Genomic DNA, 124564 nt, shown 5'->3' on the forward strand with positions numbered 1-124564 from the left:
TACTGGTAATCAGACCACTAAATTTTTCATCCAGTGTATCCAATTCCTGTAGAAGAGACAAGACTCTCCAAAAATTGACTTGTCCACAAAGTAATTTGGATTCTGTATGCCTGGAAATACATCACCAGATGTTATGCAGAGATAAGAGTTCTATCTTCTGCAAGAAACTATAAGCAGAGTATCCATGGGATAAGCTTTGGGAGCTATTTTACTATAAAAGCAGAGATTTATAAGTGCACACTTACAGACACTAGAACATGTAAAAGGGTATTGATGCACAGTGCAAGCTAATTTTCACAGAGCAGAGATCATTTGTGCTCAGAGTCCTTCTAGGTAAGTCACTGGCTTTCAGCCAAGTAAATTTTTTTCAACACATGAAAAAATGAAATCACTTACTGGAACGAACCTACTGATTCATTTTTGGTCACTTTCACCACTCAGTCCAATATCCAGGCACAAATGACTCCTTTTCCTGAGCTGGTCAGGACTATGAGATGCCAGACAAAGCCAGATTCTGCAGAGCTGTGTGGGAAGGGGAAGCCTTCAACCTACAATCCTTAGTGAGGAGCTCACTGGGAAGTGGGGTTGGATGGAGAGGCTCTGAATGAGGGGCTCTTTACTTATCTAACCTCTTATCAAAATACAAAACTTTGGATACAATGTACAAACACACACCAAAGATAAACTCATTTTTAAGTAACATTTACTTACCTAGTATAAAAAAAAACTTTGTTCATTTTTTGTGCGGTTTTTCCCCCTTTTTTAGGAAAACAAAATTAAAGGCTGTGCAATATAAGGAGTAGTGGTACACAATACTGTATAGTAAGCACACATACTTTACAGAAACCTTGGATGTGGCTTTTGAAAGCACAGCAATCACAGCTTTACACTCCACAGAAGACATGGTTGCCATACCATGGGCTGCAGATGGGTTTGGGCCATTTGGTTTTTCCAGTCATGATTTCAAGAGTCAACATATAAAATCTCTGCCTTGTCTCACTGTGTAAAGAAAAAAAGTCTTTTCTGCTATTTTTGCTGTTCTTTGCTCTCCTTTCTAGTAAATTTCCTAGTAATGTTACACCAAGCATGGATTTGATGTGGGAACCATACCTCTCTAAAAGAAAAATTTAGTATTGTTCATTTTATTTGGATTCAGAATTAGGCAGCTAAGCTGTTGCAAACAATTCTACCTGGCCACTAAAATTACATTATACTGATAGCAACTGCCCATCAACATGCAAATGTAAAAAAAATGCCAACTCCATTTTTTCTTAAACACAAAAGTAATGCATATTAATTTCCTCTAGTGACCACACACAGTAGGGAGAAGAGATTCATGGCTACACACCAGTTAAATTTAATGCAGTTTATCATTTATGCCTCTGTATGTTCACTTGATTTTGAGGCCCTAGCTAACACTCTTTTGACTAAAAATCATATTGTGTTTTCTGTCAAGGTAAAAGCCCCTTTACATTAAAACATGGTGCATTTAATAAAGAAAGACTGTAAGATCTTGTCTCTCACTTTTAATTTAAAGTGTTTTGCTTTTATTCCTGTTCAAAAACACAGAATACATTCTTGCTGCACATATCTCAAGACTGCATGGGGGGTGGGGGGTGTCAGTTGTAGATGGTAGTTTTTTTTTTTTTTTTGGTAGATAGTAGGTTTGCAGATTCTGAGTTCCTTCATCACTAACTTTTTATGACCCAGCAAGCAGGAGCAGGCCAGGCAAGGTTCCAGCTGCTTAATCTACTACACTCTCTTTCTAATGGAAATGCGGAGCAATGCATCAGCAAGAGAGCTGAAGAAAACTTAGATTTCTTTGTCGAGGCTCTGATGCACTCATTTAGTGTTGACAGTAGCTTTAATGCTGGGTGTTTCTCCAAATACCTTCCATCACTCTACCAGAACAGGGGTCCCATCAATGAATTCTCTTAAGCAGATGGTGGTGGGTCTGTGGGAGTGAGCAGCTCCTACACACATTCTCTCCACAGTCAAAAGACCAGGAAACGAGGAACAGCCACGATATGACTCAGTGCTGATTCCAGGTTGCTCCACAGATGGGATCACAGAAGCATCAGGGGTGTTTCACTGGAGAGGCACTGATTGCCCTGTTGATAATGAAGGGCTGACCACTGCTTTCAACACGGTAGGGAAGAACAGATAAACGCTGTTCTGAAATGGAAATCAAAGTCTTGTGATCGCCTGAACGTTTCTTCAGCATCCACCTTCCCCCTTTGCAAGATGATTTTTTTCACATATCCCCTTTAGATAAGCATTTTACAGACATTTTACCTGCATTTTGTTTTAGAACCATGTCATGCTTGCTGCTCCCCCTTTTCTGGTGCATGTGTGTGTGCTTTTGTTACTTGTATTGTGTAAGTGCCTTGGGATATTCGCATCCTGTGCATTGTGTGGCATTGTGTTGAATAGGAGGTACAGAAATTAAAAGCAGGTCTCCTCCTACCCACATATGCCTTTTCTTTGCAGGTTTTCCTGGAAGTTTTGTGCGGGGAGGGAAGGGAAGAGGTAAAATATGACTTGGCTGAGGCTGCCGGATGCTGAATCAGCTGTGATTGCCTCACGTTTTCCTTTCTTTTAAAATAAGGGGTACAGTTTTCAAAAATGCCCATCTGACTTCACTACAGGCCCTACCCAGCCCATCACTTCTCAGTAAGTCAGTTTTAGAAAATGGTGCATGTGCCTCTAAATCACATGGGACTCTGGATAACATCTCTTATAATGCCTTTCTCCTAGGTCTGGAAATATGATGCTCTGGGATTACAAGGACCTGGTGAAGCTGCTGCAGGTTACCACAGTGCTCATTATCAGCCACACATAGTTTTCTCCACCCAGAAGTGTTCTTTGCAAAATAGAGATCAGGCAGCCATACTCATTAACTCAAATAAAAAAAAAAATGCACCACCATCTGAATCCCAAACCACACAACATCTTAAAGCACATTTTTGTTCCGCTGCACTGCTCTGGTTAAAGGAGCCAATGCCTGAAGTGCTGGCTCCTTGCTGCTTGCACCTGCACACACTGGCACAGATTGCCCTGATGAGGCTGCTCAGCCATGGTGTGGTGATGCAAAAGTCAATGAACAGGGAAGAACTTCGGAAGAACCAAACAAGAAGCATGGCATCAAAATCCTAAAAGCTCCAGAGATGGCCCTTTTCAGAGGGCTTACACAGCCTGAGGTTGCAGACAGGTGAAATTAGGCATTGATTAGAGGTTAATAGCAGCTCTCCGGAGGTGTGTCATCCATTTTTAGCAGGGGTCACTATTTTGCTTCCACAATATCCTTATCTTCATGAAGAAAGGAGGAGTTGTCTTTCAGTTACAGGCCGAGCAGCCCCACAGCATCCCGCCACATACACGATGTTCATCTTTTCCAAGGCTGCTTCCCTGCTGTGCACTATCTCGCACAGATAAAGGTTCATCCAGTCTTGCTTGCTGCTGCGACTGAATGCTTGAAACATTGGCAAAAGAGCAGAAGAAAATGGAGTGTTAATAAGGGTTATGCCCTCCAAAATGTGCAAGAAAAAGGACTGGCACCTGCCAAGCAATTCCTTTGTGTTCAAAGGTGACAAAAGTATTTGTCTATTGCTTTTTTTTTTTCCCTTCTTTTTCTCCTTTGTAGAAATGTGTATCTATTCACCTGATAGCATTGGAGGTCTTGAGAGCTGGTTTTATATGCTTTCCTAGAGGTTATTAATTCTTCCTACACCGTTCCCAGTTAGATGGGGTACCTTATAATATAACTTCCTCATTAACATCAAGAGCTGTGATTATACAGTTGTGTTACCAAGGGCTTCAAAGACATGAAGCCTAAATATAATCTTACAGTACCTTGTTACAATACAAAGCACATCCTCTAATACATTTTTTTTTGTTTGCATAAAATGCAGCACAATAATGGTTCACTTGACCTTTGCCCCTTTGTATAGTTCATTTTAACATTGTTTGAGGAGCACAGAGTTTGCATTTTGCAGGGCACAGGTGCTCTGCCCCACTCTGGAGGCTGAGGCTCAGCCGGGCGGTGTGGTGCACCACTGCTCCCCGCCAGCAGCTGGACTCAGGGGATTGCTTTTGTGGTCCACCAGGAATTTCCTGTGATAGAATATCAGAAACCTACTGGTGACTAGTAGGAGGTGACTTCACAGGGCAAAAGTTCTCTCCCTACAATAAACATTCTCAGCACCGCTGTGGAGATTTCCTACGCAGACCTGACAGCCGCCAGCGACTTGTCATCCCGACAGAGAGCGGCCCAGGGAAGGGATCCTGGCTGCTCACGAGCATTTGGCACTGCAAAAGTGAAGCTGCACCCCCACTGCCATTTCATTAATGCCTCTTGAGAAAAGGGAGAAATCAAGTTACCCATGCTATTTTAAACAGTCCCCAGAATATTGAATGAAAGGACTTTTACAAATATACAAATCCACAGTCCAAGACAGAATACACGGATGGACAGTAAATGTATTTATATAGATAATATAAATGTACAGTCCATAAATACCATACATCTTGGTGTCTGCACGTACCATGATACATATACTGTCCATATTTACCATATATCCTGGCACCTCCAGGTACCATGGCACACATGTGGGCAGAAAACTAATACAACAATTAGGAAAACACTGTAACCCCTCCATACAGGTGGGAAAAAAAAAAATCACAGGGATATTCATCAACCAGATCCCTTGCAAGGCACTGTCATTTGGAGGATCCAAGTAGTAAATCTGAGCCTGGCACAATTCCCTTGGCTAGCACTACTAAAAGGACTGTCAGGGGCACTAGGTTTGTTTAGCTGGCTGAAATATCGTGCAACTGGGCAGACTGCAGTGAAGTTTAGAGACTGAAATAGCTTTGGGGAAACAATACATTAATTTCCTGTGGAAAATACATCTATTAAAATGGAGACTAGCCTTGGTTGAGTCCAACCCGGTAAAAAAGTGTGCTATAAAGCCTAGAAGAAAATACATCTGTGATGGCTTGGAAATGAGAAAGTGCTGAAAAGTAATATTATCCTCAGAATCAGGACTGTGCAAGGGTCCACCTTGGTAGAGGAGTGAGATGGAGCAAAGATTTCCAGAAGGTATCTTTAAGCTGTCTCACAGCTTCTCTACATGCTCCAGCACTTAGAAACAAAGCCTGGGGCCATGGTCTTCATTACATATTTTCTGAGGTTTCCAGTCCACTGGACAAAATTTGACTCAAAGCAATGCTGATTTATTTTGCTTCTGAAATGTCATCATCAGCTGGTGGCCATTTTCACAGGTGAGTCTTCATAAGGGCTGGATAGAACTTACCCATCCCACTTGGCCCTGCAACTTTTGCATCAGGAAGAAGGAAGGAAAAAAAGGCAGTAAGAAATCTGTAGGAATGCTCAGCCGCACTGGGGATGTTTGATGCTGCACTCCTTGTGTGCTGTTCCTGAAGTGCTTTTATATTCATTGGCATTTCACAGAAATCACTGCCCAGCCTGGTCAGAGTGGGCAGCAGTGTGAGGGCAATGGGGTCAGCACTTCAGCTCTTTTCAGCATATCAGTGGGGAGGGACCAAGCCCTGATTTTAAGAGTTTTTCCTTCTACATGATCAGATAAACTTTTCTTTTTCCCCCAGCCACGTACAAACTATAAACCAGGAATTATATTCCCATGAGAGCTCTGACCATTCCCTCTTGGAGGGATTACTTTGAAGAAATAACATCCACCTTATCCCAGAGTCTGTCAATAGTGTGCTGGGAGACAAGACCAGTGAACTCACAGAACTTTTAGCGGCAAATAGATGTTTGTGCTGAAGGAAGACTAAATCCATCTGTCAGGTGCTTTTTTTTTTTTTTTTTGTGATCAAGGCTGATATTTTTAGTCTCAGTGATTGGATTTCCAGCCAGTCACTATGTACTCAGGAGGAAGAAACCAGTTTGGTTAGCTTTTTTTCTGTTTCTCAGCAAGGAGAACACTGTATTCCATTTCTGTGGACCGTGACATCCCATGGCACATTAAAAGCCTTATTCAAACCACAAGACAGCCATATTTTACACTCAGCAGGAGATTGTAGGAAGAAGTATGAGGCCAGGGTTGTTCTGACTCTAGACAGTTTGTCTAACTGGGAATTAGGAAGAAAGTTTAGGACATTCTCTACCAGTTCATGTGATCCTGAAATAAATAAGGAGAAGATTGCCTCATTAGGGAATTTCTTTATATTACAAGAGACTCTGCATAGAGGAAGATTTATATTCAGAAGGAGCTGAATCTGTCCTTGTGCTTTTGTTCTAAGTCTCATCCATTGTGAAAGTAACACAAAACCTGTGGAAACATCAAGGACAGTTCTGAATAAGCAGGATTTTATTTTCTGGTCTACACCTGAACAAAGCTATTAAATAGTAAGATCTCAGCTTAGCTCATAAACCAGGCTCATGATATCTGGGAACTCATTTTCTAACCTGGGCCATATTTCATGTGCTGATCCATAGTTTTACCTCAAAATCACGAGAAATTAATCAGGTAGTTGGAGAGCTTGAGAACTCCTTTATTAGCCTGCTCAGCATTTTATTCTGATTGATCTTTTCAAAGATATGATGACAGTAATTTCAGGAATCACTTCTGCCTTCTGAAACAATAATCTGCATTTACTGAACTCTACAGCAAAACTCTCAGGCATCATTCATCATATATATGCAGAGCAATCACATTTCCTATGGCTACCCAGTCTACTAGACTGGAGGGGGGTTTATATATCAGACATATATCAGCAGCAGAAATTCACTGCTTCTACTTTCTGTTATCCTCAAATTGGCCATTTTGTGCTTGGGCCTGCAGAATAGCACACTGCCAGATTTTAAGGCGAAAAGGAGGAAATTTAGGGTATTATCTTCTGTAGGATATTTAGAGTATCATGCTATAAACAGGGACAGCACATCACAAAACAGGTTTTCCACACTTTGGTTATGGAAATGAATATGAAAATGCTGTGTATTTGTATTGTACCTGATTTTCCAAGGCCACTTGTTCCCATATTTGACTGCTTGGTGCTGTTTTCCCACCCAGAAAATTAAGTCTCAGGTTACCGTCAATTCTTAATTTGCAAGCCAGAGGAATAAATTTACTCCCACCAAACAGTAACTTCACAAGCGGGTCAGTGGGGCTGTTTGGAGAGTGATGCAGCTTAATGTAATTCTAAGCCTTTTGAAATCTGGTCCAAACACATCATGCTTAATGAATTCTTTCCATCGCCGTTTGAATCTATTAGGAGAAGGAAAAGGTGTCTTTACAAGAGACCTTTGCTTTTTTGTATTGTAATACTTCTTTCCTGGCAATCTTAAAGGATTTCACCACCACTTCATTATTTCAGTGGAGTAAGAGTATTCATCTTACCCTTGCTGACTTACAGATATCCTCAAGGATTGCAGCTGTAAACACCAGGAAATGTAAAGGTAATATAATGGCAGCTTTCCCATTTACTAACCACTATCTTTCAAAACTCTCCTTCCCCCAAAGCTGCTGCTTCATTAATCTCCACGCGTGACTGAAAGCGTTAAAAGCTTTCACAGGTAATTCGTTACCAAAAAAGACTTCTGGGGGACATTTCCCACCGTTTTAAAGAGCTCGCTATGCCGTGGTGCAAACCACATTTTGAAGTATTCCTGCTTCGGAACCGCCCCGAAAGGGTTTCAATGCCAGGGCTGAGCGGGACGCGGAGCGCTCCGGCTCTCCCGGCGCTGGGAGCCCGGGGTGCCCGGGGGAACATCTCCCCCCAGCGGCCGCTGCGCCGCTCTCCTTCTCCCCAGGGCTCGGATGTTCATTTTGGGGAGCAAAGAAACCCAAACAAGCACGCTTCAGCCTTAATTATAATTTCTCGTAAGGCAGCGGAGGTGATGGGTGTGCCTCTCACTGCGTAACTGCGCGCATCTCCCAGCCGATAGCCACCGGCACTGCTGTACTCGCAAAGCCATGCAGATCATCACCGCCACTGGCACAGCTATTCCAAGGGAATTAAACTCAAATTCGGTCCTGTGAATCGAATCTTTTCACGCTGCTTGGTATCTATCTCCGCCCTGCACATTTTTTCACTCGCCGTTTCCAAACAAGAGTAACAGATTTTCTTAATCAGCGTCAGACAGAAAGGCACTTGACCACCTTATCCACCGATGGCACAAACCCCACAGTGAAGAACAACGTGTCTGCAAACTGGAGACTCCTGGCCTTTGTGGCTCTGGGAGACATCCTGCTCAGCCCCAGCCCTCACAGGGCTGCTGGCTGCTCCACATCATAGGTGCTGGTGTTTTACAATAAATGTATTTTGGTGGCTAGATCCCCTTGGCAGATGTCAGGAATTACCAGCTGGTCTCTTTCTCGAGCAGTGGAACATGCTGACCCTGCTAGCCCCATGCACAGCTCAGTTAGCTCCCTTCTCACTTCCCACCGGGTCACCCAGGCAGGTGCATTCTCCAGTCCCAGCCAGAGAGGAAAAGAAGCCGGTTCCTCTCATAAAGTAGACTTTTAGCATCAAAAAAAAAAAAGATATTTTTTAGGCAATTTGAATTGGGTCTACATCTGCAGTATCAGTTTAAGCAGAACATTAGTCTTTATGATTGTCTGAGTGATCAATAAAGTCTTGCATGGCATAAATTAAGAGGAAGGATAAATGTTCCTTTCACATAAGTTTAGGAAATTATCTTGTTAAGGAGAATCTTCTAGGCTGATAGCAGCTACCAACTAGAACTTTTACTCTCTCTACTGATTTGTACTCTATGTATCTGTTCTGACACTGACCAACAAAATGTCTCCCTTATTTAGAGGCAGCAAGTGCAAAAAAACCAACATAGCAGCATGTAAATTGAGGCAAAACTGGAACAAGGCAGCATATGAAAATTCAACTTACAGAGCTGAATTTGTGTTAAATACACTTGTGAAATTTTCAAAAATGTTAGGACTGTTGATATGAAAGCAGAAGGTTATATGTGCAGCTTCAGACCCACTGCAGGTGACCAAATGTAACAGTTACAGTTCTAAATTTTCCAGCATTAAAGGGTATTAAGTTTGTATAAATCAGCACAGCTGAAAGAGTAGTTCTTACTCCTGTTACAAGCAGTATTATGACTTCAGCAGCTGTAAAATACTTGGGGGGAAAATGTTTGTTTTACCTTTGATGGGATATTTTGTGGCTCTGATTTCATCCTTCCCCTCTCCAGTCAGTACCTTTGTGTACCCCTCCAGCAGCACGAAAGGCAGCAGGCATGTGCCCCCTGCTAAAGCCTGGATTCTCCAGCTGAAGTCTGGGAGCCTGTGTTTGCTGTCTGGTGAAATGGTGTCTGGTGGGAGGAAAATAACTCACTTTTAAGCCCCAATCTATGGGGTACATGTGAGGTTCCACTCCCAGTCTTCCACTTGTCTTCATGGGGCTTGTGGGACTTTTCCCTCTTTAACACCTCTACTCCTCCATAAAGCAGAGCTGAAACAGTTCAGGAGATTTCAAAAGAAAAGTTGAGGGAGCCAAATGCATATACAAACAGGCAAGAGTGTGCTGCTGCACAACATTTTTCCTTAGGAAATCAGATTAAAGCACAGGAAAACTTGGCTCTATCATTCCCTGAACCCAGCTAAGGGAATCAGCTTCTGACTGTATATGGATATTATAAGAAGCTATCATATTCTAGGAATGCCAGCTGGCATTATTGTTAACTCCCAAAGCATATTTCCCCTCCTTCCCAGGTGGGCCTGCAGCTAAGAGCTCTGCTATCTAATGAGGTCGTGGCAAAGCCAGCATGGCCAGCTCTTGCCCTGTCTGTGCCTTCTAAACTTTGTGAGCAATGGAAAACTAGTTATCAACCTCCCAGAAAGGCTATAGACTGCCAGGCATCCAGGTCAAAGTTTTACTTGAAAACTCTTAAAGATTATATACAAGGATGGTGTATTTTTGGCCACCAGGCTGCAGTTTGATTAATCAGTGGTTTATGTACACTATGATTTCTACCAGAACAAAGTAGTAGCCAGGGAGCAGCTTGCTGATTGGATTTTGATTATCAGTCAAGGGGCAACAAACTACAGTATTTTCATAGTAAATAAGGGACACATTTGTTTTCAGATTGGATGTGAAAAAACTACAAAGATATGTAATCTAATTGATCTGAACAAATTAGTACAGATAGGTTAATCAGAATAGAAACATGCCATGAGTCAGGATGACCTATGTCCTGTAGGGCTCCGTCATTTCTCTCATTTCTCTCCATGTCATAACAACCTTTTCTTTCATAATAGACCTATGACCTATTTATTTTAGTGAGAACTTTCTGTTCATGTTAATAATCTGAACAAGCTGATCATACCAAAAAAAGAAGATGATCATACATACAAAAAAATTCATTCATTCTCCAATGACCACAAAAGTTCACATGATGTGTCTTTATTTGGACTAGTGGATAAGCTTTTATAGGAAAGTGGAATTAGGAGTTTTCAAAAATTCCTGTTTCAAGAAGGAGTCAATAACACTCTAGGCAGAAATTATCACAAACTGCTGACTACTTCTGATAAAGAGTATTAGTGGTCAGAGATACAAAACCATTTTTTATTGTAAAATTATGTATTTTCTGGTGGTCTTTACAAAAAAACCCAAACAAACAAACGAAAACAACAAACAACATCAAAACCATAACATCTTCTACCTAGGGTTTCATCAGTTGGTATTCTTCAAACACAGCTGTGTAAAATACAAGGGAATGCACAATGGGGACACATCCTGAGTCACTAGAAGAAAAACTAAGATCAAATAGGTTCACTGAGCTTTAACTTTTATTTAACTGCTACTTCGGCTGTGGATGAAATTAGGAAATGCCATTGTACTTCATATTTGCAAGTGTATGAATAGTTCAATAGCATTATCAATAAAATACATGCAAAATCCAAGTGAAGTGGTGGTAAAGCTCATTATATAAAAGGGAAATATAAGTGGCTTGACTCCTTGAATAGTCAGAAGTAGCTCTGAAGCTCTGGCAATTTTGGATACAATACAATCAGAAGAGTCACAGAGCTACCTGCCTTACTTGTTGGTTCCTACATGAGTGCATGCAGACTTCTGGCAAAGGCATGTGAGTTTGAAACATCATTCTCTGTTTAGTATGATGGCAGGTGGCCTTAGGAGCACGCAGAACTGGGCCAGTGACTGTCCTGGCTGGGGTTGACGCTGCACAAAGAAAGGAAAGTCAATTCTTCCCCCATTGCCATGTGGCAGCTGACAGTGGGGCCTTGCAGGTGAGTTCTGTCAGAGAACTCTTCCAAGACCCTGTGTTAGGCCAGGAGGCAGGTCAACCCTTCAGCTCCCAATCCGGCCAACAAAGCATTCCAACGCAGAGATCCAGGGCAGGAAGGACACAGGCTACTCTCCATCCAGGTCACAGCAGTGGAGGGGACATGGGAGCACCTGCCTGGGTCACAGGGCTCTCTGAGTGTCACCACCTCCAGGCTGGTACGATGCTGGAGGACTGTGGTCACCCCATGAAATTGGCATCAGGGAGTTTTGAGCCCAGGGGATTGCTCTGAGTGATTTCCCTTGTGTCATGGTTTAACCTCAGCCAGCAGCCAAGCCCCACGCAGCCACTCACTCACTGCTCCAACCAGTGGGATTGGGGAAAGATTTGGAAGGGTAAAAAAGAACTCCCTGATTGAGATAAAGACTTTAACAGGGAAAGCAAAAGCCATCCACAGAAGCAAAGCAAAACAAGGAATTGATTCAGTGCTTCCCATGGGCAGGCAGGTGTTCAGCCATCCCCAGGAGAGCAGGGGCCCATCACATGTAACAGTGACTTGGGAAGATAAAGGACATCACTTCAAATGCCTCCCCACTTCCTGCTTCTTCCCCACCTTTCTATACTGAACATGAAGCCACCTGGTCTGAAACATCCCTTTGGTCAGCTGGGGTCACCTGCCCTGGCTGTGTCTCGTCCCACCCTCTCAAGCACCCCCAGCCCCCTCAGCAGTTGTGGCAGCACAAAAAGCAGAAAAGGGAGTAACAAAACCATCTCTGTATTATCAACTCTGTGTTCAGCACAAATCCAAAACAGAGCTTCATACCAGCCACTGTGAAGAAAATCGACTCTATCCCAACCAAAACCAGCCCACCTTGGCTCTGCCTGCACATGTTCCCATGTCTGCACTGCTGAAGCTCCATGCCAAATGTTATTTTGGAGCAGACATGGACCTGGATGCACCCTTGGGCACCTGCTTTGGTGCTACTGCTACGAGTGCAAGAGCACATGACTGACACAGACTGAGGCTCTGAGTAGGTTTTCCAGAGGTGATGTCTACCAGTACGTAGAGATGGAGCTCTAACAGACACCCTGGGGTTCTTTGTGCCTACTTATTTGATACTAGAGAACTTCATTTTTCCCCTTTGCTCTGAACAAAGGCTGGAGTCCTGCACTTGGGGTACGAAATAATGATAACAATTGGCTTAGTCTGACCAATTAACAAAACTTCCATTGCCTACACAAAAAAAAAAAAAAAAGAAAAAAGAAAAAAAGGGTAATTATCATATAAAGAATTCCTTATAAACTCAAGGATCACATTTTAGGCCTTCAGGTCTTCAGAGTCCCAAATATTTCTCTTTCAACATAAATAATTTGAAGTCTCTTACATACCCCCAGTCAAAGCCATGTTTACCTGTTCTGTGGCTCTTGTTCAGATTACTTAATTAAAATTAAGTTTAGAAGTCAGGTTTTGTGAATTTTAAAAATAAATATTCAAAGTAACTATGCCCATATGAACAACCCCATAATTTTGTTTGCGAGAGATACCAAAGATGGCTGCAAGCACAAGTAAGAAAATACAACTTTCACCTCAGACAAACAATACTGGGTGATGGTTTTGAGATGTGGAATTAGACTACCAGTTTTCAGAGAGGGAAAAAATCTTCAGTGTATGTATGTGTTCTATAAGGTTTGCTATTCTCACTCCTAGTGCCACAGTGCTGTGAAGGAGAATTTGCCTCGGGAACATGCTAGCCTTGTCTCCAGAGGCTCATCCTATCAACAACAGTTAGCAGAGGAAAAATCAGTAGGTTTTAAAATACAGAACCTCTATTTTTTCACAGGCTAATTAGAAACATGCCACAGTTACAGAATCAGGGCCATACATTAAGTTCTGAGTGAGATATAAAAGATTATCTGAAGTAAAAAAGTTTGCCTTTTCTGTTCAACAACACAGGGCTTGTGCAAGTTCCTAGTTATTTCATTCAGGAAGAATCAAAGTTTCCTTTCAGGCACAGAAAAACATTGAGCTCTGACTCTTTATGTAGTCAAACACAGTGCTAGAAGCAAACACAACCTAATTTCCAACACTTCATTTAAATGGCAAGAGACAAATAAAGACAAAATATTCCTCCAATCCCAAGGACTGCTCCAAGAAGGCTTTTTTAGGGCATCAGTACAGGGATTAGTGTGAAATCCATTAGCATGGGCAGCCACTGAGACCTTCTGCAGTCTACTTTTGGAGTCAACACAGGAGATGACTCCTTTGGTTCACGATGGGGAGCTGTTTTCCTAAATTGGTATGTCTACTCCTTTTGGTAAAGGTTAGAAGCAAATCTCATCAATATGTTATATTCTTGAAATCCTAATCTACATAACCAAAGAAAGCATTCTGTAAGAGTCTTTTAGGTAGATTTTACTCTTCCTCTTTAATATCCCAGAACTCAGAGCGTATCCAGCAGGATCTGCAATGATGATGGAACAGGTAGTGCTTTCCAGGTGGCAGCCTAATTGCAAGATGATCTGATCAGCAGACATCTGCAGGAAGAAAATTCTGCAACTCAGAGAATATCCCAATACATTTGATTTTGGATTCTTTACCACAGGATGAGCAAGAATAATACAAATACTGCAGTCAGCCATGCTTTTATTAAGGAAAAGTCAAAAAGCATGATGTTCTGAAGTTACTGTTGATTGCAATCAGCCACCTCAGTTTGCTCAGCACAGCTGGCATGAACAGCTCCCAGGAGACTACACGGAAAATCCTCTATAACATTAGGTGTGAACCAGACTGCAAGCTAGCTGAACTCCATCTCCAGAAGAGTATACTAGAAACAATGCAAACAAAGGCCAAAAATGACGATGAAATAAACTAACTATTCACTTTGAAGTTTACACCTTCCAGACCTAGGTAAGAGTGAATAGCGACTGAACCAGAACACAGGGAATTCCCATAGGAATAAATCCGTCTGGTCACTAGGTGTCAGCCTTGCCTCTACCAGGACACCCGACGTTCTTCTCCCTGTCCCCACTAAGCAGACGCAGCTCCCAGCGCTACAAATGACCGTAGCCATTCGTAATTAGGGCAGAGGAGCAAATGGAGAAGGATGTTTGTGCGGGGTGCCCGTGTACCTGGTAATATCATATTTGTTACCTTCAGGTTTGGATGCTGGAAACAAAGACAGGTTTCCTGCTGAGGAGATGTGACTGGATTTCACCTGCAGAGACAGCAGAGAAATTATGCTCTCTAACAATGAGAATATCAGCAGGGTATTAGCAATGAATGAGTAAGTGTTTTGCAAGCCTCACAGTATTTACTGTTTATCCTAGAGCACCAATTTCTGGAATACTGCCAACACATGAAAATGCTGGCTCCCACTTCTTAAATTTGCTTCTAGTCTTGCTGGATACAGGAACAATACTTGGAAACAAGATTCCTGCAGAGCTGAAAACTCTAAGGACAACAAAGAAACCCTAAAATGTATATTCTTTAAATAATTTCTTGACTACTTACAGTTCAGAACAGTATAGTCAGCAAAAACAAAGCAGCACATTAAACATGCAGCACAGTTTCAGTGGTGTTGAAGAACACACATTTCTGACTTTGGAACCTTTTCAGGTGGATTTTCATACTTTGATTGTCACATTCCCAAGTCACCAAAATTATTTCTTCTTTGGCCCCAGCCTGTTATGGTACCATAGGTGAATGTCAGTACCCATGGTGGTCGGCTGCCATTGCAGTTTCCCAATATGCCATAAGCAAAGCCACCCTGCTCAGTCAAGAACAACAGCTGGAATTGGAACAATGTGCAGTTTTCACAAGATGCAGCAAAAATTACTTGACAGGTTTTTACCTCCCATTTTTTTCTTAGGTTCTCTTAACGGACAGATAAGCTTTCCCACATCAAACACAAAATCAGAGCACCCCAGTGTTTCAACTCCCTCAGAGACATACAAATGAATACACAAAAACTGACCCAGGTAGAACTTTACTACACAATCACATCCTCACAAGGGTAATTCATTTCATGATCATCCTACAGTAAATACCTGCCTTTAATGATGAACTTGGAATGGCTGGAGCCTTCCAAAGACAACAATAAAAACAAAGCCCAACAGCAAAGTCACATTTAGCTCAGAAATTTTACCTAGAAGTCAGGGCAGCAGCAACATCACATCACCCAAGTCCAACATAAAACCAGTAGAATAATATTTTGTCTGGAACATTTTCAAGCCTAGTACACGGCCCATACTCAGACTGCCTGCTGCAATAAGTGCAATGCCAAGCAAAAAAACAAACAAACAAACAAACACAAAACCAAAACAAAAGGAAGGGATAAATGATTGCCTGTGCACAAAAACCGAGCGTATAACTACCAAATCTGTCTTTTTATACTAACATCACAAGCTGTCACAGTAGCTGTAAGGGGAACCCTATGAGATGTACTGGATGCATCTTCTCAGATGACAGTGAGACCACATCTGTGTTTAAGCATCTCAGTCACCTTCTCTAGCAGCACTTGTGAAGCAGATGCCTCAAGAGAGGCACCATTCTGCTCTCCCATTTTTTTCTTTTGCAAATGAAGGTGAGTTTCTATTCTTTCTTTATGGAGTAAACATGCATTAGAACTAGCACAAACATCAGCACGCATTACACAAGGGTCAAAGAAGGCAGGCAGGCAAATTTTGAGCAGAAACATCAGTGCAGGGCTGGGAAATGGAAGTCATCCACCTTGAAAGTGGGGAGACTTCCAGGTGGGGATGTCACCAATTTCTGTATCCTAGAGAAGCTGCAGTCTCCAATAGTTTTAAAATAACACTGTCTGATTGCCAGCATCTCACCTCTTGTGGCACGAATAGATCCTCCAGACTGCTTTTATTCACTAAGTAATTCTAAGAGCATGCTTATTTTCAAAGATAAATACAACCTAGTGGATCAGGTTTCACAAGTTCCCAATGGCAAAGCTCAGCAACGCACACTGGCAATATGTTGATCCTGTCGAGGAATTCTGACCATTAACTTCAAACATCTTGGGTCACTGAAAAAGAAAAGAGTGTGATTCAGCTCCAGATGCTGAAGTTTTGGGCACTTACAAGAGGGCTTTGTTACAACTCCTGTCACAGTCAGTGGAGTCTAGAGTGTCACTGAACTCTTAGATGTCTGCTCCATGCTGAACATGGCTTTTCTCTAGGCTCTAGACAATGATTGTATCAATCACATTACTCCAAAAGCAGCGAGACTCCTATGAGAGGAGTTTGAAGTATTGTTTACATGTGAGCAATGTCAATTTAGACCTGCATTAATTTTGAAACGAATACAATACCTCACTATAATAACTGCATTAGGAATTTGGATACCAATTTTTGCAGCACTGAACCACAGCTACATTCAACTAAAAAATGCATCTTCCTTGCCAGACACCAAGTGAATTTATTTTGTTAATTTAAGCTACTCTGCACAGGGAACAAACTATACCAGCATCACAAAAACCCCTAGAGAACTAGTTTACCATAAATTTACATATCAACTTATTTTCCATCGGCCACTCTATGTCCACAAAATTCTAGCTCTCATTACCTGCCCAAGGAATGAAAAAATGGCAGACTTTCAGGCTGAATAGGGACTAATCTGCCCATATTTATAGACTAAAACCCAGACAGGACAATGCTACCATGATACAGAATGAATCTTACAGAGGCTGAAGAAAAGTGCAAGGAGAGAGAGATTTGGGCATTGGTCCATTGAATGCAAAGTTGTCTATCCTTTCATACTGGTATCTAGTGTGTGCAGTTCTGATTTAAGTGCACAGGCACTCTTCTAGGAGTGTTGATTGACTGATAAACACCAAATCCATTGCTCAAAGGGCCCTCCAAGTTGCTTGGCATGTAGCTTGGAATCTACGAGGTTAACAAGTAAACAACATTGCTGTTGACATTTTTAACAACAAAAGCAACACCAGTCCAGGAAACTCAAGTCAATCCCCCCCAACCCCCCCCATATAAACAGATGCAGGAATGATCAACACTTTTCCTGCTCCAGAGGCACATAAAACAACCAGATTTTCAAACCCAGAGTGGGCCAGACAGGATGACACTGTGAGAATGATTGAGCCCTGTAGTTCCCACCACTGCAACGGGAAAGGTGAGAAGAGACCTTGGGAAGATGCAGATGCTTCAGAGGGAATATGAAGCACAGGAGACAGAATACATCTGAGGATAGTTTGCTTCCACTGAGAAACCATCCTTCTTTAGACAATGCTGTATATTTCTGCTACAAAAGACCAAGAGGAGCCACCTGGGTGGGAGATAAAGGAGCTTAAAATCTTCCTAATTTTCCTCTAATGGACAAGAACCCTGTGACATTTGGACCTCTCTTTTCATAGAGTAAACCATAACCTTAAACTGTGCGGATTGTGAGCTACAAAAAATTATTCCTGTCTGATTACATTTTTAGAAAATTTTAAAACATAAAGCTGCATATAGAATATTAAACTGGACATTGTGGATATATAGAGCATCTTCCATGGTTTAGATATACATAACACTTAAAATTTAAAATATGGGACTTGTGCAACAATTTCGAATTGCTTAAAAAACTTGTGTTAAGCAGTGCAAAAATAGTTTTGCATTAGCCTTTAAGGTTTTAATATAGAAAATAGAAATAATAGTAAAAAATAATAAAACAGTAATGAGACGGTATCTTCCTAATTGATCACTTTTATATGACTTCCTGAAGGACCAACATCAATTATGCTTCTATGTCAAAACAATGCTGGCAGACTGCCAGCAAAGATTCAGATCAGGGCCACTGATTTAATTTATTCCTTTTTGGAAATCAGTGGATTGTACAGTCAACTTTTGACTGTTAGACACCAATTTTATATGAAGTATAATGAAGCCATGTCATCACTGTTACACATACGAGAGAAGGGAAAACTATTTTAATCCACTTCATTTTGAGTCTGCAGTCAGCCACCTGTAAGTATAGCATTGACTATAGAATCTGTAGTATCTGTTCCGCAGAAACATGTTTATCACAGGATGAAACAACAAGGTATGTACATGTTTACAGACCTTTATTTAGATTGCAGTCTCACATCTGTAATCAGTTTAATTAAGTAGTCATTCAGAAGTATGATGTTGCTGATAAAAATTGACATGGCTTTCAGCATTTTGTGACACGAATAAAAGTTCCTTTTCCTCAGCCACCCTATAATAGTTTTCCACCTACAGTAGAATTGGGTACTTCTTGCCATGTCACACCTTGTTGCAGATGAAAAAGCCCTGTCAAAACAGGATATCCAAGACAATCCTTTATCTTATGAACATGAAAACATGGTCCATATACCTAAGAATGAGAGTGGCTTTAAATGCCAGCATTGACTTAGTCTTGCCCCAGTAAGCCTGACATATAAACAACAGTCCTTTGGGACACTGTTTATTATAGATTAGAAACCTTGTCAATAACTTACTTGTGCTTTTGATAATTCTGTACTTGGTTGCTAAGAGACTTGTGTTCCTGATGAGATAAAATGAACAGGAAATCCTCTATAGCTTTGTGACTTTTTACACTAGTAAATAAAAATGCAAACAACTGATACAAAATACTGGCTACTATTAACAGAAGTAAGAAAAAGACAAGCATTGCATATTTTAAAGAAAGGAACGTATAGCCCTTTTTTGCCCTCTCCAACTATAAGATGATAAAAGATCACCTTTATAAAGTAGAATGACCGGATTTTGTGGAACGTGGCTGTTTTGGCTCCAAGGTATTTGTAGCGTTGTAGTATCAGAGCCAGGATACAGCTGCCTTGTGACTAAGACATCGTTCACAGAATAAGTGCTATCCAATCCCTCAACGTCACCAGACATCTGTTTCCTGTTTTCATTCTTTCTTTCACTGTTATCATTTTATCCAAGTTACCCTTTCACCTGAAAACCATTTAGAAACCTACAGAAACCAGTGCATGCACGCGTGTGTGTATATCAAAGAAGTTGATTTAGAAAAAAAATTGCTGAGAGCAATTTGTTAATTTTAATACAAAGAGCAGAAATGGAAACAAACTTGCCTTCCCCCGTCTTCTCCTCCCCAAAATACACAATGATACATAAACACTTTTGTCTTCTGGTCTTCACTAATATGACTAACTTCCTTCTTCACTTCCAGTTAAGTAGCTTTCCTGTTAAGTACCACCACCTCCACAAAATACAATTGTGAATTGATTCATAAAAACAGAAACATTATGGCACAAATAAGGGAAGGCAATAAATACTCTTCCCCCTCTCCAACTCCTTCCCAAATGGAGGCAGTAGTAATATTGTTATTGTAAAGTTATTGTAATAACAAAAACTTTAAAAAAAAGAAAAAGAAAAAAAGTATTGCTTGTCATTTAAGGTTCCAAACCAACAATCATCAGGATGCAGAACAGGATACATCTAAAGTGAGAAAGTTATTTACTTCACATTCAAGTTAACACCAACTGTACTTTTTTTGGCACACAGTATTATTCTCAACATGCCAAAAAAGTGTTGGACACCTTATAAAATATGAACGTTAATGCCACTAAAACAGAATTCCTGCTATTCATAGTCCAATTTTATATGGCTGTTGTTTTGGTACATTTCACCTATACTTAAACCCCAAGTCAGAGAATGACCATTACTGATAGCATTTAGCACACATTAACAAGGAACAATAGAAGTTGAAGAGTAAGTTGTCAAAATTTAGTGACTTTTTATTCTTAATCTCTTGATTTCAGATTATCTAATCAGAATGAGAAGACTTGTTTTATTTTGTTCTGTGATTACAGATGGTTATATTAATTGATCAGGCAGGTTGAGTGAAGGAAAAATCTGGGCTGGTTGACAAACACCAACAGAAATTCATCCGCTTCATTTTATTGTCTGAAAGAAAAAGAAGATTTTTCTTAAATCCTCCCCTATTGAGGTATACCAGCAAAATACAGACGTTATACAGGAGAAAGAGGAGATTCTAGCACATAGAGGACTTTCCCTATGAGATGGGATGGTTTGGCAGCTACAGGAAACTTTAAGCAGCATTTCCAAAGGCACATCAAAATTGGAAAGCAAGTTGACATCTCATGTTCTGTTCTCCTGAACTGTTTCCTGCATTCTTATAATCAAATTAAGACTATTTTAAAGCCAAATTCAGCTTCCATTAAACCACATAATTATGAAGCAGCTCATTAAGTTCCAAGCAGTCAGAGCACATTCTGATACATCATCTTGGTCTCCCCTCTCATCCTTCTTTACTGTCTGGTTCACTGTCTCAAATGCCCAGATCACAATGCCCAGTGCTTCCACACAAAACCTACAATACTCTTACATAGTAACAATGCAGTATTCTGAAGAGACTGATAAAACAAACCTTTGTTGAAGAGTATTTTTCAAGACTTAATCAAGTTGGTGTGATTAAAATGCTGTCTCCCATAAACACAATTTGCTCATAACTTTTCACAACATTTAAATTAATTTATCCACCGTCACACATGCAATCTGTGATCAAGCTGAAAACTGAATTCTAACTGTGTACTATGTCCATCACATCCCCATCCTTCATAATCTGCTGTCACTGTCATTCATTGACTCTGGATTCTGCTATGCATTTTTATTAATAACATTACATTTGTGTCAGGACAAATGTAAATTCTGAATAGTAAAAGCCATCAAATTAAGACAGCTATCTACCCCCCCCAGCCCCAAATTTAGATAGACAGTTATGTTGAACTGCACACTCTGTCCTCCTCAATTGCATATGAAGAAGTAAAAGAAAAATCAAGATCTCTCGAGCTCCAGTGCTATTGATGGCAATGGCAAAATCCAAAACATAGAAAATATGGAATTGAAGAGGTTAATGCAATCTTTAGTACTTTTTTATTTCTGGTTCTTTTTACTTTTCCCCAACCAAAAATACCTCAGAACTATTCAAGATACATTTTCTAGAACTTATAGTTTTATGCAATACGACTGTAGAACTAATTTTGGTTTTGTACTGTCATGTTTCCGATTTTAAACTGAGAGGGGGAAATATAAACTAATTATTAGGTCAAATGACTCTTTGGAATTATCCTCTGAAACAAATACAACACCAAAACCTTTTATCTGAAAAAAATAACTGGCCAACCATTGGAAGAGAAAGTGCCCAGACCCACACTTTATGTCAGACTCCACATTGTTTTCAAATGTTAAGACTTCTGATACACTCCATTATGACAATAAAAAAGTTGAGAGCTACACCAGAAGATTACATGAAGAAAAAAATGTTTTTTCTAGTATAATAGGAGTCTTAAAAACAAACAAACACACACCACTTCTACCCATTATTTCATACCCAGATGTTTCCTGTACACCTGCAATTGTGTCCAGTCCTGGATTCATGAGCTGTAGTATTTCAACAGACTCTCATCAGTTGGTTTCAGAATTTTCTTGTCTGCCAGGTTTACAATCCATCCTGGAGCAAGACCAAAAAATATTTGTCTAGGATCCTTGCGTGCACTTAACATCTTAAAGAGTTCATCCCTAGTTATATCTGGTAAGACATAGCCATATTTCTTGGCAAGTTCCAGCCTGGCTTCTGCAACCTTAGATGGATCTGCCAGGTAGCCCCGATTCCTGGGATCTGTGTAGTAACGGACGAGGTCTTCAGGTGGGAGCATTCGCTTTGGGATAGGTTTGCCACGCAGGAAAAATACTACTGGCTTGATTAAAATTTCTGTGGGCAAACATGAGAGAAGATTACTGATGGCGCTTTATAACACAGATTTAAAGACATTAAATGACACCTTCTTATTCTGTACTAAATTAGTTACTACACTCACATCAAAAAGGGCCAAGCAAAAAATTGAATCTCAAGAATATTCTTGTTCAGAATGAGATAGTGATTTGCAAGTTCCACTTAACCACACAAAAAACTCTGTTTTTACTGATATTTATAATGCCAGTCTGGAGGAGTTGCTACTTCTAATACATTTAGAATGACTACTTGGGAAATACAACCATAACTAAACTCATTTAAATGATTACTTCCCAGTTTGAAGCAATGCATTTGCATGGCTATTTACACAGTGTACCAACTAACGTCAAATTTAGTGCTTCTATGAGTATTTTAAATAAAGTTTCAATGGCTCATGCACCTATTTAGTCTTTTGTGAGATTATCTTGTCTTCCTCAAATTTTACTGATTTTGGCAAATTATATTCCAGAACCTTTCAACCTTATTATTTTTATTATTTTGTGGAAAAAAAAAATACCAGAACATATATCACCCCAGGGTAACATATTTTGCACACTTAAAATGTCTATTCCTCTTCTTCTCAGCCTCATTCACACATGAAAGCTGGGTTATTGTCAATAAAAACTGCATGAATGAATGTTAGGCAGGATGCAGCCTCAAGCAAAGCAAAGCCTCATTCTTCAGTGAAAGTGTTCTGAGAACAATAGCCATTTTAACTGGAATGATTCTGAGCTTCTGTAACTTACTTCCTCACTTTAAGTGGAAAAGTATTTTAAATTAAAAATATAAACATCCACAGTGTTTTTTAAATCTATTTTTTCCTGAGTTTTCTTAGTGCTATTAAACATGGGAAACAGAAGACAAAAATCCAGCAAAACAATATTTTTATTTCCTCTATTTACAAAGCTATTCAGATTTCCTTAACTGGTTGATTGGTATACAATTACTAACACTGGAAGGGCTAAACAGGTGAATGGTCAAAAAAGGCAAAATTGAGGATGCATTATCATTCCTCATTGGGGGCTAAAACTAGATGGTCTTTAAGATCCTTCCCAGCCTAAAATATTCTATGATTCTATATATATACATGTAACTGTTTTTGAAGCTTAGAAGTTGATGACTTTCTACTAAGAACTGTGTTTAAAAGTTTGATTTGGATCATATAATCTTAGCACATCCAAAAAAAAAAAAAAGACAGAAATTAAAAGAAGTTCTTACCCAAGCTTCTTGGGTCATAGAACGATGTTGTTACTACGCCTCCGTTTTTTTCTATGGCTGCAATTGCTAATTCAGACGCTCTCTGCACTTCAATATTTACTTTTGCTGCAAAAATATCAGCACCCTGTAAATTTCAACACATATTACAGTAACATTAAAATGAGTATTTTAAGACACAAGTTTATTCTTCTCTAAAAACTTGTAAGGAACATTAAATCCTGCAAAAATATTATGAATTGTCTGTTCCGTGCACAAAGTTAAGTAACCAAGTTGCTCTCAGTCACTTGGGCTGAATAAAAAAACCTTTCCATTTCCAAAACAGTCATACATTTTTTTCAGTACATTTCAGTTTTATGTTGTAAAACACTTCTTCAGCCTTTTGTTATGTACTCCTTAACTCTGATTTCTGCAGTCCCTTGGGTATGAAGACATCCTCCAGAGCTATTTCTTTTTTTGCTGACACACAGTGCCCTCTAGTGGATTTATGATCCACAAAAGTCCCACAGCAAACTAATTTGGAGAATCACAGATGCTTCCAAACCATGGGAATGACAACCTGAAAGCCTAAAGTACCCAGTGTGGTGTCTGCATACCTCCTCCACGAGCTGAACACCGTAATCCCTCTTGAGAGGCTGCACTGTCACACCTCTGGCGTTGGTGAGCTGAGTTAAGTCAATCGGCTGCGTGGGGTCAACTCTGCCCAAGTCAATCAGGTACTGCAGCCTCTGAAGACTCAGAGGTTGGTACTGACGTCTGAGGCTGGGGAGAGAAAGAAAAAAAAACAAACAACCCAAACAAAACAATGAGAAATTTACCAAACTGAAGTTTTAATAGCAACTGGTCAACTGAGATATTCTGGATTTTATCTACTCCTAAATCAAAAAACTACTAAGACATTACAGTGTCAATACATCTTGGCAAACCAACAATATTGTAAATAACAACCACTTTCAAAGTGAATCCACCTTGGGTGCTTTGCTGATAGACAGTCAAAAAACCAAAGAACTCCTCCCATACAAACACAGTCAAAGACTATCAGCAAAACTCTGTACATGCATAGCTTACATACAAGATTTTCTGATCCATTACCACTGTACCCAACATCTCAGAAAGTACTGAAAGGAATCTCCCTCAAAACACCATCAAGGAAGAGAAATATTGAAGAAATATGCATTAACCCACATTCCCCAAAGGGAGCTGGAATCTCTTGCCAACAGCCATTGCCTTCAGCAGAACTTACTTTTGTTTTTTCTGAAGTTCTAACTTTACTGTACAAACCAATCCCTAGCATAGTTTTCCAAAGGCAGAGTCTATTCCTGTCTATGTACCCCACTTATGCTGATCCCCAAAACTTCCTCCTACAATCCATTTGATGGCTGCTATCGGAAGGCAGCTCACAAACTCGGAAGCAGCTCATCTCAGCTACTGGCAAGCCACGTACAAAGGGCAAGCAACAAGAATGTGTGCTGTCAGACACTTCTTGCGCCCTTACAGAGAAAGGGCTCAAGAAGTGGGAGCAGAAGGAAGAGTGAGGTGAAGATAAACAGGCAGACAACATTGTTCAGAGTGCTCCCTCCACCCCAACAGCATCACTCCAGTGCACTTACAGTGCTCACCACAGGAACATTTACAGCAGCCTGACACTGAATTTTTGCAAACATTGAAACTACAGGGTACTTTTTTTTGTGTTTTTCACATGCTGTCAGATGTTGTTAAAAACAGCAAGATTCTAGTAATTTCTTGTCACTGCAGGAGGCTGGAGTTTTGCTGTTGGTTATTCATGAACTTTTGACCACTATTACCATAAGAAGCTGAGTGTCTGCATTCTGCAGCATTTCCTTTGCAGGACCGTGGATTTACACTCTGCCTTCAGCTACTGAAAGTGCTTCTTGTTTACTCTTATAATAATTTAGCAAACAGGAGGAAATAATAGTACCTGGAAATAGAATTTGAGTCACATCTCAAAACTATTAAGATTCAGAGGAAACCCTTAAACTGGGACAAGTCTCTAAGTTCTACTGCATGCATTAAGAATGGAAATATAAAAGTGCTCAGCTATTTGATGAAGTGGTATCAGGAAACGGAACATTAAATCAAGTCTAACAATTCACAAATACCCATTAGCCTTTTCATCCTTGAACTGTCTGCTTGCTGTGGCAGACTTCTGTTACTAGTGCCTGTAAGAGCATTGTATGGACACAGAAGTTTGCAAGACCAGATCAAAGAGCAACAAAATGGTTGCTGGCCCAGGTAACACAAATGCTAACTGACGAAGCAAACCCAGCTTTCAAAAAAAATGTGATCAATTTTAATCAAAATTTTTTTCATTATCAATATAAGCAAAGGAAAATTGGAAAATGCTGACACACACCTCTCCGGGTAAGAACAGTGACTGGAGAAAAGACATGTTAGAAGAATAACCTTAAACATTAAAAAGGTGGAATAAGGACACGACTCAAGTACAATGTGCAAAAAGAACAGAAGTATTAAACAAGGCAAAATGCCCAAGAAGAGCAATGCTGAAAGGTGATTTAATGCCTCATCCAGCAGATTTGGTATTAAAGAGCTTGTCAGGATCTTAGATGTAACAGGCAGGGTACAGACAGACAAATACCACAGTGTCAGAGGGCTGAAAAGGCAGAACCACGAAGAGAAGCAGAATTGTTTGGCTGGCACCAGATCAGAGCTTCTGGTGAATAAAGTGAGGAGAAACAACAAAGCAAGGCTTTGGATTACACTTCCATACCCAACATCCTCACTCCAGTCACTGAGACTGTTCCCATTCAGTTCACTGGGTTATGAAGCAAAAAGACAAACAAGCAGGAATAAAGGAATAGTTTCAGAGGAGAAATTTACTCAGCTGGAAGAGGAAAGGTAGTCTGCTACACATGAAGGATTATGAGGAGAAGAGAGTATATAAGCAGATGTGCAAAACAGGAAATAATTAATTAAAAGAATAATCTCACAAGAAATGGGAGATTCTTCTGGTAAAGCTAGTTAACAACCCGAGAGGAATTTGGGAAGCTGAACTTTTTCAGTTAGGCCTGTTTTGGCATCCTGGATTCTTGCTTCAGGAGAAACATCAAGAAATGCAGACAATGATTAATTTCCAAGAAAACATTTAGAACTTACCTATGTCCCTCATTAAATCCATATTTTGGGATGGCCAAGTAAAATGGAGTTTGGCCACCCTCAAAGCCCAGTCGGGGCCGATTCCCTCTTTGTCTTTCTCCTTTGTGACCTCGGCCACACTTTCTACCCCCGTACCTTCCACGGCCACGTCTTCTCTCCTTCAAAACAATCAATGGTACATTTAGACAATTATTGCAGAGACCAGTACCTACAAAACATCAGTTTCATGGACATAAACAATGAGAAAATGCTGATTCTTGAGGAAAAATTAAGTTATAGATCTTTTCTAAATGGAAAAATAGAAAAGCAGTTAATGTGATTTTTGCAGAGCACAGCTTTAGGCTGGCATCACAAACAGTCTGGGGACAAGTCAGCTTCCTTCGGTGGCAGGGATGGTCGAGTCTAGCACAAAACTGCACTGGAATTCCATACTATTCAGGAGTCTTCAGCACTTTTAGGAGCGTGCTGCTTGCTGTTCCTTTCTCTGTTCCTATGGTTTCAGACTTTGAACTTCATCTTCCTGTTCGCTAATATTCCCCCCAAACCAAAAGGGTTTCTCCCTGGTTTCTTTTCGTAATTTCTCTACAACTTTTTAAGGAGACAGCTCACAGGTCTGTTTTCAAGAAACAGTAACAAGAAGGTTAGCTGGCATCGCACTCCTTTTCTCTGTACGCTGTCTAACCTTCCATTTCCAAATATATTACTCCATCCCGTCAACACCTGCAGTTCGAAGCCTTTTACTATTCCCCTCCAGCCCCAGCAATGCCCTGAGGTTCAGCCAGCACCACCATCAGCCAGCTCTGTGGGGATGGCCGCACATGGGCCACAAGGCACGCACAGGCCAAGCGGCGGGCCAGCACACACACAGCAGTGCCATCCGCTCCCTTGCCTCTCCACGCCTCCTCTGGCCAGGCGGCTCTCCCGGCCGTGCCAGGACGATGTCCTTCTGACAGCCCTGAGGGCAAAGCACGGCGGGACGGGGCGCGCCCGCTGCCGGGGCACAGTCCTGCCGCCCGGGCCCAGCCGGCGGGCCGCAGGCACTCACCCGCTTTTTGGAGCCGGGGTTGGGCCTTAAGTTGGCCAGGCTGACCCTGGGCAGCGAGCGCAGCAGCTCCAGGCCCCGGTTCACGCCGCTCCCGCTCATGGCCGCTCCCTGCCAAGGGCGCCCGCGGGGATCGCGCCCGGCCGCGGCGCTCTACGGCAGCGCCGTAGAGCGCAGGTGCCGCGCCTTGGCAGCGGTGTCGCGCAGGCGGCGGCGGCGGGCCCGGTGTGCCGGCGGTGCCGGAGCTCGGCGTTCCGATGGTCGGGCGCAGGGCGCTCGTGGCGTTTTGTTACCGCTGTTTTATTACTGACACCTCAGGCGAGCGTTCCCAAGCCGAGCCTCTAAAACCATCAGGCTGCATCTAAACGCGGCTGAGCCTTGCTCAGCTGCACCCGTGCAGGTACTGGAATATCCATTGCGGTGGGAGATCGCCGGGGCTTAACCCCGGCCAGCAGCCTCACACAGGATCACCGCCACCAGTGGGATCGGGACAGAACTGGAAGGATAAAAAGTAGAAAGCTCGTGGGTTGAGATAAAGACATTACTAGGGAAAGCAAATGCTGCACATCCAAGCCCAGCAAAATAAGGAATTAATTCACTTTTTACCATGGGTAGGCAGGTGGTCAGCTGTCTCCAGGAGAGCAGGGCCTCACCATGTGTAATGGTTACTTGGGAAGACAAACACCATCACCCAAAACATCGCCCTCCTTCTTCCCCCCACTTTATATACTGAGCATGATGCCATAAGGTCTGGAATATCTCTGGTGATTGAGGTCACCTGTCCTGGCTGCATCTCCTCCCACCCTCCCTTGCATTCCCGGTCTTCTCATGAGCATGGCAACCTGAAAAGCAGAGGAGGCCTTGGCTCTGTGTAAGATCTGCTGAGCAATAACAAAATCATCTCTATATTACCCTTCCTGTGTCCAGCACAAATCCAAAGCTGAGCCCCTCACCGAACATTAGGAAGAAAATTACTGCAGTCAACACTGAGACAAAGATGTTCCTAGTACTGCTGCAGTACTTGATCACGTCTATTATTTCAGTCTTTTAACTTTAAATATGTACCTAGTTTATGGAAAACCATACAACAGTCAGTATATTGGTCTGGTGGGAAGGGTGTGTGAGGTGCAGGCTCAGTGCAGTGAAGAACTGAATTGTAGAAGCTGCCTTTGTGGAGTTACAGAGCAGAAAGGACAGCTCCCATTGTGAAAGCTGATACTCCTCAGTGTAATATCCTGCTTTCCATCCTGAAACTTCTGTTTGGCAGTACCTTCTTCCATGTTCAATGTGTGCTTCAGATTGGAGAAGGGATCAGGCAGCAGCTCTGCCAGCCCTGAGAATAAATGGAGGTAAAATGACAATCATGCTGCAGAAATCTGTGAGTTTCAGTATGAAATCTGTGTAGCTTCTTATCCCCTTAAAAAAAATTAAGAAAAATTACATTGTAACAATACACAAGATGCTGGTATGGACAACCATCTTATTGAAGCCCATTTTAGCCTCAAGGGCAGGGAAAATGAAATAATTTAAAGAGTGCTTTGCCTTGTAAAACTCTCACTGCTCTAAAAAACTTCAAATCAGGTAGAAAAGTATCATACCTAAGATAGATATCTCACTATGGAGAGACAGCCAATGTACCAGTTTTTGAAAGGTTCTTAGCTCAGATGTTTTCAGCAATTCCTTTGGCATTCCTGACGATCAGTTTCTTGAACACTTGTCTGTGCCCATCAGACAATGCCCCATGCCCAATCCATGCAGAGCTCTCCAGTGCCCCTGGGGCCATGCTAGCAGCAGCCATGAATTCAAGTAAGATCACTCCAGCTCTGCTGACTAAAAATACTAAAATCTTGCTCTGTTTATTAGCAGACTATTACTTCTTAGGCTGGAGGTTCAGCAGCTCACTTTATGAAAGTGACATTTACATGGTAAATAGCAGAGTAGAGAGGGAAAACAAAATTTTGTTCATGTCCCAAAAAGATGATCTAGAGCAAGAGTCAGATTCAGCATATTTAATAAGCACCTGGCATAATGTGCAGCTCCTAATCTTTGAAGAATTTTTAATGCATAAATGTATTTTCTTAACACACTTAAATTGGGTACAGTACATGAGGCAGGAGCACACGCTAAATTAGAGACAAATCAAACCACAAAAAGTTACCTGTGAAAATAATAAAATTTTAGCAATAGCTGGGATGCCCTGGCATCAATACCATGTGTCAAAGCAGCCTAACAATCATGGCAAAAGAGGATGTGCATTCAATGTTACACAGCTGGCATAAGGGCTCCTCAAATAAATTTTATGCAGCCAATGCTGGTGATGTTGAGCAAAAGCTTTGTGAAAAATTGTCCCTGTTTGGTATGGAACACAGCAGTGGGAAGGATGTGAAGGAAGCATAGTGTGCGTTCAGCTGCTCTTGGAGCTGCCAAACAAGCATCCATGGCAGCCACTTACCACCCGGCAAACACAATGAGCATATTGATTTTCTGGGAGTAAATATCTGACAAAGATGTATGGAATAGAAGACAAAGAACAAAGTATTCCCTTTTGATAGAAATGTGTTTGCCATACATATTCAGAGTTGGTCTAAGTATTTGGAATGGACTGGAATGATCCAGTAACTCCAACCAGAGTGCCTGAATAGCCTAACACATTTCAAGATGAGTAAGAACCAGTGACTTGGGGGCTATAAGCCGAGAGATTTAATTCGGCGGTGGAGGCATCTGACCCTATGAGTACAGATGAGCCCCGTCTCGCCGTGTTGTTTGCTATATTTGTGCTGCTTTTCCTGCCATCCCGTGACTTAGCCTTTTATATTTCACCTATTTAAGAATACCGTAATTTCCTTTTTCCCCCGGGCCTTACAGCACAGCACAAGGCGCCCGCCCGCCCGCGCCCCTCCCACCCGGCTCCCGCCGCCCTCCCGCGTCGCCTCCCCGCCGCTGGCCCGTGTCCCGCCGGCCGCCCCGCAGCCCGGTGCATGTGCGGCAACAACATGTCGGCTCCTCTGCCTGCCATCGTCCCGGCCGCCAGGAAGGCGACGGCCGCCGTGAGTGGGGCGGGGGCGCGGGCAGGGAGCGCCGCCGCCCCGCTTTGTTGGCGCGGCGGCCGCGGGCGGGCGGGGGGCGAGGCGCGGCCCCGCCGCGGCGGAGGGGGATGGCGGGCGGCCCGGCCCGGGCGGGTGCCTCCCGTTCCTTCCCTTCCAGAGGCGGGCCGGGCTCGGCACCTGGAAGGTCAGCGGTGCCCGCGGGGAGCGGCCGCTGATGGCGGCGGGGCCGGGGAGGGGAAGTGAGCGAAGCGGAGTTTTCTTGGGAGAAAGTGGTGCCGCGCTCCGAACCGCGCCTGACCTTGGGTGGGCGCCTGGGGCTCGTGGGCGAGGTGCGTGTGCTTTTTCAGTGATCCTAAACCTCTGCCTTTGTTCTTTTCTTGTGTTGTTGCTGTCTTATTTCCCTCAGGTCATTTTTCTTCACGGATTAGGAGATACCGGGTGTGTATTCTGATCTATTGCATACTCAGTTGCTATTATACTTTCAGATATGACCTGCATATTTTAAACACGTGAGCAGTTAAAATTTACTTAAGCTCCTCAATTCGCCCTTTACTGAATGCAACGGCCAACAGCCGATAAAACTTCACGTGTCCTGCAACGATGGTGATAACTATTTAATTAAAATTTTCCACCAAGTCCTTGAAACTTTACTCACTTACCTAATTTGGTCTGAATGTGATCTCTCTTTTGTTCCTGAGACAAACTTTGTAGAAAAAGAAGTCTGTGGTTTTCTGATCATTTGCTTTCCTGAGAGTGGGTTTCTGGTTATTCCTGTGTTTGTCTAAATTTGGAGTTTTTTATTCCAGACTTGTGGATTGATTGTTGGTTTGCCAGTAGCTGCTGTTAATCCATGGTTTCTTCGTCAATATGTCATAGTTACACTAAAATCCAAACCTCTTTGATCTATATAAGCAAACTCCAAAGTAGTCACCTAATGTCTACAGATTTTTGTCTGTGAAATATGGTCTTCAGACTCCAAAGAAATGCTCCCCCAAATAAAATGTGTTATGCCTTGTTGCCTTGTTCCTGTTATTTCCATGTTTGAGTAGAAATGGAAAGAGTAGGGAATTTCTGGGAGGCATTCTAGCGCTGGTGTAATGTTTCCTTTTGAAGCTTGTGTGTGCCCAGAAATAAGCATGCATTCATTAAAGGCATTGAATTAACAAGTTAAGAGAGTGTTGAAGCCTTTTTAGTGGAAGACTTTAAAGGGATTGGCACTTAGATACTGAAAATAAGTAGCATGAATGCTTTGTCTATTGTGCTCCCTTGTGGCCAAAATTACATAATATTTTTTTAAGAACTTTTTTTTTTGTTACCTGGAACTTAAATGTTGCCTCTAGGTTGAAACTTGCTATGTTGTTTTTTCCAAAGTACTAACTAAAATTAGCTGTCAGAATTAAAACTTGCATAACCTGGGCATTTAGTAAGTTAAAAAAGAGTCAAGTCCATGCACTTGGCAGTATTCTACAAGTGGAGGTTTTTGCTCTGATTTGTTGTGCTGACACAACACCTTGTTTGCATTACCCCTCTTCCTTTCTGCTGGTAGGAGGCAGCTGAGGCAGCAGTACTGCCTGCATCTTGGCACCAAATGTTCAGCAAGTGATTGCAGAATCTTTTGAGCTTTTGGAATTTGAGTCCTTGCAAATTGGCTTGGTGTTTGTTTTGGCAGGGGGTAAAAAATGGAGACTTTCTCTTTAACCTAAATTGTATTCCCTAGACAAGGTGGCATTTCCATTTCAGTGTCAGAGCTAGTGCACAGCCTCAATCTTGCAAATGCAGTGAGCACACTGGAACATCTGCATTTGACAAGACATGACACCTCTGTAGAAATACAGTCATTTAGGTGTATTTCTTCTTCTAGTCTGCTGCAGATTTGATTAAATAGACTGCCTTTGACATACTGTTGTTTGTGGGTTTTTTTTAAGTAAAAGCTGTAGGAATGATTCAAAAAAATTGTCTGAAGCAAACCTATTAACAGTTTTATAACTTCCCCCAGTTTAAACTGACCTGTTCCACTTCACATGAATTTCTAAATTGATCACTTCCATTTACCAGCTGCATTTTTCTTACTCTGGAAAGTGTTTAGCAGAGGTTACATGCTTTTTCTGTCTAGCTCCTTTATAAATGGCACTTAAAAATTGGTACATACTTGTCAAAATCTGAACAAAAGGTGCCATATAGAGAATTGTTCTAAGGAGTCTGCATTAGTATGCACACAATGTTGTATTTCAAATTTGTCAACTTCATAATTGGCTAAAAGTGTCCCTAAATTCTTATGTAACTATTTTTTCTCAGTGTTATTTCTCCTTTAGACTCTTAATCAACTCAATGTGATACTGCAAATATTATGCAAATCATATTTCCTGCAATTTTTTAATAATATATCTAAAAGTACTGGTAGGAAGTAGTCTGAGATACTATAGTCAGTGCTTTGAATGTCTGTGTGTTGGAAATGCCTTCAACTTCAGGTAGCATACATTAATTAATTTTCAGGATGGTATTAAAACTAAACCAATCATGCTTTTTTGGCTGGTCTGCTGTTGGTCTGATTAGTTCAATCATATATCACTGACAAATTTTTTAGAGGTGCTCCCTGCTTAGAACCAAATTTCCAGTATATAATTTAGTGGGTGAGTTAGGAATACTAAATGATGAGAAAAATCAGGAAATATAGGTGCTATTGAGTGTTCTGGAAAGCCAAGTGCAGGAATATGCAATGGCTGCGCATGGGTTCAGATTTGGGTCTAGGTCGGTTCCTGTCTAAATGAGGCCTGGAGTGTGTCTTGACCTTACGCTCTCCAGTGTTCTGGTTTGGAGGAAGCTCATTAACTCACCTGCTGTGCAGATCTTGTTTTGTTATGGACATTCATATACAGTATCTGCTTGAGATTAAAAAGCTACTGCAGTCTGGGGTGTTGTTCAGGACTGCCTGAATCCAAGAGCATTCAAGCTGAGCTGGAGTTAATAGGGCCGATTGATTGGGTTGGATCCATGTGGAGTTAGCTTAGGTGCCAGTTTGCTACTGTTCCACGTCAAGAAATGTGGGTCACAGAACGCCAAGTTGGCTGTCAGAGAAGCTGTCTTAGCTCTGCAGGAGCAGCAAAGCAGCCTCTGTGCTGTCTGGAAGCAGGATACCTGTGTGCATCTGTTGTGGCACATGAATTAATAAAGCCGGACAGATACAGAGTGGGCTTTGCCTGGAGCCAAAGTGATATTTCTGTAGCTGCACCACAACTATGGCAGCCAAATTAGATCGAGTCTTCCTGACTATATATATGCAAGAAGCATTCAAGGGCTGAACAGACCTTCTAAATTTAATACTACACTCATAGTATACTGTGGTTGATGTAAATATTTTCTAAAAGTGTGTTTATATTGATCTAATTCAGCATGTTTCATACTTGGTCTGCACTGATGCACCAGCTCAGAAATAAGAGCTAAGCCAAAACCTAAAAGCAGTTGAATATGTGTTTGTTAACAGGCACGGATGGTCAGAAGCACTTGCTGGTATCAAAAGCCCCCATGTGAAATACATTTGCCCACATGCGTAAGTTTGTAACTTTCTTGTTTTACCTTTTCCTGTAGAGACATCATCTGTTAAAACACTTGTGCACATGTCAGAGAGACACCTCACAAGTGAGATGGTATCTGGCTATACCTGCATTTTGGTTTTTAATATAAAAGTCCATTCTAAAATAGTGTTGATGCTATTAAATGTTTTTTGTTTTCAGGAAATTCTGTGTGACTTACTTTGGGGTAAAACTGCATTTTTATTTGTACTTTGGTTCTGGTAGTTATTCAGACTGAGAACATATTTGGAAAGTCTTAGGTACAAAGTAATATTATTTTTAATTTTTTCCCAGGGGCTTGAGTTGTTTGTTGGTATCTTCACCACCACCCCCCCAACAATGTTTTGTCAAAAACAGTTTTATCATGGAATAATTTTTTTTTAATTTTACTTACCATTACACATAATTTCCATTAGCCAGCTGTACTTAAACTTGGGTGTGTGTACAGCGGATTGAAACTTGCTGTAGGTTACAAAGAAATTTAAAGATTGACAGGATATTTACATTTTCAGCAAATAATGCAATTTGAGCTGTCTTTATGTGCAATTTGAGAAGTGAAATATTTCTAAGCATGGTCAGGCACCAGTAAATAAGGCAGTAAGATCTATCTGCTATTGACTTGGTGGTAGAAAAACTAATTAAGTATAATATTAATTTATGTTAACCCAAAATTCAGATTGTCTCTTGCTCCAGTAGTCTTGGCAGACATGGGGCAGAGATGATAGGGAGAGAAGGAAGCAATGTTTTGGTGTATCACTGAGCTGGTTTATTTATTTATTTTACCACATGTCCCAGCTTTGCCGAACCATTCAAAAGGAGCTTAGCAATATCTGCTGTTTTCTTTGCTTGCCCTTTGTCTTCTTTCACTCCTTCCCCGCAGAACTTGCGCTGCTCAGTTCATAGATTAAAACTCAAGCTAGGTTTGATCCAGGGCATGATCCTCTGAAGCTGTCTTGCTGTGGCTGAAGAGATGGCACACAGCAGCACAGGACTGGGAAGGAGTCCAGCAGTGAGGGCAGGCACTGCCTAAGCAGATTCAGCTGCTGACAGAAGCATGCATGGCCAGGATCCACCATGTGCTGCTTTTGGCTGCTTCCTGGTGATGCTGCTGTATAAGGTGCCTTAATCCACTGAACACGTGAATGGAACTGTGATAAATAATTCCTAATTACAAATAAGTAAATGATATATGTATATTAAAATATGTTTATGAGATATATGTACTTGCACACACACACATTTAAAGCAGCCATTGACATTTTGCTTGCTCTCCATAGAGAGTGGTAATTCAACCCTGAATATTAAATGTGTTTGGGCTGGCAGGTTTCAAGAAAGTTTCAACAGATGCTGCAAAACAGCTAATCTTAATTACTGCTTAAAAGTAAGACAGAGGATATGCAATTTCATTTTGTTACTGCATCTGCATTATTGAATTTCAGTGTATATCTTATGTCAAGAGTGTTCATTCTAATTTCTAGGCCAGTTATGCCTGTTTCTTTGAACATGAACATGTCTATGCCATCATGGTAAGTATTTGTTCAAATGCAGATGGTTCTAATCAAATTATATCTGGGACTATGAACTCATTGTTCTTAATTTAAAATCATGAACAACCTGAGTATCTGGTTTTAATCACATGCAAGCGTAAACCTTTTTACTTTAGATCTTTTATTGTAAAAGTACAGAACTAAGAGGGCTGTCATGAGTACACTCTAATTATCATTTTGTATCTGTGGTAGTGATTATTCCTCAGAATTAATTTGTGTATCTTAGAACAAAACCCCATTTTATTCTACACGTACGGTATATAGTATGCATTGTGTCTGAGTTCCTAGTCAGTAGAAGTAGAGACTTGGAATGGAAATATTATTGCTACTAGTGAGTATTATTTGGTGGCTCAGTAGGATATGTAGAAAGTGTTCTTTTGAACATCCATTCTGAATAGAGAATCAGAAGAATATGGTATATTTCAATGATCTTAAACCAATCTTCAGTTTTATTGGATTTTGGGCTTTCCACCGCCAAGTAACTTGTGTTTGTTTTTCTTGTATTTCTTCAAACCATATTTTAATTTCTGTTTCCAGCAAAATTCCTGCTAATATTTTTTGAGCAAATATCAAAAGTGCTGCTTAATCTGCAGTAAGTTACAGAAGATGTCAAAACTCAGAACAGCCTTGTCGATTAGCTCTAGTCTTTTCAGCCACATTCACAGATTGTGCACTGTTTCTTGTGATCTATGGGTAGTTGGTAATAAACAATATGACAGCTAACATTTTTGTCTGGAAAACATCCATATTTCATTATTTGTGTATTAAGGAAGTGGAATGGATGCTCTAATGAATAATGCTCTTGTTGATGTTTTTGTAAGGTTTGATATCATTGGACTTTCTCCAGATTCACAGGAAGATGAAGCTGGAATCAAGCAGGCGGCGGAGAATGGTATACTTAGGAGTATTTTTTTGTGTCTTAAAAGTACTTCCAGGTATTCTTGAAAATGAACTATCAATTTGAAGCAGGTTTTCTAAAGCAAATATTTTTTTTAGGGAAAAGAGTATGTGTATATGGTATTATCACTGACCAAAGTTTAGCTAGATTAATTATTTATTGTTTGTTTGGTTTTTAACTTAATTAGTAAGTAGAGTAATTCACCAGTATAAGCACTTCATATTCGGAAATATGGGAACAAGTGTAGTTTTTTTCTAAAGAGCTTTTGGGTAGTGCAGCAGGTCAGAACAGTTGAGTTGTTTTGCTTTTACTTGGAAGAGCATGCCATCTTCCCAACACTTGCGCTGTTACAAAACCTATTTGCATGTTTTTGTCTTTGGGAATGGCACTGATATTTCTGACTGTGCTCTAGATCTTCTGGTACTTTTAATGTATAGCAGCCTAGATTTTCCTTTCACTAGCTTTCTCTTGATGCCAGGACGAAGGCATTTTTAATCTTCTGGACTTTCTAGAGAATGGAGAGGATTTTAACAGCTGGCCTTTATTTATGTTGCAGTTAAAGCACTGATAGATCAAGAAGTAAAAAATGGAATTCCTTCTAATAGAATTATTCTGGGAGGCTTTTCTCAGGTAAGGTATGGTTGGAATGAACCATTGTCTTTTTTCTAGGGAAGTAACCTAACTTTATTAACCTCAGAAACCCAGACACTTAAATTGAAATCAGCTGATGTTAGATGCCTCTAAAATTTTAAGGTACCAATTTTCCTTTGCTTTAAGAAATGAAGTTTTTTGATTTTATGCAAATAATTACTGTTCACTGGAAAATTAACGTACATGTGTAAAAAAAGTACTAAAATAAATACTCTGTTTAAAATCTTTATCCACATAACCTACATAGTTTTGCTTGAAAATTTTGGTCCTATTTTTAATTGAATTTGGTAGAGATTTGGTGGTCTGGATTTATTTGGGAAGTCTTTTCCTTTACATTTTTAAGACATCTGTGGTAGGTAGGTTAGTTGATTAATTGGTCCCTACATCAACTCCCCTCAGTCTGCATGCAAATGAATTAAATATTAAAGTAGTGATAAAACTGTTGTGATAAAATGATTACAGTGATAAAATGTTGTAATAGTCTTTGGTTTTGGGGTTTTTTTTTTGACAACTGTTAGTTACAGTAAATTTGCTGGCTTACTTCTGAATTGACCCCATGTACTTGGAAGGGAGGAGAAAAAGCCAAACAAACGTTGTACATAAATACTGGTTTTAGTTGTTGGCTCTTAAAGAAGAATAGATTGCAATAGGAAAAGACTTTTAAAGGCAAAATCAAGGATTTTGAAGCAAACATTAAAAAGAACTTTACTGTCATTTTTCTAATAATACTTATATGTCTTTATTTTAGGGAGGTGCTTTATCATTGTATACAGCTCTTACAACACAACAGAAATTAGCAGGTGTCATAGCCCTCAGTTGTTGGCTTCCTCTACGGGCTTCTTTTCCTCAGGTATTTGTTTCTTTCCCGAGATGATTTGCACTTGGGGAATGAGTATCTCTGAAGATTGAATCTTATGCAAGAATTAGTGGTCATCATTATTACCAGATGATGACTGTTGTTTAATAATTTAGTTTTTAAAACAGGGCCTTAAAATTTTAGATTTTGTTAAGTAAGGAAAATGAAGAAACACTCAGTAGCTGTTTTTGCTTAAAATGACACTACTAGAAAATTTAAAGGATATAACAAATTTTTCTTGATGGTTAATTTTCTGTCTGCCATTTGTTCCATTGCAAGGCCCTATCTTATTAGAGACTGGGCATTTGAGCAAAGGTTCAGTTTTTTTACTTGGCCAGAAATTATGACTTTCTGTTACAAAACTTTTTGTCAAAGTTTTGTTTGCAGGTCTTTGAGCTTAATGTGTTGTCAGGTACAGAGCTTAACTTCATAAGGAGCCGCTTGCAGACTATACGTTGTACTATTTCCCCTCAGAATTCAAATTGCCTTTCATGCCACAGGGTGTAGTGCCATGGGGTTGTTTTATTTCAAAGGTGTTAGCCTTATCTCCACTTAGTGTCTCTTTCTTCTCTTCTCCTGTCTAATTCCACCCCTCCCAGGGCCCTATCAGTGGTGTCAACAAGGATATTGCTGTTCTTCAGTGCCACGGGGACTGTGACCCCCTGGTTCCTGTAATGTTTGGTTCCCTCACTGTTGAGAAGCTGAAGACTATGATAAATCCAGCCAATGTAACCTTCAAGACTTACTCTGGCATGATGCATAGTTCATCTCTTGAGGTAATTTTCTAAATACACCCCCTTTTAGCTGGTTATAGTTAATTCTTTTTCCTTCAAAATGAATATTTATAGGCTGTTCATGAGGGGGGTTAGTTTTTGTTTGTTCTGTTTATTTTGGTTTTGTTGGGTTTTTTTTTGTTGTTTTGTTTGTTTTTTTTTTTTTTTAATAAATGCTTCATGCTACTTATTTTGGTGAGTTACTGAATTCTGGGCTAAAAAACATCCAAAGCAGAAGTTTATATGACAGGTGAGAACTTCCTTGTAAGATTGAATTTTGGGGATCAGGTGTCTTGGTCTAGAAAATACTCATTTTCCCAAATTTTTATTATTTGCTTAGTTTAAAAACTAATTAGAATTAAAAGACAAATTCTCATAGCATAAATCCAAGATGGTGTTTTGGAGAGAAGAATCCTGGTAGTTCTGAGGAGGGAGACATCGAAGGAGTAGAGAGGGAGGTCTGACGCTACGGAAGAGGCAGCCTCAGAACTTGTATTTATGGTTCTGGCTCAGCAGACAGCTGAGCTGATGTAATAACTTCCTGCTGACAGAAAGGGGTGGACTCCCTCTGCTCCTGACCTTGTGGCCCTCACTTCCTCCTTGTACTGGCTCTGGGGCAAATCAGAAACTTCCTTGAATCATTTGAATTTGTTAAATTGGCAAAAGCTGCAGCCTTCAGTGTTTGCAGCCATAGGGAGCTGGAGCATTAGAGCTCACTCAAAGTAATTGATGGAAGCAAGAGCTCAAAGAAGAGGCAAAGAACAGATTAACCATTTGTCAGCAGCAGTAACATTGTTAATTTAGATTGTTGCATCTTGTAGGAACTGTAACTTTGAACAACCTCTTTGTATCATTTACAGAGTAGTGTTGCATTAAGCCTCTAATATTGCTGAGCTGTTATGCAAATATTTTAGTAATGTGTTCTTTCTTACAACAGTGACTTAATTAAAAAAAAAATATTACTATGGATTAGTTTCTCAATCTTGTTTGCTGTATTTCTTTTCCTTAAGGAAGGAAGCATGCTGAAAATGAAACTGAATGGTTAGGAGGAGGAGTTGCTGGCTTTCCATACTGCTGCTAACTTGTAGAAGTTTAAAGTATACAAGAAGCTATGGCCTTAGCTACACAGTCAACCCTGTGCTATCAAAATCACTTAATATGTAGCTTGCCTGTTCAGCTCCAGAGGAAGAGAAAAAGTAGTCTTTGCTTTTTTTCTTGTATTTTAGCCTCTGCTAAGTGCATATCAGCGCTGTGAAGTTATCAGCCTTGAACTTGTGTGCAGAGTGGTAATTAAGTAACTGATTGCTCAATATTTCTAGCCCAGCTGCTCATTATAACTCCAATGTTAAAGCATGATTTAGTGTAGCTGATTACATAGTAGTAGAGGACTTCAACTGATACATACTTTTATCTTTAAACAGGAAATGATGGATGTAAAACAGTTCATAGACAAACATCTACCTCCCATAGACTGAACTGATCTGTGAGAAGCCTTCTATATAAATACACCAGCATCAACTGTGGTAGAGTGTTAAATCTTTTCATATGCCTGATAGGAAACATTATTTCTATACCTGCAGTGTTACTACTGTGTTGCAAATTTATACTTGCAATGAAGATTAAATAATGCACATGTACAAGAAATGATAATCTTTTTAGTATTTTTCACCCAGTGCTGGGAAGGACGTGAATGAGGGAACTAGGTAACAATGACAGAATGTAACTGTTTTAAGATGGCTGATTTTTTTTTTTCTTGATTGCAGAATTTCAAACTATTTGTGCAAGTAATAAAAAACTAAATTTAAGTGAGCAACATAGATATGACCAGTTTAGTTTTACTTGAAATGTGATTTGTTCTTTAAACTCATTGAAAACATGTGGCATTTCTTTTAAGTAATGAATGCATAAAGAACACAACATAAAACACAGTGGGCATAAAGTACAGAACATGTAACATAGTGGGCATATGATAGTAGAATAAATGCTACCAGGGATAAAGCTTAAGGATTATATGTTAATTGTTTAACAGATAAGGAGGATTGTTTTATAATGGCTAGAAGTCAGCAAAGGTATTTCTTATATTTAAAAGGCCTCAATTTTAAAATGTTCATATAGATAAATACTGTGGAAATTCTAAAGGGACTCATTCCTTATTAGTCTGTTGTTTGTCTTGTTGTCTTTTTTCTTTTAAATTCATTGCAAATGTTGACTTGGAAGAGAATTCTGAAAAAGTGCATAGGATTAATTTGAATTTTGTTTAAAAAAATTCTTGTTTTCATACTGAATATTCATCTGATGCTTTAGTTGGAGTTTTCATTTGTTTATGTATTTCACATGAACAACTACAGAATATTGTTTTGATTTTTTTCTCTGCGCTTTGGAGAAAATAACTGAAAATAGTGCAGCTATGTAGTTCTGTGTATTGTTGAACTCTCATCTGTAACACACACTTATTTGAATTAGTTTTTGCTAGAAATATAAGTGCAATTGGGATATAACTTAGCTAAATTTTAAAGCGATACTTTTAGATAATACCATATAATACCTTCTCAAATTACATGTTGAGACTTGATTTTTTTTTCTGAATAGGAACAAAGCATTTTCTTTTAAAATCTGTCCTTCTACATTTCCCCAGAACAGTATAGCCTAGGAGTATGAAGACCTATCCTGGGAAAAAAAAGAGTAAATTTACAAGATACAGAATGTCTCTTCTTTCAGAACCTTAAGATTGTAGAATGCACTGGGTTAGAGGAGTTGATGCACACTCAATAGCTTTTTTTCACTTCAGAGCCATAATTTACTGCTGGAAGCAGCTGTTCTGTAGCATTCAGAGGCTGTCACCACACTAGGAATGTTTAAAACAATGCACTACACTTTTTATTGCATCATTTGCTGCATAACAATGTTCTATCCTGTAATATGCTTTCAGTCAAAGAATATTTCTATTTTGGGTGTATCTGTCATGTCAGCACTGTGCTTCACACCTGAATTTAAGGTACTTTTCCTCTCCCGGGGGTCCTCTTACAGTGTATGTGGATTTACATCAGGTATCTGCCAGTACAAATACATAAGTGAGGAATTGCACCTTTATATCTCTCCTCTAACATTGCTGCTGCCAGAAATCTGACCTGTTTACCTAGTCTGAGTAACCAGTTTTCAGTGCATTTTTTTTTAATATTGCACTTCATTTTTAGGAAGCTGCTTTTTTTTCTAATCCAGTTTCTCTGGATTTTTAAACATCTCTTAATATGTAAAATTGAAAAAGAGGGTTTTTTCTTAAATGATAATGAAACAGTTTTAGGTATTCCATCTGTGTAGTTAAGAGGGCATTTTTATTAACTTTGAAGTTTAATTAGTAATTTCTTTCAGTCGGTCTCTTCTATAGATCTGCCAATTTGTCTTTCAGTTAATTTAGTTCACAGAAGAAACCATAATATTCTTACTGTAGTTGTGCCAAAGTTCTCTTGAGAAAACATTATGTCCTAGCTTGGAGTCATTCCCAAACTGCATTAGCTGATTTTGCAATTCTACTAAATTGCAGTCTTGGTAAGCAAACTATATGTCATTTCTCCTAGTTTTTAGATTTCTTTTCATTCACCTGTTGTCTAAATAATTCCCTGAGCATTGGTGTATTTTCAAAGTTCTTGCATAAGCTTCTAATTTTTACTTCATTATTTTCATGTTCTGTTTGTTTATTTGTTGATAACTGCTCATCTGTCTTAACTTCTAATTGACTGTGCTCATTTCACATATTTTTTCTTCTGCAAGAATTAATTTTGAAAAGTATTTCTAAAATGTTAAAATGAGATCTGCCCTAGCTTCCTTCTGTGTTAGCTCCACAACACTTTCTTCAAGTTGGTGAACTGTGTTTACAGTTTGTGATCACATTCTAGTACTTAGACGCTCTAATCCAAGTCAGCTTCAGCTGTCACTGTCATGATACTTTCAGATGTTTTTCTAGAAATGCTTTTTATGTGTTAACTTTGTTCAAACACTGAGTTATCATATCAAGACTCTTTTTCATATTGTTGTTTCGCTGCTTGCTATATCTACAAAGAGCTGTGTTACCAAAGTCAGTGTAGGTAAATTTTTGACTTTGAATTTCTGTATTCTAGGAAGAATACTCATCTTTATTTTTTATTCAGGAGTGCATGTTTATACTGTGGTTGGGAGTTCTTAAAGAGCCCAGAAGCTAGAGGAAACTTCAAGTCCTTGTGTCCTCCCGTATTACACTGTGTATGTTGAGCTCCTGTCTTTTGTAACTTCCCAGCTGGTTTGAAAGCTTTGTGTATGATCTTGCAGCTGAACATCTTCACTACCTGAAGTGATTTGATGCTGGGACTGTTGTTATAATGCATGTATTTGAGGCTGAATAATAGCTCCATCTGATGGGGGAATTTTCATAGTATTCTATTAAAATGGAGAAGTTGGACTGTCAATGCTCTAAATATGAATGTCCTATCCTCTTAAACTACAATTTGAAACTTTCCAATAATGTCTATTCTTTGTAATGTTAGACTTTCCACCAAAGGAGATGATGTCTATCAAACCTGTGAAAGCATTGATAAGAAAATACCTTGCTTGCAGATCAGTTTGTTTCAATGGATATCTAACTCCTTAATGTGTTCTTAATTTCAAAATGGTACTTAAATTGGACTGCAGTTTTGTGCTGTCAGAAGTCTGACTTCTTGTTGGAATATATTGCCCACTTTTGAATAAAAATGTTGAATTGTATACTCTAAGCCAAATTTTCCAGCTATTTTTGAGGTAAAACTTCACTGGGGTCTGTATTGTGGTGAGGGCTGTATGATTTGGTCTCTTTGTCCTATCTTGTATAATTACAACACAGTAGATTGGTAAAAGTACTGTACACTGTAACTGGTATTAGAACTGTTAATTAAAACATGTTCTCTCTAGTGGAGTATACTGCACTTCATTGAAATCATTTGGATGCATCTTTTATGTAGATGTCTTATTTGGGTTGATGGATATGGCTGAGGGCAAACTGTAAGATGTTAATGAACCCATATGTAAAAGGCCTGTCTCTTAAATTTTACAAACAAATACTGAACACTTATTCCTTGTGTTAAGAAATATAAGCCATTTATATTTACTATAAACATCCAAAATGTAATTTATTTTACTAATTTTATTTATGGTAAGAAATCTTAACTTTGGAAATTATTTCTGTACTAGGGAAAATGTAAAAGCTTTCAATTTTTAATCATTGTGAAATAAATTTCAATTGGTATTTGGCAAGTACTAAAGATTTTTTCCATACTTACCTGAAGGAAGTTGAGCTTTTACATGCTGTGAAACAGGCACTCTAGAGTTCCTTGGAAATATATTGTATGGTAATGTATGCATACTATAATACAGAAGAACAATGATTTGTAGTTACTGAAAAGAAAAATCACTCACCAAGTTAATTTTTGCTACTTTTTGAAAGAATCCTAAGTATGATTGGAGGGTGGTTTTCAAATTCTGGGTTCATTTTATTTTAACTTGTTTTCTTGGAATTTGCAATAATTTTGAAAGATCAAAGAAATTAAGTTATTTTCTAGTAAAGTTATTCTAGGACACTGAAGAGCCCAAGTCTTCTCACTCTGGATTGCTGCACCATTCTCTGGGTGTTCTGTGCTTCTGTGAAGTTGATTAAGGTTTGGTGTACATACCACAAATTTTTTAGAGAGACAATTTTCAGGTCAGGGGTTACACGCACTATTTAGTTTAATGTTTGAGGGCAATCAGTGCTATACATAGTGCAGGGCACTCTAGAGAAAAAGTGGGATTATCTGGGAAGAGAGGGAATGGAGTGTAGTGTGGTAAAGGCAGACTTCCCCCTTCAAGCAGCTTAAAGCAACTTAAAGGCCACTTGTCTCCACAGACTGCAATGTCCAAAAGTCAGTGTGGAGTACAATGAGGAATTGCATAAATGTATGGGAATGTGTGGTAGAGGCAGTGCTCTATGTGAATACATTGTGGCAAGAGTTTAAGAATAGCTAGTAACAATAAAGATGCAATATTACACATAGCAATCTGCCAGTTTATAATTTTTGAAAAACATTTTGAGTAATGCTCAGTTTTTATTTACTTTCAGCCCTGGCATCCCTGATAAGGTAATTGTGAGGATAAAAATTGCCTAAAACTAGCAAAAACCCCCAAAACAAGAAAATGTAGTGTGTTAAACTTTATCAAATATAGTATGAGAGCAGTGGTGTAAGTGAAGAAAGTTACTCAAGAAGTTTTCAGAATGTCTGTTGGTTAAATTAAGAATGTGATTCTTTGAAGATTAATAGCTGTAGAACAGATTCCCCCTTCTTGCCCTGCCCCCCCCCCTTTCTTTTTTTCTTCCTTTTCATTGCTTGCCACTCTCATTTTACCACATTTGCCTTTGGGATAACAGATTTTATTCATTCTCTTTGAGTTGAACAGGTACCTTTGATGTAGCTGATTAAAGTTGATTTAAACAAAGTACTTGTATAATTTAATGGGCATCCACAAAGTGAGCCAGTAGATAATGTTTTTCTCTTAGGACCAATTACTAGAAAAGAGCAACCCATTGCCTCCTTTTTTATCTGCAAAACTAGTAAAACGTAAAACTTCCAGCCAGTTTGCAGAGGTGTAGTGAACTTGCTTCAGGCATCTAAGTGGGAGGTTTAGCTTGTGCTTGTGAGGAGAAAATGGACTTTCCTTGTCTAAGGTTTGTTTTAAAGAGCTACTTCTCTGCATTAACAGATGGAGCAGATGGAGTCTGAATGTTCCTTGGTTTGGAATACAAGCAACTCTTAAAGTAATTTTGCTTGAAATAATTCGCTAGCTGTGTTGCAGTATTTGAAATTATCAGAGAGGATCTTTAAAAGGCTTAAATATTTTAAGTCTGTATTGAAAAAATAGTTGCCACAGAATCGAGAAGCCTAACGAACTTCAAAACTAGAAACTAAAATAGAAGTAAAAAATCCCAAAACATTAGCTTAATTTTTTTATATTTGAATGCCTACTGTTACTGCTTCTCAGTTGAAAAAAGTGAAGACATTTTGAAAATGTAAATAACATTTTGAAAATAGTAAATAAAAAAACCAAACCCATATGCTGTATAGCTATAGAACAACTAATCAAGATGTTTATTGCTATTTCAGAAGTTTTAAACAAAATCTTTTATGAGAAATTGGAACCTCCATTTGCTATAGCTCCCCTTATGTGTCTATGATTGGACTCATCTCCTCTTCCTCTGCAAAGGCTGGTGACCACTTGGCTTATTCTGACCAGCTGAGATTCTGTTTTGGAAGATCTAAGACATTGCACCCAGGGCTTAAATAAAGAGGAGAGGGTAAATAGCCATAACATGGTTGCATAAAAGTTTTGGCAATGCTGTGAATGTTATATATTGCACAGTTGTGTTACTACCTGATCAGAGGAGTTTTTCCATACAGAGTATCAGCCCTGAAAATGTAGGATTTTAAGTGCCTTGATAGCAGTTCAGAGATTCTTTACTTCAAATTCTGCAGTAGTGAATGTGCTACTGTGTTGCTCCTCCTGCCCCAAATTTCCTAAGATGCTGTCTCATATCAAAAGAGATTAGCCAGTAAAAATTGACATTATTTCAGAAGTGTACTCTTTTAGGAAGAGTCATCTCTGCCTGCTAAGTCTTAGTATTGCAGAAAGCCCCATGGTCTAGCAAATGAGAGTTGGACACAGGCTTTCTGCATGAGCAGGTGTGCAAAACCCTTTAGAAAATGTTGCAAGAGAAAGGTGAGGATGTGCCATAACAGGTAAGTGCAGTGCAACAAACAGTGTGTTATTTCTTCTGTCTAATGTGGTAATTTAGGAGAATAATGCTAAACAGAAAAGAAAAGGTCAGATTGTTTTTCCCTCTTCTACTCTTCTTTGGACTTGGAGCGACATGTTATAGAAGAGATTGGTGCTGTACAAAGCTGCTTGGATTAGAACCAGCTAAAAGAGAACAAGCAAGAGGGGTCCTGTGTGTTCCTTTTCAATAAAGACTTGCTGTCCCCAGGGTGGTGGAGCAGCTGATATAAAGAATTTGGTTAGTATTGGTTCAGTTAATTGATCCTCTTCTGGTATTGTAGCATACAATATAAATAATGTGAGCTGTATTATGTTTTCTTTTAATGCATCTACTTGCAGAAAAGAAAAAGAGTATGCATTGCCATCTGATTATTCTTTGATTTCCTTACTGAAATATTTCTCTGATGCTACTTTTTAAAGATTAATGTTAAATAAGTATGATGTGCTTTGTCTTTTTTAAGTGCTCTCATGGGACTTAATTGTCAGTTTCTCGCCTGATACATTTTGGATGTCAATAGATTTCATCTGCATTTTGAACTCTTTCCATGCATTTCCAGTGAAGTAGGTGTTGAATTGTATTTTTTAAAGAAATTTTAGAAAAGTCTGGATGACTTTATTCCAGAGTTAAATATATTTAAACTAACCAAAGGGACTGATTTGAGATTTCTGGTTTTGTGATTTTGTTGTCCCTGACCTAACTTGCACCTACTGTAAAGCATGTACAAGCATGTTGATCCTGTATTGTAGCAATAGCTCAGAGCTGCCAACACCCTGTGTGTTGTTTTTATCATTTATGTGATTGTGGGGACAATGATGCTAAACTTCATTTGAGGTTGGCATCAGGTTAAATACCAGTGTTTGATTGTTACAGGTACTAGGTAACTAAATCTAGACAAAATGGAATTAAACCTGAAATGGCACATTTCAGAAGCTGCATTCTTTTATTTTTGCCTTCCCAAAATCTGTTCCTGAATGAAAAGGTGTTCTTTTCCTTAAAAAATATTTTCTTTGTTCTTTTGGAGTTTTTTTAACCCCCTGTTGGTCAGAATAAACAAAAAGGCAGCAGACAAAGTTTATGTATGCTTGTCCAGTTCATGGCCCAGATCTAACCGGGGGAAGATCCTGTGTAAGTCTCAAATAATATTAATTGCTTCTAATATGTGCAGGCCTTAGAGTTGACCATGGTGTCCATTGAGCAGGATGCAGAAGTGCCCAAAACCCACTTGTCTCTATTTGGCTTCAAAACACAGGACAGTCTTGCTGCCCAGTGCATGATAGACGAGTGTGCTGATGGTTTTTGCTATAATGGCTTCCTTGAGTGCTGTTGGAGGAAAAGGTGTGCCTTGCCTGTTCTCCAAAATGTGCATTGGTTCACAACTGGGCCATCCACTGCATTTGACTGCTTATTAATGATGGATTTGAGTGGCTGTGTAAGCACCCTCCTGGATCTTAGGAAGGGATAATCTTCCTGTGACCTTCAGATGTGCCTACTGCTGTTGTGAAGTAAACACTCCTGTTTTACAGCAAAAATGGTTTTCATGATGCTGTTCTCAATCAAAAATCATAGTAAGAAGGCATCTAGCTCAGCTGCTGAACAGACTTCCATTAGTAATTATGTTTAATATTATATGTCAAACTTTATAAATGTGGTATGTCCCACTGAAACACACACAAGATTTAAATTAGATCTAAGACTTAGAAGCACGGTAGCACCTCACACTGTGATGCTTGGCCAATGCCAAAGTTTATCTCCAGCTCTGTTGTACTGCCTCGAAGCCCTGTATCTTCCAAACTTCACTCTGAAGCTGCAATTTGAAAACCTCACTCGATTTAATATAAAAGTAACTATTAAAAAGATGTAGGTATAAAAACCTTTTCTGTCAGAGGGGCCGGGAGCTTTTCCCCATCCCTTTGACGCCAGTGAACAGTCAGTGTCTGCTGTAATTCTGAGCCTCCTGCCAGCCGAAGAAAAGCGCGGCCGTAGGAAGGGGATTCCGGGCGGCGTGGTTCGCACTGTGTCCGCGGGTACGAACAGGGGCAGCGCTAGCAGCATTGCTGGGAGATGGAGAGGGTAAGAGGGTCACAGAATCACAGACGGTCCTGATTTGGAAAGGATCCACGAGGATCATGGAGTCCGACTCCTGGCCCCGCACAGGACACCGAAGAATGACACCGTGGGCCTGAAGAGCGTTGTCCAAATGCTTCTTGAGCTCGGTCGGACTCGGTTCAGTGCGCAGTGAAGGCCGTCAGAGGTCAGACATCTCACCGTACTTTCGCTGGGTTTGGGGCTTTTTGGGGGCCCCGCGGTGCGCGGCGGCCGCAGCCCCGCCCCCGCTCTCGGCGAGCGGCAGCGCTGCCTGCCTCCCGCGGCCGGCGCTCGACGCGCGCTGCCTGGCGCCGCCCGGGCCGCCGCCGCCATGGCCACGGAGGACGAGATCATCCGCATCGCCAAGAAGATGGACAAGATGGTGCAGAAGAAGAACGCGGTGAGCGCCGGGACGGGACGGGGCGGGAGGCGGATCGGCGGCGGCGCCGCGGGCCCCGGCACGGCTCCGGCCGGCCCCACGCTCCGTCCTTCCCGCGGGCGCGGGGCCTGTCCCTTCCCGCCGCCGCGTTTCCCCGCGCTGCCCCGCGGCCTCGGCGCTTCCCTCGCCGCCCCGCGGGGCCGCGGCGCCTCCCCCCGGCCCCGCCAGAGGAGGGGGGACGGCAGCCGGTTCTGCTCCCCCGCGGGGCGGCCCCGCCGCCCTCGCTGCTGCGCCTTGGGCCGAGAGGAGGTTCCCGCCCGGGCACCGGCCCTGGCTGGGAGCGGCTGCGCCCTCGCTTCCTGCTCGCTGGAACCGCCGTGCTGGCCTTGGCGGGGAAAGAAAACCTGTCACCCCCTGGAGAACCCTGCGGAGATGGCCCCTGTACATGGCGTGTTGTCGCTTTTACGTGTGAAAGCGGGAGTTTTAGGTGGGATGTAAAAACTAAGATAAGAGGGAAGAGCCCGAACCCAGCTGCGGCAGGGCCAGAGTTGAGTGGGTAAACTTCACAAACAGATGAGGAATGTGAGCATTTTTTTCTTCTTTTTATTTTTTTTTTCCTTTAACCTGCAACACTTCTAATTGTGTTTATTAATCTGGGAAATAACTTATGCCTCAGAACGGATGAAGAATATAGTTAGGCAGGATTCAATTGGCTTAGCTGAAGTGTTATTGTCATGTATGCCCTTCATAAAGAGCTGAGGTAACATATGGTGTTTATACGGTGCCTGCAAACACATCAAAGTAAGTGCAATCGGAATGTAGAGCAACAACCAGATAACTGATCCTGGTTATACATAAAATAGCATGCAAGTCAGTTGTCAACTCTGTTTACTATTTCTTTATCAGGTGGGCACATTGTTATTCTCTGGAAATTTGTGCTTGTTGTTCTTTCTGCAAGGAACTATTATTTATATAAAGTTAAAGGATTTTTTTCCTAAATATAATGATAGTGCATTAAAAGCTTAGTAGCAGTAATAGTGCAGAACTCAACAATGTGCAATTCCACTTTATAGAAGTAGTTTTGTTATTGGTTAATACTGGAGAGTATGAAGAGCATTATGAATAATATTTGCATATTTATTGAAATACTGACTGTATTAAACCAAGGAGATTTGTTTAGTTCAGAATACAGACAAATTCATTTTCAGTACACACAAGCCATGCTTCAATTCATGAGGTTCCATAATATGGCATGATTTAGCTCTGATATATTTGAACTCGCAAATGATACATTGTGACAGCAAGACCCTTTTTTAGAGGAAATAATATTTTATGACTGGCATTTATAAATTCCATTTTTTTTCCCCTCTTTGTTTTTATTTCTGTTCTCTATGCATTTTAGCACAAAAACATTTGCTGTCTCACTTTCTCTAAAACTGAAGTAGTGGCTCTTTCCTACAAGGTTGAAAGGGTGAAGACTTACTGACTGAAATGCTTAAATATCATGGTCATGAGACTGATAAACGGCAGCCAGCTCCATTTTATTTGTAAAACTTCTGATAACAGAAAGAAAACAACAGCTTTCAGGTAGCATGAGAATGGCTGTTGTTCCTGGGGAGCAGCCATATCAGGGATGCTGCAGGTGACCACAGGGTATTTCTCTGTGATCTGAGAGGCTTAGGAGTTTGGATAAAATTCATAACAGCAGCTGGGAGCATGTATTCAGTCTCTAGCATGTGTAACGTGATTAACTTTCAAAGCTCTGGGGAGCGTTGCAGTGACTTCCTTGGGGTCAGTGGTGGTGTGACGTGGCTGAACACAGCGGGCACAGCTGGGCTGGCTGTGCCTGGCTGGAGCCAGAGCTGGACCTTCATGTTCACCTCTGTCCTAGCTGTGAGAGCTGAGGGGCTCTCGCCTGGGAGCCCCAGAGGCGTTGGGCTTTTGTGCTGTGTTGAAACCCAGCTCCTTCAGTCAGGCTCCTTACTACACACAAGTGGCTCCTTCGTTAGGCTGATGTTTTCTCAATGAGCTGCAACTGTGGCCAGGAGTGGAGATCTGACAGTTTGTACAAAGCACATGTGTGTGGCGTGATAAAAACTCTTAGCAGCATCGAAGGAGAGGATGTACTTTAGTATTCAAACCAGGATTTAGAAAGTCTTTGTCATTTACAAAGTATTTCTTTCTTGCACAAAGTGATTTCCTCCCTAATTCTGCCTTGCAGTTGAAACACTAACTTTGGCAAAATAATTAAGGTAGTCTCTATGAAGAGGTACTTTGTTGACTCACAAAGATGAAGGAAAATTGATAAATGCATTCTTACACAAGTACCCACAGAATAATGATGCTCTTGACAGCCTCTTGTGTTCCTTTCTCCATTTTTACTCATCAAGAACGCGTATTTGGTCTGTGTCTTTGAATGAGAATGATTTGATGAGACACATTAATAATGAAAGAAAGGAAAAAAAGCTTTGATACTTGCTCTCTCTGAAGCTGTCAAGAGTCAGATGACAAGAAATGTCTGATCTCTCATACAGAAGGTGACTCTGACTTGTGGCAAAGCACTCTGTGACATGTCTTGATGAGTTAAAAGGGCAGGCCATGCCGACACTCTTTCTGAGTCAGACTCTTGGTGATTTGCCTTGACTAAGGATTTAATTGTAGCTGTGCAGATTTCATAACTATTTTAGTGAAATGATATGTGCAGTTCTTTTGTTTTGAAGGAGGAAATAATATGATTTAGTATTTAATGCACTGTGCGATACACATTTCTGCCATTGCTTCAAATTGAAGTAGATACTACTCCTCCTTCAGAACTGTGATTGGATTAAAACCTGTAGTGCCTTCCTTTGAGCTTCTGTTGTATGTAAGTACACCTTTCTTTCATTAAGCTGCTGTCATGAATAGGTATGAAAACTAAGGCTGCAGCCATGAATCAAAAGAAAAAAAAATCAAGAATGCTTGAGTAAATTTAGAGAAGAAAATAAAACTGTATGTGTTATTAAATGTATACTCCTTTAAGTAGAACAGAATTATGACTGGATAGCTCTGCTGTCTTCAAAAATGTACTCCATTTTCGATTGCCTGAAGCTCAGCTTTTAAAATAGGACTATAGAATACCATTCTGTGCTGTGGTCTGACCAACTGAAAGAAGCTGAGAGGAGTAATCTACTGAGTCTGTATGCAGCTGACTTCTGTTAAGTGAGAAGGTAAATTGAAAGCTAGCTAGCTTAGGAGAATGGGACATAGCCTTTCATTTTCTATAAAATTATAGAAATGCTTTTAAAAGAGGGTTTATAACAGTGCTCTAAATGATTGGGGGGTTTTTTGAACACAGAAGTCTTACATTAGGAAAAAAGTAATTACAAGTTATGCTGTGCAACTTCCACACTAGTTTTGAGATACAGAGAGCATTTGACTTTATGCTAAGAAAAGTGATTATGAAAAGCTGTTTAGTTGGTACGAGTTTAAAACCAATTTAAATTTAATTTTAAAGCATCTAATTCTTGGTGCATGGTATAATTGATTAGAGAAGTGAAGGCTTAGAAAGGATTAGTGCATTATCAATTTTGGTAATTTGATATAGAAACCAGCATAAAATGTAAATAATATCTGTTAACCTGTTGTTTTCTGGTTGGGTTTGGCTTTTTTGTTTTTGTCTCTGTTTGTGGGTTGGTTTTTTTTGTTTTTGTTCTTGTTTGTTTGTTTGTGGGATTTTTTGCGATTTTGTTTGTTTGCTTGGTTTTTTGTTTGTTTTCTGTTTTGTTTTATTTTAAAGTTTGTTGCGTGTCAATCTGCATGTCAACCTGCTATGTATCAAGTTGCTAGTATTGGAAAACATTGACTCTGGGAATAATAAATTTGTTTTCACGTGTGCAGTTGGGAAGGGATATAACAGGCAAAGGAATTTTGACTAGGCTGTATTTCTAAGATGAGATTAAGAGAATGCTACTTTGCATTATGGTGTTACTTTCATATTGAATTTGCAGGCTACAATCAGCTGTGTTAATTTTAAAATTACATGCTGTGTACAGTGTGCTAATAACTTAATTAGTTTGGAGGTAAGTTTTGTTGGATTATATTTTTTAAAATGGCACATTGACTTCCGTCATGAGTTTTGTTTTGGCTAAGAAGATTCTCTTGAATTTGATTTTGTTTCGTAGCAGTGAAGATAATTAACTTGCTTTATTTGGATCTGTGTTTGCACAGAAGAAACCACCCTTATGGCTGTTGAGAGAAAGATATGGTTTAGTATGCCAACTCAGTTTAGCACCTGAAAACATTGTGACATTTCTCAGTCTTGCATCATTGCTGCTAAAATTCTGTGGTTAGACTGGAGAAGTTTTGTACAGCATGAATAAAAGTTAAAAGGAACTTTTACTATCATGGCAAAATGGTAAAATTTTAGCTTTATATGTTAATTGAATTTATCTAAGGTGAGATTTGGTGAAATGTTTGGGTTTGGAGGTTTCTTTGGGTCAGAAGTGTTTGAAAAGCAAAGGTTGTAGCCAAAATTTGAAGGTGTCCAAAGCTGAGAGTTTTTAGATGTGACACCAAAAGTTCCACTTCAGTCTTTCTCAACCTCCTGGTGGCTATTTTATCTTTAGTGGTTATAGTGTAAGATTGCAGTTGTAGCAGAATATTTTAAGTTTCCTTGCAACAGGTGTTATACTAGAAATCGATTGGGGAGAATTTGAAAAGCAAGCAAAATGCAAAATAAAATAGGATGAGTTAAGAGCTTAGGGAAAAAAAATGAATCAAATTCCACAGATTTGCAGATGGAAATTTTGTGGGATTTATTTCCAAACCTCATGAATTAAAAAAAAAAAAAAAAAAAAGAAAAGGTAATGAACTGAGCCTGAGTGAACTGAATGGCCTTTTGGATGCGCAGGCAGTTGTTGCCTCCCTTCTGTTCATAGCTTCCAGGTTCAGCACCACGTGCACTTGAATAACAGCCAAATCATCTCAGCCTTTGGGAGGTTTGTGTGGGCTGACAGCCCATGTGCACAGTCAGGAGTGGATGGTGCAGAGCTTTGCTGAAGTAGCGTTGGTAAATCATCAAGGTTGCAGAGGTTAAAGAGAATTACAGAGCTCACATTTATGCAAACTTCTTTTTAAATAAGGCCTATATTGCTAAGGAACAAATTGTTTAAGTAGCTGGGTAGAGACTCAAAGTGCAATCTCTGAACTTGAATCATCTATCTAGAAAGCTGCTTATACAGAAGTAGTTAGTACCTTTCCTAACGCTCTCAGCAGGGGAAAAAGAAAAACCCACGACATGTGGCTTTACCACATCACCACAAAAACAGTTAAGAATGATGTCTGTGTATGTTTTTTATATATATGTGCATTATTGATGGACTATGCAGAGCTTCTCAACTCCAAGTTCTTGTCCTAAAACTGATGTGGTTGTTCTGAACTGAAAATTGTTGCTGTTGTCTGGATTGTTTCTGATGCTGTTAAGCAAAGCACCCTTGAAGATGGGTTGTGGGTGAAGTAGTAATTGACAGAATGCTTTGATTGTCATTTGAGTTACATGGGGTAAAACTCCCCTAGTCTTGAATGAATACTTTGATTTCCAAGGCCTGTTAATGCTTAGAGTTTGTGAAGTGGACCCATTCCTTGTTCTAGTTCTGTGGATAAATTGAGAACTGGTGGTTTGAACCCAGTGCCCTGAAGGCAGATAAGATTATATTGTTGATATTTTATTTGGAGTTCCTGATTGCTACTAAGTTGACTTTTTTGTTTCCTTTCTTTTTTTTAGGCTGGAGCTCTTGATTTGTTGAAGGAGCTTAAGAATATTCCCATGACCCTTGAGTTACTACAGGTATGATTTTAATGTTGTTGTGTTGCAAATGTTAATTCCTTAATAAAGAAGGTGGAGCCAGCAGATTTGAAAGAAGGTTACACTATTTAAATAGATTCCTAAGTCCAAAGTCCTTGGAAGCATTTTGTTACATGGTAATCTAGTCTCACTTCACCTGATGTAGCATGCTTATTTTAAGTATTTTCTTCCAGTAGCAAACTCTTAAAGCTTATCTTTCTGATTAAGTTGAGAGTTGTAAATTTTGTCGTGGACATGGGAGAAGAGTTGCTTACAAATTTACGAGACACAGAATCTTACATTTTTACTCTAACACAAATGAGTGTGTTTCCTTCCTCTTGAAGGACAATGCACCTGATTATATCTGATACCATCTTTTCTTGTGTAGTTAGTTCTGGTTTTGCCTTGTGAGGAGAAACATAGTTGATACCTTTTAGGCAAGATGTATTTGACACACGCTCCACACACCCCTCCCTCATTCTGAGTAATGTATTCCTTAAGGTAATTATACTCCTCTTTTAGTGTCCTTGGCTGGAGTGATGGAGGGGTACAATCTCTCCCACTTGCATGGATACTCTCACTAATGTTGCTTAGAATTACATCTTTAACAATATTTCATATATTATTTATAAATTCTTTCAAAAAACAACTTTGGTCAACTTTCCTTACATGACAAGTTTCAGAGCTTGTCATGTAATTCATCAGTGAGCAACTTTTGTTCTAAACTAGCCAGATATTCCCTATCTGTGAAAATTTTAAAATTTTACTTAAATCTGAGACCTGATTTGCTGTAGTAGCCACTTAAATTGGAGGAAACTGAAACTTTTTTCTAAGGGGAAATTAATGGTCGCAGATAAAGAGTTAGCTATAAAGTTCAAGTTTTAAAGGTGTCAGGAGTGATAGCATTTTTGATTCATGCGTCCTATATACTTGCAGAATGTACTTTGTAAGTTATTACTAATACTATATCTGACAGAAAATAGGATTTTTAAGGTGTCACTTTTATGCAGGAATGCTGGTACAACTGGTGCTTTGTCCCCTTCAACCTTCTTCTTCTTTAAAAAGAAAATAAACTCAAAACCCCCTAGAAAAAATACCCCACACAAAACAAGAACAAAACCCAGAAAACCCCTCTGGTTAACCTGATTTTTTGGAATTTCTTGATGCAGGTCTTAATGCAAATTATATTTTGAATTAAGTATAATAACATTATTTTGCCTTTGGAGTTAAAAATCTCTCTGCAAGAGCTCTGGAATTTCAAGTACTTTGGGATACTCTTGCATAGTGCATTGTCTGTACCTTCGTTAGGAAGATTTTCATAAATTCCCATAGCTGTATTCAAAACAGTTCCACTGCATAAGATTGCATTTAGCAACATATTTGGACTCAAATTTACTTTTTTTTTTTTCCTTGAGAGTTTGATAAAATATTAAGTCTGACATAAATTTTCTTTGTTGGCCTCCCAAGTTTGCTTAAGCAATGGTGGACTCGGAGCAAGAGCTGAAATGTGAAGAAATCGTACTAGTTGCTCTGGTGGTGGATCATTAGTGTGCCACTGTCAGAAAGGGTGATGATCATGAGATAGTGGAGGCACTATCTTCCTCTGTGTAGATCAGGACTTCTGACAATTGTGTTTGAATTGATGAAATGCAGAACAAAAGTGAAAAGCATAATTCCATACCCATTTTTAAGAAGCTTTGAAGGCTGGCTACATTGAGAGAAGCTCCACTAGCTCTGTTATTCCTGTGTAATAAGAGAAGTGATGATTTTTTGTGTAATATTACTGCTACCTCAGCCTGAAATTATGAGGTCCTCTGACGAGTTTCACAGGTATGTGCAATAGGAAGGTGCATATTAGTAGTCTGGACTTGTGCTGGTGTCTTGTGTCTTTCTTGCCACATTTATTTTCACAGAAAGCTGAAGGGCAATAATACCACTGTGTTACATCTGATGAGTTTTATGTAAGCAAGCTGATCCTTGCTCAGCTAGGCAGGGAGCCAGTAGGCTTCCTCACACAATTTATCCAGTGGTCTGACTTGCAAATCTGTTTAGCAGCTTCAGAGCATTAAAGGCATCATGTCCCTGGTGCTAATTGTGGTTAGTGCAGAGCTAAACAGTGAGTGACACAGTCAGGCTCTATTTTCACAAACAGGTTTTACAGGAAATTACACACACATCTGCAGAACTAGGCTGTGATGTGCAGCCCTTGCTAATGGCTTTAGGGCAGTTCACTGGCAAGACCTAGAAACCCAGGGGTGGTTATTCTTCAGTGGTTGGTTTGGCTCTGCTTTGGTCCGAGTGCTCACCAATTCTCTATCCTCATACTCTTACAGTTTAAAGTTGGAAGCACGTCTGCTTGCTTCAGCGGTTGCTCTCCCTCCTCAGCTGTGTTCCTTACATTTTTGCATTTGTTCTGGTTTAGAGAGCACCTGCTGCCCCCGTGTGCTCTGCTTTGTGTTCAGTCATAGGTTACTTGTGCTCACTACTGCTTGCACCTACTGAGGGCTGCTGGCCAAAGCTTCAGTGCTTCAGGGTGAAAACAGCTGTCTTATGCTGTCTTTGAGTGTCTTTACTCTGAAAGCAGATGAAAGTGCTCTAGAATTTAAAGTGAGGAAGAATGAGAATACTTGAGTTTTTCACTTAACAATGGCAACAGACAGGACAACTAAGGAAATTTCAAATACTGTCAGCTGGTTTATCACTAAAACATAGTAATTTTGAGAATATAGCGCTGTTCTTTTGTGACTATCTGTGCTAGTTAGAAGGCAGATAAATTAGTAGATCATTACTTCTTCTCTTCAGGTAGACCTGATCCAGTGCTCTATAACAGCAAACAAATGAGTTGTTTTTATGTACTGCTTTAAGAAAGCTGGCAGTTCAGAAAGGTCCCATAAACTGTCTCTCTTGTGTGATCAGGAGAAGAAATTTTTCTGGTTAGTTTTGAGTTTTACTTGAATTTTTGGATTTTACTAAGCTAAGTAAGTCTGTAAGTTTGTGTGTTTTCCCTTCACTGATGAGCATAGGCTGTTGTTGTGCCCAACTATTAATGGAGGGTTGGGTTTTTTGGTAGATACCTTTTTCTCATCCAGATGTGGTATTTTATGGATTTTCAAGGACATGTTATTTTTTACTGTCTGAACATATTGTTGAGATTTAAGTGTTCAAAATATCAAGAGAAATGGCCAGTACCATTAATGTGGATGATCAGAGTCCATCTTGGAACATTTTAGTTACAGGTGAGTAAGCATCTGTTTTCTTTAATTCAAAATGCATGTTTAAAGCTGATGCTCAGGCCTGAGGTTATTTAATGTGTTTCCTTGGCTGAAATAGCTATGGATTATTTTAGTATGTTTCCAGTCATTTAGCACATCCATGGTGCCTCAGAAAGTGTTGTTTGGGTTGTAAGAAGGAATTTACAGGAACGAATCATTTCCATTTTTAGCAAGCCAGAAAGATTTAAATTTTCCTTTCAAGAAGAAGGAAGTTAATGATGATCTATTGCAAAAGTAAGTAGAGTAATTTATATTTCATGAGTCCTGTAAATGGTAATGCAACAAAACTGAGCATCTTAACAGCAAATAAAAAAATTTAGTCATCAGTCAGAATAAAAAAGATAATAAAATCCTTATTTATATTGGCAAATGGTTTTCTCCTCTTATGAAGCTAAAAGGGTGGAAATTTTCTCCTTGTTACATGTACACATTAGCCACAAATCTTCTAAAATGTTACTGTTGAGCTGTATTTATGTCCTCGTCTTCTGAGTCTTGAAAGGCGTGAATCGTAACTTACTCTCATATTCGCTCTGTAGGTGGCAGTAGTGGCAAAGGTTTAAAGCTTGTCACTGTCTTGGCCTTTTCAGAAAGATAGGATAGCTCATTCTTTAAAATCTTAAACATAGAGTTTAAACACTGCTTCTGCCTAAAGTCAGAACTCTCTGTGCTAATGATTATAAACAATCTCAGTATCACCAAAATTTTTAGGTACCTAAAACATGCTTGCTCCCAGATGGGTATTACAGGTTTTTCCACAGCCACTAAATGAGAATTCTTAGAGTATGATGACAATGAAGATGTCAGCAAGCTTCTTAGAGTGCTGAAATATAAATACAGTCCTTAAGCCTTGTGCCCACAATCGCTGCCCACCCCTCCCCAAATTTTTGTGATGAAGACAGATGGTAATACTGTTGTATTTATTTTTAAAATATCCATGTTGTTAAAATAATTTTTCTAAGGGCTTGCAGTATTTTGTCCTGAGAATCACAAGGAAAAAGGAAACAAACCCACCACAAAAGAAAAAGAAAAAAGATACTGTAAAAATTAATGTCAAAGTACGAATTTATATATGTTTATTTGTTAAATTGTCCTCATGTCACTTGTGATGATGTATATTTCTATTTCCTTTGCAGTCTACCAGAATTGGAATGTCAGTGAATGCAATACGCAAGCAAAGCACAGATGAAGAGGTTACATCTTTAGCAAAATCTCTTATCAAGTCTTGGAAGAAACTGTTAGGTATGGGAACAAAAACATCCCTGCTTTTGCATGTTTTAACTCTGTGTAGCCTTGGTGCTCATCATTGTCCCTGCCTTGCTTTAGACATATTTGTGCTTCTGTGTGAATGTTGAAACTTCCTGTGCTGGTATAATTGACTGTCATCAGGTCATTACTGTGAGAGTGTGTGCAGAGAAACAGTTAATGTGTTTTATTGGGGCTGGCAGGCAGCAGGAAATCAGCTTCTCTGATGTGATTAATTTCTGAAGTCTCATTGCCTGCAGTTGAGCTGGAGTGACTGTACTGCAGTACTAAGCACTAACAAACTTCTTGACTATTTTCTTCATCAAATGTAACAAGTGCCCTGAAGAACTGGTGCAAAATCTCATGTGAGTGTGTGGAGGCTTTGATGTTTGGTTATGAAGAGAAAAAAACATTAAAAATGTTAAAATCTGTTAAAACTTACAGGCAGTGCACTTTCTAAAACTAAAACCTTCATAATTTTAAACAGCTTACTAATTAGCAACTTAATATTTTTTGTTTAATTTCCCTTAAAGCAATTAATACGCTTAAAACCTTTCTGTTAAGGTTTTATTCAAGGGTATTTGGTAGTTCTTAGTATATCTGAAAACACTTCAGTCTCAGAATATGTCCAGAGATTTTTGTTCATGCACTGTGGTGCTCTCTGTTTTGTTTCTTTGTATGTAAGCTTAGGTAAATTAAGATTTTTGAAGCTTAAAATTTTAAAATAGAAAACAGTTTACTTAACGATTTAAATATTTACATTTCTCTCTGGAAAAATATACCAAATACCAGGTCCCCTACCATTTGAACTCAGCTTCATTTTTATCAGTTATGAAGTGTTTTATCAGATACTTAATTACTGTCTTGTAAATGATATAGAAAATACTCTGTAGAAATGGACAGCTTGTCAGAACCTTAAACTTTGATGCTCTAGTAAGGAATAACAGTCTCTACAGCAAACTTTTTAAAGTTACCTTAAAGACTTTTAAGCTGTCTACTAATAATGTTAGTTTTAGTAGTTAAAATTGGATAATACTAGACATGCTGGTAAAAAACCCTAAAAATTCATAATGACCTTAATAATAGAAGTAAATGGATCTACCGGTTCTTAATGTTGGATGTGATCAGAGATGACTGATAAATAGTGAAAGTAATATACTTTTTATTTTTAAACTTAAATGTGGAAGTCCAGCTTTATTAAATCAGTATATAGAAGTGGTAAGGTATATAAGTGGAGAAATTGACTTGCATATTAGCATCAGTTACCCTAAAGACTTCTAAAAGTAGCTGCTGGATTGAGTGATTTAGCTCTCAAGTTATTGAAAGCTAATAGTCTAAGTTTTAAAAACAGAACCCTATCAGTATTTGGTAAGAGGTTTTTTTTATTCTTCAAAGTTCAAATTTTTAATACTGCCACTTAGCTTAGACAGCATAATAGAGGAGATACTCTCATTTCAACAGAATTCTCACTGGGAGTGTGCTCAGATGCTGCTCTCCTTGGGGAGTGGGAGATCTGCCTGATTATTTCTGTCCTTTGACCTAAGGATTTGCCTTTTTTTGTTGAGACACTAAAAATAATTGTCTCATTTTTTTAATGCCTGAGTTCCTTAAGTCCATCAAAATTGTCTTAATACCTTGTTACTTAAAGTTTACTGGTGTTTAAGTGTTCAAACATTGTGAAACTTGGGGAGTGTCACTCCTGCCTGGAGGGTTTCCATGCTGTAGCAGTCTGGGTAAGAATGTGGAGCCTGAAGGTCACAGCAGGTCAGTCTGGGTGTAGGCTGCTGTGCAAAGGAGCGCTCCTGACTTCCCTTCTGCCTCTCTGCTCCCTCCTGTGTTACAACTAGTGCTGGAGTGGCTATCCAAAAGACCACAGCTGGGAACTGACCAGTTGGAAACTTATTGTTTAGTTCATTTCTTCTGGCTTGAAATTTCAACTCTGACTTTTTGGTCCAGCCTGTTTGCAGTTGCTGTTTCCTGCACAGGGATTGTAGCAGTAACAAACAGCTGGGGCAAGGTAGACCTTCCCCTTTTGTAGCTTGCTAGATTCAAACTGTTTTAACACAATTGGGAGACTCTAACCAAGGCATTTTGCATGAGGTGAAGTCAAACGTGAGGAGCTGGAAAGCAAATAAGAAATATTTGGCATTTATCAGAACTGAGTACTTCTTGAGGCAGTGAGTATGTGACCTTTGTTCATGTGGTAATTTTTGTTACAAAAGAGATATTATTGTGTGTACATTATTGTGCCAGCTCTAGTATGTGCACTTACTGCATAAAATCAAATGAATCCTGAAATTACAGCACTGCTTACATCAGAACTTGGGTAGTTAAATTTTCCTTGGTTGCAATGTAGATCTTCTAATAAAGCATAGCAAGGCAAATATTTTGCCTCTTTTATCACTGCTCAGTAACTCATTAGAATGTAAAGTTTCATGTGAAAAGTTTCTGTGAAAGATAGGTATGAGTATGGGTGGGAATCTTACAAAGTACTCTTATTCTGTTTTATCATTAGTTTTGACTTTCTTGGAAGAATGCGAAATACCGTATGTTGAGCTGCTTGAGAAATCAGTTTCGATTATGCTGTTTATAGTGCATGTAAAATGGTATGGAGCAAAGATGGCAGCAGAAGCGGACAGCTGTTAATCGTACCAGGCATTGTACTCAGAGCTCTGAAGTCTTTGTGAGTTATTTTTATAAATGACATTTTGAATTTAGGCAAGAATTGTTCACTGTTCAGGCTGCATGTAATGTTTCAGTTCAATGCTATCAGAATTTAGTTTTTAGGAATGCATGGGATACATGAGTACAAATCAAAGTGAGTTGTGAATCACCAGATCTTTGTGGCTTGACTTGAGCCTTCCCAGGTTACCAAATGTTTTTTGGAGGGGTCAGAAGCTGTGCAGCAGAGGGTTTGTGACCATCTGAAGTGACTCACTGGTGAGCCGCAGTGCAAGGTCCTTTTCAGATACTTTCTGAAAGTTAAACTACACAGCAGTGATGGTCACAATTTGCATAAGGAGCTAAATTCAGCTCTCAGAATAAAATGCTGCTCAGTTATAACATGGGATTTACCAATAATGATTGTTTTGATTTGTAGCTGAATATATAGAATATGCTGTGCAGATAATGAATCTATATATGCTCATTTAGGTTGTCAGGGGTGTTTCTTATGTTAGAAAAGCAACAAAAATTCCTTAAGGAATGTAACCCTCATAATAAATAATTACTCGCTGAACTGAAGAGTATACAGTGGAAAAAAATGTCTAGACCTGTAGGTAAACTTTCCTCCAGTAACTTTATATACTGAACTGAAAATGCGGAAGCATGGTACAATATTATTTACATTAAGTGATCATCTGTTGCCAGTACTGAAAACTAAAAGGCCACAAACATTTTGAAAGGCCTATTTCAAAGAAGGGCATGCCTGAGTAATTTTGTTTTAAAAGAGTGTTTAAGTGTTAATAACATCAGTCAGGCATCACGGAAGTATTTTACTAAGATTACTTTGCTCACAAAATCCTTTGTTATTTCAAACCTGGGTTTGATTCTCTTGGAGCCAGCAGGTGCAGTCTAGGACTGTCTTACAGGTATGTTAATGCTGTCATAAGTGAAGTTGTTCAAGGACATCTCAAAGCCTACTGCCTTCACTCAAAAAAGAAATGTTCCTGGCAAAGCAAGTTCTTAAACTAGAGTCTAATAGCATTTATGAATATTATTTACTTTTGATAAGAAGAGTGCATGTCTTTATAAGACATCAAGCAGAATCAAGTGCAAAAACAATTTCAGTGGTTTCATTTTCATATTGAGTATGAGCTGTAGAAATCACGTCTTCTGAAGTGTATATTTAGAACTGTTCATGTACTTTTAGTAGGTCTGTAATTTGTTAAGCTAATCAATGGAGAGATAACAACACACAATGCATTATATTATATAAAGGAAAAACACATAGAGTGAGTAAGTCCATGTGTCATGGTCTTTTGACACTGATGATAAAAAAATCTTTAGCAAATAGTTCATAATTTTGTTGTTTATTTATGGACTTTCAGATATTCCTCCTTCCAGAGCTACTACTGAAAAGAAACTTTTACTGATCTTACCTTCATGCCTTACTATATCTTGTAGAGGAATTGCTGACAAGTGTAGCTGCTTGTGCATCTCAAGACTGTTTGGTCAGATTCTGGAAAATGGAGCCTGAATAATTATTGCATATGAAGGTCATTGTTGAATTAATAATTATGTAATTTGATACCTGCTCTCTTATGTCTTTCCTTTAACTTATTTAAACTGAATACTCAGAAAACTTTCCAAGTTCTGGTGGTGATTCCTGAGTAGGCAACACACGATATCCCACTAAATGAAATTTTCATATGCTTCCAGGTAATAACTAGCCCCCTTTCATTAATGTTTCTGGAAAAATTTTTTACTTTAATATTTTTCCTAATTTGAAGTTAGATTTGTAAATGAGTAACATTTTGTCTTTATATTTTCTATTTTTTTCTTGTTACTACCAAATGTCTAGTGTTGGCTTGTAACATAGAAAAATCGAAGAGAAAGCTATTAATGGCTTCTAACATTCAGACTAATTACGTTATCTGGCTGTATCTTAGTGCATTAAAATTTTTGGTTTGATAACACAAACCACTGTTATGTCTTATTTGACCCTGGAGAGATTTTTCACTGGAGAAGCTTCAAGTATCTTTAAAATTAATTGCAAGTTCCAGGTAGAAACTGCAGTGCTGTTGTTAAACTTTGAATGTCTTATTCCAATGACTAATAGTCTATTCTTGTTACTACCATGTTCTTTGTATTTTAAAGAAGAAGTATTAATATAAATTCTCTTATAAAAAACCAAAGCTTTGAGATTCTTTTTATGGCTGCCTGAAGATACAATAGCTAAAACTGCAAAGTTACAGTTTTCAGTCCTAAAATTGGTCACAGTTTCTGAAGAAAAATTTGGTAAGTTTGAATAGCTGTATGGAGTTGCAAAAAGGAACTGCACAACTTGTAGTTTGTAGTATATAAATATTTATAATGTTCTGTAGACTTCCTGAGGTGAATCACATTGGAATTTTTAAAGACATTTCACAGAAGGGCCATTTTTGCCACCTTACTTTGTTAGAATTTCTATGGTTGTTCATAGTTCCTATTAAATGTCATTCTTCCTCTGTATTAGAGTCTGGTCATTGAATGTAAAATCACCTAATTAGCAGGGACTTTTAATTTGTCAAGGATAATTTTTCTATCCCCAGAGGATAGATGAAATGCTGCCTAGCAGGCTGTTAATTGCACTCTGTTCTCTTGTCAATACAGAATTTCAGTAAAACAAGATATCCTTATTACTGTGTGAGTTTAAAGATGGAAAGCATCTCTTCTAGTGCTTTCTAATTTATGAGCCATAAAGCAACTTAAAGACTTAGGATAATATTAACTTTTTTTTCAGCTTTTTGAAACTAGATTAAGCAAAAACTCTTAAGTGATTAAAGAACCTGTAGTTTTGAAGACATACTTGCTAAAGATGTCCACTTTCAGCTGCTCAAGTCTGACCTTGGTTTGAGACATCGTTGCATAGATTGGTCTGCAGCTGTAGGAAGAGCTGTACTCTTATCTGTGTGCCTTGTGTATACCCTGCCCTCCATAAGGGAAGGAAGCCATTGGGGTATTGGCAGGTGTTGGCAAGTGCCTGCCCTTGGTGAAATGGTCGTGGGCTAAATGGAAGTGTTTGATAAAAGTGATCTGGGTGCCAGCCATACCACTGTGGAGTGTGTGCATAATAAGCAGGAGATACACAAGTCAGACCTGAATTTGACAACTGGTGTGCCAAAAAAAAGTGTAGGTAAATGGGTTGAAGCACAGCTCCTGCTTTGCAGGACTTGAGCAGTACTCCAAGATACCTGTTTGATCTACTGATTTGTCTTAAAGCCTCTGACAAAAATGAGCATGTACTTAAAACTTTATGAAGTTTAATAAGATTGTATGCATATTTGGAACATCTTTAAAGATTATATCATATAATCAGTTGTTGCCATAGAGAGAGCAAGTATGCATGTTAAAAATGGGAGTTGTTTTCCTTCTCTTAGTGCACTTCAGTTGTCATAGCAGAGAACTCATGTGATCCATTCAGCTTATAGTCTTGTTTGCTTTCTTAGTGAAATTATTTTTATAAACAGAAGTCGTTAATTTGGTCTCTTTATTAGGAACTTTTTTGAATAACATCTTCAGCTTATTAAAGACAATCAGCCTGACTGCATAATCTGTGTTTAATTATCTTTTTTTTCCTAAATGAAATGTATGAAGGATTGAATGCAACATTGCAAACAATGGGTGAGCTCTTGAAGGCTGGAGAAATACTCTGGAGGAGTATCTTCTTGTGCTCTTTTGGCTCCTGTACTATTTTGTGTGCATCTCTTTATAGGTGCAGCTGCAGACAGGATAGTAGATTGGTGCCTGATTTGATGCAGTACTGCTGTCTCTGCTCTCCTTTTATGATGATTTTTTAACAAAGTGGTATTTGTTTGGATAAATTCCTTAACTCACAGGTGAAGGAAAGGATCAAAATCTTGTTCAGTTTATTGTTCCTATAAAAATAAAGCCAGTACAGTTATTTTCTGCTCTATAAAAATCAAATTAAAAAGCTCGATGTTTGAAGAGACCCAGATTTGTGTTACGTACAACGAAGTTCCTCTGAGAAGCACAGGGATGGGGTTCCTCTGGAAATAAGGATACTTTTAGATGCTTAAACAAGGATTAACATGCTTAGTTCAGGACATCTTTATTGGCAAGACCGAGCCTTAACAGATTTCCCTCCTTTTCTTGTCCTGTTTTTAATTAATGTTAAAGTTTATAATATATGCTTATTCCAGTAATACAGTCTACAAATTTAGAAGTGTAATAGCAGCTTTATAAGGGCTTGCAAAGAGAAATTCATGAAATCTGTCAATCAGTGATGCCAATCTCACTAGGCTTTCTCTGTAGGCAGTAGAGAGCCATCCTTTCTAGAGAACATATCAAAGCAGGCACTCAATTTAGCCACTCTGAAATCCTCTTTACAATGGAGGGGTGTATGCATTTTTGCTGTGCTAAAGTTAAATGTTGTGATTGCTCTTTTCTATAAAGACTTTTGTCCTTATTCTTTATAAAATCATAGTGAAACATAACCTGTATGGGAATGGCAGATTCAAATATATTTAAATAGTGAGGCAAATAATTTAAGAGCTATCACAGAAAGTACTGACTGTGTGTCTGGAAAACTCCTTTGAAAATATGAAAGTGATTTTATATTTTGCCAACTATGGTGTCTTCCACAATGTAATTAAAAAGAATGGCATGTATGTAGAAGGAACTTAAGTATATAAAGCATGGAAGACAAATTCCAGAGACTTGATGCAATACCTGGGAAGTTACTGTCTACCTAATGCAGGAGTGTTGGAAAAAATAAATCAGAAAAGTCTGTGTTTCCATCATGTCTTCACTGCCAGTTTAAGCAGATGCTGGACTTGACTCGAAGGATCTGAATTGTTGTCATGTTTTCCATTTCCTGCATTGGGAGGGTGTTGGGAAGTGGAAGGCTGTACTGCAAGAGAAGGTCAAAGCAGAGAGTGGGAGATGATAGCATTTCTAACTGATTCAGGAAAAATCATGATATTTTATCACTGCTTTAAATCAGTTACTATTTCTGGGTAGAAGAGAGTTTCTCATGTTTTGTATTTCCAGATGGACCTTCAACTGATAAAGATTCTGAAGAAAAGAAAAAGGAGCCTGCATCTTCCTCACAAAATAGCCCTGATGCCAGAGAAGAAAGGTGCTTAATTCTTAATGGCTGTGCAAATAGTCTCAGTATAAATTAGCATTAAACTATTTGGTCTGAATTGGTAATATTAGAGACATCTGCTGTGTTCTTTTTTGAAAGACAGAATTGTACAAGAAACAGTGTGTTGTTGGGGAAATAAACTGTGCTACTGTTGACATGAAAAAAAACCCAACAAACATAGGTCAAGATATGGCCAGACAAGTTTTGTTTATTCCATCTGTTGGGTCTGTCAAATACTCTGTCCTCTCTTGGTACTAGCACCCAGCTTTGAGAACTGTTAAACAACTTTCTCTGCTTTGTGGTAATTGCATATGCTTCTTTTGTGAGTTAGCTTTTAAGTTTAATAAACATTCTGCACTTTTTTTTGGTAAACACAAAGTATGTTACCAGAAAAAGAAGCCTGCATTAATGTCACTGCAGGAGCTAAAGAACATTTACAAAAGAGTATTTGCAAGCCCATTTCTTCTATATATTTCTGGTTTTAGTGATCTCTTTTCAGCAGCCATTTTAAAATTTAAGTTTAACCTCTAACTGTATGTCCAGATGGGAGCTGAAAGCTTGGTTTAAAGTTTGCAAAACTACATAAATTGTGGAGGGGGGGGGATTTGTGACCATGGCACCCCTTCAGTACAGTAAGCAGATTGAATGCAGGGCATGCAGAGTGAATGTTGGTGTGATGTATCGTCACTGTTTTTTAAAGTAAAGGTCTGTGGGAGGAAAAAAGATTTCATGTTAATGTAAAGAACTGAGAATTAAAGCTTATGTGCCACATAATGGAATGAAATACCTGCTGTTGTCTCTATTGTGTGGAATACCCTAGTGAATAGTCTAAAGACACTTTAAAAATCGTACTGACTCTAGAGCTATAAATAACTTTTAAAAGGTGGCTTGTGTTCTTATTTTGGAATACCATCAAATGGATGTAGCAAAAGACCCGTATTTTGCCCAGAAACAAAGTTATTTGAAGGGGGAAAAACATTAATATTGGTTTTCATTTTGCCTTTTTTTAGCAGTTCAAGTAGCAATTCCAGCAGCAGGAAGGAGGAGGGTAGTGCTCCCTCAAATTCTTTCATCCCTTCTTTTCCCCGGGCTCCAAGCACTTCAGACTCTGTGCGAGTGAAATGTAGAGAAATGCTCTCTGCAGCTCTCAGAACAGGAGGTGAGCTTTGTAGACAATGTTTTGAAGTTTAACTATTTCCTTCCTCTCTATTTCTGTCTCTCCCACGATACTTTTTCTGCTACCCTGTAGGGTAGAATAAACCCTGTTTGCATCCATTTGTGTGTGTAGACCCATAAACCAGTTCACCCAAGGTGCAAGTAATGAATAACCTTGATGGCATCAGGAGATTTCAAAATGCATTTTTGTTGCTGCTAACACAGGACATTTTGTGGCTCAGTTAATCTGATACGTTGCCGATGGGGGGGATCTTCTTTTCAGGAATGTTATTGCCTCCTTAATGCTTCATTTGAATCTTTTTGTAGAGGCTGCTATTTTTTTTTGTCTCAGTCTTTTTGACTGAGAGGGTGTGACTACATGCAAGTCTGCCTTACACCAGAGGTCCTGGGAACCTTCAGATTTTAGTTTTTGAAGGCTGCCTTTCTATTTAGATTTATTCTTGACATTTCATTAAGATAACTTGCAATAATAAAGTCTTGCATTGCTCTTAACCTTTTGCCTTTACAGATTTTTGCCTTTTGCATTTACAGGATGTCTTTTGGGTATCTGTAAATTCCTTGACTGTTCTGGGATTTTTTTCTTTTTATCTCTCATATACACTTGGGTGTCTTTAAACTGACAAATTGAATTGTTTGCTAGATAAGGAGCAAACTGAAAGCTGGACTTTACCTGATTTTTTTTTTCTGGTGCATCTTTCTCTTTGTCAAAATTATGACCCAGCTCCTGTTTCTCTGTTAACTTAGTGTAACTTGGCCCAGTGCAAGTAGACTTCTGAATCATCTGTGTTTACTCTCTTCACTCTTTTATTCTTTCTTTTGATTCATCTAAATTCAGGTATAGACAATAAGCAACGTTGACTAAAGACCGTGGATTAGTGGTTATCTGGATATATAGCTCATAGACTTTTTTTGGGACCAGTCAGTCACATACAGCATCTTAGTATTCATAATTCTATGTAGTCTTCATTTTAAATAGTTTTCCAAAAATCTTTTTTCCTGTATTGCTTTCTACAGCACATGTAAATTGATGATCCATGAGTTTAAAAAATAAGGTTATTTTATTGTTTTATGACCTTTGGTAGGACATCAAAGGACAAATGATGTTTGGGTTACTCACTGAAATGTACCCACGTTGAAATGAGGAGGCAGACATTATATGCAATTTGTTTTTAAGCTGTCTTGTAAAGGTGGACATCTTTGTGGAGAAGCATTTTGGTCAGAAGCAGTTGAGACATTTTAGTTCAAGTGTTTTACTGCCTTCAAGACTGCTGTGGTCTATTTCTTCTAAATTATGTCTTTTATGACACATCTCTGCTTTGCATTTAAAAAAAATCTAATAAGATTGTTTGTTATTTAATTACCATGCTTCTAATTAAATCTTTCTCTTCTGTGCATGCAAAACATTTATTTGCTTATTCTTGTATTGTATGGACTAAAACAATTGATTAAACACTATATAAAATGTTTCCCTTTTATGATAGTTTGTTCTATGCACAGGCTGTGGAGATGGAAGAGATGCCAAGCCCATTGGAATATTTTAGATTTTTCTGTATAACAATGGTTTTTGTTACTATTTGTGCTTGTAACTAGGTATCAGAAGTTTTTTGGTTTTTAAAGGTTTTTGACTCTTTTAAACTTGTGTTCTCCTTCTTTCACTTACTTGTGTTCTTCCAAGTAATAAATTTTGAAAGGTTAAGTACACAGTAGAATAAAATTACATATACAACAAGAAGAATCATTGCAAGTGTTTTATAATTTCCTGAGTTTCAGCATTCTGGAACTATAGGGATCTCAGGGATACGGAACACAGTGTGTCAGGTTGCTAATATTTTATCATTTGTTTTCCTCAGATGATTACATTGCTATTGGTGCTGATGAAGAAGAGCTGGGTTCTCAGATTGAAGAAGATATCCTTTGTTGTATACCTGTGTGCTCTAGAGCAGGAGTATTTTTGAAAGACACAGTAATTTTCAAATTAATTACCTCGTTCTGTATATTGAGTGTGTTTATATTTCATATAAAACAGAAATGGCAACTGTGTTCAACACATCAGTACATAAATTTAGTGTTTAAAAACCAGCCCAGTCTAAATGATTTGCCTTAAAATATGTAGGAATGTATGTAGGTGAGTGTGTGTGGGTTCTTTTCGGCTCAATATGTTTCCTTGTAGCAGCAGTATTATATCTTACATAAAATGCTGGGCTTTTCTATGCTATTTCAAAATCTTTTCTTGTTAACAGTCTTAATAATTTTCTAGTGTCTTTATTTAGTTTTCTACAAATTTATTTCTAAATGAATTCACAGTTCTCAAAGGGGTGCTTCTGGTACCAGTGTTTAAATTGTTCCAGAGCAGAGGTCTGTGCTTCTTTTTTTAACAAAAAAAATTGTGTTAGTGAGCTGTTATTGTTTGAGTATTTCATTCAGAAATTAATTAATTCTCAGGATGAGATTAAGAAACTGGACATAAAGTTATGGGAGGCTTTTCACAATTACAGTTGAGGTACTACTACCCAAAAATTCATATTTCACTGACCCTGTACTAAACTATGATTAGGCTTCAGAAGGTTGTGAATTCTGATGTGTTGAACAGGAAAGTAGCTGTTGGTTGGGGTAGGGGGAGGGCTTGATGGACAGTGGAGAAGTACATTGGTTTAGAACTTGCCCCCCAGAATGAATCCTTTCTAATGCTCTGTTTTACTTGTTAATGTTTTGTTCCTTAAATCCAAAGCACCTATTTTTCAAGAATTAAAAAACACTGATATGAAATACAAAAATAGGGTACGAAGTAGGATAGCGAATCTCAAGGATGCGAAGAATCCTAACCTAAGGAAAAATGTATTATGTGGAAACATTCCTCCTGACAAATTTGCTAAAATGACAGCAGAGGTAAGTAAAGCACAGGTCTTGAACTATTTCCCTCTTGGACTTACATCCTGACCTGTATTTATTAGCCATAAAAGTAATGGTGCAAGCTGGTGTACTTCTGAATGACTGTGGCTTCTTTTTTTTTTTTTTTTTTTTTTTTTTTTTTTTTTTTTTTTTTGTGGCTTAAAGAATCTGAATTACAGGGCTATGCTGGGGTAGAGGGCATGAAAGTGTCTTTACAAGTCAAAATCTAGAAATTAATATGAAAAATGAGATTTTATGGGAGAGAAATATGAAAGCACATCTTGTTAACATCCTGTTTCAGTTCTGTAGTTCTGCTTCTATGTGTTAGATTCTGCCCCCTCAAATGAAATATAAAGGAGTGTCTTGGAGACTGAGAGAAATTAGTTATGGTCAACTAATGAAAATCATGACTAACTTTATTCCAAAAGAAAGTTGTGGTGGGTTTTTTTTTGGTGGTTGTTTTTTTTAATATGTTTTTACATAAAGGTTGGGGCAAACAGAGGTTGATGAAAGAATGTGTAAAAAAAGGAAATTGTACCTTCAGTATGTATTTTGATTTTCTTTCATCTACATATTTATGTACATATGCACAAACATATATTTTTGTCCTGTCCAGTGCACATTCTTTGTTTGATTAATGTTTTGGATTGAAATGTCAAATGGCTAAAACCCTCTTAGTGTTAAGATTACTTCTTTACAGTAGTGAAGGAGCATTGATTTTCATTTCACATCTACATGGGATGATGAATAAAATTGTATTGAGGAAAAATGTAACAAATTGGTTTTGCTGTGCACACTTGATTACTAGGTCTTGTGGAGATCTCATGCACTAAAACTATTTTAAAGGAAAAAGAAAATGGGTGATTCTGAACTCTTTGGCTAGTGCTTAGAAACGAAGTTTGTATGATTTCTGGTGACATATGGTTAATTATGGCTGTACTGTATTTATCAGTACAAATATGGAAATCAAAAAAATGTAAATTTTATCCTGTAATAAACGTTATGTAGGTCAATGAGATAATTGTCCAAGGATCTAACCTAGGGAGAGCATCTTTTTTGCCTCTTTGGAGGACTTCTAAGTCCTCTACCTCGCTTACATTTCTGAACTTCAGAAGTGTATTTGCATAGAAATGTTTCTAGATGCCTGATGTAACTTTTTTTTCCTATCTGTGTTAAAAAAGAGAACGTTTTTAACTTCATGTAGCTTCTGTGCTGTGAAATAGCCCAGCTTAAGTCTTGTAAAATTAAAAATGTGTAGAATTACATTGCCCTTCAACAGAGTTGTTGTTCATGGATTCTAAATAAAAAATTGTATTGGCTTACACAGTGGTAATTTGTTTTAAAGCTTAAACTCTCTAGTGAACTCTGTCTGCTCTTTATAGGAAATGGCAAGTGATGAGCTGAAAGAAATGCGCAAAAATCTGACCAAAGAAGCTATCAGAGAGCACCAGATGGCTAAAACAGGAGGTACCCAAACTGATCTGTTTACATGTGGCAAGTGCAAAAAGAAGAACTGTACATACACCCAGGTGCGTGATTATTCAGATTCTTTGTTTTCCTTTTTCAAACCTTAAATCCTATATAAAGATTGTCAGAGAAAAAAATTTGGAATTGCAAAATGAACTTCCGCCAAAATGCTGACAAATTATAAAACATGAAGATAGCTAGATCTACTTAGTTGTGTTTATATAAAGCAAGTTTGTTGTATTTATTTGCCAAAAATTTTATGTAGATCCAAGCTGAGTATCTATATAGACTGAAACTTGAGTTTCTTTGCAATGCTGAATTTTTGCTAATTCTTCTTAATACATCATGTTCCTAAGGGTTTAATGTGGAGAAGAGGTATTGTTTTTAATGTGTGTAAGCTTATTTTTACAGAGGGACCAAATAACAGAAAATTATGTGTACATATATACACATGTGTATTTATATATATATTTAATGTACTATTTGACTAACACTAGACCCTGATTTGTAGTCATTTCTACAACCACAGAAAGGGTGCTTTAATTGGCTTAACTGTGCTTCAGGGAATATAATTTTCATTGTAGGATCAGCTGCATTTATATTTTGTACTGTTTATCAGATGCTTTAAATAGCAAGTTGTTTTTCAGTCATGAGATTTTAAGCCTTTGCATTGGTAAATGTATGTGAAGCTGTACTGGCCATTTTACTTTTAGTGCAGAATCTTCTAGTAATACATGTAAGGTGTCAGTGCAGAAATTGGTATTTTAGTGCTACTAAATCTCTCAAAATCCAAGTTTATCATATCTTTATAGCAAGACAAAAAGCCCAGTTTCAGTTGATACATAAAGTTAACTTGTATTTTTATGCAAAATTGTTTCCTCAATGTTAAACTTTGATTTAAACAGTTACATTGAACACACGCTAACAAAAATTGAAGATACTAATTTTCCTTTTCCGCTCTGGCTCTTGCCTTTGCCAAAGGTTCAAACCCGCAGTGCTGATGAACCCATGACAACATTTGTTGTCTGTAATGAATGTGGAAACAGATGGAAGGTAAGACTGTTAGACTGCTCTGCATATTTGATAGCAGGCAGCCAGCCTCTGTGGCTAATTTGGGTTTACAGTAAATGTGTCAAACCACTTTCTCTTGACTTTTAGTTACTTCTTAACCCATTAATGATATTACATGTTGAGATTGCAAAATAGCTTGACATTATAAATGTATTTTTGACTGAAGGTCTGCGATCTCTCAAGAAGGTTGGTGGCAAAGAGGGAGAGAAGTCAGGACTTAGTCCTTGCAACATTTAGTTACAATACTGCTTTGCCATACTAAGTGGTGACAAGCTAGTCACTGTTTTCTCTTTCTTACCCAAAGTTCTTTTAACTGGTTTTAATCTCTGTTTTGGTAAATGTAACAGGCCTTTTTTAAACTTTCTTGTTATTGTTTTTTCTGGTTTTTTGCTATTCTGAAAAGAAGAAGCAATAGAAGAGAGAGATGACTGCTGCTGTCTTTCTGTGCCAGGATAAGTGTAGGGCAGTGATAACTTGATCAAATCTTTTTTTTAAGTTTGGGAAACAGGAATTTATAAAGCTTCTGAGAAACATTGGTAGTTCAGTAAAACAGAAACACTGAAATGAAGGCATGCCATAGGAAGCATGATAACCTCATTCTGTTATTTTTCTATGTTAAGAATGCTGCAGCTCTGCAGGGCCATGCCACGGTGTACATTAAGATTTCCACATAAAAAAGTATTTTATGTATCTTGATTTACATAGCTTATTGCTGAATATCGTTCATATATAGGCTCTGAGATATCTGAATAATATATAAAGCTTGGAAATCATTTGATGGAATTTTTTGCAGTAACTGAAGAAGTATATTTGTCCTTAAAACCTTTTGTAAGGTGGCAGTTACAGAAGTGTCTGTATACAGATGCCTAAAGGAGTAGTTAAAATATAAGCAAGTGCTTTAATTAGTAATTTCCATATCCTGAGTATGGTGCTGTTTTTCTGTTTCTTCGTGCAGAGATTTAGAACTAAGATGTATGAAGATCTCATTAAATATTATTTTCTTTTGACAGTTCTGTTAGAAGAAGAAATTGTCAAGACATCTGGACCAGTATGAACGAGGATTTTGTAATTAGCTTTAAAAACTAGACTAAGCATCTAGCTTCCTGCAAATAAGAGGGTTTTTTGGTTTTTCTTTTCTTTTTATTTCAAAGCAGCATACATGCCTCAAGTTAGCCTTTGTTTTGACACAACCATCATTTCCTTAAATGCCTTCCTATAGCTGGTAGTCAGTAGGGCCAGGTTGCTCAATTGTATGGTGAATTTTAAAATATTTTTTTCATTTTTATAAGTAAGTTGACATTAAACTTTTACCAGTTAAACATTTTGGTAATTGTCTTGTTTTTTTATAACTATGTGAATAATGTACTGTATTTTTTGTGGTCTGAAATATACACACTCCTCCTGTGTGTATTTTGCCTCTCCACATTTACTTGGTTGTTAGAATGAAATTTGTTTCTCTCTGCTCTGCTCACTTTGCTTTGCAAGCAGAAAAGGTATAGAAGTTCCTCATAACATGAAACTCAGTTGTTAACTAGAACATAATTTAATTAACTCTCTAGTTTGTGTGCTCTTTCTAGACTAGGGCTAAATTTGCAGTCATGGGGTTTGAATATTTATTAGTGGATATGATGACCTCTTTTGCAGTGGTTGGTTAAGCTTGTTTATGTAACCAGCTTTGATCAATGCAATATATTTTATTGCCCAAAGCATGTATTTTACCTTCTATCAGCAGGCATTATTTCTAAGAATGTCTTAAAATAGTGGTTAAATCTGATTTGAGTGTTCAGTCTTGCTTAATGTGCTTGAGAACCAACTTGGGCTTAGATTTGTAAATAAGCAAAGGCATTGTGTTGTAGGCTATCCTAATAACACCATCTCACCAATTCATTACATTAAGCTGGCTGGGGAGATAATACTATACTCCCTTCATTTAAATGGCATTGATTTTGTTCATGAAATGATTTTTGAGGTGTAGGGTATCCGGTGTCCATCATAGACCTGCAAGTGGGAATAAATTATTAAAGTTATGAGCTTTTCCATATGAGAAATCATATAAATACTGCTTTTTTAGAGTTTGCTTTTTAACAGCGCATGTTTAGAAATATTTGCGAATGTGTTTTCAAGGAAAAACATGTCACCATCTTTAGGAGATATTAAATTCATTAAATCTAATTTTATATTACTTAATTTGTTTGAGTTTGGGGCTGAGTAGGTCTATTTTGGCACTGTATAAATTATTCATGAGAGGATGGGAAGAGTATGACAGCTCCTGGAAAATAAATTCCTTGAATGTAAAGGAAAACCAAGTTCTTCTATGTTGAATGTTTTTTGTGTGATAGTGGCAACCGTAACAAATGAGTTTGAAATAGTATGATGACACTTGAACTTTGAGAGCTGTTTGGTTAATACTTGATATACAGCAAGCTTTTCCAGTTAGCTTATGTAAGGAAGTGTGGCTTTTCTGCTGAAGGGTAAAAGTTATTAAAATAGAAGTAGTTTTGTTAGCCTATTTTTTTAGGCAGAAAATTGCTTAGCATTTAAAATTTCTTGAATAGATTTTTATATATAAACATGTTAACTTATGCCAATGCCTTTTAGAAAATTTCTTTCTACTAGCAGCATGGGTTAATTTTTAACCTGTGTGTAGGTCCATTGGCAGAATTGCTTCCTAAGAGTTACTAAAAGATGTAAATTTTTTTTTTCAAGTTTTTGAGGACAAACCAATTAAAAGTGTTTACACTCAATTGGAGTGCTTTGGTTGGGGACCTTTCTAAAAGAACAAGTCCAAAAACTTGTGTTAAAATGACAGCAAATTGGATGCTTAGTAGACCTAAATTTCCACAGCTGTTCATAGCATACATATCCAGGGCAGGCAGTGGTTGGTTTGCATAACCTTCCTCACACTGTGTGTCCTTTGATTTTTGTGTCTGATTGTGACACTTAGAAGAAATACCTTTTGAGAAAATGTAGTAATTGTCTTTCTGTAGTCATCAGATTATATCTGGACTATATTAAAAGAACCAGAACTGTGGTAGCACTTTCTGTGATGCAGGTATATCCAAGTAGGAGTTGAAATAAAATGTGATTTCACCTGATGATACCTGAGCAGCAACCTTCATCCTTCTCTCTTCTGCCCCCATGGTAAAAAGAACAGTTTCTTTTGCCCAGTGAAAGATGGAGTGCAACAGCTAGATCCAAAAATGCATCTGTTCTATTAATGTTTTATTTTGGTTACCCAAATCTAAAAATACAACTTTCTGGTACTGATCTTTGGATGGACCTCTGTTCAACAGTTGCTGCAGTTTTAACAGCTGTCTGAAATTGCCCTCCTGTATCGAAGAGGATGCAAAGGTGGGGCTTGGGCTGTCTCATTTCTCCAGCTGGCTGGCTTGTCTACTGGGCTGCAGTTGTGCTATGACTGACCCAGTACACTGGGATATTTCATGCACTGAAATGTGCCAGCAGAACTGGTGATGAATCTCTCAGTCTAAGAATAGCAGGTTTGGTTATTACCTTTATGGACACTTGAATCCTTTCAGATGGAGCAGAGTTGTCCTGCAATTTAAGGTAGTTTGTACACAATTCTAATAGAGAGAAAGAAGAGGCCACATTTCTTCTAAAGTGTGCGTGTGTGTGTGTTAAGGATCCAGTCTTCTGTAAGCAAGGCTAGAGGATCCTGCTGCTCAGAAGACACAACTTCTGGCTCCTTCATTAGAAGATATTTTCTCATATATAATACATTTGCTCATATGTTCTGTTATCTCGTTCAGGAGAAAGTATGAGTTTTAAACTATCTTGTACTGAATGGTTCTTTTTGAAGAAAAGAACTAAGCAGAAAGAAGATATCTGCCCAGTGATCAAGGATGGGCCTGGTTTTTATCCAGAGTTCAGGATTCCACTTTTGATCACATACATGAGTTTTAAATTGAAACTCACAACTCTTACCAGCCTGGACAGGACTTAATTCATCAACATGAAGTCTTCATTCTGTAAAATGTGGTTGTATTACCTTTCAAACACATGCCTCTGGGAATGGATCTTGAAATATTAGTTATTCATATAAACAAACCTGAGGAATTTTACTTCTTTTAAGCTTGATATTTTGCAGCTGTGTATTAATTTGTTTCACTAGGTGATCACTACTCTTGAATTCTTTTACCATTTCAGAGTTTGAGATTAATTTAGTTACAACCTTAGTATAAAAAATTTTTCATAATGTCATTGAAACAATACTCATACCTTTTATAGCAGAAAACACATGTTCTTAAAAACTGCTTACAGCAAAGTTGTTTAAAAATTACTTAACATTATGATATGATAGCCTTTCTAATCACTTTATCTTTTTTCTGATATCCTTTGTAATCCAAAACTGCTTAAGTACATGATGCTTGTGTGATGAATTTTAATCTAACTTTATATGGTAGAGCCCTTCAGAATATATATAATTTTTTTCTCCATTTGTACTGTGCTAATGACTTTGGAATTTAAAGGTCACTGTCAAGCACAATATGTTGGCTGAAGGAGACCATGCAATTTTAATAGTGCTTAGCAGGCTGGTGAAAAGAGCAGTCTATAACAGTATGCATGTTCTGTGGGAGTTACTGCTTTATGATGAGCAGACATTGAAGGAAGAATGCCAGTGGACTGGAAAGTTGTTACAGATTAATGATATCCTGCAGCTCAATAAATGCCAAGGCAAACCAACCGTGCTCATTTTCAACCTAGGAGAAATTGATTTTGTGATAATTTCTTACATGATTAAATAATGTCTTATGTCAATATGATTATTTTCTCTTGCTACTCATGTAACAGCTTGTCTATGGAAACCTTTCCTTTTCAGTGCACTTTTCTTTTGCCCTGAGAACTTTATGCACCATGAGCAGGTATATAGCAATGAAACGTAATTAAAAATTTGTTGCCTGTGTGGGTAGGTTTTTGTTTCCATCTTCTCCCTCCCCCCCTCCTTGCCTCCATGGCATCAATTAAATCCAGCATTAACCAGCCTCAAAATAACAAGATATTTAAGGGAGTGGGTTGTTTGGGTTTTTAGGAGATATTCTCAGGATGTCTAGGGATCAGCATTCTGCTACTGGTGGTGGGTATAAGCTTAGGCCCAAAGCACAGCATTAAGATTTGTTAAGATATTCCAGGAAAGAATGCACATTGCAAATGTCAACATATTGTAATGCAGAAGTAAAATGAAAGTTGCCTAGAAAATGTTAATTGCTTAGAAGTTGTGGCACATGGAAAATAAGCGCTTAGAAATTATTACTTTCTTTTTTAGTAATTTAATATTAACCATAAAACTGCCCAAAAAATATTTTCCCTCCCCTCTAACTTCATTGCATCTTTTTCTTGCAAAATAATAGAATATATTGTTTGATATGGACTATGAGTGTTCAGTCTGTCTTCCAACTTTTAATGAAGTATCTTTGCAGGGAAGAGAGATAACTTGAAAGAAATTAAATCCTCCATTTTGTGAGGATTGAAGTTTTGGGTTTTTTTTTTTGAGATGTGTGCATATGATCTTTCCAATAAGCTGAATTTGACCAAGATAAACTTTATTTGTCAACTTAGAGGTTTAGAGCACTCCTGCACACTGATTAAAACAAAAACAGTATCATCTGTTTCACTGCAAGCTCCCCATGAGTACTGCCTTTTGAAGATACCTGTTTTGTTTTGTTGAAGTTACTACCTACATTGTAGTATTTCACATAAACTGAAATTGTATTGGTAGTGCTTTGGGTGTGTTAAATAGAAATTCAGCTGAGGTAAGCAGCATTGATAGGGCAGGCAGTGGCAAACACTAACTGAACTGTGTCTTTAGTGGTACATGGTGGGGTTTCCTCTTAACTTAGTCATCCAGCACTGTGCTGCAGCAGGCAAAAGCACTTTGCTTTGCTCTCTCTAGTTTTTTTGGTTTACTTTTTTGTGCTGACATGTTGGATACTGTTTTGTTGTTGGAAGGAGATAATGAAAACTGATCATAGAATGATAAATTATTTGGGTTGGAAGGTACCTTAATCTAGTACCATCCCCACTGGCAGGAGCACTTTCCACTACACCGAGTTGCCCATTCAGCCTGGCTTGAACCACCCATGGCATTGATGAATTACCATGTACCAGCTCTTCTCCTGTGGTGCTATGTACTGAAAAAATCAAATCATTATGTGCTTCAAAATACAGTAAGGGCACAACATGTCACCTGCCAAGTGCATTAAGGAAACAAATTGATCTCTTAAATTCTGTTTTGTTCTTCCTATTTCTTTTTTTTTTTTTTTTTTTTTTTTTTTTTTTTTTTTTTTTTTGTAGAAAGTTCCCATTTTGTATTTTCCATAGTGCTGGATTTAGGCAAAGAGTAGGTTTTGGAAAGGCTACAGTACACATCACTGAACTCTGTCTGTCTGGTACCCCTTTCTGGGGCTATTTTTTTGTGTCTTTCTGTTTCCCATATGTCTTTTTCCAACCTATACGAGTCATTTGGCTCATTTAAATAAATGCACAGGGAAAAATACAATTCAGTGGAAACCCACCATAAACTCCAGAGTTTAATGTAGTGAAATTGTAGTGAATCATGTGATTTAAAAGAAAGAAGACAGAGTAACAGATCTACAGATAGATAGTTTATGTGGATTCAACTTACTTTCTTCCTAGTATTTCCTGTGGTTACTGCTTTTGAGATATGACCAGGAATTAAGTGTAATGCTTTGGGTATATTGTAAATGAACATGGTTTATAACTGGATAGAGCTGGTGCTGTTGGACAGTCTGAAATGGTGCTGTATCAGAACACAAGTTCCATCTTCCTGCTTTTATTAAGTAAATTGTGTGTATATCTGTAATGGAAACCTTACAAGATCTGTCAGGGAATGGGAGAATTTCGTATTTGCGTACCAAGCTGGTTGAAACTGTCGTCTTCTTGGGAACAAATAGTGAAGGGTTTTACAAACACCTACTGAGGGAAGAGAAAAATATGTGAGAATTCTTGTGCTTTATTTTGGAATTTGAATGCCCAGACTTGTCTTCCTCTGAAATAAATAATTTAACTTCATGAACATCAACAAAGGGAACTTCATGCTTTCAGCAGATTCTAATACTAAAATACCAATTCTTCAGCAAAAGATTTTTTTTTATAAGCAGCATTATTTCAACCAGTAACTTTCATAAACTTGAGATTTCCATGCCAATTTCCATTAGTACATCATGTATGCATTAAATATACCAAAACAAGTGGAGTGTACCTATGCCAGGTGTGATGGCAGTGCCTAGAGTAACACAGTATTGACAGTAATATTTTTACTTTGGTCCCAGTGTGGATGGGGCAACTGGTTTGATTTTCAAGAAAATTCTAACACTCCACTTAAAAATCAGTTTTAGTTTTGTGCTCAGTTGGTATTTGTACCTCCGACATAAGTTGTAATAGCTTTGTGTCTGAATTGTCTGGTGTGTTTTAAAAAATACTGCATTTTTGAACAATGTGTCTTCTTCATTCTCTTCATTTCCTTTTGCAAAGTAATACTGAATTTAATCAGAAACTCTACTTAGTTGATTGTGTCAGAGCTTTGTGCGGATTTAAATTATTCAGTCTGTAGTAAAACTTGCCTGAGTTATTTTCAGGTAAATATCTGATTAATTCTAAATTCCCTGTGGATTTCTGTAGCCCAGAGTCCCATCTGTTTTAAAATAAATACATTTAAGAAAAAATTCTATGCTTCAATGGATTTTTCAGACAAGGACTGAAGCAAGTCCTTATAAATAGAAGAGTTCATAAACCGTGGGTAAGAGTCTCTGTGCATTAAGGTATAAATTTGAAGCTGTGCATCATCAAAGGTGTGTTGTGAGGGTTCCAGCATATTTCGGTTAATAACTTCTCTTACTCTGGAGTCCAGACTGACCTGCGTATTAAAATAGAAAGTCATGTAAATAATAGTGGTGAATAGTACAGGTGGGGTCTTAGTTTTGTTTCATTGGTTGAAAAAGTCATCTTTTTTAAGCATTTCAGCTGATGTCCTCCAAGACTGTAAAAATTGCTAAATAAACTTATGCAAAAAATAATTCTTTTAAAATTTGAGTGGAGTAATATCTTGAGTATGGGTAATGTCCTCACTGAGGTACCTTATTGGAACAAGGCTGTCTGCAATCCCATTATTACTGAGACCGATGGGTTATTTCCAGACCAACTTCCTGCTCTGTAGCAGAGAGCATTTATAATTTTTTGTGACAGTTCATTTCCTGGAGAGTTGGTGCTGTTGTAAAGAGACCGAGTTTGGAGTAAGAGTATGACGCAGGTGGACAATGTAACCTGGGAAGCTGTTTCTTAATCAAATTGCTGTTAAAAAGCAGAGTGAGTTGATGTGAACCACAGGTAAGGCTATATAATGTTTCCATACAACATACAGTAATGTAATTTTTTTTTCTGCAGGTCCTATGTGTCTGTAGAGAGATATTAGTATTGCAGGAACAGACTGGGTAGATTTAAACAGCATTTTTGTAAGTACATAAGTATAGCTGGCACAAAAAAAAAAAAATTAAATTGCAATTTTGCAAGGATGTTGAAAGGTTTCAAATTCTAGCCTGCTTGGCAGGATTATATTCAAACTGTACTGAGATGTCTTTGAAACTTGACATATTTGCTAACAGCAAAATAGTTTTGAAAATTTTGGGGAAGTCATTGTGTTTGTTCTATGCCATATTTTGTCAGCTGCTCTGTGAGAAAATGACACTTTATTTGTGGTTACTGTGCTTTTGGAGAAACGTATACACCCTCTTCTGAGTGTAACGAGAAAAGGAATTGATTTGTCCAACAAATAAAATTTGAGTTTGGCAAGGATAATGTGATCAGCCATATATTTGTGCCTCAAACTAAAAATTCCACATCAGCATGGCAGGGTAGCATAGGAAGAGCTTCCTTAAAACCAGTGAAAGTAGTTTTGACCATCTCACCTTAATGGTGTTTGCCTTCTTCCCCTAAATATCTACTTGATGGCAGTGGAATGTGGGGGTGGGGGGAGGTTCTCCCTGAGTATTGCTGTAGCTTTAAACACATGTTAGAACTAACTCTGCAAAGAAACATCAAAGAATGTATTAGGGAAAGCAATATACCTCCTTTGGAGAAAGGATAGAAATATAATCTTCATAAATTAGTCTTGCTTTTTCTTCAATGACGCTTTTGTTGGATTCTTGTTTTAGTTCCTCACAGGCCATCCAGAAAAGCATGTTTTCCTCACTGAATTCTGTTCGCAGAAATTCACGAAAAGCATTTCTGCCAGCTGGAGTAAGCATCAACTTGTCAAATGATTGAGCCCAGGCATTTACTTCTTCAAGAGTGGGAGCAGGGCTTAAGGAGAAAGAAGAGCAAAAGGAGAGAAACAAATGATTGTTACTCAAGCTGTTTGCAGCTGGCAGGGGGCATCTGCCATCACAATGGAACAAAATTGTGAGGTTCATGGGGTTCTGATTCCTCATTGCAACCACCCAAGTGCAAACTCATGTAAACACATTTATAAGATGCTTTTTGAAAGTGTGCTTATCAAAAGCTCTGATGCAGGTGATTGCCTCTGCTTTGATGCAGAAATTGCAGTTTACTGCTCAGAGTAATTGCAACAAAGACATACCCATGCAACAGCTAGACATTTTTTCTATCCCTAATATTGCTTGTTAAATCATGGTTTAAGATTGAATGAAAATACATATAAAGAAATAATGATTCAGACACTTTGGAAGGTACCCACCTGTATGTTACCATTTTGCAGGTGCTTTTACCTGTTTGAGCATTTCTGAAGAAACTGTTGCCTGACTTTTGGGAGGATTTAAACTCCAGTTTATTTTGTTTGTTAGGCTGAGCACTGTCAGTTAAGCTCATTGCATACTTGGTGGGTGGGAACAGGGTGTATTTTTAAATTATTTCAGGAAAAAGGGTAAAAATTGAGTTTACAATGCTGGTTTTGTCATGGGAGTGGGGATGTGCTTACGTGCTGCATATAAATGAAGTAAAATATTGTAGATCAGACCTTTGGTTCATTAGGAGGTAAAAAACAGGTGATTTGCAAACTGGGTGTAAATGACAAGTAGATAATAGTTATTTTCATATTTCAGATAAACCGTTGCCATTACTTAGTATGGTTGGTTGGTTTTGTTTCATTTTAGCTTGACAGAACACTTAATAAAGACCATACCTTTCCTCACAGTTTGGAATACCCTCTGCTTGGAGTTCATGAGATGTTCTCCTTGCTCTCTCTTCTTCTTGATTTCTAACAGTAAGACTGAAAAGTAGCGAACAAAGTTTTAGTCAACTTTATAGAGGAAAAGGCTGAACATACGCCAGACACTTTTCCTTCTATACTAAAAAAAAAAAATAAGTCTATAAGGACAGAAGCTAAAGATAGGCACATTACCCACAGTTACATTCTGACCTTATTTTTACAATTTTATAAACCCTGAGTGTAGCTGAATGCTGTTTAATATTCTATGATATGGATTTTCTACAGAAGGAGCATAGTTCCATAAAATATCACAAGTGTGTATGGGATGTATATGTGTACATGCATACCCTTTGTCACATACCAAATCTATTCTCAATTGGTTTTTGTACTGGGTATGCTCAGTGCAATGCTTTTACTTAAGCTGGACCTGATGCACTGGTGTGATGTGAGTTAGGTTTCAAGGTAGGTGGGTTTGGAGTTGTTTGTTTGCATTTTTTTTCTTCTCAGTTGTGATGAGGGCCAAGACTCTGGTTTGGAATGGTGATACCATGTCATAGGAAAGCCAGAGTTCAGAAGCAGGACACAAGATTTAAGTGAGCTAAAGACTTCTGTATGTGATTTTGGAAGGGTAAGCATCTTTCAGTGTTCAGATGTAGATACAGCCAGATTGTGTGGTGATTGATTGCATCTTAGCAAATTGCTAATACATGTGTCAAAATGTGAGGTCTGGAGCATAAAGAGCAGATCTATCATTGGTGAATATCATTTTGAGTATGTCTGAATGGAAACACTTGTTTGTAGCATTACAAAAACAAAGTTTGCTGCAATCGCTAGTGATCGCTGACACTTTTTGATGTCCTGTGGAAGGGCAGCTGTGAACTCCTGCTTCTTTCAGCAAATGTTAGTTAAGATAGCTCTTGTTTTTAAAAAAATATTTTGTAGTTGTAGATGATTCCTTTTCATTTGAAACTGGATTTGAAAATAAATTTTTTTTTTAGGAAGTGGGGACTACATTCTAGTTCATCCAGGCTGTGGCAGCTTAGTGAGAAATGCATGTGCATACACACATGCTGTCATATAATCTGTAAAGCTGCTTAAAATATGTCAAGAAGAAAAGGTCCCACTGTTTTTTATATTTTATACTGCCTGTTATTTATATGAAACAGGCCCTCCAGCTGAAACAAGGCAACACAGTTGCTATAACTTCTAGGGAAACACCAACCTTCATTTGTATTTTACCTTTCTTTCATGCTAATGTTCTGAGTTTTGCTGTCTTAGTCTCTAAGAATCTCATTTATCTCTAGGAAGGTTTTTGGTACAACCAGTGGATTTTTCTGTCTGTTTTGCATTCTAAACTCTTGCCAAGTCTTATTTGCAGCCTTATTGTTTACTGGGCATTTCCTTCTCTGTCTACTGTTAGTCCATAATCTGCAGAGACCTGCTTTTCTCTTTGCCATGGCAGTCCATGTGTTGAAGATATAGGAAAGCTTTTGTGTTGCTAAAATGGAAAGCAGATAGTGCAAACACTTTTTTTTGCCAATATCTGAACCATATGTTCAAACCAATGAACTATGTCAACTTACCTTTTCAGGAAAAAAAAGAAAAAATGTAAGTAGCAATGCTAAGTCTTTTTTCTGTTTGGTTATATGGGTCTCAAATCTTTACTACCCTTTTGACCAGTGGTTCTGGCCTTTTTTGAATATGTAAAGTGATATGTATTCTCACACACAGATAGGAAGTGAAATACTCTTGTCAGAGCTATTTTTGGATTGAGGGAAACCAACAGACCCAATAGAAAGGAATACAATCTTACAGGATAATGCACAGAAAAGGAAAAAGACCAAAGAAATAACAAAAGTCTTCCTTAGAGAACATGCCATGCTTCAGAAAATTCTTACAGGCAGGCTCTTTTCCCTAGAAATGTACAAGTAAACAATAAAGAGAGTAGTGCAATACTGTATCCTCTCGGGATCTGGAAGAGTAACAGGCTGGAGGCTCGGGTTTGACTGTAGGAATGAACACAGGCTCTGAGCATCCAGCTGAGAGACTCATTTCAGTTCATTCTAAATCTACTATTAAGAATATGCTGAATATTGGATGTTCCGCAGCTCAGCAGCATGACTCATGGAGACTGTTATTTTTATTCCTATTCATAATCTTTCTGTTCCAAGAGCTTAGGCTATTTTGAGGAAATGGTCTATGAATGGGGAACATAAATAGCTTAATTACGGTGTGTTTTGCATTTCTTGCTACTAGAAAACAATTGTTACAAAAAAAATCAGAAATTATTTTAAAGCTGAAACAAGCTACTCTGTTTCTGAGCCTGTATTGGTTTCCCAGATGATTCTAAATGCAAACAGGAATTTTAAGCATCATGAAATTTGGGTACTTTCACATACCCTATTGAGTAAATTGCTTTCTTTGAATTGTCTGAGTAGTGAGATACACAGAAAATGAGCATCCTGGAAAATTGATATCAGGTAAAATCACAAAAAAAAAAAGCACTTAATCAACAATTTAAAAGGTAAAATGCAAATTTTATATACTATGACTTAGTAGATAAATGTGTCTAATTTTTTCCTTTAATGGAAAACCATTTTTGTGTAATGCAGCTGTGGACTGAGCCATTTACAATTGCACTGGACAGCTGTTGAAATGGCATTGGAATTTGTATGGGATGCTTTAACATAGATGCAATAGGTCACAAACTGATCCTGTACAGGCAGAGTGTTAATGTCTCTCTAAATTCTACCTTAGTTTACCTCTAAGCACCTGCTGAAAAGCTTGGTAGGATCAGAGCCAGAGTTCTTGGCATCTCACAAAAAACCCAAACCTCCAAGCAGCCTTTTGTCCTTGCAAAATAGTCACTGTTTGCATTAGGGAGGGCAGAATCTTGTGTGTCTTGGCTTCTGATGAGCTGAGTACCAATGGCAAGGAAATGATCAGTCTGCTCTTCCCTTGCCTTCTAATGGTGTTCTCTAAAGCATTTGCCACAGGGTGCTATTGGAAAACAACATTGGAATAGATTCCTAGCCCAGGCTGTAAGGTCATTTATGACCACTTCCCATCACCTCAGGGCCAAGTTTGCTTGCTCTGAAGTGTTTATGTGGTGGATAGTAAATGTCTAAGAAGAATTCCCTTGCTGTCAAAATTTTGGCTAAACTCTATGGCTGTTTAAGACTTTTTATTTATTTGAATGCAAGTTCTACTCTTACTCATGAAGTAACACTTTGCCCTAACCAGATACAGGGCTTTTGAATATGGGAAAATTAACTTCAGTTTAGAATGAAATCACTTGGATCTGAAGGGGTTGGTAAGAAAGTGAAGGTGAACACATTGTTAATTTAAGGAATTAAGTGATTTCTCCTCTTTTACTTTGATTGATAAATTTTCTTCCTTAACAGGAGTGGGAATTTTGTAATGGGATTTTTTCTGAATTTTTTCTGCTTAGCTCCTCACCTTCAGCAAATACCCACAGTGTTTAAAGTTCCTGGTCCCAATGATTATCTTCACATGAGTTGCAGGTGCCATGAGTTGGCAAAACTAATTAATGACAACAGATCCAGTTACCTTCAGGGGAAAAGAAGTGTGCTGGGCACCTGCTTATTCATTTTCTGACCTACAAATCCTTCCACCTTCTCCTAACTCCATTTAACGCCTTCAGTGATTCTTGTCAAGGCCCAAATCTAAAAATAAAGCTCTGACACATTCTGGCATTGCTTTCAGTTTTTAGTGGGAGCCTTGGTGAAGCTCAGTGCTGAGGTTACCCTGTCCAGCGTAAAACAGACATTACACAGTATTGACAAAAAAAGAGCAATAGAGATACAGATATTTCTTTTAAAATCTGTTGTTTCAATGGCAGGGGAAAGAAGGAGTACACTGGAGTAGAGGGTTGTGTCTAATAGTCGAGCACAGCAATCTCTTTGTGTCCCAGATCTGCAGAATTATACAATTTGTTTCCTTTGGCTTATGTTGTCCTGTGCAGGAGCTATGTGTCCCTTCCCTGCTATTCTGTTCCCTAGAGGCTTGAATGAGAGGAGTTACCATGAGCAGCTGCAGCAGCAGCACCAACAAAAGCAGCAGGCATTGGAGCCTCGATTTCCTGTGCTGAGCTGAGCCTGTGCAGCACCTGGGCTCTCCGGGGTCGCAGCCATCTGCCGTTTGCGTATCTCCGTCCTCTCCGATCCCATGGGCTGCAAGCAACAAGGCAAGGGGGAAGTAAGAAACATCTCTCTCTTCTTTCATTTTTTGTTTGCTTTAAAAATCCTACCCAGAAGTGCTGAAGGCCACAGCCTCAAGGGAACTGAAAAGCTAAGTCACTGATTTTCCCCCATGGAAGTTCTAAGGTGTTGAATCCTTTGGAAGATTCACTCATTTAAGTGCTGTGGTGGAAGGCAAAGGGCTAATGGATTCTTCACCTGCCTGGGAATGCAATGAGAGGGGAGTGGTGATGCAAAGAACAAAAGGTATGAGTGAGGGGCCTTGGAGAGCTAGAGGTCTTGGCACAGAGGTGTATCAGCCTAGGAGTTGAAAAGGGTTTCCTGAGGTTTTGACTTCAAGGCCATCCTAAGGATAGTGGTACAGAATACAAGTAGTTAGGGCCTCTTTTTCTTTTTTTCTTTCTTTCACCTAATGAGCCAACTAACAGGCTTCACAATGCTTGAGTGAAACACCTGAGCTTCCTGAAAATCTGGCCTTTGATGAATATTGAGGATGTCTCAAACCTGGTTCCCTTTGAACAAAGGGGGAAGGGCCAATACTCATTTCTCCATTGAAGGTCTGACTGCCACAGTTTTTAAAAACTTTTGTCTCTGTGCTTCTGTGAAGGTGAAGAGGAAACACAAAACTAGATGTTAATTAGGTTTCACTGAGCCCCCCAACTGAAGACAGCATGAAACAGTTTTGGTGGATGCACAGGTTGATTTTTTGCACAGTTGTAGGAAGCCTTTTTGGAGACTGCATTTTGCAGAACGTGCAGATAAGTGGTGTTGGTGAAATGACAGCTCCCCTTGAAGTCCCTGTTCGTTTCTGACCTGTCTCTGAGCTTCACACTTGCTCTACAGCATTTAATAGTGCTCTCCCTGTTATGCTGAAAGTTGTGCCATATGTAAGTGACTGATGTCTTCGAGAGATGAAATGCTAGCTAGTACAAAGATTAGTATGGCTTTCATAATCTTATTTGTATTTGATTTTTGGATACATAGCTAGTCATCCTCCTGTGTCACGAGATCCCTTTGTGTGTAGGTTTGTTTCAGGTTCTAAACCTTCTTTTGAGACCATGACAATTGTAGGGGAATTAAAATTAGCTGCTACCAATTTTGAGTTCTTTTTTTTTTAATGTATAATATCAGACTTGAATCTAATGCGATAAATACTTGGGGGTTAAAAGTTGCTTTCCTTTCTATAATGTTCATCCAGGTTTAGGAAATGCTGCTGTTTTAACTTAAGGGGGAATGTACAGATTATGTCATGGACTCAACAGAAGTGTCAGGAGAAGAAATAATGTTATTTTAGCAGAGTGCACCATTACATTTTGCTGCATTTTGGCTACTATGTTTTTTTCAATGTTGAATTTATTTCTGTCTTGTAGAGCTTAATAGTTTTTGTATTTGTGAGAACCACCCACTCTCCCAAGAGACAAATGCATGACATGGTAGCAGAAGATGCACCTGTGTAGCAGGAGGAATAAAATACAAGAACAATATAGATAGTAACTACAACCCATTTTAAAACTCTGAAGGCCCAATCTGACAAGCAATGCCTAAATGACCAGAAATAGAAAATCAGAAAAAATAACATAGCTTCCAACTGCCCCTCCCCAACCTTTCTTGTTTCAAAATATGAAAGGATCACTGAAATGTAGAATGTATTTGTAGATTCAGATTTCTTTCTGTCAGCTTCAGATTCACATGAATGGAATGAATAAGTATTAATTTCCTTCCAGATATCTATACTTTTTTAAATGGAGCATTTTCACATTTCAATTAGAGAGTGATAGCATATAAAATATTTTTGGAAGGATCATATATCTAACAATATTTGCTGCTTTGGACAGTAAACTATTATTATTGATTTAAAAAAATGTAACTTGGATTCAGACATGAGCTGTTTATATAGCCTAACACATCCACTCTTACTTCTGAGATAATTTATGTTCACACATTCATATCTCTAATTCATATTAGTAATGAGTTAGCCTGGGCCAAATACAATCCAGGGCCCATGTAACAGGATGGCAAGGTAGAGAGCTGAGCAGCGGTGCAGGTTATTACAGAGTTGTAGAAACTCCTTTGGTGCACTTAGTATTAAGTCCCATCGGACAAAACCATGTCAGGCTGGTCAGGTACACAGAACAAGCAATAAGTGATCTGTCTCAGCACTGTTTACCTAACTTCAGGAGAGCCTCATTTTATGTTTGTAGGTATCTTTCTGCTGCTTCTAATATATCCAGAATTTCACTGTACGACATGGAAGTTTTCCATCACACTTTGCTGCTTCTTGCTGCAGCCACCAGAGCTGTGTAATGAGCCTTGCCAGGTTGCTGGTTTGAGTTGTGCTGTGTGCAGGAATGGGCAGCAGATTTATCAATTAATCCAATGAATATTATTTGTAGGAATTAACAAAAGTCCTTGCTCCTTTAGAGTACAGCCCACATTAGCAACAATTTAAGCAATTACTTTATTGATCTGTGGATCTGTGGGAGTTGAGGTGGGTTATTATTTTGCCTTCAGTAGACTTCAGGCTCCTTCAGGGCAAAAAAGAGAGGATGTTTTTAGAACCTTGTAGTGAAAAGGTCCTCTATTCATATAATTTTACAGTTGTTACTTTGGGGCATCAGATTTCCAGACCTCTCTGAAGGTGCTATGGGAATGAAAAAATTGTATGAGAACCCTCTGTACTGGATGTTCTCTGCACTTTGAGAACTGGAGTCTGCCTTCTCTGTCCCCACCATCTGGAGCAGCAATGTGCCTTGTTTGAAAATGGGTTAGAGAAGAAAACAAAGAGGACTAGAAAACTGGAGTTGGACTGCTATCCTGTACAAGTTTTCTGAGGAATCCAAGAATGCTTTTAGGCTACTGATGGAATGATGTATGATACCTTTAACCAAAGGATTTCAACCCCTACCATCTCATGCTCTGTTTATACTCAGAGTGGGTATGGTTTCAGCCACTTGCTGAGTATAACATGAATAGGCAGTAGGGTCTAATTTTGCTGATATTGACTCACTGTGAGGAATCAAATCCTTGAATGGGACAGTCAGTGTCAGTGTCTGGATGGCAAGAGGGGGTTCTGTTGCACAGGTCCTCATAGTGGTGGTGTTGGCTGGGTCACATGCGGCTCTGGGACCTGCATTACTGCTCAGATAGCTGTCTCGTGTGCCTTGAGACCAGTCTAGCACATGCATAATCCACCCCTGGTGATTATCAGGAGCTACAAAGCATCTTCTACCTCCCTAAATTGTGTACATGAGTCTATCCTGCATGATCATTTTTGCATCTGCAGGAAGTTTCTTCTGACTGTGAACAAGTAACTGGTCACTTACAAGCCTCCTCTGACTACCTGCAGTCTGTGCAGAATTGGGTTGATTTTGTAGCTTTGGAGTTTCTGGATGTCCTCCACTTTGGATATTAATCAGCACACTGGAACATAAAGAAACTTTTCCAGGCAGTGGGTCCTGCCTGGAGTAATCCACAGAACTATCTAAATTCCACATGGAGAGTGCCAATTACTCAAAAACTTAAATGAGAATGGGGAGTAGGTGTTGAGGTGATCAGCTTGTCTTCATTTGGTTCATTGTTTCAAGTCAATCTAATGTAACATCTCTGCAGACACCAAGGTGCAGACTTCCTGGATCTCCCAAGGAAAGAGATGTCCTTCTCTATATAATGATAACAACAAATTGAGTCCATTATAAAATTGTCCCTAAACAGCAATGAAACAAAAGTAGAGGAAAATTAATGGCACAAGTTCTTTTTTCTTATCCCTCTAGATAGCATCTATGAATCATATAAAAATGTATGTGTTCATATTATTGAATGCTAATAAGTAATTAAAAAAAAGTCTAAGGATTTAGGCAAGCATCAGAGATGCTACTTTTGACAATAGCGGCAAAACCACTGTATGCCTTAAGAGTAATGCTGAAGTGGTGAGATAAGAATGTCTGTCATAACTTTTGCACTTCAAAGCATACCTATCTGACATTCAGACTATGAAGCATCTCTCCATGTAACCTTATAAACACAAAGGAGTGTAAAGGTCAGGAGTGAAAATAATTTCCCTGGTTAAAAACACCTCAGGTGATATTTGGCTTAGTTGTAACATTTATAGTATTTGTTAATTTCTCAGCAGAAAGGTGGGCTACAAAGAAAATAGCATTCCCAAAGGAGGAATATTTAAAATCTAAGCCACAAATGTCAATTTAAAACCAATTTAAAACCAAACCAAAACCTCTACCAAATTAAAAAAAAAAAAAAAAGCCCCAAACCCAGGAATATGCAGAAGATTGTAGACAAAACTTGATACTTTTATCCCCACTTTATGCTAAAACACAATGACATTTTTTCAGCTCAGAGTGCAAAGATTCTATTACTTAAACTTAATTGCTGAGATGTAAGGTTTCCTCCTTGCATGCATTACCATCAGGCAGGTGTGCAAGCCTTTAGCTTGTTCTGGGGGCTGATTTGCATGGCCACAGCATGAAGCTTTCCCAGTAACTCCACAGCCCGGGAAGCCCTGTGCTGGAACAGGAGCTGACAGCCACTTGGAGTGAGGGCACAGATGTGGATCATAGAGTCCAGTTACTTTTCAGTAAATACTCAGGCCTGGTCCAAACTCCACTAAAGCAATGAAAGCCACCTCTTGGTGTCAGCAAGCTTTAGGTGAGGTTATGTAGGTGTCTCAGTTGCTGCTTTGACTTTGGATCCTCCCAGTGATGAAAACCAGTGAGTTGGAAGAGATTCTGTTCTTATCTACTAATGTCATAAGAGGCTTGCAACTGGGGTCAAGTTCCAAATAAATCTCTAAATCTATTTTTTAACAATTCAGATATATTTTTGGGGTTGCAACAAACTCCCACTGAAGCCTGTGGCAGTTCACTGTCAGCTGAAATATGAACAGGAAACTTGATGCTCGTGCTTCTTCCTTTTCATTGACAAATGTGACAAGCAGGCTTTCTGCATTAAGCAGTGTGCTATTTTAGTCAGAAAAGAATTCTAATATATGTTAATGAACTCGCCCACACATATGCACATGCTTTAGGCATAGTTGTCAGATTGCCCATTTAGTAGGTTAAGAGCAAGAGCTCCTCGAAAGAGACCTTGTGTTATTGGAGATTTGGCATATTGTAGTGGGGTGGCTGAAATGGATGAGAGTTTGTGACTGCAGGACAGAGGTGAGCAGAAAGAAGAGCGGCAGCACATGAAATAAACCAGCTTTTATGTCACTACTGTGCCCAAGCCTGTTAAAGGCTTCAGTGGATAAAGTTGCAAGTAAAAGTGTTATCCTGTAACTAACAGCTCTGGGACAGTTTCATGTCAAGTGTCCAGAAACTGAGTACCTTTACTTGTTTTACTTAATTTATTTTTCCAGAGGAGCAGCAGCTCAGAGGAGCCAAGTTCATCTATTCAGCCTAAAGCATTGCTTTCCATTTCAAAAGGAATGGCTGAAAGGGTATCACACCCACATAGTAAGAGGTAAATGGTGCCTTGGTCATGTCACCTGTCATAGGTATTTTTCTACCAATGCCTTGGATGTTTCTGCTTCTCTTTCTTTGGTATTCAGTTCTGCCCAGTGGGCCACCACGAGGCCACTCTCTGCAAAACCTCCTGCACTGAAGTCTTTCTCTAAGTAAAATCTGACTTTTCTGTTAAAAACCTAGTTACTTGGGGCTTCAGTGGGATTTTTGTGGGGGCCTTGTTTGTTTGTTTGCTTGTTTGTTTTTCAGAGGGATGCCCTATATCTTCCCTGGATAAAGAATTTATTTAGTTTGGATTTTATCACAGGAGACTTCATTGAAAATGTTACTCTAGCATGTAATTAGCAGGATCACTGTCATTATTTCTCCTGTAATAAGGGAAAGGCATTCAAGAATTCTTTATGAGTTGCATAGAAAAAGCAACAAAAGCAATCTGTAGTTTCTGTCCAGCTGATTAAGTGGATGCTATGACAGTGGGGTAGTATGAATGTAAGTATGGATATAACTTCATTCCATGCTGAGTCCTTCACAAACTAGGTCACTGCAAACTGCAATTAACTTAAATCAGTGTCAGGATCTTCTAGTCTGCACAGCACAAGCTGTCAGCATCCCTTGCCTTGTCTTCTGTGGCAGCTGGGGTCGGCCTCAGTGCATGTATGTCAGTCACACTGACTGATCAGCTCTCTTAGAAGAAAAACCAACATAAAATCCCACAGACTTCTCCAGTGCTGGGATTTTTACCACTGCTTCAACCCTGCTTTTGCTGGCTCTGATGTCAGAGAAAGCACCTGTTTCTAGTTATTTTTATGCATTTATTTTAAGAAGCAATAACATTTTCAAAATCTTTCCTCCTAATATTTTACAAACTATTCCTAAACTCCTAATATTTTACTACTATGCATTGAAGCTGGTGCCTGCAGCAGTTTACTCTGCTCACTCCCATTATCTCCTCCTGAGCGCTTGGTTGCATTGTGCTTAATTATGAATGGCCTCCAAAAAGCCCGTTTTACTGTACTATGGAGTGACTCATATCACACAGAAGCTCTGACAACTCGCACCGGGTACTGGAGGCACATGGCGCTGTATTAGTCAGTGACTCATTTCACATTGTACTCGGTGCTGAGATCTGACTCACATCGAACTGTGAGAGAAGCTGACTGACATTGTACTGGTCTGAAAGCTGGTTTGAATCGGGATGACTCACCCTGGAGTGCATTAAGCAGTGATTCACACACTGTTTCCTATTGATTCCGATTGTCGCGATTCACTTCGGATTGTACTACGCTGGCATCTGGCTGCTCTGCAGGGCAGGCACTGTGATAGCAACTCTCTGCCTGGGGAGCCAGCTGTAGTGCCAGCCTGCAGTGTCAGCCAGGAGGAGTTGTACCCAAGTCAATTTAAGGCTGAAGGAAGGTCAGAATTTGGCTTAGCACACCTTCACTTTGACCCTGGCACTTTCTGGGCTTCTTTGCTTCACCCGGTTTTGACAAGTTTTGAAAACGGCAAGTGAGGAGTAATAAACCTCTAGCTAAGAGTCCTCTTACTTCTGAATGCCAGGAGATCTCCAAAGTACTTCAAAGACTTGCTGTCTCCTTTGTCAGTTTTCTTAGTGACAAGAAAATGGGATGAATTTCTGTAAGTGACTGAGTACTGATAGTTGCTTAAATGCTTCAAGTTCATCAACATTTGACCTGAGCTCCAAGAGACACAGGCACCCTACAGCCTGAAAACTCCTCCCCAGTACTTTCAGCTCAGTCCTCAGACATCACTACTCAGTCTGTTCTAAGCAAAGGGTAGAGGTATATAACAGCTTAGGTGATGCTTCCATGATTAAGTATTTGGGACCCAGAGTACAGATATCAAAGTAAATATTGATGTGAGGAGTAGATAAAAAATTAAAGGGGAAATAAAGTAACTGTTCTCTCACCTTTGAGCATTTTATAAAATACAGTGCTAGTTTTACATTCAGTTGGCTCTGAGTTTGGAGAGACACTCCTAATTTTAACATGACGTTCCTAATTTTAGGAACCACAGCTAGGAATCTCCTAGTGGGTAATGATTCTGGTGTTCTGTTTAGTCGAACTGGTGTTTATTGCTTCTGGTCCTGTAATACAGCAGTGGTGTAGCTACCTCCACAGCCCACAGCTCTGCAGAACACTGGATTCGATGCTGACATTCTGTTTGTGCAACAGAGGTACAAGGAGACTCCTTGCCATTACGTCATAGCAACAAGCGTCATATGAAAAGTTTTCATTTTACATTTTTCAACAGCAAAAATGAAATAATAGAACGGTTGCACAAAGTAAATTACACCGCTATTAAATTACTGTAGGTTCTTACTGGAGTCTACAAGGATAATCTTATTTCACTTTCTGTATTTGTGTCCAATTTTCATTACCTGCTTTTTCTTACCCACTGACATTACCTAATGACAGAGCTCAGGAAGAGCTCTTTCTCTTCTCTAAGGATGCTTGATGAGGCAGGCTGGCACTGGAAGTCTTCCTACGGAAACACTCGCCTGTTGCTGCTTCTTTCTCTAACTTGGCAGGGGAGCCCCGGGCTCCGAGAGCAGACGCACCGCGGGACCCCCTTCACGGTGGGGCGGGGGCACGGATGCTGCCTCATCTTCGTGAGACGAGGCAGAAGGGCCCCTGAGCGGGGGCCGAGCCGAGGTGTTACCTGCGCTGGGGCCAGGGAGGGGGCGCGGCCCGGGGCGCGAACCCGACCCAGGGAGGGATCCTGACCCCGCTCCCGGGGCCGAGGTCAGCCGGGTGCTCCCCGGGGTCTGCGCTGGGAGCTCTTGGGGAGGGACGTGGCGGTGAGAGCCCGAGCGCCGGGCGCTCCCGGCTTGCAGCTCCCGATCCACCGGCAGACCGGGGGAAACGCCTTTTGCGCCGAGTCCCCTGCCGTTCCTCCCGGGGAGGGCGGCGACAGCCTCTGTCCCGCCCCGGCCGCGGGGGCCACCGCCGCGCGTCCCGTCCCGTCCCGTCCGTCCCGCTGCACCCGGGGCGGCTCCAGCTGCGGCACGGGGGTCGCGGCTGCCGGCGGCGAGCCCGCGCCTTCCCGCAGCTCGGGATGCCGTGTCCGGCTGCCGCCGAGCGGGACCGAGCGCTACTTACGGTGTCGGCAGCGGGGCCCGGCCGGGCTTCCTCCCACGCTTCCCCTCCGGTCCCGGCGGGCTGGGCGACCGGGAACGGCGGCTCGCCAGACCCACGCATGCGCCCGGCCCCGCGGGCTGGTCTCGGTGCGGCCGCGGGTGGGTTCGCTCGCCGTGGCTGCAGCCGGAGGGAGCGAGGCCGGCAGCCCGCGCTCCCCGCCCCGGCACGGCCCGACGGGGTGGGCTGCCGCCGGGTCGCCCCTGGCGATGCGAACACCGGGGGCTGCTACGGCTCAGGGCCGGTTTGCAAAGGGATTAAACACAGCAGCGCCCGCTCCGCGGCGGAGGACTGGGGAGGGCGCGGGGGAAGCCATGGGACGGGAGCCGCAGGCAGAAATGCCGGAGAGAACGGCGTGAGAGCGTGTGAGTGGGGAGCGTGTGTGTGTGCGTTTGTGCGTGTGTGTGCGCGGAAGGGAGGGAGTGGGAAGGGCTTGGAGAGGCGGCGGTGCCGCCGTGGGGCTCGGTGCTGGTGCTTCTGCGCTCACAGATGCCTTAGAGGGGACCCGGGCTTGTCAACCCGGCGCTGGAACACGCTCGCATTTTAAGTAACTGCGTGTTAAGATACACGTCTTCCCTGCCCTAGCCGCCTCCTGCTTTCCAGCGGCGCAGGGCTCGCCGCCGCCGGGCTCTCTCGGGCTCGCCCTCCCGTTCCGCGGGGCAGGTGTGACACGGCTGCGGCAGCGCGGCTCCGTGCAAGGCGTGTGCCCGGGGCCGCCGGGCTGGGCGCTCACCCCGCTCCTCGGAGGCGCCCTTAGGAACATCGCTACGTTTAGGGGATTCTCTCACCGAAAATGATCCGCCGCCTCCACCCCCCGGGCAGCCGTCTGCCGGGACAAGGGTTAACGGGACGACTGCGGCTTGCTAGTACCTCCGCCGCTCCCGGGCAGACTGACACTGTCTTCCCATGAAACCAAGACTGACCCGGTGCGTGAACGCTCTGCGCGTTCCCGGTTCCCGGAGCTGGGCACCCGGTTGCCGTCGGGGCTGTTCCTTTCCCGCCCGCGCACCGGGTACGGGGCAGGGTGGCTGCAAGAGCCGCCTCGCCGGAGCCAGCGGACCCGGGGGCGCTGGGGATGGCAGATGGGACCAGCGGGCTCCGCTGTGGCGCCCGGGGCTTTGCCGCGGGAGCTCGCCCGGAGCCCCCGAGACTCCCACGCCGCTGCTGGCTGAAGGCACGTGGGCGGCCAGCGGCTTGCCCGGTGCGGGGAGCAGGAGGAGAAAGAGGAGGAGGAGGAAGGGGTGGACGCGGCCCCAGGAGCGGTACTCACGGCGCCGGGAGGCTCGGGGGCAGCGCGGGGCTGCGGCGGCGCGGCTCCGTGGCACGCCGGGCATCTCCGGCGCTCCGGGGGGAGGCGGCTGGGCGGCGGCGGGGCCGGGGCGGGGGCCGGCGGCGGCTCAGCCCAGCGGCCCCGCAGCAGGGCGGCCAGCGGGCAGCGGGCGGGCGCCCCGCTCCCGGCCAGCAGCGCCGCCAAGCCCACGGGACACAAGCGGGGCTCCGGGGCGTCTCGACGGGGCGCCGAGACGAAGCGCGGGCAAGGCCGGCGGGCAGGGAGCTGCGGCCGCAGGAAGGGGCTGGAAAGCAGAGCTGACAGCGAGGCGAGGGGCCTGGCAGGCCTCGGAGTCTGCGGCGAGCGGGGGAGGTGTGGGAGCGGAGGGACGGGGCGGGAAGAGAGAGAGGGAGAGAAAGAGAGAAAAACACAAAGTGAGCATCACCGAGGGGGCAGGCGGGGGCCCTGCACACCCAGCAGAGCCCCGCAGTGCTCAGATGAGAGTCAGGAGCGCTGGCAGCCGTGAGCCCACACCCTGCTGCCCTCGCACTTGCCCCCATGTAAACTCAGTCTTTTTAACTTTCCTAACACGGTCCTTTAGGTGAGGGCCGGAGGACAGCTCTCGTACCCAGCCAGTGCCCATTGGGGTTCGGCCATAGTGCCGGAGGAGCACGGGAACGAATTTGGCCACTTACAACCTACACCCGCAGAGCAGCTCCCAAAAAATGCCCACCCGAAAAGCCAACCGCAGACGACGGACGGAGCTGCGGCGGCGGGGAGCGGAATAGAGCCATTGCCGCCCGGACCTGTCCAGGGTCCTGAACCTGCCCCGCCGCCTCCCGGGGAGCTCGGCGGGCCCGCCCCGATCTGCGAGAGTCAGGGGAGCGTGACCTTGCCCTTCCTTGCTGAGTGCCATTGTCCTGCAGAGAAGGAACCGCCTTGCTGGAGCATGGGCCCTGAGCAGGAACGGAAAAAAAATCACTGCTCTGCTTCCCTTTTCTCTAGCAGTGATTTCTACCTGTTTTTGTTTGGGGTTTCATGATTTCATCAAGGTTTAGACCATCCCAAAACATTGTCCCTATTTCTGGCTTACAACCAGACATCAAAGAGAGAGGAACTGAAGTCTACACGGTGTGAAGAAAGCCCTTCCCACCGGGATGGTGCTGCCCTTGAAGGCCAAAGCACTGCCACAGCAATGGGAGAACATGACTGTGGTGCCATTGATGCCAGGGAAGGTGCTCCTTAGAGCTGAAGCCAGCAGGGAAAGCTGCCATTCCTACACAGAAGGAGAGCTTGCTGTTGCTTAGCAGCAGAGAGCTCCCCTAGGTCTGTTTGGAGAGGTGAACTACGGCAGAAACTGGACAATGTTCCCAGGAGAGCAGAAAAAATTAGAGAGGTTGATTCCCACCCCACAACCCCACTCAGTATTCCTCCTGCCCAGTGGCAAGGAGCCCTTCTGCGAATCCGTGCCCTTTTGGCTGTGGCAGAAAGCATAGAACTGATGTCTGTGCCAAACTACAATTGCTAAGGCTCAGACAGGACCTATGGAGATATTAGAGGTTTGACAGGTAGGATTAAATGACGCGGCCTCGCTCCTTGGCAGAGAAAAAGGAACAAAGTCTTGGTAAGTGTACTGAGGTGGTTGTTTATGTGGTTTAAGACCAAGCTCAAAACACCAGTTAACACCACTGGCCTTTGAATTCAGCTCTTGGTCACTCTACCAGGACAGGCAGTTTTTCTCAGACTGGTGAGTAAATGTGACTCCCCTAAGACCCCTCTAGACTACCGTCCCAGGTGGCATCCTTAATCTTAGCAGGAATGCTCGATCAAATTCAGGTTTAAAATGCTGGCAGAATGTAACCCTTTTGGAAGGTATGTTCTAACTCCATCATCCTTTCCATTTGTCTCAGGAGTCATGATCTGTTGTTCCTGCCAACAGGCAGTGGGTTTAGAATGAAGTGATCTTTAAAGTCCCTTCCAACCCAAACCATTCCATGGTTCTGATATTAAAGAAGGCTAATTATTTTTTTTTCTGAATTCATGATGCATAGTGATGGTGGGTAGTACTGTATAAAAATATGGTATTTATGCTCCCTAGCATAAATGGTGTTAGATGAAGAAAGCCACCTGAGCTAACTCTCTTCCAGTGATTGGGGTTTGTAGGTAACCCTGTCTCACTCTGTAGGCAGGTACCTCTGCATCACTGCGTGTGTACACAACCACATCCTGAAACAGCTGAATGGTGTGGAGGCATAAAGTCCTCACAAAATTGTTAATTCAGTTATCTTCTCCTCCTTTCCCTGTGAATGATGGATGCAGCTGCATGAGACAGAAGTGCATAAGCAAGGGCTTGGACTTTGACGAAATGGGGTTTAGAGTTGAGAGAGCTGAGAGATCTGGACTGGAACCCTTTCTCTCCCTAAAGGAATGTGAACATGCATTTCTCATGCATGAAAAAATTTCCCCCAGTCATCACAGCAGCTTGCTCTGCATGTGTTTCTGTGACCTTACTCTTGGTCCCCTCTTCTGCTCTACTTTGTTCAGGTCAATTCAACTTCACTGGGACAGAGGGAAAGCAAAATGTCAATCTAGCAAGGCTCAGGAGTGTTTGACCTTGCACTTATTTCTGTTTCAAAAAATAAGTTATGGAAAATCTAGCTGTGAGCTGTGCATGTGAGCTGTGCATTTAATATAATTATCCCATATAGTGGCACCTTTTTTCTGTAACATACAGGGTAAATAACAGATACGGGGATCTGGTTTCAATATTGGTATTATCTACCAGTATATCAGGCATTACAAAACCCACCTCCACCCTTTACTTGGCTTTCCTGAATATTTCACATTAGACTCATAAGGTCTTGGTAAACTTTTAGGAGGAAATTCTATCCAGCATGCAGTAGTTCTTTAAATTCTAAATGATAAAGAGATGGCATTATATGAGGGCACCTTTGCTATTTAATATTGCCCCTTTGGTTGTTTCTTAGACTCCACCCTCCCTCTTTCTGCAAACTTGTCCAGTTAACGTTTTCCTAATTTTGCCATTGTGGAAATGAAGAAATCTGTTATTGTTCTTATTTATTTGATTGTATTTTTTTAAATGAAAACTTTTAAATTTGTTCTCACTGTTCAGGAGAGGTGATAAGAAAGATAATATAGAACATGTATCTGTAATTTAATAACATTGTATTCCAACATTCTTGCAGTCACACATTAATGGGTGACATAATGCACATATCAGCTTTTTTGGGGCCAGTTTGCCTTTAAGGTGTGAGGGCTGATTTTTAATCTCACATCTGAACTCCTGCTCCCTGCCCAAGGAGAGGTCATACACATTTCTATGGCAGCCTTTGTGTTCTAGTCTATTTCAGTGTTTCCTGCTCCCTTAAATTGTTAAAAAGAGAGTTTCTAGACCATTGAATGGAGCTGATTCATAGGGAATTAGGGAGCAATTCAAACAGGGAGTAAGAAGCCATTTTTTACCTTTTTCATTGACATTAAAGTGCACTTGTTACAAATCATTTTGAAGACTGATAGGCTTTTCTGGGAAAGAAGATATTTTCAGAAAGAGAATGTGTTTCCAGGGACTTCAGCTGAACTTCAATTTTCCTTATGTATCAGCAGTATTTTAGTATTTGCTTTCCCTTACTCCTTAATAAAAACTAAAAATGTAAAAAGAAAAATAAAATAAAAGATGCATTTAAATAACCATATTTTGAAGTGAACATAATACCAGTGATATTATGGGAAGCTGCTTTGCTGAACTTTTAAATATTTGTGTTTTTTCAACATCAGTTTCTTACAGGCAAAGCCACTTTTCTTTATGGATCTATCACTAGTTGGTTTCAAGTAGGAAATATAGGTTCAAAGTGGATGGGAGGAAGAATAAGCTGGCATCTTCAGACATGTAAGACCAACCATAGAGTATTATGGTCCCATAGAGCATTAACTAAATTGTCCCATGTGCAGGGATGCCTGTTAGTATTTAATTTTTCATCAACATTGATAGTGGTGTGTTAACTAATCAGTAGAATTTATTTTGTGTAAGCCAAAGTGTGAAAGTTCCACTGTCATGTCATTCATGCAGTCACAGGGTGTCTCAACCTTTTTCTGGAGGACTAGGTTTCCTCAAGATCTGATGCTAAAACCTGTGAGTGCATTGCATTAGGGCTTGAAACGTTATCAGAATGGTTAGATGTGATTTACATATCAGTGCAGGCAGAATTTTTGCAGTTGGTGTCTCTGCTTAGTGCTTTGATAATTATTTCATCACTGCAGGTCATTTTCTAGGGTGATGTATTTTCTCAGGGTTGTCCAGTCCCATATGTATGTTCTGACAAAACCCTTAGCTTCAGTATTTATATCAGTCAGTGTCTGCTCCAAACCCGCAGGAAGCCTCTGCCATCTCTGCTCACAACTCTGTTTCTTTTCTCCTCCTACATATCACATCTTTGTTACTTCTAAGGCAGAGAAAACTTAAAGAGAAATAACATTTGAGATGGAATTCAATATTAGAGCTAAGGATATGTTCTCCAGTAACACTGAACTGGCACTGAATGCTGGGTTTCAGAGTGTCAGTCAGCTCAGTGATGGTTCCACTCCTCATTCTGGCCCAGTCCAGTTGAGGAGTGTGGGCTCTGTGGGGTTTGTGAGCCCTTGGACAGCCCTTGGCCTGCTCTGTGGCGCAACTTGTGCTCAAAATCCTTGGTGATGCAGAGTTTCTGGCAGGTTTACAGACTACACAGGAATGTGCTGGCTTGGGCAGAGAAGGTCTAACTAGAAACTGCAATGTGATCTACACAAAAATGAAATCTTTGCTGAAGTGCAAATGCACTAAGAAATGCTGTCATTCATTTAATTTGTCATGTTTGGCAAATTGAATCTTCACAATATTCTCTGATCCTCTCACTTGATGTATGACAGTAAATAATTAAAAATAGAATGACAACCAAAATGCATACATTTGTTTTAAACCATGAGGTTAGCATACATCTCTAATTCTATCCTCTATTTTTTTCCCCCATAAACCTTTGAATTATTCAGAATAATTGAAAACCTTTACAGGCTTGATTTAAAAAGAAAAATCCCTTCCATCACGACCATGTTCTGTTAGTGTACGTGCAGTGATGTGACAGACCCTGTAGTAAGTCTCTGGTCAAAATGTTGGTCAGAAAAACATTTGCTTCTGTGTACAAAGATTGTGAGTTTCCAGACGATGGAGGAAGTGGCTCAGGGACGCTCATTACAAGCTTCCAGAAGGTGTCACTGTGCACCTACAATTTGAATGGGGAACCTCAACATTTAGTGCTAAAGCACTGTTCCTCCTTGTGCTATTAGGGCTCCTCTTCTCTGCCCATATGGAAATTAAATGTTCCATTGGAGAACAATATTACTCTTTTTTCATGATAGAAAAAGTAAAAATATCTCCATAGCATCACTGTCACTCAAGAGGTACCAATCCAACCGTGACCTGCAGAAGTATCTCTGATATTCTGGGTCACACATAACCTAATTATTGCACAGGATTCTTACTTGCAAGGTAATAAATATAGTTAAATTAAAGAAGAAATCAAAGCTGCCATGAATGCAATTTTTAGGTCTTATAGAGCAGTTTGTAGTTACATTCCAGAGCTGATTCAGACAGGAAGATTAACGGGACAATTTGCAACCAGTGTCCCTGAACAGATCGAGGTTTCAGAATCTTTGAGTAGTTCTGAGTGAGTCTGAAAGCCTGGCTGCACAAGGTGGCTGCACAGTAACATTCCAGTTTGACAAGACTTCTGAGGAAGACACTGTGATTTCTGCCATTAATTTTCATCATGTCGTGGACCTTATAAAATATGGATCAATTGGAAAATTATGCAGCCATGTTAAAAGACTGATGGGAGAAAATATAATGCACTTGTAGGACTGGTGGTGGAGAAGATGAAAGGAGAAATACACTATAATTCCTTTGAAAAAGAAGAACAAAAGAATAAAGAGCAGGTAATGAGAGACTGCTGAAGAGTACGAGGTTAAAGGGCAGCATCAACGAGAACGATGCAGGCTGGTGATGCATGAATACAAAACTCTGTATTTGACTCATTGCAAACTAGATTGAGCTGGTGGTCAGGAATATTTGTCCAGCATCTTAAAAAGACATATGAATGATGATGAGAGGAAAAGGAGTTGATTTGATAAAGATAACAGTGAGAAGAAGCTGTGAACATATTTTGAGAAAGGGAAGACTTCAGGTGTTATCTATCCCAGTGTACTTATTTGTCAGTGGTACCAAACAAATACTCTCTTAAAGAGGTCAGGTTATCCCTGTTATGTAGAAGTGAGTTTGCCTGTGGAAGTGAATAGGAAGCCCTGGAGTCTCTTTGAACAATCTCTCACTAACATTTATTTCCGAGATGCTTTATGTGATTTTGCCCCTATAGGAGTATCTGCCTAGTTTAGAGAGACTGGAATTGCAGACAGCCCAAGTCACTGGCTGAGTGCTGTGCTTGCTTTAGGCTTGGAGCAGCATAACAAACAGTATCTGTTCCCAGGTCCCCCTTGACACCACAGATATTGGGTTACAAGTTAAAGACAGAGGACCTCAAGTAAACGAAGGAATAAAGAAACAAACAAAAAACTCCAAACAACAAAACCCTAACAAATGAGCCAATAAAAACAACAACAAAAAACCCCAACAAAAACCCAACTCAGAGTCACTGAGCTTTTGAGGGAGGTGCTTGACGTGTTCCTGTGAAACCACATTTCTCCTGTTTGATGTACAGAGAGACTGACCCTCCATTGTGCAGGCTGGGCTTTCCTCTGGCCTCTCCAGGGCTGTCTGTCATGTATCCCTGCACTGCCCTTTGCTCTGCATTCTAGAATTGTCTTGAGAGAGGGAGAACAGCAATCCTGATGGATAGAATTTTGGACATTCCTTTTTTTGTGTCCCATCTTTGTGCATCACTGCTCAAATTAACTCACTGACAAGGCCACACCTGAGGCTTGTTTCCCTCCGTTATGCTACTTTGAAAGACCATGTTCTCCTCCTGGGCAGACAAAATGTTTCTTCCAACCTCCTTTCTGCAGTTCATTTCAACCATACCTCCTGACCAAACACAGAAAATACAAAGTGGGACTGAAATTGTCCTGTCTGCAACAGCCCAACCTCTTTCTCTGTTCTGTAACACCTCTAACTTATTTCTCCTGATGATTTGGAAAGGTTAGTAATAACCTGTTTAGAACCCAGAGGGATAAATGAGAGAGCATAGGTTTTTTTTTTTTTGTGAATCTGAAACAATTCTACAACCAGAGCATGCCACTGTTTTCCAGGTAAATCATTCAGTAAGACACTATTCTTGTACTGAAATGAAGCACAGGCATTTAGCTGCACAGAGTCTGTATGAGCAGAATAAATGCAGTGCAGCGAGAAAGATTAGTCTGTCATCAAAATCAGAATCAAGCATTGCAGTGAACATTAGGTTATGCTGTGAACATTAGGTTATGCTAGTTGGAAGAAAAAATGTCCTTGGCTTTTAAGGGCTGTGACTCACTTTGTCAGTCTTATGGCTAGAAAACCATTCCACGCTGAACCATTCCAAAGGTATGGATGAAAACTGAGAAACAACGTTTAACCACCTTATTTAGAGCCCATACTCAATATAAATGTTTTACCTGTCCTGTGCATTACCATGCAGAATCCTGGGTAATGTAAATGGAGCAAAAATCTGCAAATGAAAAAGCTGGAGAAGGGGTCAGAGAGGAGCAACTCAGCAGCTTCTTCAGCACAGTCTGAGCACCTCTGCAAATCTGAGCATGAGTTCCAAGTTCCAAAAGGCACAAAGGGTGTGAGTGCCAAAGCTCATCTGGGATACTAAACTACAGCATTAGCAAGTAATCCCTTAAAGGAGATTTTCTTCCCCAAAGACAACTGTCTCATAAGAATCTGTGTGTTTGAACAAATTGGTTTGTAACAAAAAGAAAAGAGCATAGATTTTACAAAATGAAGCACTGCAATGCAAGAAAATTAATACTTTAAAATATTATAATCTGCCTGTCTCTCATAATAAATTGTTTTACAGTTGAAGAACAAATAATTTATCCTATTTTGGTCTGAGCTTGACCCACTGTTTTTGTTCTTAACTTGATTATTCTCAAAGGAAGCAGTGAAGTCAACAGAACAGTGAGAACTGTTTTCTTCTTTACTTAGTCCTAAAGTAAATCACACAAACTGTCATATGAAAAACCACAGCTACTTCCTGATATTAAGCTGTGTTCACAGCTGGAACCGAATAAATAACAAAACAAATTTGAGCCTTTCCCCTTTTCCTTTATGAGTTCCTCAGCATAGACCTGACATCTCTAGGCTCCTGAAAATAATTTCATCCTTCTTGTGAGAGTAATTAAGTGCTTGCTACAGTGAACCAGAAAAAAATATGTGACATTTGGTGAGACAATCAGCTGCTGCTTGGCAGGCATCACTGGGCAGCTCCTGATTTATTTTAGCCTGCTCTTACCTTTAACAGTTGATATAGTATTTTAGATTGGATTTACTTTGAGACTGACACTAAATGTATAATATTGAAGGTAATTATCTTCCTGAGCTGTTTCCAAGCATGTAAGGTGGTAGGAGAAATATCTGTTAGCTTAAAGATCTCAACATCTAATTTCCTGAAAGTTTTGGAATCACCATTAGGACAGGGAGGGGCTTTGGGAAAGGCCAAGCCTTCTGAGACATCCAGAACTGTCAATAAGCAGGCACAGGCTGCTGCAAGCCAGGCTTCACCTGCTCACAGCTCCTTGCCATTTCCCAAGTAATTTCCTCAGCCCGTGTTTTGGATGAGTCTGATGGAAAAATAATGCTCTCTCTGTCTCACTTTTAAATTTTAATGCTGGGAAGCAATATACAGTTACTTACATTGTACATACACAAGGTGTTCTTATCCCCTATGTGGTCTCTGGGAAAAGAGTGATGGTTTCTCCCTTGCCTTTCCTGGCTTTGGCTTTGACCTTCTCAGAAGGATGCACCTAGCTGTCAGCTAGCAACATGAAGCTTGGCTTGGAAAGTAAGGTATTTCTGATAGGATTCTGATCTCTTTTTGCCTTAGGAAAAGATGCAAATAAATGGAAGTAAACTGTCCTAGAAGGGGCTAGCAAATGTAGGACTAAGTAAGTATTAAAAGGCTTGAAATAAACATCTATTTCCCTGTGGAGTGTTTGAATTTGTTGTGGAAAGAAATTACTGTGAAACAGCAAGTGCGGAAATCATGCTTTTTGTGTCTTTGTATCACTCATGAGAAATACACCTCGGGTAGCATGCATTGTATGCAAACAGGCAAAGAGAAGGAGTAAATTACTCTTCATACTCACGGTATACACAGCAAGGAGTAATGAATTTAAACAGAGATATTTAGGCTGATCCTAGCAGCAAATATCAGATGAAACTTTCAAACTCCTACCCAGAACTGCCTCTGATAATCTTAGATCATAGAATGAGTTGGGTTGGAAGAGACCTTAAAAATAATCTATTTCCAACCTCCCACACCCTATGAACAGGGACACCTGCCACTAGCCCAAGTTTCTTAGAGCTCCATCCAGCCTAGCCTTGAACACTTCCAGGAATGGGGCATCCACACCTAGAGAGGTGTGGATGTTCCAGTGCCTTACCACCATCACTGTCAAGAATTTCTTCTTTTTATCCAATCTAAACCCCCCCTCTTCCAGCTTCACCCCATTTCCCCTTGTCCTGTCACTCCATACCCTTGTAAAAAGTCCCTCTCCACCTTTCTTGTGGGCTCCTCTTAGGCACTAGAAGTCAGCACTAAGATCTCCCTGGAACCCTTTTTTCTTCAGGCAGGACAACACAAACTCTCCCAGCCTGTCTTTACAGGAGAGCTGCTCCAGCCCTCTGATTACCATGATACTGCACCTCACATCTTTCTCCTGGTCACTGGAAGGATTTGCTGATCTGGTACTTCAGGATTCCTCTGGCACTCAGAAATCCCTGAGAAATATGAGATGAAAAAAACCCATACACCAATTCCTCTTTCAATTAGGAATAAGGTGTATTGGAAATAAATCAGAGTACAATGGGAATACTATGGGTGTCGCTTTGATTTTTTAAGATTTTCTAAGCCTTCTGATGTTTAAATTTTTGTAACAAACTTTCTCACACACTTTTTGTAAATAACTCATTTTTTTACATTCTTTTATGGAGGAGGAGAACTTTGATGGACTGTTGGTTTCTCCAGTGTCATTGGAGAGGTGGCACTGTCACCCTCCAATCCACTGTCACTTTTGGAAAACTATGAATGTTGGAGTCAGAAAATAAACTTCCCTTTTTCTCTTCACCTTGAGAGCAGCGGTGTGTGCGCTTGTGTTGTTTCGTGTCCTGTAGTGACACTGGGGTGATCTCTAACACATCAGGCTGAACTGCTGCAAGTCACAGCAACACCAACTGCATTATGCTGGGCTAGTGATGCACAAAGGTATGTCATTTTAATTTTGTGTTTTACCAAAAGTCATTTATTTTCATCAAGTTTGAGTGTGAGAGGTATATCATGAAGTAAAGGTAAATTCCTTCTGACTCCCAGACACCCAAACTAGATGTCTTTTTAAGGTCTCCATGGTCTTCCAGAGTAATGTTGCTTTTCCCAGCATCCTTTGTCTAAATTGTTAATTCTTGCTGGTGAAAGGATATAGTAAATTAATATATTTGTAAACCTGAAGCTACCCATATCTCAAATGAGTTGATCTAGATTTAGGCTGAGTAGGTTATTTATTAATCAGCATGACATTTTGTTCCACTTAAATAAGGTCATTGTAAATTAATAAAAACAATCTCTGTAATTCAGGTCAGTCTAGGATTGTTTTGCTGAAAAATTTCCAGAACTAGTGTAAAAGCACTTTTGGTTTTCATATTCATTAAATTGTTTCTGACAGCAATATCTTAATCAGGCCAGGAATCTACATTTTGCCCATTTCAAAGGTGAATATGTGAACAGGAAGCTTTAGGACTATTTCAATAGCAAAATATGTAAATCACTAAATTAGAAAAACACATTATTGCAAATTAGTACAAATTATCTATGAGGACTAGAAAATTTGCACACCATTAATATGCAAGTAATCCACCCATTAATGTGTACTACATTTATTATTTTGACAACTTTTACAAAAGAATGCCCTCTCATTGCTGTCTATGCAGCTATTATTGGCTCATAGACAATGCTGAGCAATACAGCCAGCTATTCTCTGAAAAATGTTTCTGGATGCAAAAAGAAAGAAAAAGAATTTATGAATTAAAAATATTATTATGCCATGTAATTACAGAAAAGTTGAAAAAGAAAGAGCTTTGAAGAGCTCTTTGTTTCGCAGAATAGGTGAGATTGGAAGGAGGTCTCTGCATGTTGTCTTGTTTTGCCTCCTGTTCCTCAGGCTTCCCAGTTCTGTGCTGAGCAGGGTTTGGAGTCCTGTGAGGATAGAGAATTCAAAACCTCTCTAGGCAACCTGTCCCACCACCCCCACAGTAAAAGACCACAACTTTTTCTGCCTGATAGAACAATTCTTGCTTAAGCCACACTCATCTGTTCTTACTTTCATGCTAAAGATTAAAAGATAATGTTTTAAAAGGAGTTCTATTTGACACTTTGAGCTGCCTGGACTAGTATACTGTGGACACCTGGAGGACATGTGGGAAGAAAAGCCCAAACCCAACACTAAAGATCTCTGCAAGGCTGTGCAGGGGTACCAGCACGTGGTGAAATGAGCCCCATGCACTGACAGAAGCCAAGCCAGCGGCTCACTGCATGTCTTCCAAGGCTAGGTCTGCTGCAGGGTGCCCCCTTCACAGCACACTGTGCTCCTCCACTGCCCCCAGCAGGACCCACAGAGCTGAACTGGCCTCTCCTGGCCAACTGCTCCCAGTCCACATCCTGGGCATGACACCCTGGGGTATGGAACGTCCCTTTGGCCAGTCCTGGCCCTGCTCCCTCCCAGTTTTTGTGCACCCACTCACCAACAGAACATGGCAAGTAGAAAAGTCCTTAGGGCAAACAGTGCTTAGCAACATCTAAAACCTTACTTTGTTAGTAAAAGTTAGTCTCACACTGAATCCAAAACACAGTTCTACACCAGCTACTTGGAAGAAAATTAAGTTTATCCCAGCTGAAACCAAGACAACACTGTGGGTCTCATAAAGGTTGATTGTCTGTAAAAATGTGCAGGAGTAGCCCTTTCTTAACTAGTGAAAGCACTTCAGGGACAAGATATACTATTGTTATAAAAGATACACGTCCAGCAAACTTAATTAACCACCAGAGAACATCACAGAGAGATAATGCTCCCCAGCTCATCCTAGAAATAACTTTGCTTACCTTTAAAACTAAGTGCTTATGATTTTATTATCTTAGTCTATAACTATTTAGAAAAATGCCCACTCTTTTCCCTATCAAACAGTATACTGTATCATCAAAGAAGTTGTCAGTATGACTAGCTGCTCATAACTTGGTGGTCCTAAATGCCCCATAATACTCATATCTCTCCCAGAAGTCTGTCTCCCTTTGAAACCTTGTTCCTGAATAAAACAGAGCGTCAAACATGTCTCAAATTTTACATCTGCTGTGTGAGAATAACTATTTTGGCATGGGCAAAGAATGCTGGCTGCAGCTGAAAGGGGTTCAATCCCTAGCCATACAGTTTGCAACCCCTGCCCATCTCAAACATAAGAGATATTATGTGACTATTCAATTGTGTTTCAGCCCGTTTAACTATGTACAAGATCTCTTCAGAAGAACAGAAGTGTGTTCTTGGTTTGTTCTCAATACCCTCTGACAATCAGAAGCTTTCAGACACACAAAAATGATTAAGTATGAAAAACATATTGTAAACATACTTGGTGGAGATTATATTGACTGAAAAGGGTGAGTATATTTACTAATACCAGGACTTTTCCTACTCTTACAAAAGATAAAGACAACATCTGACTTCAGAGGGACTGCAACAGCAATTAATGACTGCCAGCACTCATCAGCTGAAGACACTGAAGTACTTGGATAAAAGCAGTGCAATTATTCAACTGGCATCAAAGTTTTGCAAATAACTTTTATGATTTTTGACCTTTCTGGAATTGTTTGTGAATGGATTTCTATTTTATCAAAGAAATTATGATTCACAGCAGTTGCCAAATAATTTAGGTGAGCTATGCGTGGTCATGAGTGACTTTCACATTACAAGCAGTTCACAGAATAATGTTGGACATCTCCAGGCCCAAAGGATTCCTGCAGAGCTACATCAGCTAGACCAAGGATAAAGGATGCCACACTTCCCTGGGGCTACTCCTTCAGACAGCATGCTCGAGGCCATTTCCATTTCTGCCTGGTCCCCCAGACAGAATTTAATGGAGAGGACAGGACAGCCACGCTGGTATAACCAGGTATCACGGTGCCTCAGCCTACAGGTTATTGTTTCAGGAGGATTCATCCTGGCTCTCTGCATCCCCTTGGCACATTCCTTCTCACTTAACACTATGCTGTTCTTCACCTCTCTGCTCCATGCCCTGTGGAGGGAAGGAAGCCCTTAGAGGTGAGGCAAATGTCAGCAGAAGCAGAAAGGATTCTGCTTCCATCCCTAGCAAGAACAGGGCTGTCTCCTCACAGAAGATGAACTGGAAGCAAAGGGATCCCACATCCCACGCCCACTACTCGAGCAAGGCAAACAGAACACAGAGACAAATTCAAGGAAGATCCAGATCCTAAAACAGTACCACGGAAAGGTGGAAGTCAACTCCTCAGATCAGATTTATGATCAGGTCCCACAGCCACCAGGCAAGCTCACACTGGCAGGTGACAGCCAAGGTGAAGCCAGAATGTCAGCCCAGGGTGGGAGGCTCCACTACGTGGCTGTCACTTGATTGAAGACCATCGCCCCTTCAGGCTCAGCTCAAGGAAACAGGCTCTGTGGGCTGAGCTTAAACAGAGCTGCTGGTCCATGGGAGAGGGGAGAGGCCCCAGCTGAGGCTGGTCAGTCCCATCAAGATTTATTAATGCCCTCAGAGCCCTCACACTGCTTTCCTATCTGCACCTGCCCTGTCCCTTGCTGTCTTTAGATGCATTATTCCTGTAAACCCAACCAAATCTGGGGACTGTATGCTTAGAAACCACAACTACGTTATAGAAGTAAAACAGGTTCTATCCAGGTGTAATCTGGGCATGAACTAAAATGTGGCAGCTCTCTGGGGAACATTCTCACCCTCTTCTGAGGAAAGGATAGCAATGAGCTCTGTGGAACAAGACTTTGGCTAAATTTTGTCCATAGGGGAAAGAAACTCTGATATATTTGAAACCTTGCACTATGTCCGTATGCAGTGCATCATATGATGCAAGGCATCATAATGTTTCAGGGGTGTTTTATTTTGTTTACTTGCAAAAAGCTCCTTGGGAGCACACATAAGTGTGTCTGTGCTAGCTCTGGCTTAAGAAAGTCCTTGTATCTTTGGGTTGATAGTGGCAAAAAGCAGTTTATTCACTTTTGCTTTTTAACACTTTCATAAATCAAGATGCAAACATGCCAGAGAGAAAGGTTTTTTAAGCAATGCAAATGAAGATAAAAACAAACAGCTCATTGAGGTAATTTAAATGTCATGAAGAGAATTTAAGAGACCTTTAAGGTCTTCCTACCACTTTTCAAAAACATTTCTCTTGTAATTCAGTTTCTCTTTGAAAGCACATTCAAGAATAAATAAACCTAATTCAAGTGTTCCATTAAAATATTTAGTTTTGTTGTTGTTGTTGGGGGTTTTTTTGTTTGTTTTGGTTTTGTTTGGGTTTTTATAATTGAAAATTTTATTTGATATTTTGGATTTTTTACTCTTTGGCATGTGTAATTAGGTACCAACTTGCTCTCAAAAGCAGTCACCAGTCACATTGAGAAGTATCAAATCCAAAATCTCATCTAAAGTGGAAGGGAGCATGGGAATTAATGAGGACTGTGGAATCAGTCTGATCAAGGACCCTGTCAGTCACACAAACTACAGGTCTAAGAACATAATCTCTCTGCAGCAACCAGTCTCCCATATAAAAATGTTTTACCAAAAGAACCTGAACTTTCTGTACATTTCAATGTCACCAGGAGTTATTAAAAAGAAAAAAAAAAGTTTTAATGTGATCTCCTCAATTCTGGAAGTGTAAGTCACAAACAGGTCTTGAACCTTACAAACCTGAAGTTATTTTCCTAAATACTACTAGGAAATCATGTAAACCCTCTGTGCAGTAGTTCCCTATCAGTAAAAGAGAAAGGCATTTCCCACCCATGAGAAGTAAAGCCTGCAGTTTATTTTAGTTCCCCAGCCTTAGAGCTGTACACACTTCTGGATGGCTAAGTTTTCTACCTTCCCATCACTAACACAATCCTTGCAGACCCATTAGCTAGCAGTAACATTGCTTACATTACATATGTGAAAGGATCATTTGCTGATATGGTTTATGAAGTTTTGGAGACATGTTCCCCCAGAGAATGTAGCCTCATACCTGAGCTTCCACATCCCAGCAATTTCAACTTAGCTGAGCTCAGGAAGTGGCTACAGAGCATCTCCTGGGCAGTCCCTGCAGGCTGTCTCTGCTACCAGGGATGAGAGCCACACCAGCAGAGCTGCAGCATTTAGAAACAAAAGCACTAAACAAAGTAAATGGAACAGACAGCAAGCAGGAGAAGGGAAGCTTGAAGAAGTTCCTTTAATAGTGCTGTCAAAGGAACTGTGGACAGTAGCTGGCTCTGAGCATTCCAGTGGCATTTATGTCCCTCTACGGATAAATCCTTTGCAGAATAGAGAAATAATAAGTTATCCTCTGCGAGGTCACTGACTCAGTCCTGTGCACCATGTTCTTATAAACTCAGCAACAAACTACAAATTCAGGCAATAGCCACAAAAGCAATCAGCAAGCTGAAGGGAACAATTCACCTGCAGTGAATTAAAGGATGCCTAAATGAGAAATGACTGGGGACATGAGTTATGAAGAACTCAGAATCTGTGTTTCAGAAACTATGACTGTCAATGGTTAACTTCAAGAGCCATTGGGCCTATGAGAAAACCCCTTTTGCCTTCAAGAGGGTCAAGAAGTCCCCAGTCTCATGTGCCAAATGGACAGAAACAGGCCAGGATGACATGAAATTCTGAACAGAGTGTACTTTGTTCATTATCAGAATCAGTTTTCTGATATCAGCAAACCAGGCTGAGCATTTTCTCTCAGCAAAAGCAGTGAAAGTAATTTAGGATTTCTGATGAGTGCATTCCTATAATTCAAATGAAATAGCCTCTTAGAAATGGTTATACTTTGGCTAAGGAAATGGGATGGAGAGATCAATTCCAGCTTTAACTGGAATATTTGTAAGGCAGATGTGGAATAGGGAATGGCTCCTTCCCCTGCCTTAACTTTCACCAACCCTGCCAACAAACTCAACTGGATGCCTTAGCATCTCTATGCTGGCTTTAAGTCTGAAAAAAGACAACCTTTGTGGTTCCAGGAGTGCAGGACTTTGCTCTCACTTTCTTTCCCCGGTCATGCACAATGGCGCACCACTTTTGCCCCAAAACTTTAATAAGATACAGTTTCTTGCATTTGTCTCTCTTGCTGTGCTGCATAGGAACATGCATAAATAAACAGATAAATAAATAAATAAATAAATAAATAAATAAATAAATAAATAAATAAATAATATCAGTTCACCCCTCAGGCAGCTTTCAGGCTTTTGACAAAATCAAGAAAATACATGACTGCTGTTTCTAATTAAAGAACACTATAGTTTCACTAAAGAGGATTTACTGTAATTCCTTGGTAGACTCCAGTATTATGCAGTATATTTGATTTCTTTGGCATATCCTCTTTTGTCAACCACCAAAAAAATAATCTGACATAGTACCAGTAAAAATGGCAAAACTCTTCAGTGTCTAAACACCATGAAGCAACATATTTTCCTTCACTCTTTTAGCAACAGATTAGCTTCAAAGAGTATGAATAATTTTTGTTGGATGGATGTGTTTATTATATTCTTTGAAAGCAGACACTTAGTGGGAAGGCAGATCACCACCTCCTTTGTCACTGTGGTTGCAACATGCTGAGGAACAGAGGGCAGGGGATGAGGCTCAGGAAAACTGCATGCATAGTGATGTCTTGGTGATAAACAACCTATGGCTGTTGTTCATGACATCAATATTTCTTTCTCCTCTTTTCAGATACACCATTTCACCCCCTCCCATGGGACATTTGTATAACTAATCCTGAATTTTTTCCTTACCTTGAAAATCCATTGTGCAGCTTTAATATCCGCTTCATCTTCTTTTTGGAGGTTCTCCTTTGCCTGACAGTTGTCTGCATGGTAGCTGTGAGTCCTGAAGTAGAGCACAATTTGCCTCCACATCAAGAAATAAAAAGGCTGTTCCTGAATCAAATTTTACAATGACCTTTCTTGGAAAAGCACCACTTATATTTAATGATGAAATTAAGCTGAATCCCAGACATTGGGCTGAATGACAACAACATAAAGATTGCTTGTCCTTACACTGATGGACAAATGTCCAGGCCTCTTGCAGCTTGCCAGTTCTTCCTGCAGCCTGGAGGAGTTCTGGAGACAAACAGGATTATCTGTGCTCAGATATCTGCACTGTCTCATCCCTTCAGCATGTGCCAGCTTAGAGATTAGATTTACAACTTTGTAGGTTTTAGTAAATTGCAAAGGAGAAAGACAAGCACGGAGTGGTTGAACATGCCAGAAAAACAAGCTGTAACAACCATGAGACACTTTTTATCACCTCAGAGTGAATGTATTTCATTTTCAACTTGAAAGGAGGAGGAACTCAGCACACAATTACGCTCTGCAGGCAGCACCAAAAGGAGATGTCTGTCTTAGGTCAGTGGTACCTGCCAATCACATGTTTTTCCTCAGTGGCTGAACAGATGGCCTGCTGCTAATCCTTGCAGCACCAGTGAAAACAGCACACGAGCTGCAGCCATATCTCAGGATAGAGACACACTAAATATAAGGACTATGGCTCCAGGTAGATTATGAATAGATAATTTCTCCCAGCTGTGAAGAGGGTTGCTGGGTTTTTGCCAACACCCACTTGCTATTGTTTACATCATTTTTTCAAACTAAAAAATATGTCTGACCCAGCAATTTTTTTTCTACCAAGGGTCCCAAGTTTTGACAAGTCAGCATTGTAGATACCAGACAGATATCACACATCTGCCCACTTGGTACCTCTTGTGAGAAGAGCTACCTTGGTCACACTTCTGTCCTCTTTTCAGAGAAATCTAGTAAATGCTGAGGAGAAAAACTAAGAATAATGAGGCTTGACAGTGGCCCTAGAAGTCATTGTACAGTAAACTCTGTTACAGAAAGCTATAGCATAAGCTCCAGTAATAAGTTGACTTTGTCAGAGTTGTTGCTGAGGCTTAGGAAAACAACTTTTTTTTCTTTTTTTTTTCTTTTCTGTCCTCTAGCCAGGCTTACCATCAGCAGCACTGGGTAGCTCAGCATTTCATTTTTTATCCCAAAAGCTACTGTTCTGACTTTACCTTTTTCTGAGAGGATGAAAGAGAAGAGCACTGCTTCTACACTTCCAGGTGTACAGACCTTGTACAGACAAAAGCTGTTGGCACAAAGCAACAGAGACTGATGGTGAAAGGAGGAGATGATGTGGGCTCAAAGAGTGGCTGCAGACTCTTCAGCTTTCAACAGAGAAGGGAATGTACAGACAGAGACACGTGTCCCTACTCCCTAAAATAATACTATTTTAACCCCAGATGCATTATTTCTCAAGGCTACAAACAGCACTGCACAGACCTTTCTGTTCCTCTTTGTGCATAGCACTTCACTTCCAACTTTCTGGCACTGCAGCATTGTTCCATTATACTAGGGGAAAAAACAGAGGATGTATTTATTACAATAGCTTTCAAAAAAGCCACTCCTACTGCAGATAAGTTATGTGTGGTTCCTTCACTGAGCTCGTAAATCCTAATTTCAAAGAGGTGGTGGAGCAACCAGAAGGTTGCCTGTTGTAACACATGCACAACTGTGGCATATTAGCTTTGCCAGATTCTTTGGGCCAGAATCTGATTAATTTAAAAGAAAACTTATCCAAGTGATCCATGATCTATCAAATGATCTATGAGCTAGAAATCAGATAAGTCTATATAGGCTGCAGGAAGCAGGTGTTACTTGTTAAAAAGGATACTCACAAAATAATGTTTTCCCACCATGATACACACAATAAAATGAAGATAAAATAAGAGGAGAAAACAAAGACAGATGAAGCAGTAAAAATCTAGTTCACAATGGGCCAATCCAATTCCTCAGGACAAACATCTAATGAAATACTCCACATCTTCTCATACTGAAAAATCACTTCTGTTTCCATGCAAGGAGGTCTCTTCAATGAGGCCTCTTCAACCCTCCACAATTAGACAGGAGAGGAAAAAAATTACTTGATTGTTTTGTGAATTAGAGAAATGTCCTCACTTTCCTAACCTTCTAAGCATGTTTTGCTTGGATAAACTTTCAAAGCATTTTCTTCTATACATGTTAAATACTTGTGCAGACATGTAGGAGCCAGGTGACATACAGAATGCTGATGGGTTAAATGGCAGGTGTGCAAAACACTTCTGTAATTTGGAGAATAAGTGATAGACAATGATACATTGTTCTTATTACAAGAAAGAAAGGAGAACAGAAAAACACTCTCACGATCCAGCTGTCTGTAGTTTTAGTGTGAGGATGACTCATCTGCATTAATTTTCTAGTATTAAACTATTGAGCATTCTTATTCTTTGTGATCCAGGCAATTGATGACTTTTATTCCTGCATGCTGATGTGCTTTTCACTTTTCACTCTGTTTCACACATCAATAAAGTCATCTAAACATAGCAACTTCAAGGAAGCTCCATTGCCAGAAGTTAATGGACAAGCACTGATGTGACCAAAAATAGCTAAATGAGAATTGTTTTGCACACCTGACTCCTAAAGCATAGATCCTTCCCAAAAAATAAGCACACAGCACTTTTACAGTCATTACCTTCAGCAAGATCCAGAGAATCAACCAGCATAAATAAGGCACCATGGGATGCTCCAAGCTGATGACACAGGATGGGTTTGTACTGGTTGCTGAGAATTGCCTTTTGCTGTCATAGTGGTGACAGGCACACAAGACAGGCTCCTGTAAAAACTGTACAATTCTTTCCTTTCTCAAAGCTTTCCCTTGCAATGAAATGAAGTTCCTTCACACAGAGAGTGCCTCATGCGACTCACACTGGTGAAAATTTTCAGATGTAGCCAAGTGTTTGTAGATGGGGGATAAGAGCACATGTGAATCTTGGTAGCTTACCTACCACACTCTGACAAGGTGGTCCACAATTCCACTTGTCAAAGGAATAACACTGCCACCAGCAAAGTTTCCACTACACTGTTGTGCAGTATATATATATAATTGTATATGACACTATTGTATATGTCCTTTCTCAAACACTTCTGAGTGTGCTGAACAGATTCCAACCAGATGCTTTTTGCCCTCTGTTGAAGACCCTCCTGTACTATGAAAGCTGCTGATTTCTTTCTACCTTCTGTTGTATGTGTCTCATCCAAGAGTTATGAATCAATGCCCAGCCTTTCCCTCTTAACCAAGACGAGTTGTTGGATGGAGTACCACCCCTTACACACCTTGTCTGTACACATGAAAAACCCTGCAGAGGTGTGAGACATGACTGTCCCTTACAGAGCTACAGTAAATTTGTGTTAATGCCTTTATCCCATTGCATGGCATAGAAGAATATGAAAATTATATATATATATATATATATATATATATATATATATATATATATATATATATATGTATGTATATATTCAGGAACAATATATTGTTTGCAATCTTTAACATGGCACATTGGCTTTGATAGTGGAAAATGTTAAAGATAGAATCTGAAAATGTTAGGCTTTGTGTTTTCCCAGATCAACTGCACCTGCGTAAGCAGTATGATAAATGATATAATTGTTAGATGTGGTGATTGTTTAGTAATTAAATATAATTATTACATAACCATAAGAAGAATAATGAGAAACTATGCTGGAAATTTAAGGGGGGCTTTGCTTAGCTGAAATCTATGTATACAATACAACAATATAAGTTTAATAATTAACATGAAAGTTATATAACGATAGAATAGAAAAACATGTTCATCTCGACTGTATGGTTGGAGTCAGATTTGGGTTTGTACCCCTGACACCCAGAGCTCTTCAATAAAAGCACCTGCATATAATAATTCTCCTGATTATGTGTTCCTGAATGCTAACAGGTTCACTATTTTGATTCCTCTGCTAGAGATTCTATTACCTTGCCTGGTACAGATGTCATGCATACTCTCATAGTTCCTTAAGTACCCCTTGGAATCTGTGTTAAAAAATAAAAGTAATCATTATTACAGTTATTTCTCACCTCTCTGCATCTCTGCTTATTCAGCGGATGCATACTTTTAATCAGTATGCCTCACTCCAAGGTTACAGAAAAGTTTAGAAAAGTTATAGGGAAATATTTTTTACTGTAGCCTCTTAACAACCTGGAAATGAATAGCAAAACCAGGCTGAAATTTATGATGAAGTCAACATGCCAAATCACACCTTTCAAAACGTTCCTACAGACAAATGACTATGTTGCTGTAGTATGCAAATAGCAATGCATCTTATTTTAGCCAGACTCCAGGCTGAATGGATGGTGAGAAACTCTCGCAGGTGGTGGAATTAGGCAAAAAATAGTCTGCTTTTAAAAAAAAAAAGGCCACTGATGACCTGATACATATTCTGAACAAGAGATCACATTGGGCACCAAATGAAACCATGAATTATTATTTTCTTCTTACAGTAAGGTACTGAATCAATATTGAAAGCAGGAACCAAAAGTGAGAGGACCACGACCCTGTACATACTTGTACTCAGGTTCAGACAGAGTAGTGTGGTACTCCTGGGTTAAGCCAGAAGTGTGCTAAAGCCTGGAAGAAATATGCTGGGCAAAGAAGACTACAGCACTTTGGATGACTTCCTTGAAATAGGTGATCCCTGGCAGAAGGAATGCCTTTGCATGCCTAAGCAAGAATTCAGGACATTACCCCACTAGACAAAGGGGCACATGGTGAGGAGCAGCTCTGAGTCTTAAAACTGGCAGCTGGAAATGCACATTAAGAGCTGCTGATCCAGTTTCCAAGGGTTTACTTAAACTCTTGGACTGAGCTTGGAAGGGTGAAGATGGAAGAATACCATACTAGGCCTAGGTAAGAGAATGCACAGTCATCAGTGTTTTAAGTGCTGGGACAGTATGGGGTCTGGGCAGAAGTATCATTGTGGACAACTGAGGGAGTTTCATGGAAGCAAAGCCTGATGTGCTGACTGGTAGCTTGTAGGATCACTGTTCAGGCCTTTGAAGCTTTGTTGTGGTTTAACCCCAGCCACAAACAAGCACCATGCTGCTGCTCGCTCACCTTCCCCATGAAATTGAGAGAGATGGAAGACTAGAAGTGAGAAAACTCATGGTTTGAGGTAAAGACAGTTTAATAGGGTGTGACAGTGATCACAAGGGTCCCAGGATGAGGGAAGAGACGAGAAAGTTGACTCCATGTTTCAGAAGGCTTGATTTATTATTTCATGATATATATTATATTAAAAACTATACTAAAAGAATAGAAGGAAGGATTTCATCAGAAGGCTTGCTAAGAATAGAAAAGGAATGAATAACAAGGCTCAGACTGACCGAAACAGTCTGGACAGCTGGACTGTGATTGGCCATTAATTAGAAACAAGCAGATGAGACCAATCACAGATCCACCTGTTGCACTCCACAGCAGCAGATAATCATTGCTTACATTTTGTTCCTGAGGCCTCTCACCTTCTCAGGAGGAAAAATCCTAAGGAAATGATTTTTCATAAAACATGTCAGTGACAATAGGGAAAGCAAAAGCTGCTCATGCAAGCAAAGCAAACCAAAGGATTAATTCACCTTTTCCCTTTGGCATGCAGGTGTTCAGGCATCACCAGGAAAGTCAGGCTCCATCATGCATTACAGGTACTTGGGAAGACAAACAGCATCACTCTGAATATCTCCCCTTATTTTACCTTCTTCCCCCCAGCTCTACATGCTGAGCATGATGCCATATGTTGTGGGATATCCCCTTGGTCAGTTGAGGTCACCTGTCCTGGCTGTGTCTTGTCCAGCCTCTTTGTGCACCCCCAGCCTTCTCACTGGTGGGGTGGAGGGAAGAGCAGAAGAAGCCTTGGTGCAGTGCCAGCCCTGTTCAGCAGCAATGAAAACATCCCTGTTTTCAGCACAAATCAAATCATACCCTCATGCTAGTCACTGTAAAGAAAACAAATTCAATCCCAGCCAAAACCAGCATGTGCCCTCATTAAGCAAGTTGCATTTTAAAAGCTGCAAGCCTTGTTCTGTTTATCTTGCAAGACCTTTGGCTTCTGTTTCTTTATAAGATGGGTAGAGCCATGCGTACCATCATCGGTAACGTGATTTGAAATGACTGTGGAAAAGGTGAATATGTTTATTCCAGAGGCTCGATGCTTGGCACAAAAGGAGTGGCAAGTGAGACATGCCATAAACAGGCAGAGCAGAAGCAGGAAATACTGAATGCCACAGGACTGAAGTTACAAACACTCTTTTATAAGAGGAACTGGTTTAAATAAGGCCAAATTTTAACTCTCAGTTATGAAGCAATAATCAGATTCAAATAAACTTTCAAAGTAACAGATTTTTCAAAATTGTCTGGAGATTTTTATGCTAGAGATCAGGAGCTGTGCCAGCATTTCTTATCACTGTGAGTAAGCAATGTGCAAACACAAATTTGTTAGATTAAATCTCCAAGTCCCACATGTTTGGTAATCCACAGAATCACATTAATGGATGTATTTATTACAAACTTGATGACACAGAGTGTGCACAGGGCTTAGGAAGCTTTCTTCTGATGAAGCAGAAAGACATGCAAATGCTGTTACTTGGACTGGAGCTGGGATTTATGCTTGTGTTATGAAGAAACCAACAGGGGTTTTTCTGTGGTATGAAGGAAGACCCATTTTAAAAGAAAAATTTTATGGAAGAAGTATAAATCAGTAGCACAGTGACAACAATTGTCCTGGAGTTAAACCCCCCTCCCCCAGCTATTGGCACCTATTATGCCAGGCATAATTTAAAGAACAGTCTATTGTCTAAATGGAAAATACAGAGACCCTAGAAAAATTAAGTTAGCAATAGACCAGCTCTAAGCCAGCTCTACATTGGCTGTCTTGATCTGCTCACACACAAAAATAAAAACCCCTGGTTATTTTTGTTTACTCCTTATCTATTAGCAGAATGACTGTCCGGGATCATTTCTGGCCAGGAGCTGTATGTTTATGTGCTCCAGCACGGTATGGCTGGAAAACCCCACTCAGCAAATTAATTCACTGAGATAATTTTTTTCTCAGAAACATAAAAGTTAAAGCCCATAGCTTCTGAAACACTTGGGCCTTTAGTTTCAAGTTTCCTTCCCAGCCAGACTCGCACTGTCTCTGTGTGAAAAACATGTATTTTATGATTGGCTTTTTGCAAATATTAAAATGAATATTATATGTAGTATGTTAGAAAGTTATGCTGTATTAATTTTCTTAAGGAGTGTGTTAAATATAGTTTTAGGTTATAACATAATGTTAAAATAGAAACTATGTATGTGGGATATTTTTTTTAAAGAAAGGAATGAGCGACTCGCACCAGATAGCAGCCACGGGACACCTAAATCTTTCAGAGAAAAACAATTTCTAGCTCCCTTATCAGAAGAAGCTAACTCCTTCCTGCCCCACTCAGCCCTGAGGACGCCGTCAGGACTAAGAGGAAGAAGCTGACACTGACCAGACAGAATCCTTTGTTTGAATGGAATTTATGCATCATGTACAAGATGTATGAATATGCAATGGGCTATTGTTTTTAGGGGTTAATCCTCTGTTAACATGTGTCCTTTTTCGGGCTTATTTTGCCCAGAAAAAGATGCCGGATGTCTGTAACTCTTTGTTTTTATTGTCTCATTGTCCTAATCCCAGTTGTTCAGTTTTATTACTCTAATTATATTACTATTTTTATAACTATTTTATTACTAGTAAACTTTTAAAATTCTAAAAACCAGTGATTGGCATTTTTCACACTCTGGAAAAGCTGAGCCATTTCTGCAAACAGCACAGGTGGGCACCTGTGGGCACACGCTTCATCCCATCTTCCCAGTCAGGGATTAGATCTCCTGTATAAGATCATACATTGTCTTGGTTTGGAAAGACAGGTGCCTGCTAAAGGAGACAGGAGCCTCCCCTGAAATGGAGAATGCAAACCCACCCCACCCCTCTGAATTGATATAATTCTTAAATTAAGGGGCTCTCAGGCAAAAGATACAGGAGCAGGAAATAACAGTTCTTTAATATGGAAGGGAAAAAAATAAAAGGATAAAATAAAACAATGCAATACACTAGAACAACACTGACAGAGCCAGAACTCAACCTGACACCCTGTGGGTCAGGGTGTTGGTAGCAGTCCAGTTGGAAAAGGAACTGCAGTCCTCCTGGTGTGTCAGGTGTGGTTCTGTTGAAACGGGGGTCCTGTAGAAAAGGGTGTATTCTTCCTCTGCAGATCCAGCTGCTGTTCCTCTAGAAAATCCAGTGGAGAAGCCATGCTGGCGTTTCAGAACCTCCAGATTATATCTGGGTAGGAATGCTTGGCTCCTCCCTCTGGGTGGAGCATCTCCCAGTGGGGTGTTATAGTTCTTATTAGTCATGCTGATAATTCAATAGCCTCTTATCAGCAGATGTCCCCTGCCAAGGGAGGAGTGATTTTGATCACTTCAGAGAGAAGGAGCATTTCCCACTTGACATCAGACAACTGCCATACAGATGGTAATAGAATACATCTTGCCTTGCAATCTGGAACATACACGTTATACACAGGGCATGCATGTGGGTCAGGGCAATGCCAAGCACAAAAACAGGCTGGGCAGAGAAAGGATGGAGAGCAGCTCTGAGGAGAAGGACTTGGGGGTGTTGGTTAGCACAAAGTTTAACACGACCTGGCATGCCCTCACAGCCCAGAAAGCCAACCCTGTCCTGGGCTGCACCCATGGCACAGGCGTTGGAATCAGATGATCTTCAAGGTCCCTTCCAACCTGTCTCAGTGTCTCCAGCTGGTCAGAGTGACCTTGAGAAACGTTAAAAAGTCTCTTTTCCCAGCCCGGTGTTTGAAGAAGGAGTCTGAGCTCTTCATTTCTCAGTCTCAAGGTTGTTTATTATATCTTATGTATAAAATTCTTTCTCCTGTCCAGCCGAGGTCCGCTCAGCAAGACAGTCCAAGGCACTCTGCCTGCCCCCGGGGTAGTGTTATGTCTTTATACTAAAAACCACATATACAATGTTTACAATTACTTTCCAATACCTATCAATCACCCATGTTAGACAA

The 124564-nt window shown here is 39.9% G+C and overlaps 4 protein-coding genes across 6 annotated transcripts; 2 read left to right on the forward strand and 2 right to left on the reverse strand.

Annotated features, from left to right (window-relative positions):
• Positions 1-18341: 18341 nt before the first annotated feature.
• MRPL15 (mitochondrial ribosomal protein L15) lies at positions 18342-27540 on the reverse strand. Of its 2 annotated transcripts, XM_084214170.1 has the most exons (6): positions 27397-27540; positions 26352-26509; positions 23813-23978; positions 23220-23343; positions 21600-21980; positions 18342-20152 (listed from the first exon to the last, which is right to left on the reverse strand). In XM_084214170.1, the coding sequence occupies exons 1-5, from the start codon at positions 27493-27495 to the stop codon at positions 21643-21645; spliced, it is 885 nt and encodes a 294-aa protein (XP_084070296.1). In that variant the 5' UTR covers positions 27496-27540; the 3' UTR covers positions 18342-20152; positions 21600-21642. The 2 variants fall into 2 exon arrangements, with proteins under 2 accessions (XP_084070296.1, XP_084070297.1); XM_084214171.1 differs by lacking the exon at positions 18342-20152 and having other exon boundaries at positions 21120-21980.
• Positions 27541-30309: 2769 nt separating this feature from the next.
• LYPLA1 (lysophospholipase 1) lies at positions 30310-43926 on the forward strand. The gene is made up of 9 exons (XM_084203904.1): positions 30310-30440; positions 30847-30878; positions 33922-33987; positions 35488-35535; positions 36378-36448; positions 37011-37084; positions 37854-37955; positions 38561-38737; positions 40156-43926. Exons 1-9 carry the CDS (start codon positions 30372-30374, stop codon positions 40207-40209), a joined length of 693 nt encoding a protein of 230 aa, XP_084060030.1. The 5' UTR covers positions 30310-30371; the 3' UTR covers positions 40210-43926.
• Positions 43927-48942: 5016 nt separating this feature from the next.
• On the forward strand, positions 48943-75752 carry TCEA1 (transcription elongation factor A1). Its single transcript, XM_084203893.1, is given in 10 exon segments — positions 48943-49029; positions 54770-54832; positions 59235-59340; positions 67057-67144; positions 68167-68312; positions 70180-70247; positions 71075-71215; positions 72601-72747; positions 73667-73738; positions 74767-75752. Coding segments are annotated over 10 exon segments (909 nt in total). The 5' UTR covers positions 48943-48960; the 3' UTR covers positions 74776-75752.
• Positions 75753-81461: 5709 nt separating this feature from the next.
• On the reverse strand, positions 81462-115467 carry RGS20 (regulator of G protein signaling 20; the record flags this gene model as incomplete). Of its 2 annotated transcripts, none has more annotated exons than XM_084203715.1 (5): positions 81462-81650; positions 82858-83092; positions 83931-84017; positions 88002-88150; positions 115345-115467. In XM_084203715.1, the coding sequence occupies 5 exons, from the start codon at positions 115465-115467 to the stop codon at positions 81462-81464; spliced, it is 783 nt and encodes a 260-aa protein (XP_084059841.1). The 2 variants fall into 2 exon arrangements, with proteins under 2 accessions (XP_084059841.1, XP_084059842.1); XM_084203716.1 differs by lacking the exon at positions 115345-115467 and adding an exon at positions 96771-96869.
• Positions 115468-124564: the final 9097 nt, after the last annotated feature.

The sequence above is a fragment of the Fringilla coelebs genome (genome assembly GCF_963513975.1).
Source record: "Fringilla coelebs genome assembly, chromosome: 1".
NCBI lineage: Eukaryota > Metazoa > Chordata > Aves > Passeriformes > Fringillidae > Fringilla > Fringilla coelebs.

Bases quoted from the DNA above. Each gene is read 5' to 3' on its own strand.
- MRPL15 (XM_084214170.1), bottom strand. From the start codon at position 27,495: ATGAGCGGGAGCGGCGTGAACCGGGGCCTGGAGCTGCTGCGCTCGCTG. The intron at 23,344-23,812 runs GTATGCAGACAC...TGAAATTTACAG, and splicing joins GTGTTCAGCTCGTGGAGGAG to GGTGCTGATATTTTTGCAGC. The intron at 21,981-23,219 runs GTAAGAACTTCT...GTTTGCCCACAG, and splicing joins CTATGACCCAAGAAGCTTGG to AAATTTTAATCAAGCCAGTA.
- LYPLA1 (XM_084203904.1), top strand. From the start codon at position 30,372: ATGTGCGGCAACAACATGTCGGCTCCTCTGCCTGCCATCGTCCCGGCC. The intron at 33,988-35,487 runs GTAAGTTTGTAA...TCTAATTTCTAG, and splicing joins AAATACATTTGCCCACATGC to GCCAGTTATGCCTGTTTCTT. The intron at 37,085-37,853 runs GTAAGGTATGGT...TCTTTATTTTAG, and splicing joins TTCTGGGAGGCTTTTCTCAG to GGAGGTGCTTTATCATTGTA.